The sequence below is a fragment of the Amblyomma americanum genome, chromosome 3, assembly GCF_052857255.1.
Source record: "Amblyomma americanum isolate KBUSLIRL-KWMA chromosome 3, ASM5285725v1, whole genome shotgun sequence".
NCBI classification, from domain to species: Eukaryota; Metazoa; Arthropoda; class Arachnida; order Ixodida; family Ixodidae; genus Amblyomma; species Amblyomma americanum.
This window is the reverse complement of record NC_135499.1, coordinates 71,423,442-71,557,839: the sequence shown is the minus strand read 5'-3', so window position 1 is coordinate 71,557,839 and position 134,398 is coordinate 71,423,442. Positions and strand designations below refer to the sequence as shown.

The following is a 134,398-nucleotide window of genomic DNA, read 5'->3' as shown; positions in this document are numbered from 1 at the left end:
CCCACCTACCCTTTAATTACAGGACAAACTGCTGCGCAATATGCAAGTATCACCTCAGAACGACCGCTGTGGCAAACAAAGCGTTGCTCCTAATGTTGAAGGCATCATTCTCGATACCATGACCACCAGCGGTGCTCTAATATCACACCCCAAGCAAAATCCATTCAACACAGTTAGGCAGCCGCCGGTGCGAAGGTTCGGCCGGATCAGCTCGAAATGATCGTGCTTTTAGCCTTGTAGCGGCTGTCTTTGGGGCGGATAGAGACGAGTATCAGTTATGCGGCGTGCCTTCAACTGTCGACGATAGTCACTTAGTCGGAGAATTGTTCTAGGCATATTTTATGTCTTTCCTGGAGACCGATATTACGGCAAGACGTGCACGTACTCCACACATCGTATTCAAATAAACACACTGCGTACATCGGCGTACACACACAAACATACGCCGGCAAAGCAAACGCTACCCGAATATGCTTCGTCACGTACGTCTAACCTAGCATATTTTTTTATAAAAGACGGACTGTTAGCGATTACTCACCTCACTGTACTGCCGCATCGAGCCGGTAGCAGGTCGGCCAGAGAACGGTGCAGTGAAATCCCGAGCGCCCCGAGAATGATGACAGGATCGGCAAATAAACCGGAACGTTTTAGGCAGGCGGACTAAGGAGGTGCGAGACTCACACACTGCTGTCTGCTGGTATCGGATTACATCGGGGACAATGTAAGCACTCGGAATATATTTTGTGGCTCTTGGCTGGTGATTTCTGCAAGAACATGCAATGGCGCTCCTCAGAGGACAAAAGCTTAGCGAGAGAGGCGCGCGAGCAACTTGATGATGGCTGCACATAAACACTGAACGATGTCTGCGCCAAAGAAAATGAAGAATTTCAAGACAAACCCAACAAAGCAGTACCACTACAGCTTTCAGAGCAGCACTGTAGTCCAAGAAAAATTTCACTTACATCCGGCTAGGGACTACTGCCTGGCCATAGCTCCACTAAAAAAATAAAGAAGACGGCTGCCAAACAGGCAGCCTATGGCGGCGCTTCGGTGGGCGCCAATGATTAATTACTCCTTACTTCAGATGTTCTACTATATTTCCCTTTGGGTTTGGACTAAGAGAAAATAACGCAAACCAAAAGTAGGCGGAAGTTCCGAGCATTCATAGGATACTCTTTTATATTGCGCTCACTCTAGCCATCACTTGCAACTACGTCGGGTGTACAGCATGTTATCCGAGGAAGTCGAAGCTGACATTCACCATGTTCTGCAGCTCTGGCCGACTTTTCAACGCAAGAAAATCCGGCATCGAGCCACACCGGATCTCTATACGGTTTTATTATGAGTGTTTAACGTCCCAAACAGACTCAGGCTATGAGGGACGCCGTAGTGATGGGCTCCGGAACTTTCGACCACATTGGGTTCTTTAACGTGCACTGAAATCGAACAGTACACTGCCCTCTAGAGTTTCGTCTCCATCAAAATGCGACCAGCGCGGCCGGAATCGAACTCGCCTTTTTCGGGTCAGCACCGGAACGCTATCACCACTGAGCCACCGCGGCGGCTAGTTCTTTATCAGGATTTTTCAGCATCCTGTGGTGCTTGGACGCGTTACCGGTCTCTTTTTAGACTTGACTAGATCGAGGACCTGTTTTAAAACACATAACCAAACCCCTTATCGTTAACGTAACCAACTACTGAGTTACTTTTATGCCCTCAGGTAATACACACGACCAAAGCATATTTATTTATTTATTTAAAATACCTTACAGGCCCCATGGGGGCATTGTGTAAGGGGGGCTTCAGAGTAAGCAGCCTTCTAAAGTGGTATACAAAAGATACACCTCAATACAGGGCTCATCAACATTATTACCAAGATAAAAACATGAAACAGGAACAACTGTAGTAATGAAAGGCCACAAAGGTACACTTAAGGAAATAACATGAGTAAAACTTAACGTAAGGCATTAATACTAGAAACTAAAATACACAAATAATGAACATATCAGGGAGCACAATTCTTGAAGTGATATTCAGGGAAGACGCAAAAAAGCATTAATATATACAGGTCATACAAGTTAACACACGATGCAGCATTAATCTTGTAAATGTTTTTTATCTTCCTAATGTTTTTCTATTGGAGTCTGTCGGATTCGAACAACTGACTTCTTTAATATGTAATGAAGTCGTACAAATGCGTCACATCTCTTCAGCCGACGAGCAAATGCTGCTTCCAGAAGTTTGTTCTCTTCAGCGTGGGGAAAACGGCATTGGCGACATTCAAGCAGATAAGGTTGTTTGTGAGCGAAGAGAAAGAAAATGTACTAACATAGAGGATTACAGTTTCTTTGCAGCTTCGTTTAAAATGACTCCGTAGAGCTACGGCGCAATACAATGCCAATTTCAACGACTATTTGTCCAGCCCTGTAAATCGAAAAGCTCTGTTCACATATATGGACCGCAGTAACTCTATGCCTTCCACTTCCATAACGCAGTCGGTGTTCTACCCCCTCCCCCTCCTCACCCCCCGTCAAGAGATGATCTGAGCTGCCTAGCACAGGGGCTCGCCGCGCGTTTTCATGCAGGCAGTACGGTTTCTTCTATCTTACCTCATCTGCGTGTAGATTCCATCTGAGTTCCTTCCTATAGTTGGTAGTCTGCAGTCTGCCGCACTGGCGTTGAAAGAGTAGCATTTGGTATGTTGAAGTTATAAGCCCAAGACTTCACCCCCCTATATCGTACACATTTTGAAATAGTCCTAGGAAAAAGCCTGTATTCTGCTCATTGGAAACGAGCATAAATATTTTATTGTTTATTGGCCTAGGGAAAGAAATTGAAGAACGGGTGGTAGGCAGCCGCCTCACGAATCCCGTATCGACCATACGTGCCTTCAGTGAGGCTCAGATTGGTTTCTCCGTGAATGTTCGATTCGGTCCGCACACGTAGACTTGGAGAGCCGAATTACGGTCGCAATGAAGCAGAAGGAGGTCTCAGCTCTAGTTACATTGGATATTGCTAGTGCGTAAGGCAGCGCTGAGCACAGTATTTTGCTGGATAAACAAGCTGACCTCAATCCGCCTTCTTACCTCTTTCTGTGGACAAGAGCTCCTAAACAGTAGACGATGGCGTTTACAATTTCAGCACACAAGCATAGCCGAGGGGATAGCCTCGAAGTTCGGTGCTTTCGTCGTTGCTGTTTAACATACTCATGAGAGATATTCCTGCCATCTGGCTGTCAATGTCTGCCTGTACGCGGACGACGTTGCATTCTTCGCTCCTGCAGAAGCATGTTCATACTTTGTATCAGATGTTGCAAGCCTGTCTCAACATTCTGGATGTCTCGCTGGTTATTTTATGGCGTGTTTTTAATGTTAATAAGCGTTCCCTCCTCGTATTCTCTCCGCAATCCCCTCTTCACATCTCCTTGATGCATCGGTCCACCCCAGTCCCACTGGTTGATTCTCCAAAATACCTGGGTACTGCCTACGACCTGCAATTAGTCTGGCGTCTACAAATTAAAAGAAATGTGCTCAATGGTGAGCGTGCTCTTGGCAAGCTGGTGCGAACAAGCCCCAAAAAATTGGGCGTGCGCCGTGACACTTTGCTCTTTCTTTAATCATGTTACCTCAATGCGCTGCTGGAATTTTTTTGCGTTCTATTTTCTGGTTTTCCAAGATGCAAGTTTCATACTTTCATGCTTTTGGAGAGATGCGCTCTATGCATTGGCCTTGCACTCCCAAAAGCAGTGGCAAATGCTGTGCTACTCTTAAAAGCGCGGATACCTGATTTAAATTCACGGTTTCAGCTTCTCACTGTGCGAACATTTTGAGAGCTTTTGAGTCTACTGCATGATTGGTTATCCCAATATCTCGAGGAGGAAGTGCCGGTGAGGTGAAAAATTCTTTGATGTGGGAAGCTTGGCAGGATGGGGAGCGTAAATTTCAAAGCATTGTCCAGGCACGATGGCTGCTAAAGATACTTAACCGGTTGACATGCAAGAATCTAATACATCGATATTCCAGGTTAGTAAGTAAGCAAGTAAGTTCTTTATTCTAAGCATGTGTACTTACTTGAGGGGGAGCGCAAAAGACATAGTAAGCCTGACGTGGCCCGTCCCCCCTAGTGCATCTGACACAGAAACACAGTGCTACATGAGTAGCAGTAATATAACATATAAATCAGGCCATATGAATTACAATTGCAAAATTACCATAAATACGTTAAGAATTGAAGCAAAATAAGTAGTCATTTACATCATTTATTAGTAGCATTTTCACAAGTGTAAGTTTATGAGTGCTGTACTAAAAGCATTTCCGTTAACTTTTTACTAAACAAGCGCTCATTTCTGTATTTATGGACGAGACCGTTTATATATATGGAAGAATTTAGAAGAAATGTTATCTGTTATAGCGTAGTTCGGGAGCCATAATCTGTCCTTATTCTAGGCGGCCTGGTACAATAATCTCTTTGATGGTATTTCTGGTGTTGGTCAGTGTGCATGACGTGAGAAACGGTACCTCTGTAAAACAAGTGGTGAGCATGACTGGCAAGCTGCAGTATATTTTGTTTATAAATATTTATTATCTTTAAGCCACCCCAATTTGGAACTGTGGTCTCTAGGTATGAAATATTTACAATGACTCTAACCGTTCTTTTTTGTAACAAAAAGAGTGATTTAAAATTTGTGCTCGTTGTACTGGCCCATACTAGAAGGCAGTATTGAAGGTGCGATTGTACAATCGCAACGTAAAGCTGTTTTTGAAAAATTGAAAGAATAGATCTAAATTTATTGATGATGGCAATAGAGAGCGTGCGACTTTCAATCGCACAGAGTTTATGTTCGATTCCAGAACAACTTTTCGTTAAATATGACTCCGAGGAACCGCACAGCACGTCGAATAACATTATTTCTAAAAATACTTTGTTCCATGTCTATATCTTTGTTTTTAGGTTTAAAGGATACAAACTTTGTTTTATTGACGTTAAATTCTAATCTTTTAATGTTTAACTAAACAGAGAGATCGTCCAGCCAAAGACTGCATTTGTTAACTATAGTTTCAATATGTTCTCCACTAAAAAATACATTTGTGTCGTCCGCATATAGTATTTTTTCAGGAGTGTTTGGTATATTAACAATGTCATTTATATGTATGAAGAAGAGAATTGGTCCCAAAATGGAGCCCTGTGGCACGCCAGTACGTATTAGGCCGTATTCAGAAGGAATACCATTGACAATAGAGCAGTGGTTTCTCGATATTAGATAGCTAGTAATTGGTTGGAGTGCTGTACTACATACTTCATAAATCTGAAGTTTGCTAAGGAGTATGTTGTAATCAACGGAATCAAACACTTTCCTAAAGTCTACGAAAAAGCCGAGTGTCACCAATCTATTTTCGATATTATTGAGTAGTGTGTCTTTTATATTTAATAAAGCAGTCTTTGTTGATTTTCCTCTTTGAAAGCTGCGCTTCGCTTTTACTATGAGTGAGGATTTGTCTAAAAAGTTTACCAAGCGGGTATTAATAACTTCTTCAGCTATTTTCGCAAACACAGACAGAACATACATTGGTCCATAGCGGTTAAGATCATTCTGAGAGCCCCCTTTATGTATAACTGATATCCTCGCAATTTTCAGCTGTTGTGGAAAAATAACTTCTTTGAGCATTAAATCACATATATGTGAAAAAACGGGAGCTATGATTGTAGAAACTGCCTTCACAGTTAGGGCTTTAATGTTGTGTACTCCAGCACCACAGTTGCCCTTCATTTCCGATACTGTAGTATGTTAAAAAAAAATCTACGCTCTTGATAGCTGGTGAGGAATGTTAACGGGTCGGGAGTGGTGTACGCATTATGAATTGGCGCTCTCGCATGCTGCCAGAAAATGCTCGTTGAATTTGTTCGAAAGTAAAGACCTTTGTAGCTGTGACCGTCGACTAGAAACTCATGGGGCACGGTTGCTGTTTTGCTACTGAGCAAATTATTGCATATTCTCCACATTTGTTCTGAGTTGTGTTTGTTGTAAAAGGCTCTTTCGTAGTAATCTTGTTTTGCTTTCTTAAGGTCAGAGCTATGTTTGTTTCGTATTTTTTTAAACGTGTGTAGATTGGTTATGTCCTTATTTTCTAAAAAGCGAGAAAAGAGCTTATTTTTGTGTATCTTCTTTTTGTACAGCTCTTTTTTTATTCAAGATTTTTTTTACTTCTTACATTTAGCGTGGTTGACAAGAGGAAATGCCGTGTTGTACTACTTCTTCACTTTCGCGATAAAAATATTGTAGGATTCATTCGCTTCGTTTTCGCTATTTACTTCCGACCAGTCGACCTCAAGTACAGGACTGTGAAATGTATTGATTGTTTCAGTATTGATATTTCTATACTTGTGAGCGTGATTTGCTCCAGTACTTTCTTAGGGTCGGGTAATGGATGAAAAACAGTAGATAATCACTGATTTCACAAGCAAAGACGCCAAAACGTATTTCATGAGACGGAAAATCTGTGAAACACAAATCAATAGTTATTTGAGTGCTTTGCGTTACTCGTGTGGGCACATCAATAACATTTCCACAACTGTTACTAAGCATCAGGTGAGCCAAGCATCTGGTCGTAGTGCTGTTGTTTTCTACATCAATGTTATATCCTAGGACGACAACGAACTTGCTCAGTAAGACGAGATCTCCTAGTGTATTTTAAATATATGTCAAGAAGACATTTACATTGCCTGATGGCGGCCGATAGATCAACATGAGTGTTATGCCTCACGAGTCCACCACCAGAATTTGATAATCGTCATGCACAACTGAATATTTTTCCAACAAAGCATGACGCATTCCACGACAAAAATACGACACGCCGCCACCTTTCTTATTATTTCTGTTAAGGCAAACTTCTGAGTAATCATCTATGCTAACTATTTTTAAGCTGTTCGTGAACCAAGTTTCAGTAAACGCTAAAACATCAAATTTGTGTTCGAGAATATTTATGTAGGTAGTGACATCATCAACTTTGTTCCTTAAGCTCGAAGAATTTAGACAAAACATGGAAAAGAGTTTTTTTGATGCAACTGGGTTAAAGAGAGCTTTAAAATCATCCACACTATGATATATGTCATTGAAAGGCGGGCTATTGTGGAGCACTTAAATTCAGTTCAGGCACTGTGCATTTACTTTCAACAAGTGTCCTACGCAGCTCCATCGTTCTGAGCGGCGTGTGAAGCTACAGAAAGGGGCTGTATCTTGGCTAAGTCAGCTTCACGGGCGATGCGCAATGCCAGTCCACCGGGAGCCCTTCGAACTCATACTCGGGCGTCGTTTTGCCATGTGTACTGATAACCCATCTCTTGAGCGCGTGTACGTGCCAACCAAAGCAAGCGCTTGTTCTGTGCTGTCAGGTTGTCATACAAGCTCACTTCTGATCTTTTTTTTGCGTTACATTATCATACAAGGTTACACCTCAGCCAGTTCGCCGGTTGTGCTTTGCTCTTTCTTTCCAGGCCGATGCGTACACGAAAATGGTGCGGAAAGTTGAAAGAACAGGCGTAGCGATGGCGGCTTGAAATAGGCGAACGGCCAGGATAGCCACCGCAAGGTAGTTACTCCAAGGGGATGGGGCACCAAGTAAGGGGAGAACAGCTGCGTTCGGTGCCTGAAAAACAATGAAACTCTGGCCTGAGTTGTATGTACGCTGCGTTGCTGCTGCTGCCAAAGTGCAAAGAAGTTCACTTTCTGTGGTCACAGGAAACCAGTTGTCCAGGTGTCGCTCACAGCAGTTCGCAGATGAAGTCACTGGAACGGGAAAAGTACCGCAACCATCAGCGGAGCCGCCATATTTGGTCCAGCGCCGCTGAAGCGACGGCCGCGCGCAGTCTCTACGCAGGCATGAACTGCACAAGCGTCACTACGTGACTGGAAATGCTGTGCACGCTTATCTCGGCCCATAAGAGCAAGTGCTACGTAATGCTCAGGACGATCTGTGTGCCGGCGGGCGCGAGAAAGAAGCGAGCGGACCATTTATTGCGGGGAATGACCACGTCACTGCCGAGAACGAATTGGGAGCGCGCGCGCACTCCCGGTTCGTTCTCGGCGGTGACGTGGTCATTCCCCGCCATAAATGGTCCGCGCGCGCTGGCCCGCCGGCGCGGCGGCGAGTGAAGACGAATGCGGTACTTTTCCCGTTCCAGTGACTTTATTCGCAGACAGGCACGCCTCCAGCGGTTATCTCTTTGCGATGACAGGCGCCGATGCGTAGACGAAAATGCTGAGCAAAGATGAAAGAGCAGGGGTAGCGATGACGGCTTGAAATAGGCGAACGGCGAGGACTGCCACCGCAAGGAAGTTATTTGCAAGGGGATGGGGCAACAAGTAATGGTAGAACAGCCGCGTTCGGTGCCTGAAAAACAATGAAACCGTGGCCTGAGTTACTACTCTGCGTTGCTGCTGCTGCCAAAGTGCGAAGAAGTTAACTTTGCGGGGCACAGGAAAGCAGTTGTCCAGGTGGCGCTCACAGTAGTTCGCAGAAAGGCACGCCTGCAGCGGTTATCTTTTGCGATGATACGGGCCGATGCCTTGACGAAAATGCTGCGGAAAGTTTAAAGAACAGGCGTAGCGATGACGGCTTGAAATAGGCGAACGGCAAGGACAGCCACCGCAAGGCAGTTACTCCAAGGGGATGGGGCACCAAGTAAGGGTAGAACAGCTGCGTCCGGTGCCTGAAAAACAGTGGAACCGTGGCCTGAGTTGCGTGTGCTCTGCGTTGCTGCTGCTGCGAAAGTTCGGCATGGTTGTTTTGCCTGGTGCTTTGTAAGTACTTTTCTTTAAATCAAAGATTAATCGAAGTAATATTTTCCCACTGATCCGTGCTATAAATTAAAAAAGATACATTCCCCTATGCACCTTGGTTTCGGCGACTGTTGGCTTCCTTCAAGAATATATATATATATATATATATATATATATATATATATATATATATATATATATATATATATATATATATATATATATATATATATATATATATATATATATATAAGGGGATGTGGATAAAGAGAAAATAAAAGGGGTGGGAGGAGTGTGAAAGCCAAAAGCGCCCTAAAGATTTTAGCAGGAGGTGCAGAGCATTAGGTAAATGCAGGTAAGTATAAACGATTAAAGAAGGAAAAAAAATGGGGAAAAAAGTAAAAACAAAAGGGCGCAGCTTATTGCTTAGACGGGGGGGATGTGAAAAAAATAGAGACAATATGAAGGGCTGGCAAGGAGCCCGTGTAAGGTTTTTTTGTGGTGTTCTTTTCACTTTGACGAGGTGCATGACCGTTTTCAAAAATTACGTCAGTGATGGGATACATACATACCCGAAGGATTTTACGATTCCTTTGGCGATGCTGATCCCTGCTGGTTGTAAGTTTTTAAAGTTCGGATTATGAATGTCTCTCTGTATTTTCTATCAATTGCAGATGTGAAACCTGATTGGAGAATAAATAGCTTAAGTTCATCGAAGTTATCGCGACGTTCAATAAAATTGCGGATGGCACATAATACCAGGTACGCCAAATCATTGATTTTTCATATTGATTTCCTTTCTGAATACTTATTTTCAATTTCTCTTCTTTCAAAAGACACACCTATTCATTAGCAAACAGTCCTAAGGTAACGCAAACACTAGGTTCACCTTTGTTTTTCTCATAAGCGACGCGGTGCGCCCGTCGCAATCTGAAAGTCCTAGGTGCAATGTTTTTTTATATACCACGGTGACGTCACCTGGGATGTTTGAGACGACTGCAGCTGCTCGACGCCGACGTCGGGTTTCGTTTCCGATGAGCGATGCAATGCTTTTGCATTAAAATGTCCCGAAATTGCCTTTTAGACTAGTTTTCCTGGGTCATCTCGGTGTCATATAGTGACGCACTGATTGATCCTCCGGATTCTCCAATAAATTGTTTCTGACCGGAGGAGCATAGAAACACGTAGTTACAATTAGACAACGTGCCTTTAAAGGTAGTGTTATGCTGAATATGTAGTCGCTTGCCGTGCTTCTAATACCAGTGTTGCCTTGTTAATGCTGCCATGGCTTGCATCTGTGTCGAGAGCATGAGCATATTGTCAGAGGTGGTTTCTTATTATCAATACTACCTCGTACTAGCATGGCTCTCAGGTTTGTCTCGCGTCTGTATGACGCCCTTCGTGAATCGGGAAATTTTCTTCAGACGGTTGTTCCTACTTTAAATAAGGTGGTATTTGACTAGTGTTCTGTATATGTTAAAAAGTACATTCCTGTATTTCGTCATAAGTGCAGGGAGCCGTTCACTGTTAACTTTTGGTAGTCTTGCGAGTACATGTCATTATACACTAGTTGCTGGTTGAAAGGCATTATTACGAAAGTTCTGGTAACAGCGCATATAAGTTAAGGTGCTTTTTATTGATTGTAGATGTTCCAGATAGTGGTCAAATATCTTTCCTGCAGGCTTACATTTCTTACAGTGTCTTGCATGATGACTGGTGAAACGTGACTCTATCCTTCTGTAGGCTTTCTGAAGAGCGTGATTTTAAGATGGCGCCTTTCCAAAGAAGCGGTAGTCTCAAGAAAATTGGTTTGCGTTCTAGAGCAGAGGAATGCAAATTTAATACTTGAGTGGGATGAATTAATGTACGGGACAAACTATTTTGGGGTCTGAATCCCGTGTCCTCATATCATGAAAATATTGTCTACGTAACGCACGTATAAGAGCTATTTCACTGAAACGAACTCAGCAGTTTAGACTCCAGTAACCGAATAAAAAGTTTGGATTGCTCCCCTTACCAGTTTGGAATACTTGAAGGTAATAAGAAGAATCTAACTCAAAATGGTTGAGCGTGAGTGCCAATTGAAATAGCGAGCGACACACTTCAGTTTTACGCCGATGTGAATTTTCGGTTACAGCGTTCTAGGGCGCGTCGATCCCTTCATTTAAGAGAAAATTTGTGTGCAAATGTGAACTAGTGCGCTGTCAGCTGGAATAATGGCTGCATCAATAAGTGATTCTATTATTCGGCGAAGGTGGCGTGCGTCTTGGACAAAAAAAAGAAAGGATTGTTGGAATGTCTACAAGGTGGTGAGTTTTGTCGATTAAGTTCTCTTTAGTCATATCATTATTCGAAACGATAAGCCTGACAGAGATATCTGTTATAAAAACGTCTTGTGCGGAATCTTCATGGATTATAGGAAGTAATTAAAAGCGCCGTGCTGCACCCTCCTCTTTTTTAATCTTCCCTTCTTTCACCCTCACCTGGAGTAGCCTGCCAGCCCAACAACCACTCAGATTCTCCTGATTCAGTAAAGTCCTTCTCTTCCTCCCCTTGCCTGGATATTAGGTCTGGCAGTTAGATGAAAATTACTTGGCACAGTCCTAAGGTCAGATCGGTTTCTAATATCTAATGGTCGCCACGGTTGTTGAATTTCCTGCTGGTCTCTTTCTTATTTTCAGCTGGATGTCTCTGCTACCGTCTTTGTCTGCTGGCTTAATGACTCTGGCAGTCCTGGAACCTAACTGGTTTAGAGGAACCTTTTCTCTCGAGGAAAAGTTTTTCTTTCGTTTTCGACCTCGCTTTGTGTTTTGAATAGTTTTTTGGAGCCAGATTTAATAAAACGTATAGTTCGAGACTCTGTTCCTCGCCCGGTGGACAGGCGCCAGGAACTCAGAGCGACAGATCAAAGGCTCGAAATTTTGGCTTGATGACTACGTTGCACAGGTGTTAGAGGCTATAGCTCAATTAGGATTCGAGTTTTTCTGTGAAGTACTCCTTACTACGTATTCTTCGCGAACGTTCTGTTTCATCTCGATGAAGTTCATGCTCGCTAAAATTATTGTCAGTTGGAGAAAAATGTGAGGCCATGCTTCAGAATATGCTTGCCATTATCATTTAGGGATTTCAAAATACCAACTACATTGCTCTCACCTTGATGCGATTGAAGCGGCGTATTTTCTGGCTCGATCGAAATGAAGAGACGATTATTTAGCTTTCTATATTGCTCTTTTCCAGCAGAATTATCTCCATATATTGTTGTATGCAGGAAGACGCCAAAGATGAAGACTTGATCTACGAGCACGAGGCAAGAAGAAGAAGAAGCTGAAGTGAGCAGGGACTTTTCTGGTTAACCAGTAAACCGTTTTACCTTCAGCTCTCCTCGGGGTTCTACAGAGTCCTGACACTGGTGGAGGTGCTGGGTATGCACAGGACTCCTTCCGGCAGTCCACAGCGAGTCCCGGACATCGACACGCCTTTCCATCGCGCTAGCCGCCGACGTCTAGGCCTTTCCCCGGAGTGCAACCATCTCTCCGGGCGACTCTTCAAACGTCAAAGTTCGCCGGGTCTTCCAAGCCATGGCACCTCCCACCCCTACGTCGGTGACTCTTCACAACACCAAGGTACCGGAGTGCTTCCGCGGGAACGCGTTTGAAAATGTGGAAGACTGGCTCGACCAGTTTGAACGAGTGGCCAAGTTCAACCAGTGGAGCGTGGACCAGAAGCTTTGCAATGTTTATTTTGCACTTCAGGATACTGCTAGAACTTGGTATCAAAACCACGAGGCCAGCTTGTCCACATGGAATGACTTCCGCCACCAGCTGGTGGACACTTTTCCCACTACTGATCGACGAGAGAATTCGCTGCGCCTGTTTGAAGTGCGCATCCAGAAGCCAAATGAAAGCGTAGCTATGTTTGCGGAAGACATGGCTCGACTTTTTCGCCGTGCCGACCCCGATATGACTCAGCAAAGGAAGCTACGACATCTCATGCATGGCGTCAAGGAGCAGGTGTTTGCCGGCTTGGTGCGCAACCCACCTCAAACCGTCAGTGAGTTTGTCAAGGACGCTACAGCTATAGAGCGAGCCCTCCAAGAACGGTGCCGCCAGTACGACCGACCCTTCACCGGTGTTCCACCGACTGCGGCGGCACTCACTGCAACCTATGGGAACACTCTTCGAGACCTCATTCGAGAAATTGTCCTTGAGGAGCTGCAGCGAATTACTGCTACGAGCGTTCAGTCACCAGAGGCCGTCGCAGCAGCCGTTAGGAAAGAGCTCCGGCATGCTCTGTCACCGTCTGCACCATATCACGAGTCTCATCCAGTTGACAGCGCGGCAGCCCTTCACGAACCACACCACGTGTCCCAACCCAACAGCAACATGGCTGTCAACACGGCGCCTTACTATGAGCCGGAGCCGCAACCCGCCAGCTATGCGGAAGTCCTTCGTCATCCGCCGCCAGGCCACGCCCCAACGAGCTCAGCGAGCCGTGAGCAGACGCGGTTCTTCCAGGAGCCTCAGTGGGCACGTCCCGGCCGCCCTCAGCCGCGCCGAACTGACCTGTGGCGCTCTTATGACAGCCGACCACTCTGCTTTTTCTGCGGACAACCTAGCCATGTGTATCGGTACTGCCGCTACCGCCAAGAGGGACAGGCCTTTCCGCCTGGTTCTGCTCGACGCCATTTTGACGCTGGCCGTTCCCAACTCGAGGATCCGCCGCTCAGCAGGGAAGCCGACTCATCGGGCTTCCGCCGCCGCTCCCCATCTCCACGGCGTTATTCTTCACCGACGCGTCGTAGCGATGCTGACGTTAGCGGACGGCGGACCCCGAGCCCTCGCCGGGGAAACTAACCGCCGCAACGTCGCGAGGGGAGCTTGCAACCAGTCGAAAAGTTTCAAAGCCCTCACTACCGCCGCAACTGCCGACCGCAACCCATGACTGTGACGCCTCTGTTCACATTGACGCTGCCGCACTACCACCGAAAATGCCACCTACATTAACGCCGAACATGCCGAACCAGATAAGCAGCCCCGACGACGAAAATAACAGTGCCGACCTTACTGCACTTCCGCCGCAAATGCCGAGAGAGACGAGCGACCCAGACGACGTTGTTAGCGCTGACCTCGCCGTTTGCATTGATGGGCTGGAGGTACACGCTCTGGTGGATACCGGGGCGGATTTTTCAATCATCAGTCAAAAACTGGCTGACAAGCTGCGCAAAGTAAAAACCGAATGGACTGGGCCAGTAATAAGAAGTGCTGGGGGTCAGCTACTGGCACCGACTGGGAAGTGCACTGCCCGCATAGGAATTGGAAACTCAGTGTTCGTTGGCAGCTTCGTTATCCTCTCAGACTGTTGCAAAGACCTCATCTTGGGCATGGACTTTCTGCGCCTTTATGGGGCTGTGATCAGCTTTCGGGAAAACGTCGTTGCCTTCACCAAGAATCATGGAGACCTTGGTTATGCGCAAGTACCACTGATGCCCTTACGAGTTGCCAATGAGGGGGTGACATTACCTCCGCGATCGTGCTCTCTTGTGGAAGTGAGATGCGACGTGGCGCATACCGGGTATGGCGTCGCCGAACGGGCCGTCACCCTGATATTTGGCCGAGGTGTTTCTATAGCTCGAGGACTAGTCACTTTGGCCAATGGGCACGCCGAAGTGCTGCTGACAAACTTCAGCGACGAGCGTCGGCAAATTCCGAAAGGCACAACTGTGGCCTTCTTCGATAGCGTCCCAAGTGGCCAAGACTATTTCGTGCGGCAACTGGAAGGGTCAGAGAGCAAGGCGCCCGCACCCATAGTCGATGTGAGCCCAAATGTGTCGTCTTTAGAACGGGAACGTCTGTTGTATCTCATAGATCACTTTCGAGACTGTTTTGCTTGAGAATCGCGGGTCGACCAAACACCGCATTATCAGGGATGACGCGATTCGCCCGATTCGACAAAATCATTACCGTGTGGCTCCGAAAGAGCGTGAGGCTATTCAGCGTCAGGTGGCCGAAATGCTTCGAGACGACGTTATACAGCCGTCACAGAGTCGCTGTGCTTCCCCCTGTGGTACTTGTTAAAAAAAAGTACAGCAGCTTACGATTTTGCATTGCCTACCGCAAGCGCAATCAAGTGACCAAAAAAGACGTGTACCCCCTCCCTCGCAACGATGATTCCCTTGATCGGCTACGAAATGCACGTTACTTCTCTTCAATGGATTTGAAAAGTGGATATTGGCAAATTGAAGTAGATGAGAGGGATCGGGAGAAGACAGCATTCATCAATCCTGACGGATTGTATGAGTTTAAGGTTCTTCCATTCGGTTTATGCTCGGCACCAGCAACATTTCAGAGGCTGATTGACACTGTGCTCTCAGGACTCAAGTGGCAAACATGCCTGGTGTATCTTGACGACGTGATCGTGTTTTCGGCTACGTTCGATGAGCATCTGCGCCATTTGGTAGCTGCTTTTCAGGCTATACGATCTGCGGGCCTCACACTAAAACCCGAGAAGTGCCACTTTGGTTACGAGGAGATGCAATTCTTAGGACACGTTGTTAGCGAAGAAGGTGTCCGGCCTGACCCCGAAAATCTTTCCGCAGTCGCCAAGTTCCCAACACCTACGGACAAAAAGACGCTTAGGCGCTTCCTGGGGCTTTGCGCCAGTTACCGTCGATTTATTGCTGGCTTCTCACGAGTTTCCTGGCCATTAACTTCACTGACACGCGACAACGCTGTCTTTCGCTGGAGTGAAGAAGAGCACCAAGCTTTTAATGAACTCCGGAGACGCCTATAGACGCCACCTGTGCAGGCGCACTTTGATGACGACGACCCTACCCTGCTTCATACCGATGCAAGCAATGTGGGTTTAGGTGCTGTATTGGTGCAGCGCCAGGATGGTGTGGAAAAAGTGATTGCTTATGCCAGCAGGACTCTGTCTAAAGCTGTAGTGAACTACTCGGCAACAGAAAAAGAATGCCTTGGAGTTGTATGGGCGGTTATGAAATTCCGCCCTTACTTGTACGCTCGCCCCTTTCAAGTTGTTAGCGACCATCACTCTCTCTGTTGACTGACGAACTTAAAGAACCCTTCAGGGAGACTCGCGCGTTGGAGCCTTCGGTTACAAGAGTTCGACATGACGGTTATTTACAAATCCGGAAAGAAGCATGCGGATGCTGACTGCCTTTCACGAGCACCAGTCAGACCCTCCACAAAGACCGATGAAGACACTGCTTTTTTAGGAGTCATAGATGACGCAACTCTTGCCCAACAGCAGAGAGAAGACCAGGAATTGCTCCCTCTTATTGGTTTCTTGGAGAAGCGAACTACGGATGTGCCTAAGATTTTCGCCCGCAGCCTCTCGTCATTCTTTCTTCGCAACGACGTATATTACAAGAAGAACTTCCGTCCTGGGGGAACAGTCATCTATCTACTCGTCGTCCCAACAGCTCTTCGCACGGAAGTCTTGCAAGTGTGTCACGACGAGCCAACGGCCGGCCACCTAGGCTACACCCGCACGTTGGCTAGAGTACAGAGCGGATACTACTGGCCGAAACTACCGGCGACAGTGAAGCACCATGTACGGACGGGCCTAGACTGCCAACGTCGTAAATCACCCCCTGAAAAACCAGCCGGTCTACTCCACCCTCTTCAAGTGCCAAAGACACCTTTCAAGCAATTTGGCATGGATCTCCTGGGACCATTTCCGACGTCTACTGCCGGGTATAAATGGATAATTGTCGCCACCGATTATCTAACTCGCTACGCGGAGACAAAGGCTCTGCCGAGGGGTACCGCCGCCGAAGAAGCTCGGTTCTTCGTTGAGAACGTTGTCCTCTGGCATGGCGCTCCGGCACTCATAACTGACCGAGGAACTGCCTTTACGGCCGAGCTTTTGGAAACCGTTCTCCGCCTCAGCGGTACCAGTCATCGTAAAGCGATGGCCTATCACCCCCAAACCAGTTGATTGACGGAACGCCTCAATAAGACAATCGTCGACATGCTCTGTATGTACGTGGACGTAGACCACAAGAATTGTGACGAAATTCTTCCCTACGTCACGTTCGCCTACAATACGGCACAACAAGACACCACTCGCATGACGCCTTTCAGCCTTCTTCATGGCCGCCCAGTGACAACTATGCTGGATGCCATGCAGCTCCCGAATGCCGATGGCGACGATGTCGATCAGGACGCCGAGGAATTCGCACAGCGCGCAGAGGAAGCTCGCCAACTAGCGCGTGTGCGCATCAGAACTCAGCAGGAGGCTGACGCACGACGCTACAATCTTCGCCACAGACATGTCATGTATGAACCTGGCGACAAAGTGTGGGTCTGGACGCCTATTCGCCGTCGTGGACTCTCCGAAAAATTATTACGGTGGTACTTCGGGCCCTATGTTGTGCTGCGACGTTTAACCGACGTCACGTATGAGGTGGTGCCGGACGGGTTATCGACATCCAAGCGACGCCAGCAACAAGTCGACGTCGTCCATGTTGTACGTATGAAGCCGTACTACTCGGACCGATCTTGACCTCCTACTTCCTTTTGTTACCATCGAGAGGATGCTTCCTGAGGAGGGGGGCAAATGCCGCATGCAAGAAGAAGCCAAAGATGAAGACTTGGTCTACGAGTGTGAGGCAAGAAGAAGAAGAAGCTGAAGTGCGCAGGGACTTTTCTGGTTAACCAGTAAACCGTTTTACCTTCAGCTCTCCTTGGCGTTCTGCCGAGTCCTGACAATATGTTTACGTTGCTGTTTTGGTTTGGTTTGGTTTATGGGGGTTTAACGTCGAAAAGTGACTCTATGAGGGACACCATAGTGAATGGTTCCGGAAATGTTTTGCACCTGGGGTACTTTCCGCGAAGTGGCATCGCACACTATACCCGCCTGTAAAATATCATCCCCATGAAAATGTGACCACCGCGGTCCAGATCACACTCTCGTCTTTTAGAGTCAGCAGCCGAGCACCTGTACCACTGATACAAGGCGTCTCTTGCTGGTTTTAGTAAAGCTTACGTTCCTCCTTTTCCACAAAATGTGCTTGTGTCTCTCGTTCGTCCACTTTACTGCTATTTCACTTAGTCGATCTTAAAGAAAAATGAATTGTTCTTGATTATGCTCTGTGAAAATGGCTATGAAGGGCAGTTACAGATCATCTGAAACGTTTTTCCATCAAGTGAACAGTTCGGGCCGAAGCGCATCAAGGCAGTGCCTGATATTAAGTGCTCAGGATTACGCAGTTGCAAGAGGGGACCTTCCCCTGTCGACGGCTTCGTAGCTGCGGCGCGGTGAGGGAAACGGCGAAGATGGTGACGGCGACCTGGATGAGCCGCTCGGTGGGTGCTCGAACTGACCTTTGTACCCACGACTTAGAGCGGTCGCTGGCCGGGCTGTGGTCGAACATCGTCGTAGGAGAAGCCCCTGAGGTTCATTCTTTCAATGCCAAAGGATGTGTCCTGGTTCAGCGCACTGGATGTACAGCGGGTACTTCTTCTCTGGGGTTCTCCAGACGTCTGGTATCATTGGCGTGGTTCCTTGCTTAAGGTTAGTCACACGGGTGGTTGCGGCGATTTATGGCTTGCATAACGCTGCTGGGGCGGGCTGACGGCACCCCGTTTGTTTCGAACCATGACAGCGTACATTATAGCGGCGGGTTCAACTGTGCATATTGTAGTTTGCGGAACAGGACGCTAGCGCTTTGTGCACCTCCTCGTGGACGACGTACGTTATTGCAGCCATTTAAGGCTGTGCTGGCAACGGAAGCATTAGGCGGTCATCGTTATAGATTTTTAAAATTACATAGTGCATGTTCGTATTCACAGGCCCTGTTGGAATGTCTGGCGCCGGTAGTATATGCACACCCTTACGTCCAACATTTTCTTGACCGTCGATGATTTGGTGGCGAGCTTTGAAATGGTCTTAAACGGACGTTGCACCAGCCCGGTGAAAACGTGGTCTTTGGCGCCTCTCATTAGCAAGGGAACCTACTCTTTGGTCATGGCCGGATCGGCACGGTTTATAAGGCGCACCATTTCTTTGACGTATACATTCACAATCTCGTTTAGATGTTGAATACGGGACTGAAGCAGGATCTCTGCTCTTTCTTTACGTACGATGTTTCTGAGCGTTCAGTGTAGTTGGCTGTTGAGGTTGTCCTGTTAGTGAGGGAAAATTTTCTTTGTTTTTACTCTGTGTTCTTGCTGAGGCGGACAGTGCAAAAAAAAACATTCCGTAGTGTGACGATGTTGTCCCAGGCGTTCTGCGCGGAACATGGTAGAAGTCACTCAGCCCTTCTTTTTCGTCCTGACGGGGCTGGCCATAGAATATCGGCGGCTCATGAGGCTGGCGAAACACAAGGGTCGCTGCTTGTGCCCCATAGTCCATCTTGGGGAGCATAGCAGAACTGCAAGTTAGCACCTCCACAAGACGTCACGTAGTGGTGACGGCAGTCCGGCAGTCAGGAAGGCTCCGAATGGCTTCCAAAAGGGTCTGTTTATCAGAGTGACCTCTGTCCACAAATAAATTAACAAATCGGCTTCAGAGATATGCTTGTTCACGCTTGTCCGTCAATCTGCTGTCCCTCGTCTTTTCTGTCGCGCTACGTGCATTCACAATAGCAGCAAGCGTTCTCGACGGTCATCGATGAACAAACCACCCCCACTCTAGGCAGCGCTCAATCTAAAGCACGGATAGAAATTTCTAGATAAGGTGCGAATACATTCTAGAAAAATATAATTCAACTTAGAAGGAGTTGCGCAAGGTTACGATCATTCGGGATAAATCTGGTCACGCATCGCTTCTGAAACAAAATGATAAAGCCGCAGGCTTTGTGCATAAAAACTGACAACGGTTTAGCTGCGCTACACCGATGGTCGAGCGACAGCTTTCTTCCTGCGTTGCTAGGAATTTGCTGTTTCTTATCGTTTAGCTTGACATATTGTTTGCGGCTGCTATAAGCATTCAGATCAAGTGCTCAGTTGAAAGTTTCAACTGTTTAGCATGGCTGAAATTTTGAAGTCAACATCGCATTGACCATAGTGAAATTATCCGTGATATGATTTCGACCCAAATCTGAGGATGACAAATGTTGGAGTTGGGTGGCGTGCCAAATTTTGGAATTGCCCGGTTCACATTTTAAGGTCACCACCGTATCACCCTTAGTCAAATTAGCCTGGACATCTCTTTTAGCCCAAATCAACGATCGTCAACTTTCGGGGTTAGGTGGGTCAAATTTGAAAATAGTGAAGGCCAAATTTGGAGGTCGCCATCCTATTGTTCATAGCTAAATAATTCTAGACATCGATTTTGGTCCAAATCTAAGAAGGTGAAATTTGAGGAGTTGGGTTGGGCCAAATTTAGAAAAAGAGATACGGCCTAATTTGGAGGTCACCATTGCATTGGACATAGTCAAATAAGCCCGGATATCGATTTTAGACTGGGGTGGGCAAAATTTTAGGAGCTGGAATGGGCCAGCGTTGGTAACGACTTGAGAAAATTTATGGACACCATCGCATTGGTCAGAGTGAAAGTATGCTTCACCATCTGACTGAAGGCTGTTGCTAAGAAATCGCCTAGACCGAATGCCATTTCAATTTGAGATGAACTACCGTGCTCAAACTCAGATTAGCAGTTAGTAGAGCTATCGCTTTAAAATAGGCACTACAACGCTTCGCGCCTCTATGAAAGGGAACACGGGAACGTGTGCCTTCCGCCCCTCGCTAAGGGCTCGCGCCGAAACCCGGTGGGAATCGTCGCCACCAGGCTCATGCGCCTTTGCCTTCGATTTTCGCCGGATCTTGTCGACAGCGCTTTGCAAGGCGCGGAGGTCACGCGCTCCCGTGTTTCCTTTCATATTGCCACTACCGGTACCGGATGAGGTGTCCACCGAGAAGTGAGGAAGTTACTGCGACATTTTGCCTAAATCCACTAATTTTTATTTGCAGCGCTTATTCTGGTACTTATTTCTTTCAAGTGTCGTTCAGTGCTTATTTAGACCGGATAATGGTGCTAAGCTGTGTATCAGCAGATGAGGCCTGGTGTGATGTCGTCGAGGGTGCGCAAGAAGATTTTAACGGCGCCACTCAAAAATAATTCAAAACACCGCCCAGCAAAACCGTGACGCACGCTTTCGGCTTGACTAGCTTGAAGACAGAAGCCGCCGCGAGCATGTTAAATTTCATGACTTCAAAGACCGAAGTGAAGCGTGGAGTAAAACTTTGAATTGACGACAACTTTAATCATGACGCGATTGAGCGTTCTGATTGTTTCTGCGCCCTCTAAATTCCAGCTTCGATGAAATTAAGTGCTAGTAATTGACACCAATTATGCCTTTGACAAGTTCACTGAAAGCACCCAAGTGACAGACAGCAAAAGTCAGTTTCGCAATGGAGATATAGAAGATGACCCGACTAATTACTCCAAAGGCGGACTGGCATATAACACTCGTGGGCGTGCTAATCAACAAATGTCACCGTCAAGAGATAAATAGCGATGCACGGGATCTTAACTGCGAACGAGGGGATGTGGCGTCCACCAGGCTTCTAAGGGAGTTTAAGTAATATTTTGCAGTGCTAGAATTGTAACCAACAAACAATATCAATTTAATTCACCGCTTTCTTTTACAGACGCAGGTATAGTCTTTTTCACAGAAACGTGGTTGACTGCGAAAATATAAAGTAGCGAGATTTTCGAGGTTGACAAGAAGTTTTATGAGTATCGCCTTGACAGAAAAACCTGACGCGGGGATGGTGCACTGATTGCGATATCAATGTCAATCCCATCGTTTCGCATAGACGTTAATGGCAACCTAGAAACTATAGACTAGCCTCAATCCCAAGAACACCAGGAAAATTATAGGCTAGCGCCACTCCCAAGACCGCCAGAAAATCTATAGGCTAGCACCACTCCCAAGAACAGAATACTACCAGGCGTCTATTATCGCCCTCCGAATACCGACGTACGTTCACCGACGAACTGCATAACGTCATCAGTGCCATAGTATACCGGTATCCTGCTTTACCGATATTTTGGTTAGGGGACCTTAACTTTGCTAACATTTCCTCGGAAGGTCCGCACCCTGTTCTTTTGCCGTTCTCGACCCAAAGTCAGACTTTTCTTGACCTCTGCTCATGTTTTCATTTCCATGAGCTTGTTAAACAGCCAAGCCAAACAGATGCACTTCACTGGCAGCTAATACGCGAGGCCTAATTTAACGACTGACCTGGTATTATCTTCTATCACGCACTGGCTCGGCATAGGTAATTGCGAGTTGCTTCACTTCGATCTGAACATTAATCCACCTCACCCTACTGCGAAAACTAAGCCGATTCGGGATTTCAGCAGAGCTAATTTTCAAGCTATCAAATGAGAGCCTTTGCCAATACTGAGATAACTGCCCAAGAAATTTTTACCTGCGATCTTTACACGAGAACTTGATTGGTTTGCAGCGAAGGTTACTGGGCACGGTAACAAGTATATTCCACTAAGACGCATTAGGAGCAAAACTTAAGCCCCATAGGTTAATAAAACACATTCGCGCGTTTTTAACAAAAAGAAGCAGCACTTCCGTGCAGCTAAAGATGGAAAACACGCATGATCGGTAGGATACCTGTTTTTTAGTATCAAAAGAGTACGCTGACGCAATCTTGGACAACAAGGAGTAGTTTTTTAACATTAAGTTGCCTAGTATGTTTATAAACAATCCGAAATAGTTTTGTCCCACTGTAAACTCAAATGATGATACAATAATTTCTCTTCACGATGACTCCGGTGAGTCACTTTCTCCTCCTGAGTGCCCCTCATTTCCGAACAAAGTATTCTCTAATATATTTTTTTCTCTTATAAGAAGTTTTCCAGATTGCAGATTTCAACTTTTCTTCGACGTGCCCAGTCATTGTTGATACCGGTATAATTGCGAAAATAAACGACCATTTGAAAATCTCTTAATCTTTAGAACATACCGACATAACTTCCATGTTTTTAAAGCAAATAAGCATGTCATTATTGATGTTTTGGCGGTGATGTTTTGGCGGTGAGCAATGGAAGACCGGGACGGTGGTCCCGCTGTACAACTCGGGTAACAGGCATTCACCTCGAAACAAAAGAGCATTTTCACTAGCAAGCATTCCTTGCGAGATATTGGAGCACATCCAGCATTTGCATAACTTCAAGCTATTCAAAGATGAATAATTTTTCACGCCTGAACAACATGGCTTCAGAAGATCATTTTCTTTTGAAACGCAGTTGCTGCTTTTTACGCAACGCTTGCATGCTGTCCTTGACAAACACTGCGAAATTGGTATCATTTTTCTTTACTTCCTCATAAGGTTAATCATAAACAAATGTCTAAGCTGTGTCTGTCGATCTTAAAACTCTCATTTGAATTGGTTGTTTTCTTACTAATCTCTATCAGCATATAAGTTTTGACGGCCACAATTTAAGCCTAAATCAAGTAACATCTGGCGTCCTCCAGGGTTCTGTCTTAGGTATTTTACTTTTCCAAATCTTTTTTTATCGTGTTCTTAATTACGTAACTTCTTCGATGCACCTTCACGGTGATGACTGTGTTGTTTACAGGGAAGCTAGTAACCAAAATGATGAGATGATTTTACAGTCCTACACTGACAGCATAACTCATTGGTGGAAAATATCGCAAATGGACCTTAATATTAAACAATGCAAAACAATGCGTGTGCCAAGTCGTCTCGGGTATCCACCAAAGTACCAAGTGAACACTGCTCAACTGCAAGCCATATCATCGTATCGGTACTTAGGTGTGCTCATAACTTCCACAATTGGCGTCGTAATTTAAGCAAGGCGCCAGTTTCATTAAAATAGCTCCTTTACAGGGTACTTGTTCGGTCCAAACTAGAATATGCTGCTTCAATTCGGGACTCTAACCAAGCTAACTAATTTCAGTTACTTCAGATTGTCCCGAATAACGCGGCCCGTTTCATTCCATTCAAATCAATTGCACAGCAAGCGTGGTGAGCATGAATAACACTCTCTATTCCCTGGTTGTCTCAGTGCAGAAATTTCATTATCTCTTGCAAAAATCTACACTCATTCATATTTAAGATGCCAGGTAATTTTAAAACCCGCACATGGCTCATTACGAGTTGGCCATAAAAATAAGGTTGGATACATTCGTCGTAGCACGAACATGTTCTTAACTCTAATATATCGCGGACATAAAGGAGGAATGCAGGAGGAAGCTGATACAAGCTATACAACTCAGCCTTTCGCTGGTTGCCATCGATTAAAAAAAGTGAGGTCTTCGGCTGAAAGTGCCAGTGATGCCACGCTCACACATTTGTTGCCTGCATGTGATATATTCAGAGCCCCAATAATCTCTCTGACATGCTTATCGTTGTGGCGGTTGATAATTTGGCTGCTTTTACACAGGGACACGCATGACTTTGAAAGCCCCGTTTCATAGAATGGATCTTCCAGTGGCGACAGTGCTGGCTTAGGTGCACCGATTTGCTCTCATGTTCTTTTATTAAAACCTGCTATTTACGCATCTTCCTGTCTGTCCAATATGCTCATGGCCACAAGACAACGGCACACGGTAGACGACACCCTCTTCACTTGTGACAAATCGTTTCTGATGGTCAATTACACATTTTCCTTTCTCTTCGTTAGAGCAAGGATTTGTCTCTTTGCGAAGGATAGACAGTTTTATGGGCGCTGAAAATACAACTTCAACGCTGCTCGTTTTCCTATTTTCTTTATGCTGTGGAAAGTTTGATAAATCTAAGGGATGACAGCTACTTTCTTGCGACCCTGTTGTTCTTTGGTACCTTCCTGCAAATCGAACCGTCGTGCTTTTTCATTTAATTTTGACGCATGAGTTTTCTGACAAGAACTCTACCAAGTTTCTAGATCTTAGACTTAAATTTCATACTAATCGCATCTGCTGGGGCTATGAACCTCGTGCAAAAAAAGGAGTACCACAAGCGGCATCAGCGCATTCGAAACTGGTAAAAAGAGGCATTACCAAGTACTGCCTGAAAAATGGGCTAAAAACACGCGCGAGCAAATGATGCAAGAATGCTTGGCATTACAGTTTAGACGACTGTATGACTGGATATCCTGGCCGCTAATGGTTTCTGTGGCCGTTGGCCTGCTCCAAAATACGAAAAAAGCACGACGGTTCGACAAGCAGGAAGGTACTAATGAACAACAATATCGCAAGAAAGTAGCTGTCATCCCTTACATTCATCACACCTCCCACAGCCTAAAGAAAATAGGAAAAATGATCAGGCGTTGAAGTGGTATTTTCAGCGCCCATAAAACGGTCTATGCTTCGCAAAAAGACAAATCCGTGCCGTAACCAAGAGAAAAAAGATGTGTAATTGACCATCAGAAACGATTTGTCCTTTGTGAAGAGGGTGTTGTCTACCGTGTACCGTTGTCTTGTGGCCATGAGTATATTGGACAAACGGGGATATGGGTAAATAACAGGTTGAAAGAACATGACTACAATGTTAATTAGATAAAATTGGGCCACCTAAGCCAGCCCTGTCGCCACTGAAAGATACATTCTAGGAAACGGGCCCGTCCAAAGCCGTGCATGCCCCTGCCAAATTATCAACCGCCACAATGATAAGCACGTAAGAGAGATTACGGAGGCTTTGAATATTTCACATGCAGGCAACAAATGTGTGAGCTTGGCAACACTGGCACTGTCAGAAAAAGAGCTCGCTTTTCTAAATAAATGGCAACCAGCGAAAGGCTAAGTTGTATAGTTTGTATCAGCTGACCTGATCGTTCTTTCCCATTTCATGCTGTGGTTCACGTTGTATATGTGGCAAAGGCAAGAGATAAACAGTTGACAGTTAGCTTTCGAGTCTTTCTGTGCTTCTATTGCCCTGTCTTTTTACGCGCTGGTCTTCTATTATGGATCACGAAATTGCCCAACAAGCAACACTTCTAGAAATTCCATGCAGTCTGGTGCCAGGAGAGTCGCATAGACTTGTCATCTAGAGCATATGGCCACCGTTAGAGCCCCATCAATCGGTAGAATTACAAAAAATTCTATATTGATATCTCTTTAGATAAAAACGACTCTTAGTTACTATTTCATTTATTCAAAGCTAGCCATTGTTCTCTAGCCTGGGGAAAAACTGCGCAGTGCAACTACATTTGAATGATGGCACTACAGAAGAGAGTATTATTTCTTTCGAAAATGATGTAGGATATATCCGTGATTTGAGCAATAGGGAACTGTTTCTGAAACATGACATGCCCATGGCCAATCCAGTTTATTTCTATAAAATGATGCAAGTTATTAAAACCACAAACATCTACCAAGGTTTCGGCATGGCAGTTCGTCATCAATGCGGTTTTACGCAACCAACAAGGAGGCTTCCGAAAACAATAACAAATTATGGTAAACAGTCATTGTCGTATCAAGCTGCTAAAATCCGAAATAAACATAAAAATATAAAGACTTGGACAGATTGCCCTGGAAAGATCAAAAACAGGTACAAAGATTTTCCAGTGACTCAGCATATGCTACGTAGACGTTTCCGCATTGTTTTCATTATATTTACGACGTTTTCTTCTTCACAGTAGTTTTGTTTCATATGGAGCCTGCACTGCTGCGTTGTCATTTAACAAATACTTGGAACGCGTTGAAGTTCAAATTTTGCTCTGCCTTTGAAGTCTAGGTGAATTGTTTATATGTGTGCTATTTCTTGTTCTCTTTTTATTCCGTCTGATGTGCGTTATTTTTCTTCTTTGAACGTCCAGGAAAAACCGCAATTTTTGTTTAAAGTGCACCAGGTAGTATTGTATTAAATATACTGCGTAAAATGAACAGCAGCAGAGGCCTTGTCAGGCTATGTAACCCCTATTCCCTGTAGCCGCAGGAAATGCCTGGAATAAAATTATCTTGATTTTTCGATTATTGCTTATTGAGTCTCCCCTTAGAAGGAGACCATCTACTTGCGGTATTGCGTTTTACGCCGCTATAACACTTCAATAAAAACAATTGAGCGCTGTTTCCTCCGCAATACCATTGCTCTTGTTCCTCTTTGATAAGGACCTCAGGAAGCTAAGAAGAAAATTGTCCAACCGGAAACGAAATGGCGCTATATGAGCCCATTTATTCATAGTGCACATTAGTTTTCAACAAAGTTTTCCGACATACTCAGCATGACCAAACGGGTTGCTATTTATGCTGAGACCACAAAATAAGTGCCTTGTGGTCGTCGGCCATTTGGTGGTTAGCTCCCCTATATCTTTCTTTCCTTTTGCTGCAGGGCGACAGAGAGAAGAGTGCTGAAATTCTCTTCATTACCAACATTTCGTTTTCATAAAATGCTGGCAAGACCTGGGGAATGTCGCCTAGTGCCATGTTACATCTGTACAGGGTGCTTTTTCTAGGATTTCTGCGATACAGCTTGCCAGCAATAAACAACACAGGCAAAACGAATCTACGCACAATACAAAGTCTTCAGGGTCAAGTTCTCCGGATCTGTCTAGGCCTGCCTCAGAGTGCTTCAACAGTGGCTACGATAGCAATCGCTAGAGACCACCTTGTCAAGACCCACATTGAAATTGAAGTACTCAGGACCCATATAAGGCATCTAGCCAGGAATCCTCGTCACCATCTAGCCTCTCTACCAGCGGACAGGCCGCATACATCTTTCAGCCAAACGATAACTGCATATGATGGATCATTGCCAGCTTGTTTCACTCCGGCTGCGAGACCTTCGATCCCTCCATGGTGCCTCGCTCAGCGAAAAATCAACCTCGCAATACCTGGTATCTCGAAAAAAGCTGATCTGTCATCACCAGCCCTTAGACAGCTCACGCTACTACATTTGTACGAGAACTACCGTGACTCAACGCATATTTACACTGATGGATCTGTCCTTCCAAGCAGCTCCACGACGGCAGTCGTCATTCCAGCGAAAGCTACAACAATCAAATTTAAGACGACCCACGCGACAACATCGATGGCAGCAGAGCTCGCAGCGCTCTTAACTGCCCTTCATCACATTGGTGATGAACCGCCACACAAATGGACAATATTCTGCGATTCGAAGGCGGCACTGCAGTCTCTACTGTCACCTCTACGACGCGGACCGCACGAACAACTAATCTTCCATATTACAGAGACGTTACACCATATAAGTGATGCCGGCCATGAAATAACGTTCCAGTGGCTTCCAAGTCACTGCGGGATTATCGGCAATAAACGGGCGGATCACGCTGCCCGCTCAGCCCATACTGAGGAGCGCCACGTCCCAATTTCTCTTTCTAGAACTGACGCGGCACGGAAGCTCCGCCTACTTGCTCGGCAGTGCACCGAGTCACAATGGAATGAGCCACATTTAAGAAATACGCGACTGTACTCACTTGATGCAACATTAAGTCTTCGAGCGCCATCACAGCTTCGCCGTAGAGACGCCACGCTTTTATAACGACTTTGGTAAGGTGGGTGTTGCCTTTACTAAAGCCTATGCCTTCCGCATAGGGATGACCGACACCCCAACCTGTGACCACTGCGGCCCTGAAGAACCAATTGGCCATATATTGTGCTCCTGCCCGCAGTACAGTCCACAGAGGGCATGCCTTAGCCACGAACTTGACCAACTGGACGACCAACCGCTATCCGAAAAAAGAATTCTACAACATCGAAAGGACCTACCGTCGCAGAAGGAGGCCGTGCAAGCGCTTTTGCGCTTCTTACAATCTACCGGCCTGTGTGAAAGACTTCAACTGGAACGCCTTGTGTGTGTGTGTCTCCATGTGTGCACGTTCCTTTTTTTGCGTTTTCCTCTCTGTCATCTTTCTAACCCCTATCCCCCATCCCCAGTGTAGGGTAGCAAACCGGAGACTACATCTGGTTAACCTCCCCGCGTTTCCTTTTCATTCTCTCTCTCTCTCTCTCTCTTATAAAATGCTAGTCAAAACAGAGTCTTTAGGATCCACTTCATTAATGCTAAAGACACAGCGACGTCGTCCGTGAATATCCGGTTCTTGGAAACGCAGTCCTGAAAGCAAACGAATCAGGTTCAGTTGCTGACGTCACAACAATCAAAAGCGTGAGCATGTGGACGTTAGAGAACGAAATACAACAGTCAAGTTGACTACAACAATCAACAGCGTGAGCATGTGGACGTTAGACAACGAAATACAACAGTCAAGTTGACTCTAGCTGATAGCATCAAAATTGAAAGCAAAATGCCCTAGCCCATCAGTCTGTGCTCCTAGTGAGGTATGCAAGGCAGCAAAATCTGGCTCGCCTAAAACAGGAACAAAAATGATCTAAATCCAGTCTACAGCATTTCCTGCAGCCTCACAGCACAAAATTATGGGACTGGTTCCTTGCAACCGTTACCACCATACACCTCCATCAGCTTTCCACTGCAGCTGCCAGCGGTAAACATTTCTAGCCTATCCTGGGTCTGTGCTTCCTGGAAAAGCAGCACTCCTCGAAGCGCCTGTTGGACACTGCATCAATACCCTGCAGGTTTACGTAATGACATCGAGTAGGCCCTAGACTTCCCGTATAATTTGAGGCAAAAACAAGGCCCATCTTTTTTTCCTCCCGAATTGCATCACATTGGTCAGCAGGGTTTGTTCTGTTTTTGCCTGCTTAAACCTTTGTAAGCTAAATAGTGTTTTTATTTTGCACGATATATTCACTGTTTTGAGATTTCCTGCCATCATCATCATCAGCCTGTCTACACCCACTGCAGGGCAAAGGACTCTCCCAAGTCTCTGCAATTAACCCTGTCCTTTGCCAGTTGTGTCCACCCTATGCCTGCAAACTTCTTAATCTCATCCGCCCATCTAACTTTCTGCCGCCCCCTGCTGCGCTTGCCTTCTCTTGGAATCCACTCCATTACCCTTAAGGACCAGCGGTTATCTTGCCTTCTCATTACATGCCCTGCCCAAGCCCATTTCTTCCTCTTGATTTCGACTAGGATATCATTAACGCGCGTTTGTTCCCTCACCCACTCTGCCCGCTTCCGGTCTATTAACGTTACACCTATCATCTTTCTTTCCATGGCTTGCTGCGTTGTCCTTAACTTAAGCTGAACCCTTTTCTTTACCCTCCACGTTTCTTCCCGTAGATAAATACCGGCAAGGTGCAGCTGTTGTACGCTTTTCTCTTGAGGGATATTGTTAAATTGCCATTCATGGCCTGAGAGAAACTGCCATATGCGCTCCACACCATTCTTGTCCTTCTAATTATTTCTCTCTCATTATCCGGATGAGCTGTCACTACCTGCCTTAAGTAGACGTATTCCTTTATCACTTCCAGCACCTCGCTGTTAATTATGAACTGCTGTTCTCTTGCTAGGTTGTTGAACATTACTTTGGTTTTCTGCATGTTAATTTTTAGACCCACCGTTCTTCTCTGCCTGTCTAACCCATTGATCATGAGTTGAATATTTTCTAGTCTACATTGAGTAATATTAACCTAGAAAAGAACCTACTACATAGATGTGTACCATTCTAATTTATTAGCTTTTGCAGGAGAACCCACTTGTCTTTTGTTCAATACCAGAGACACAATTTTAGGTTTTTTGCTCCTCGCTTTTTTTCCATCGCATTCTGTGTGACTTGCTCCGCATATCTCCCAGTAAAGTACTTTCCACGACGGTCTAGCTCAGGCAACTATATCTCGATTTAGCACCCTAGAGATAACCGCAAGCAATTGTTACTATTACAGAACCTTGGCGCTGCGTCTAAAAAACCGCACCCCACACACGAGATATGAACAGCTTAGAGTAAGGCGTGGCAGCTTCAGTAAAACATAGCCTCTACCTTGTTTCTTTGCATTACTGGTATTGCTTATTTCTGTCTAAGCTGAGGAAGATTCGCAGTTTTGCTTTCGTCATAATTTTTTTACAGTGGAATTGCGAAGGAGTGCCAGGCCTGATGAAGTCGGGTGTACTCGCTCGCCACTTGTGTTTTCGATAGCCGAGCTGTTCTAGGTATACTGAAGCCGGTAAAATGCATCTCTGTTGCTTAATAATGGTCAGCAATGTTTTGCGATTGGAGGTGGTACAAATCCAAAAATTGGCTTTTTTCCCCTCTTCAGCCTATCCTGTGTTCTTCGTTCTTGCCCAATTACCGGTCCCAATCTCAACGAAGAAACCTTGTTCTTCACTACGGCGCTACATGTGCTGAGTTCCTATAGTCACAGACAAATAATGGCATTGGAAGGGGACGAGAAAAGAAGTTCTTACCACGGCATCAATAAACATCCCCGTAGCATTTACAGCTCCGGCCTCCACAAAGTCCTGCAATATTTCAGTACCAAAAACTCAGACGGCTCGAATTTCATAAAGTAAAAGCCAATATTTTCATTTCATTAGTACGTGCCTTTGCTTTGATCAGTTTTAGCATTAGCACTTCGTTGGCTGGAGCCAAATTGAACTGAAAATTGAGCAATGGCTTAGTTACGCCCAAAGAATTAGCCCCTAGGCCGGCTCAGTGTCAAGAGTGGTGACGTATTGGCAATTTACTCCAAGCCGATTGCCCAGCATTCGCAGGATAGCGTCTTTGCCCTCTAACTCACATAACCTGACACCGTATACTGTAATGATCTATTTGACAGTTTTACAGTTTGGATCCATTTAGTCCTGTGACGTTGGTCGCTCTTGTTCGGGTAAGTAGGAGCGGCTTTCAAGCGTCCGTGGGAAGCGACCAGGCATTTGCTGACTGGCGACCGGAACTCACCATTGGCTGTACGTCGCAGCCAATAATTAACTCGTGCGTGCGACGCGTAGCAAAGGCTATAGCGTCCGCGTGGAGACCCGCGAAAGCGTTATTTGTTTGATTGCCCGCTAGGTGCTTTCTTGTAATGACGCCGTCACGCTGACGTCACTCCAATTTAAAATGAAAGATGTATATGCATTTCAATTTAATCCTTATAAAATAAGGCCCCTGCTGTATTGTGCCGACCCTAAGCGATGGCAAACTGCCCTACTGAACTGTTCCATACGGGTCGCTCGTATGGAATTATGTGAATATCAAGTCCATATGATATGAAAGCACACATGGACATTCGTAAGTGCTCTGTGTGGAGCCCATAAACTTTCTATAAAATTTCCATCGAGCTTCTACAGCATGTGCATGACGTCATACGGGGTCATAAGATTCCTACGCGCTTTTCATAACGTCCATACTGTAACCATGTACTTCATACTGAATTCATATTATTCATACAGAAATATATTGAATTATGGGACTCGTCTTATGGAAGCTTTCAGTAGGGTGGAGAGCAATACTTGAATAAGCTAGTTCACATACTGCCCGTGCAAAAGAGCTTGCTGGTACAATCCGGGAAAGTAACTTTTCATGTAGCGTTCATTTCATTCAAGAAATATTAACCGCAACGGTTCCTGCCGTCTTTACCCGCTATTTGAATAAAGTGAATGCAATGAAGTACACCCGTGCGATCGTAATATCAGTATTATTACGTGGCATGATATTTCAAAAACCGCCAAAGTATCTTAGTAGTATTGTGGCCTTGTTACATATAGCTTTTTCCACGTCATTTCTGCCATTCTTTATTTATGACGGTGATGAAGCATTTTGCATTCTTCCGTTTTTCTAACAGGGGAGTAGCCTGCTCCGAGAAATTGGCTTGTCGCTTATAAGCAGAAGTAGGTAATGCAGAAATGACAGAAGTACTTCAATGGTAATAGCCTACAATGCAACACAGGCATATATACCAGAGATGTCAGCACTATTAAGGTAACACTGGAAAAATTTTGGTGAACTTCGCTACTTGTTTTCTGCAGTTTTTGTTCCCTGTGCATATTGTTATTCAGGCGGTTGAGTAAGGCGAAGCGCTTGCATCCGTGATGGTTCATGTCTAAATAGAGAATGCTTCTAAATAAAGTCCAATAAGGTGGCGGTTTGGGCTTGTTGGTAGTGCATGACGTATAAAATAGCGCAACATCAGACAAGGACATAAAAGAACACACACGAGCACTCGTGTGTCTTTTTTTATGTCCTTGTCTAATGTTGAGCTATTTTATACGACATGCTACTAAATAAATTATTACTCCAGATATATTCAGCATATAAAGTTTTATATTTTAAACCATATCTCACCGGATTCAGCTGAACCGTGAACAACGGCCCAAGCCTGCCAATGCAGGAATAAACTGCTTCGCCATAGGCCTCGACACCCTATCATGAAAAAAAAAAGAGAAATCAATTTCAAATCACCGCGCAAAGCCAGCTTAATGCAAACATGCAGTGACTTAATGAGCAATACCGTTTCTAGGAATTTGGAGTACAGATGAGGAAAACAAAATAGCAGGCGTTCAGAGAGCGTTGGAACATCTTGCATAACAAGTACTTTATACATTTTTCATACTTTCACCTCTTTCCAATACAAATTGGTGAGAATTTGTAAGCTGAAATACATCTCTTTCTGTCGAGTATTGCAGTTCATAATGGTCTCTCAAACCAATGCTAACTAGTATTATCTAGCATGACATTTTCTGCTCATCATGCACTGTGTTTGATAATGAAAGGTGCCTTAAAGGAATAAACTTGGAACTCACTCCTGAATTCCGCATTTTTATTTGTTTTTCATTACTGTAACAACGGTTGAATGGTAGTGTGTAAAACTGTGGTTTAAGCGAGCGTGCCCAGATAAAAACATTCCAGGCTTCTTTCTCTTCAGAATGCGGGCACTGTTGATGTGCTATTGGGCTCCGCAGTTCTTTTAACTTGGGGGTGTAAGCGAGAACCGCTCATACACGTCTAACATCAGTATGGCCCTGATTCATAAAATTTGACCTGTTCCCTTTCCAAGAAAGTGAAATTATCTGTAGAAAGAGATAAACCTCAGCTGCCATGAAATATATATATATTTAAGGCTCAATAGATTTAAAGTATCGGTTCAGCCGCTACTATGAATCACCAATTCAGTGCGTGCAAAGGTATGGGCGCCATGTGTACTTTCGAATAAGGCAAGAAAACGCTTGTACCAAAAAAAACATAAACGTTTAAGCGATAACAACACAAAGAAAATTATCTACCGCTTTGGACAAGAATGGCCCGTAAACTATAGATGTCTGGGCTCGTAGCCCGCGGTTATATATTAAATCTCCTGTCCATAGCTGGCGCTGCCACTTACAGAGTTCGTTTTCAGCAAAACGACCAACTTTCTTGTTTAGGTGCACTGAAGCGTAGCCACAAAGTCGCTCGTGGGAAACTAGTTCTTCTACAGGTGTTATTGAGATTGTAGGAGGCAAGGGAGTGTGTATATGTACTGCGCGAAGCAAAATCTTAATATTTACAGGGATTGATTTAATTTAATAATAAAAAATATAAAATAACCGGCTCGACCTTAAGAATGCAATGCTTGACTGCAAACGAGCTGTATCTGATAATCACTACAACATTTTAAATGTGACATGAATGTCAGTGTTGAATTGTATCAAATACTAATCGAAAGGCCGGCAATCATGGGACCATTGCTGACCAGACTGTCGAAGAGCATATGTAAAAACTGTGGAAAATATCCATTACCGTTGCACAGCGACCACAGTCCTCCGCATGGAAAGTGAAGAATTACCAACGATGAAGGGCGTGAGGAAAAGAGACGAAATCTTTCCAGTACTATGCGTCGCGTGTTTAAAGCAGATATTCAACGAACTGAATTGGGTGTAGTTAGGAATGAAATGTAGTGAAGAATACCTCAGCAATCTCCGATTTCCTAATGCCACTGCGTTGCTAAGTAACTAACTGGCCGAGTTGAAAACATGATGAGGGTCCCTATGGGCTAAACATCAGGGTGGGTTTACAAATTACTATGATTAACCTAAAGGTTTGTTTAGAGCACTTCATAGGAAACAATAGTTTATGGTAGACAGTGAACCATTGCAAGTGATATTGGAGTATTTATTTATGACAGGTAGTGAACGGTGATCCGGGCCGCGAGAGTGAAATAACAACTAGAATTTGAATCGGGTGGAGTTCACTTGGCAGGCACTTCAAGCTGGGGATTAACAGTTTGCCGGTATCCATCAAAAGGAAGGTTTATAATAGGTGAAACTTCACGGTACTATCCTATGGCGCCAAAACGTGGAGGCTAACGACAATGAGTGAACTTAAATCGAGCAGAGCGAAGTGAGTTGTAAAAGAAAAATAGCACGAAAAAAGGAACAGGGCTTAACGGGTATGGTAACAAACGTGAGTTAATGCATCATAATTAAAAACAAGAAGAAAAATGGACATCAGCAGGTCCTCTGATGCGAATGCAAGATAACTGATGGTTCCTAAAAGGAACGGAATGGATTTGAAAACAGGACAAGTGTACCAGTGGGTGCCAGAGTGAGTTGAGCGAATGAGATTAGGAAGGGTGGGTTAGGAGGCGGCCAAAGTTGGCACAATACAGCGTTAATTTGGGTGGTATAGAAATGACCTTCGTCTTTCAGTGGTCAAAGTTAGGTTGGTTATTAGGATGTCTAGACGCGAATTCTGTATGCTGTAAAAGTTGCGCATTTGCATGGAAAGAGTCTAAAAGACGAGGATAAAAGATCTTGCGCAGCTGGGATATATCTATGCCGGCATTGTCCTGAGCAGAAGCCTTCCGCTGACTGCGATGCCTGGGTGCTGAAATCATTTGATTTCTTGGGAATAAAACTGCGTACTGGCGGATATGACGCCATTCCCAAAACATCGGTTCATGAGGATGATAGTACGGTAAAACGATGGTGATTCGGATCCACGGGACTGCAGAAAAACTTCAGATTGACGGAATGCCGAACTAACCGGGAGCCAAAACATGCAAATAACCAGCTGAATCACATCAAAACACTTTTATTTCTTAACAAAATTTTAATCTTTGATTGTTTTGTGCGAAAATTTGCGCGGCAATAACTATTATCACACTTTCCGCAATATGGTGCAGCTCGGACAAGCCGTCGGATTAACCATCATGTAACTATGAGAACACTTGGGATGCCTGCAGCCCCCGGACTCCTATATGCGCTAGTCGCGAACAAAAAAACAGCTCACAATTCATAAAATGCACAACCTAAAGTGAAATTGATTACGCTGCTGGAAAACCATATCCACTAATCGGGATTTTACAGGAACCAAAGGATATTATACAATTCCGGTTAGCCGCAAGCATGTGGATACCTGGCGCTAACGGGTTTGTCCAGGTCTGCTTCAGCGTTCATATGGGGCGGACTGGTCATGTTCAGAGCTTAAACTGATACTGATACTGATAATTTGTAAGAGCTTAAACTGGGTTAGGTGGAGACAGTTAAGCGCTCGTAATATATTTATTAGAGCCGTCCACAGCTTGAAAAGAATTAATCAGGTCCACCATAGTGCAAAAATCTGAGGCACCAGAATGCGACTTACTGCAATCAGTGAACGAATTTTATTATTGTCTCACGATTGCAGATGAACCGATAACTCCATTAGCCATCTTGATCGATTTAGCGATCCGCACTGTAGTGGTTAAAAAGCTCTACTGAGCCTCCGAATATCATTGCTTCGAATCCTCACTCTGAAAGTTTTTTTCTCGTCTAAAATTGTTTTCTTTAGTTCAAATGTATCTAAATTATTTTGTACTTCTGACCGTTTTTCCATCCCTCCCCCTTTTTATCCCAGCAACCGCAGCCTCGCAGTAATGCAGGGCCATCCTGTATAATGAACATGTACACCCAATCCTGCATAAAGTCATTCCGGATATTTCAGTACGAGCTCCGTGATAATAGAAACAACTCTGACAGGACACCCCGCGAAGCGCACGCAACGAAAGCAAAGAACAAGACGGCACAGTGCCGCACAATATGAAACAATATAGTCCTCCGGTGACCAGAGTTCTGAAGCGCTCACTCACGGGACCAACATGGTCGACTCAGATATCATCACCTGATCTCAGTCACCCTCTACCGATACCTCCTGAAGAACATGCCTGAAGCGTCTCTTCGATTTTAATGGGCCCCGAGAACGCCTCGGAATTTGTGTTGACTGGCCTCTAGGCGGCGCTAAAAAATGACCCTCAATTTCGGTTTCGGTGGCTGAGAGACTGCGGTGCACGGCGCTTGATCATTCTGTTTCATCCTTTTTTCGGGCTTGGGCAACAACTTTTAGTTTGATATCATATCGCCACCAGTGCTTGAAGTGGCTAGAAATGCCGAAAATAACTATTTACACTGCATGATGTATGGTTGAATATTGTACTGCTGCCAATGGCAAGAAATCAACTACTTCGGGCAAGCAAAAAGGGAGAATAATCCATGAGATAGAATAAGGACAGATGGAAGTCCAGAATTACCTGAGCTCTCAGCTGTAGCCAGGTGACCCTATATACAGTGACCCGTGCGAAAGGAGGACTGCATGGCGCTCAATGAATGGAAGCCGGAGACGTCGCGGTAACCTGCCTGTGGAGTCGCTGGCCCGCAGGGGGCACATCCCTCGTATCTAATGTTCTTAGAACTTTGCGTAGCGGGCGCCTGTTACAATCTTGCTACGGAGCATTGCGAGAGGTGTTTCAGTTGGGTGAAGCAGATCTTGGAAGGCCCAGCCTGCGTTGTTTCTGGTCATGTTTCCGACGAGCTTTCGCCGAACGGTACCTCCTTGAATAACGTTGAAAAATTTCAAATAAACCCATGCCCCTCTTCTCTATTCTTTCCGCAGGAAACACAGCTCACTAGGTTCATGTGTGATGCACACGCGCACAGTGATGTTCGGAGTAACACAGCAGGCGCCTGACTTACCGGATTTCTCCAAATGACAAGAACGTGCGTTGATGACTTGACCACTGGTACAAGGGGAGTATCAGACATGGCGAGCGACTTGTGAATGTTTAAAAAAAAACGGCGCTTGAAGGCACAGACACGTGCGCCCGTACAAAGAAACATGGCACGCGTCGGTGCGATGAAGGCGGCGCAAATCGTTTCTTACTGAGGTTTCAAGAATTTTCGAGAAAGAGGTTTCTTGTTGTACATCTTCGCAACTGCGTTCTTGTCTAAAGAATAGCGGCCACAGGGAAGCAGAACTGCATATTATCTGCAAGAAGTTAATTAAACTGTTGCTATATGTCAAATGCATGCATGGTTTGTTAGCAACGGTTTAATTAACTTCTTGCATATAATATGCAGTAGTGCTTCCCTGTGGCCGCTATCCTTGTTCTCACATGTCAGGACAGGACCATTCGCGATTTTATTCACACTAGTTGTAGAGCAAGCATGTGTCCAGTGGCCTTTGAACATGCGTCCGGTTTTTGAGCATGATATGGACGAACTTCTTGAAACCCTGTAACACTCTTCAGAGCGCTGACGTCGGATAAAAGAGTCCACCCCTGTCTTGGTGGCCAGTCAAACTGTCTACAGTAGCATTTCCTTGGCTAGAAATGCAAGCTACAAACTGCAGAATAATTTGGTGCTGTGCTTAACTGCCAGTTCTTTCTTCAAATTACCTTGAGCCGTTTTTCCCAGAGTTCTCAGTCGGCAGAGATTTCATGGAACTAAACGCCGGGCTTCTTGTTTCGCTGACAGGACATGAAAAACGGAACGCAACAGCAATGCATTTTCGCACGCTACTCCCTCCAGCGACGGTAGTCATCGACGCGTCACTTGTCAAACGGTAACACTGAGCACACCACACAAATAATGTAAGAAACAGCCTACCAGAAGGCATACTTTTTGCTGCAACTGCAGTCACAAGAAAATTCTGTGCTGCCTGCGTGTCGTCGGCTAGAGGGTCATCTGACAGCGCCGCCATACGGCGGACGCGCGCTCTACGGCGGTCAGAAAAACCCCTGACGCTTCAGGCATGTTCTTCAGGAGGCATTGCCTCTACACAGCCAAGCTCCACCGCTTGTCCTAATTAATCGCTGCACGACAAAATTGCCCGGAATTGACGAGGATTTCACGCATAGAATTCCGCATACTTTCGAAGGAACCTGAAGGAGGTGGAAATGGTTCGGTTTACCGTATTAACTTGGTCCAAATGAACGGCAGTTTACTGTATACCATTGCAACCAACTTTCAGCCTCGGATCATACCTGTATGCTAACGCACCATACAACTGCGCAAAAGTCATCGCCAGAAAGACAAAGGCAACCCAAACTACGACGTCGATTCCTAACGAGGTATGTTGAAATTATGACAAAGAAAGCGTTCATGTAGTAGAAAGTTCGAATTAATAAAGATTGAATTCAGCACAATAGCCCAAAGTTGTCAAATCGAGGAAGGTACCTAGTTAAGCAAACTAATTATTACAATTTATTGCAGATTTACTTTTAGAATGAAAGCACTACTTAACACGAGCCCAACCAAGAATCTTGTGTGAAGCCTCGCATTAATATAGGTAAGCTCGAGATCGTTACGAGGATCGTCACGCAAGCTGACGCGAATGGGACGAAACTCGGATAAACTCAGTGGAGCGTTGCGCCAGTTGTGCCAATGGGAGGGTGACCTTGGCCTAACCTGGCACAGTAACACCACATGCAGAAATAAAACAAAATATTGCCGCGATTGGATTTTGAACCCGCAGCGGCGCGAACAGATCATCGTCCCCACCCACTGCGCGAGAGCACAATGTTACCGCCGCAGCCGATCACGATTCTAGTTAAACTGCAGCACACTCTCGCGCCGTGCACTGCACATCGTCGTCTCTATCAACTTCCATCTGCGGCGCCAACAGATCAGATGAGCTTAACCTTGATCAGAGCTTAACCTGAGTCTAATATAGTCGCCAGACGTGCCGACAACCCATAAAAGAGCCAAAGCTTTCGCACGTCTACTGGGTTCAATAACGTAAAACCTTACCACGTTTCCACTTTTTTATATATGGAGGTCTCTTGGACGCATATGCTTACAATGGAGGGGAACTTCACCTCTGTTTACATTGTTCCAAAAAAACACGGTATGCCAGACTAGTCAGCCTTCATAGCTTTTTCAAAGAGCCTTACTCACAGTTCTTTACTAATTTCAAACATTCTCTCAGTGCTTTCTCGCCGCTGAATATGTATATGTTATCTTATCTTAGATTACAGGTTAGACTAGTAGACTCGAAAAGCGTCAATTCCAATTAGGCTTCGAAACCAATGCTGAGGGTGGAGTCGCGGTCACGGCACTTACTGATTACTTACCCTTGTATTCAGAACCGGCTTGTACTTGTGATAGCAGAAACGGAATATGAGGCACATTTTTATAGCACCCTTAAGAAATAAAAAGTAAAAGAGAGAACGAAAAGAAGGAATCAGTCAGATGAAGTTATTCGCTATGAGGTACGTTGCTGCGTATATATAGTGACCATTCACAATTTGCGGACGCCAGAAATATTACATTCTAGGCGATCGGCTGGCTACACAGGTCCCCTTCTTGCATGTGGAAGGTTCTGTCTGCGAGAGACGGAGAGTACTATACGTGCCCAACATAGCTTCTGTAAACACTACGAGAGATGCAGCTCTCTTAGCAACCCTGCCCTTGCTGTAGCGCATTTATGGACACATTTTAATCAAGTAAAAACACCTCGGTTTATTACGCATTCATGATCAGGCGTGTAACCGGTTGTCCTGTAAGGTATGTCAAGCCAACTTTATTTCAGGCGCGTGCCATCTGGGGCAAAAGTACCGCCCCCATCCCCCCACCCCCCCGCTCCAAGTTACTACCCGTGCCATGCTGCGTAGGGGCGCCTCCTAGCAAAAACACTTCTGGTGTCGAAACGGGCACATTGCGGCGGTTTCTAAACCATAAGCGTTTTGTCAGGTGGCGCCTCCACGCAGAGTGGCACGGGCTGGAACTTGGATGGCGGCTCTGTTACTTTTTCCTCCCAGGGTACATCACATGACCACCGCTTTAAGATAAGGATAGCTGGAAAACTTGCTCCGGGGATGCGGCCCCGTTCTGTCGCCACTTTAATCTAAAACAGGCGTGACCGCAATCTCTACGGTGGTGAAAGTACCGTGTTAGCGTACTTGCATGTTTTCTCTTCCCCGCCGCGACGCCCGAAGGCTGCGCTTGGTCACGTGCCGAGTTTGCTGCATAAGTGGTATACACTAGTTCGCACCCAGCATTGTCTGTGCCGGGTGCGGCTGCGTCTAGTCGCGTAGCACTATTGATGTTCACTATTTGAATTCCGTCAACGTATTTCTATGTTAGCCTGTGCTCTGCGCCTGGGGTGCGACAGGTCAGGATGCTCCGGGTTGATCTTTTGGGTGTACATCTCGGCCGAAAAGCCCCTTCTTTTCGCAGTTACATGTGGTAAAATGGAAGAAACACGCTTGCCTCCTCGTTTGGTTTGATAATAATCTTCACCTGGGTAATATGCCGCTATGCAAATTAGCTTGCAGGTCCGCTTCGTCAGCCGTGTGGAGGTCACATCTCTACTGAAGTTAATGCTTACCTTCCTTGCCTTACTGGCGATGTGATGCGCAACAACTCTTGCACGTCGATTAGAACGCCTGTGAAATTGCGATTGAAGTGGCACTAACTGCACTAAATTTCGCGAAGTGCTGGCCCCTTACTGCTCGCCATGCAGAAGAAAGGCACCATATTAGGAGATTTTCCCTTGGCTCCTTTTAAAAGTTGTGTTCAGGAATCAATGAGTTACTGATTGACATTCTCAGAATGAAACACCTAATTCATTTCGCAGCCCGGGCCTGGGCGCAGACTCCTCCGATTTACTTCGTAAGATGACTTCATTAAATACGAAATCTGACAGTTACAAGCCGCCATAACCAGCTTCTAGAAGACTAGAAAAACTAACTTGCCACGGCATGCATGCAGATACGGGCAAAGCCGGAACAACGAACTTTTAAGCTTCTATGACCGAACACAGCTTTCCCTCACTATACAGGCTCCCTGAAACTTTGCCCAGATTGGAAGTCACAACAAGACGAGCAGCCGTTTGTCAACGCGTATTTAATGTGTCCGGATAAAATTATGATTATAACTGTTACTAAACCGTCTTGTTTCATTATTTTTGTGTTTATAAACTGTATACCATAAATGCGTTTTCTTTTTACGCACGCGCGCCATAATGTGCTGACTTTCCTCAAGTTGGGAGTAGCAGACGACGCACCCATCACCAACTACCGCGGCGCCACCTCCTGGGCGGCGATCGCGTAGATCCGCTCGACTTCCTTGTGCGCCGGCGCTGTTTTCGAACTGCCCCCTATATAGAAACGTTAACATGGCTAAGCAGAAGGGGAAAAAAACAGATTATAGCGGGTTCACGCTGCTTTCTTCCCCTGAGCTACATAGTTGGCGAGATAAAAAAAGAGCTGATTAGCTTGGTTAATGCGGCGAGTTGGGCGTGTTGGTACATAGTTTTCTAGAAAAGCAGCGCTGAACAGACGAGGACAGAGACGAGGCGACAAGGACGGCGCTGAACTGACAACAAATTTTATTGAAGGGATTCACATTTATAAACGTAGTGCAGCTACCGTTCGCGCATGCTCAGGAAAGTCAGCTTTTTGGTGAAAGGGCGATAGAGGCTGTGCTGACGCAGCCCTCTCCCAGGCTATATATCTGATTTGATTCAGCTATTTCTCTAGTCATACGTACACTGCTCTTTCTGATTATGGAGGTGTCACCGAGTGCAGGAGTACAATCTAGGCAAGTGATACAGTGACTTGCGAGGAAGCCTTCAAAATCTTTTCCCTCGCGTGCATTTTTCACGTTCAAGGCATGCTCTCTTAACCTCTCGTTCACGCATCTCCCAGTTTGGCCAACATACGCCTTTCCACAACTTAACGGAATTTTGTAAACTACACCTTCTGTGCAATCAACATAAGGCCGCCTATGTTTTTTGCCACAGCCACGCTTCTGGGTCGCCTCCGGATTAGTGATCCTGCAAAGCTTGGACAGCTTGTGAGGGGCAGAGAAGACCACTTTCACGTCGTAACGCTGGGCTACCTTTTTCAGATTGTGCGAAAGTGAGTGTATGTAAGGTATAACAGCTACCTTCTGCCTGCGCTGTGCGCAGCAAGGTGCATACGTGCGATAGCCGCGCACAGCGCAGGCAGAAGGTAGCTGTTATACCTTACATACACTCACTTTCGCACAATCTGAAAAAGGTAGCCCAGCGTTACGACGTGAAAGTGGTCTTCTCTGCCCCTCACAAGCTGTCCAAGCTTTGCAGGATCACTAATCCGGAGGCGACCCAGAAGCGTGGCTGTGGCAAAAAACATAGGCGGCCTTATGTTGATTGCACAGAAGGTGTAGTTTACAAAATTCCGTTAAGTTGTGGAAAGGCGTATGTTGGCCAAACTGGGAGATGCGTGAACGAGAGGTTAAGAGAGCATGCCTTGAACGTGAAAAATGCACGCGAGGGAAAAGATTTTGAAGGCTTCCTCGCAAGTCACTGTATCACTTGCCTAGATTGTACTCCTGCACTCGGTGACACCTCCATAATCAGAAAGAGCAGTGTACGTATGACTAGAGAAATAGCTGAATCAAATCAGATATATAGCCTGGGAGAGGGCTGCGTCAGCACAGCCTCTATCGCCCTTTCACCAAAAGAGCTGACTTTCCTGAGCATGCGCGAACGGTAGCTGCACTACGTTTATAAATGTGAATCCCTTCAATAAAATTTGTTGTCAGTTCAGCGCCCGTCCTTGTCGCCTCGTCTCTGTCCTCGTCTGTTCAGCGCTGCTTTTCTAGAAAAGCTGATTAGCTTCACACAAACCAGTTCTACAATTCAAAATTAGGATAAAACATTGAATGATATGCATACAGAGCTTATCTGTAACTGAAACGAGTGTAATATAAGAAGGAAAAGGATCGGAAGAATTGGCTAGGTCAGATCGGTTAATAGGTAGTCAAAATATAATTTAGTGCTTAAAATTCATAATTAGTGCTGCCACGTCGAACATAGTCTTGATGATGACTAGTTTGATGGCCGTGTGTATATTTACGCATGTTAAGGTTTTGTCTAAGGACAGCACTCGGAGCTTGACATTGATTTGTAAACGTTGAGGAGGCGGAAATCATAAAACGAGGTAAGTTTGATTGCCTTATATTTTGAGTGTAAAGGAACAGAAGCCGTATAAGAAGGCACATTTGCTCCTGCTTTCAGCGAACTTTTTGTTAGCACTAACACTTTGCTATTATTGGTTACTGCAGTTTAACCCCAGATTAAGTTGGAAAGCCGTATACTGGATGCGAATAACGCGAAATGCAAAAGAAGCTTGGTTCTAATAGGTAACATACCTGGTGTTTAAGCGAACACTACCTGAAACTGTCAAACATAATCTTTTTGAGGTAAAAATATGGCTTTTGCGGCTAAGTGTTACCGCATTTGGCGGACACCAGAAAACCGGTGAATCGTATTAAGTAGTAAGGTGGATACCTAATTTTTAATATTTAGCTTTTTAACTAGTAGAGTTAGGCGCCTAGTAGCTTTTAGAGGTTTGTAGCCGGCCGTTAGTAATATAGCCGTATCAGTTTAAAGAATTTCGAAAACACGATTATCCTCGTCTCTGTGTCTCAACGAAATTTGGCTGTATTGTGCGAAAATACCTGCGCTTTCGAAAGCATGCAGGCAAAGCAACGCTTTGAGAGCACGTAAGTAGTCGAAAAAGCCAAATTTTGTCGAGCCACAGTGCAAATGGTAATTGCGTTTTCGAAATTCTATCAACTGATATGGCTATTACTAACTACCGGCTACAAATCCCTAATGGCAACTAGGCGCCGAATTCTAATAGTTGAAAAGATAATTGTTAAAGATTAGTTAACCAGCTTGCTACTTAGGGGGATTCACCGGTTTTCTGGTGTCCGCCAACACTGCCATAAAAGTCGTATTTTTACCCCAAAAGCCTATTCTTGAAACTTTTTGAAGTGTTCGCCGAAACAACCGGTATATCGCAGTTTTCTAATCCCGACTTTACGAGAGAGTTTAGTCTGCCGATGCTCAATACGAGCGTTCCATCACATGAACTCATGAAAGTAGGCACCCAGGAATTTTAACTCACTGGTTATTTGTAGTTCAATAAGTAACAGTGTCAGAGAATAACTGAGATTTTAAGTCGCGTTCTTGGTTCTACAAAAATGTAGATTTTGTTTTGTTCGAGTGAACTAAAAGAGCGTTTTTGATAGACGATGGATGGAGTTTAGCGAATACTTCATTTCCTTTTGTCACTTAGCCATTTGGGTCCAGGCAAGTGGAAAATTATCTAGTGTCATCTGCACACATTACGTAATCAACTTCTATATCTATACGTATTAAACCATTATTATACAGAGTTTTCATATTGTTCTATATATTTTTTAAGCCCGTGAAACAAACTTTGGTTTGAGGTATGTAGCTTTATTTTATGCGAAGGGGGACATTATTTATGCGATAAAGTGCATTCAGAAGACTGATAATTAACTGAAATTGACTAATTACCGTTTTTATTTGAAGACTTACGATGCAACGTTTAATTGCCAAATTTAATCCCTTCAAAATCGAAGGCGAGCACGTATTTTGAAATTTGGGTTACGGCATCATGCTTCGACATTACGAAAGTGAAAAAAAAAAGGTTTTTAGATCTCTTCAGGTTGGCTTTCCCACGTTGCATACTCATAGAACGGGCGTTTATTGAATCAAATGGAGCCGGAATTTAGTAGTGTGAGGGCGTAGATGATGTTGACGTGGTATCCGTGCCGATACGAGATGCGGCGACGCCATTTTATCAAATATTAAAGCGGGAAAGCGAACCTAACAGGCTGCCAAACGCGTATATTCCATGCTCGATATATCGAAGCACGGTGCTGATTCAGAACTTGGTTTGCCTTTTATATCGAAGGCCTTATATTTCGTAATATAACTTCGTGTCCCACAACAAAAGCTAGGGAAGTTGATCAGTTCATTTCAGCTGATTACTATAGTGTCTTCGTTGCACTGTATTGCGTAAATAATGTGCACCATGCCATACAATCAACCTGCACAGACTACTTTCTCGGCTTTCCGAAGAAAAATCTGTATTTAATAACTTGAAACACCCCGCATATATTGAATAGCAGAAGACTCCGCAAGCTTCATGGGGAACTTCTCGTATAAAGGGACAGTGAGAAGAACTCTATCATTTTTTTTGTTAGCAAAATCTGATAGTTCAGCATTTCATGGCTTTGTTGCCGCTTGTCCGAAAGTGAAAGATGCATTTATTTAAAATGAATTTGGGTTCGAAGTTGAAAAAGCTTTTCCTGCCGCCCTGATTCAAACTCTGGAACTCTTATGACGTCACGGCGCACTATTATGACGTCATACGACGGATTGACGTGAAACGTGACGTAAACGCAGACTCCGTGACTTCTGGGGGCTAGCGGTGCGGTTTGTATTTGTCCGGCAGCAGAAGACGCCTTTATCTGCGAAGAAATTGTATTCATAAACTTTCACGCCGTTCGATTCAAGCTACTGATATTCTCACCGAACAGGGCTGGTTGCCACTATTTTCAAGTGAATGGCGCTGTAGCGTATTCCCTAGGATCCGCGCCCATAATTGGTGCAGGCGCATACACTTGTGATATCCCCCAGATGAGGTAATACCTGTATTTAGTATTTTTCTTGATATAAGACAATAGTTTTCGATTAGAGTTATCCCTTCGTCGTTTGAATTCCGTAGCGTATATATACAGGCCAGCTTTAATTTCTCCTAAGTTTTCTTTTAATGCGGAAGCCCAGCCCTAGCACCGGTAACGACGCACGGAACGCGACATTCGAGCCAGGGAAGACCTTACACGCCATAACTATCATAAAATCTCGTATATACATGTCATATGTGTCTAGGCATACGACATTATGGAATATATGTCATACGTGTCCACATATGCGACACGAGCACATATATCATACGTGTCATACGTGGAATATGTGTCTCGTTTGTAAATATATTAGGACAGAGAAACGCTGGGCTGGAATTTAAAAAAAACGAGAACTATAAAATAGCTGCCATACAATTTAGGAAAGTAAAGAAAAGGACGTGCGAAAAAAATCGCCGTGCCCAACAGGACTCGAACTACCATCCTCAACATCCGCAGCGCACTACACTACCCACTACTCGGCGACTGCTACACGGAACTGCCGCGTTATTTTTGTGTGACAAAATTCATGCTGTCCTTTCCATTACTTTTCAACTGGAGTGTGGGACGTGAGATGAAGTGGTTATTTGCCTGGTTTAAGGAACGGAAGTAGAGAACTCGTCTTGCGCTGATACTGTGCAACTTTCTGTGCTCTGCTTATTCAATGCTTAGTAAGGATTGAAACACGTTTTTCTCACTGCGCTACTATTTTTGCTACACCCATAGACCCAGAGCTCTGTCAAGCAACTATCCCAGTTATTCGATGCGTAGCTTTACAGTGGCTCAACAAAGCAGATAATGCCATATTTGCGCCAACGCCGAACAGCAGGCAGCTTGCGTAACCGGTGTTCAAAAAAAGATAGAGGCATAAAGAGAAAAACAAGGAAACATTGTGCGAAACACCCCAAGCGTTTTCTTTTGTGCTTTTCATGTTCTGGTTCGCATTTGTAATTTGCTTTTTGGTTGCTACGTTTCCACGCGTTCCATTCGAGACACATTTGTGACACATATGACCGCGTATGTGTTCATACGAGGCACATAACTTGACACATATGACCTCGTTTGAACAATAATGTGTTCTTACGCTGCACAACCTTGACACATATAACTCCTATGCTGCCCATATGAGCTCATACGAGACATATTTGTGACACGTATAGCTCTTATGTAACACATGAATTCATACGAGACACATAAGAAATCGTACGAGACTTTTCGATAGGGTATGTCACCGAAGCCGTGGAAGAACGCCCGATACGCCAATACACTGCTCGCAATACTCCGCAGCCCCAGCTACTTCCTCAATCTCACCAAGGGGCATTCGCTTTAGCTTACCCGTAGAGGCAATGCCCCTATAGTGGCATGAACACAACAGACGTACCGAGCGCCTGCCCAGAGCTACGAAATAGTCCAATTGAAAGCACCATTTCGCACGATACCGGCGGTCGCTGGTATCACGCTGGAGAGCATTTCTATTGTACGTACTTTACAGACTCGTCGCTGCCAAACCACACTTTGACTGCACGCCATTACTCACCCTCTGGAACATGCTGGGCGGGTACTTGTACTTGGAACCGATGATCAAAAAGCATTTGTCCACCATATTTGCTGCTAGTGCAGTAGCTTTGGCGTTCTGCACAACGCCTGCGCATAATGTGGTGCAAGCGATAACGTAAATGCAGGTACCGCAACATGCGCTTTCTGCACAATTAAATAGAATAGCACAGCCTAAGTTTGCAAAGGCAGAGGAATAAAAAAGTGATTTATTTTTCAGTATAATCGTAAACAGCCTCACAGGTTTCAGAATGTCCCTGGCGGGTGACTCATGCCGCTTATAGGTCGCACATGATGTTTTGTGGGCGCAAGTTTTACGTAGACGCAGAAAAAAGACAGGAGCACACGTGCCACTGCTATTTCATGTACAAGATCTAGCGTTGCAAAGTTTTGCATCCATCGTCTGCCCGACAGCTTTAACGTGCAAGCATATAGACTGACAGACACAGGGTACACAAATAACGTCGTCAAACAGTTGTACGTTATCAGCATCATCAGCTTGACTACACTCACTGCGGGGCAAAGGTCTCTCTCATATAATGGTGAAACACGCTAAACCTTTTTCGGACAATAAACGTGGACGAGGACACAGCCCAGAGCGCGTTTCATCGTTCCGTTTTTCGTCTGTGAAACATTTAGCGCGTTTCATCATGACGAACAACCAATCAGGCCCGACTCTAGCATTTGCTGTCCCATATCTCTCCAACTAATCCTGTGAACTGAGGCCACCTATTCCCGCAAACTTCTTAATCTCATCCGTCCACCTAACTCGCATTACATGCCCTGTCCAAGCCCATTTCTTTCTCTTGTTTTCGACTAGGATGTGATTAGCTCTCTGGTCTCTTAACGTTACGTCTAAGAAGGTATTGGTGAGCGCTACCAAAATACGGAAAGGGACGAACACACAAGACAAGGATGCATTTCCAACTAGCCCCAGTTGTAGCTCTTTTGACTTTAGTTACGTCTAACGTTTTCCATTCCGCAGCTTGCTGCGCTCTCCTCAATTTAAGCTGAATCCTTTTCGTTAGCCTCGAAATTTCGCCCCATAAATGAGTGTCAGTAAGATATTTTTAAACTGTCATTGATTATCTGAGACATCCTGGCAAATGCGTTCCACCCCATTCTTATTCCTTCTAGTTATTTCACTCTCATGATCCGGATCTGCGGTCAGTACTTGCCCTAAGTATACGTATTTCCTCACCACTTCCAGCACCGCGCTACCAATTGCAAACTGCTGTTGCCTTCGGAGACTGTTGAATATTTCTTTGGCTTTCTGGCCTGCATGACTGCTGAGGTTTCCACTGAGTTAAATGCTTGCTCCTAATCAACGAAGGCTATATACAAGGGTTTGGTTATTAACAGCGCATTTCTTCATCACCTGACGGATAGTGTGAATATGTGCTGTTATTCAAATAAGCTAGAAGCCAACGCTCTCCCACAGAGTCTAACTTGAGTAAATGTGCTGGTATTCATTATACGTACCGATTGACCGATGGCCGTATGGTTTAAAGAAAAAAAATATCTCCGCCCTCCCACCCCCACCCCCCTAAATATTAGGAAGTCTATGCTCTCTGGTACAAAGGAAGGCGGAGAATGTCGACTACGTTTTCCGCTCCTCTCAATTTAATCTTAGATTGAAGTTTGTAGTTTGTCAATCGGGCGTCGTTTACAAGATTCCCTTCTGGCGCGGACTCGCTTATTACGTAGGACAGACTGGGCGGTGTTTGAACATTCGTCACAAAGAGCATAACAAGGAAACCTCATCCGGGGTATGTGAACACTTGTGCGATTGCAGAAATTGCCGGCCTGTGTTCGAGAAAGCACAAGTATTGTTCCAGCACCAGCAACAGCACGTCAGAGAAGTGACGGAACTATTCCTGATCGCCTTGTGCGGAAATCGTCTTAGCGGGCTGTCACTCTCGCTGTCAAATAAAGAAATGGAAATCTTCGGGTATTGGAACTTTTTTCAGACCTTTGAATTGATAACCATCAGTTTTTGGTTGGTCATTGTTGTATCTCATTTCTTTCGAACAAAGCAATTCTGAGAACGGCATGTCCTTTGGCTTCTTTCTTCGTCTATGTAAAGTTTGCGCCCACAAAACACAATGAACACTTTCCAACTCCCCCATCTTCCTATTATGTCATAACCTCTTAACATTTTAAAGGGTTACAGACGTCTGGTCAGCACAGTCTACGTTCCAGTTAGTCACGCAGTAGAACATCTATTAAACTTGCCAAGTGATTGTACAATCTGTTTCCTCGTAATGCATTTCTGCGTCTTCCTCTAAGCCGCAACAGATCATAAAAGAGTTACATATAGTGCTTAGTTTATTAAACTTCTGTGGAATTTATTCATTGTCGTTTTCGAAGTTTTATGTATTCCTGATTGAAAAGGGCCGCTTTGGTTTTGGTTTAATGGGACTTAACGTCCCAAAGCGACTCAGGTTATGAGGGACACCATAGTGAAGGTTTCCGGAAATTTCGACCACCTGGGATTCCTTAACATGCACTGACATCGAACAGTGCGTGAGCCTCTAGAATTTCGCATCTATCAAAATTCAACCGCCACTGCCGGGATCGAAGGTGCGTTTTTGGGGTCAGCAGTCAAATGCTATAACCAATGAGCCGCCGTGGTAACCAGATGAACCGGATAATAGTAATTAATTACCCCCCCCCCCCCCCGTGATACAATTCGAAAGAATGCCTAAAACCACCTCCTGAATTCTTTGTTTTCCACAATAGTAGGATAAAATTATCAAACGCGTCCGAAACGTTTTCTCTCGCCAGAAAACCAAATGAGTACGCAACTCACCCGATTTTTCTTCGCATAGCTGAATACCGATCGGCGGTTTTCCTGCGCAGCAAAAGGAACATTGCATAAGGAGAACGATGGACATTGCAGAATGGAAAGCCATAGCAGAGGCTGGTAAACTATGACCACAGCCCTTTTCTACAGAACTGCTGATCGCTTCTCTAGCAGCAAATATATATGAAATCTGCCGGGGAATGTGTCAGACAAAGCCAACTACAAAATATGTTCGTGAATGGTTGCTTGCTGGACTAGCCTGTTCATCGTAACCTATTTGGCAGCAGGAATAACATTAAGGCAGGGACGATGACAGAGACAGAGAAGGCCCTTTTCTCTGCTTCCGTCGTCGTCGCTTGCTTAAAGTTATTCGCGCTGTCACAGAAGTTAATGTTCAAGAAACATCCCGGTATTCATGGGTAGCTGGCATTTGACACGATACGCTCGGCACCTGTGCTTTCATTACACATACATTACTCAGAGCACATTTCCTGCTTGAGAGGCCTTAGATTCTCGCCTGACGCATTTTGCTGCTGATGACTCCCGACTTTTTCCGGTTCCACGCACCAATAATGGTGACTTGTCACGCTGATGGCCAATCGTCATTCTTCTCGAACTTCCGCAATCCTCCATGTGCTGTTTGTTCACCTGAAGCGGCCTTCCTAGCATTCGCTTCTCCAGCTGCATGCAATTTGCCATTCGGGTGGTAGCGTTTCGTTATCAGTGGCTGCACTGGCTGTGCTATGCACTTAATAGCGTGTTGCACAGCACCTTATTCATAGGCATCGCCCTGCCGTTCAGGCCAATGAAAATGAAGTATGACCATGACGCATGCTCAGCAGTGGTGTCCGCTCTAGTAAGGTACCAAAAGGGGGTACAAATCTGCGCCAGATGTTTGGAAGTATCATTGAGACCACATTTGTTGAGGGATACTTATAAATATACAGTAATGTGATAAAATAAGTGAAGAAAAGGGGTGGAAAACCACTGCAAACGGGCACTTTCTGCCTATCATATCGTTTCATTCGCTTATATAAATTATTTGCTATGTATAAAGGAGCCGGGAAAGCATTAAAGATCAAATTATATTTCAAAGCGTTGCAAAGGGCAAGCTCTCAATAAGCCGTTTTGTAATTTACTAAAACACAATGAACATCTTTGCTTTTCTGAAGTTTTCAGAACGTAGGACGTGAAAAGTGAACACTTTCTTCGTGCCCAATTAGTCCGCTTTTGCGCTTGCTTTACTTGCAGATATAATTACATTTTTTACCACTGCCATAAACCCAACAATGCCCCGCAGGAATCACCCAGCAGGTAAATGCAATAAAAAAGTTGGCAGAAACTAAACTAAGGTTTTTGACGTTAAACTTCATCCAAAGCTCTTTTCTTTCCAAGCCAAGGAAAAGATACCATTGGACACCAAAACTATATCCTCGAAAAGAAACCAAGCATAGTCTCCACCTCTTCACGAACGCGTGGCGCACGCGCAAAGAGTCAAGGCATGTGACCCTGGCCGCATTTCGCCTCCCGGATATAGTCAGTGATGTAATGGCGCATTTCGAGAATGCACCTCGTGCTGTACACTTGCACAACGAAGGGAAAGCTTTGTCGAGTTGGTTCAACATTATCGGAATAGCGTAAATACATGGATGTGAATCGAGGCCACAGGCAGGGCGCTGACTTATAACGCACTTTCTTGAACACGAAAGCATCAAGGCAAATTAGTGCGCCCACAGCGATGTAAAAGCAAGAGGGTACAAGGCGGTACTTACGTCGAACGCATATGCAACATTAATGGGCAGAGGCATCCACTTCTTGGACCCCTGAGCGCTCAAAGCAATCACAAAGCACGGGCACTGCAAGCCGCGGAAACGCAGGGAGCTGGAGTAGCGCGCTCAGAAGCATGAGAGCCGTTCTCCTCATGCCGGAGCAAGTACCAGTGAGCACGGAGACCATGGTACGCCACCAAGCGAAATCTGTTACTGGCCCGTTTCTTGCAACTCTTTTTATCTTTGGGAATTTGGCATCAGCTCAAGAGCATGGTAGTGCCTCTAAAGATGTCTACCTCTCCCAAACTCGTTACTATCCTACTGACTTTAAAAGATACTTAGAACTTAGACTCAATGTGCTGTCAAGACATAAGCACAAAGGATGCTGACCAAAATCTTATGCGCCTTAGGTTGCCATGGCAACGCATATGAAGGGTACGTGTTTATTTCCCAGGCTTATCATTTTTTCATTGCAACTACCTTGTGTTCACTGCAAGAGAGTGTGCAATCGCACTAAAAACGGCATTTAGCAAAGTAAAGGTTATAAATTCTCACTAAACACTTTTCGGCCACAGTCATACTCTGAGAAAATTGTATAGAATACAAACAACAAAACCTATCGGCAAAGAGCCATCACCAGCTTGTTTTCGGGGGTGACAGGCAGCCGCAGAAGGAAAGAGCTTGCGTATTTTCTTTCGCGTCGTTTTACTTTCCTTTGCTCTTGTTCACTCTTCTCCTTGAATAGCACGTAACAAAGCATGAAAGCCAACAGCACGTTGAATGAACGACTAATGAATACCATCCTTGCACCACATACAAACTCGCGATGTTTTTAAGCAGTTTCTCGGGAACGCTAGTATTGCCGGACATTACTTATGTCGATGGCATCGAAAGTATAGCGCAGAAGGGTTTTAAGCATAAAACTACGCAACTGTTTGTAAAATGATCCAAATTGACGTGGAAAAAAAAGATATAAAGAGATATGGGAACTGACAGTATAATTTTGTCACCGAGTTGCACAGCTTCAGGTGCGTACAACAAAGAAAAATAAGCACTCAAGAAAAACACGATTTCATAAATCTTTTCTGTACAGATTGTCTATAGCCCTCAACGTGCGTCAATCAGCTGGACGTTCTTTATTTGTAAGTTTCCGAAGTCGGCGCACCAACAAAGTATACCTCTCATACTTTGCCGAAAGCCACGGCTGCGACAACATCGTTTGTTGGTATATTGACGATAATATTTTGTTTATTCTGCGTGAACACCTTATAAAGAGTGGGAACACGACTGACCATGCATGGTAAAATTTTAGCAGGACTCCATGCGCTCTGTATATTGAGTCGGACTCCCGCGTCTGTCTGGCTTGACTGCAATAGATGTGCCGCTTTTTCATCAAGGATCTTTGTCGTGTCCTTTTCCTCATAATAATGACGACAGAAGGAGACCGATGCCCAAAGACCCACACATGCACACACCGCAGTGTTTATGAAGCCAGTGCCTTTGATGACTGTCTCGCAAAATTCCTTGGAGTGACGGTATTGGCAACATCTATTTAGCCATTCCCGAGACTTCATCTCCATTCTAACATGATTACAACTAGAATCGCCTAAAATGTATTTTAGTATTTATTTGTGTACGTATGCTTAAGCCAAAATAGAGAGCTGGCATGTGTGCTTTCGTTTCACCGCATATCTTCATAATCAAAATAATGACAGTAATCATCATCTTTACCTTAACTACGTCAACTTCAGGAGAAGGGCCTTATTTCACCAATAAACCCTGGCTTGTACCAGCTGCGGCCAGCTAACCCTGCAAACTTCCTCAACTCAGCCATCCACTCCGCTTCCAGAAGCCTCCTGCTGCGCTTGTTTTCCCTTGGAATTCAGTCCGTTACCCTTATTGAGCAACGATGACCTCGCTTTCGCATTTTATGACCTACCCATGACCATTTATTTGGCTTGGTTTTTGACTAGCGTGTCATTATTCGCGTTTGTTCCCTCACCCACTCTGCGCTGTTCCTGTCTCAACTGTACACCTCCCATGTTTTCCAAAATTTGACTAAACCAGTACGCTTGTTAGTAACGGTAAATATTTCCGTTCTTAACTATTACAGTTTGCCTCCTCATTTATTAAGAGGCTTGTAGCCTACCGTAAATAATATTACTAGCAGTTTTTAGAGTCTCGAAAATGCCATTGTCATCGCCACTGGTGGGGGGGGGGGGCTCAAGGATTTTGTGGACCGCACACCGCTCAGAGCAAAACCATGTGGCCAGAAACAGCGTTAGCCATGTCTTCGAAAGCACGGCACAGATCGGTGTGCCTGTCACGTGCTCCTTACGCAGCGCCCAAGTGGGAGCGAAGAGCAACAAGGAGCCAAGCACTCAGCCTTCGGAACCTGACTTGAAACCAGTATATGTGATCTCGCAGACTTCAGTAAAATATCCTACTAATTCCAAGCGAACAGGCATTTGTGGATTTAGCGTATCGCCTTATCAACGAGTTTGTAACATGAAGCCTCACTATTAAGAACATCCCGCTGCAGAACTTCAAAAGCCTAGGTAAAGTCAGGAATCTGCACCTCATGGTGCTGCTACTGGGAGCTTCCGCCAATTGATGCAGAAAATATTTAACTCTGCGACACATGAGAAACCATAACTGAAGACATGCTGAGAGCCATCTGTTAACCTGTTAGCCAGCAGGTTAATCTGTTAATGAGGGCGATGATAAGCGAATATAAAATGCGCTCTAGTGTTTTGGAAAGAATACTAGATAACGTGATCAGGTGTCGGCAACATACTGCACTGGAGAGGCCCCTTCTGTGTACAGCAACTGAACAAATCGGGTAACTTTACAGCCTTAGGTAGCGGTGACGTAACCAAAATGTTTCCAACAATGCATGAAAACACAGCAAGATTATGCCGGAACACGATCTCGGTACGACGGCAAGTAACAAAATAACTTCTTATAATCTGCTTAGCTTAGCTATATTAAAGATTCCTTTGATTTCAGGCCCAACCGCAGGCATTATAAACAATTGAGGGCCTATTGAAAGGATTGCTCAACTGGCATGACGAAGGAAATAGACACAAAAAGACTTCCTTAGTTTTAACTTTCCTGCATCATTATGTACAGCTTGATTACATGGTTTTCAAAATGGTGTTGCATTACTGCGCATATACGTCAAAATTCTCTTGTGGTTACTTTCGCCGTTATCCAAAAGCTTCAAGAAGGGAATTTTTAGCCTGTTAAATTTTTTCTGTGGCACAAGCAGTTAACGCCCATAGTTTGGGAAAACGTGCTGTGAGTGTCATAGAGAAATATTAAACACCTTTAGAATACCGTGTTACTGTTACCTTCAACGCAGTGCCGAGAGATCGCTCACCGCCAGTGTGCATGGCATCCGCAGTATGCATCACCTTGAGGGCGCCGAATGGCAGCAGGTATCCGGCAGCTGAGTGCCCCCCTGTCGCATTGACATCGATCAGTGCGCGCGCGCTGGCGATGCACGGGCTCCCGCTACGCCGGTAATATTAACACGGTACACGGTATTTCAAAGAAGTCGGATGCCCGTACGCTTTTAGTTGCGCAGAACCTCCGGATCATGCTGGCGTTATCACGAGAGAGCTTGGAGGGAGAACACTTGAAAAAGCTTTGGTCGATGCTTCGGTTTGAAAGAGCAGCAATAGTTTTTAATGCGCAAATTGTGGGCTTTCGTTTAAAAAGTCGGAAAGCATAAATGAGGGACACACGTGATACAGTTATAACCTGCACTTGCAGCGAAAAAATACCTTTCCCCGTTCAGACTGACCGGGAATTTATATTTGTAAGGTTAACATTACCAACAGCTACATTGTCACCGGTGACGCCGGTAATGAGATGTGTATTCGAAATCGTTTTGGGCACGTTGGGCGAGAGCAAGTTTGATTTTTTAATTACACCACGTTAGTTCTAAGGCTTCTTGTTAAAGAGTAGAATAAATGAGGCTAAAAAACTCGGCGTCAAAATTTCCCCAATATTCGGGACCTGAGATCATTCACGCTATAGTAGATTGCCGCCCTCAAGTGAATAGTTACGAACTGATTTTATCTCCCATTCCCCAAATACCAGGCCAACATTGTTACGAAGCTAGCATTAGAACTCAAGCCTAAGAGGAGGCTGAAAGTGAAGCAGAAACGTTTCCAAATATGGCACAATTGGCTGCGTGAGTCGTATCTATCAGAAAACAAGACCCGGGTGGAGTTTTCGCGACAAAATTATTGGTTAAACTAATGAGAAAATCTCTTCACTTGCTATGTTAAGACTGATCGCAGCTCTTACTGGATCTGCAACGCTTGGTTTTCCGTGCAGCTGTTCACGTTTTATCTTTGCCTGCAGTTATACTTACCTCGTAACAAATCCTATGACTGATTTCAGAATTATATTTATAAACACCTTCAGAAACGGTGCGGAAAAATTTCTGACCGAATACGTTTATACAGAGCAAACTCTATATCCGACTTTTGTTTAAAAAAAACGGAACTGACCACTCTCGACCTACCACATGCCTTTAAAGAGAACTCTTGCATTCGCCTTTTGCCTCACAGTAATGTTATCCAGGATAACCTGAGGCATAGATAGGTGACTCCTGGGTGCCCTCGAAGTTGTTCACTCTGTGGTCTTGGGATATATGTGTGTTTCAGCACAGACATTCTCTCGCGGGAGGCAAAGTTTTCATCACTGTTCCTTAGTCGCCGTGGTGGCCGGCGAGAACTGCCCGTGCATTTCTCCAAGCGCTTCATTGTTTACCAGTACCGCAAAGAACAATCCAGATGCTGCAATGTCGTCTTCTGAGTACTTGTACTTCAAAGCACTTAGTATGAACTGCGCAATTGTAAATTATGCTGAGTATGATACGTGGAAGACGGTCCGTTTAACAATAATTTATTTTGGCAATAATTTACTCTTTATAAGGGCAACAATGGACAAGAGATTAAAGTCATTGATCCAGCAACGCTTGTGTGTTCTTTGTGTGTCCGCCAGTTTTGTCTTCTGTGCGTTGTTTTTGTCTTTTCTTGCCAGTACGGGTTTGCGTAAACCATCTAATAATCATTTAGTATGAAGCAAACAGTGCGATTCTGAACAACATACAAGTAGTTGTGCCAGATTGAGTAAATGATTGTCGGAGGGGAAGGAGAAGAGAAGTGTGGGGGTATTATTTCTGGTATTATTTACCAGAAAGAATATTGTACGCTGATGATAGCAAAGTATTCATGTGCGGAGAAGATCTAGAAGTCCTCCAAGTAGAAACCAATATATGGCTGTTAAATTTGTCCACGTGACTCCACCGTGAAGAACTAGAGTTAAACACTAAAAAAAGCTAAGTACAATATATTCCGCGCTCCTAGCAAGTGTAGCAATAAAGAAATACTTTTCCAATTTCGCAATGAATCTATAGAACGTATAATGTCCCAAAAATTTCTAGGTGTCATATTTTGCGAACATGTAGACAGGCCACCTCACACTGAAAAAGTTTGCATTGGTATCTTTAGGTTCATTGGTATTATGTATAAATTAAACGATGTTTTGCATATTTGGCTAAAGAAACAACTATACTACACACTGGTAGATTCGAGTTTGCGCTATTGTCTTCTTGATTGGGACGCAGCGCCTAAAACAAGCATAAAAAACGTATACTTATTACAAAAGAAATTTTTGCGACTAACAGATAATGCACCAGACCTCAGCCACACTGCCCCATTGTTCATAAAATATCAATTGCTTACACTATGAAATGTTATAAACAAAAAGATAGATAGCGTTAGCTACTTACGTACAAATGCATTCCGATTCTACCGCTTTTTGTCATCAGTATCTTACGAAAACGCACACATACAACACACGACACATAAGTTATAGTAAGGAAAAAAATACGTACTAACTACGGCACCCAGAAACTTAGCTACAGAACTTCCAGTTTTTTCAACGATCACCATCCTGCTGTAAACACTATTCAGGAAAGTAAGTAATTGAAAGCTTTCAAAAATAGCATCACTATGTATCGGTTGTCACTCCAGGCATAACCACTCTTTTCATTTTTATCCGGTTGCTTCCCAGAGTATTTGTCCAATTGTCCATAAATGTTCAAAATGAGATAACTCCAGTTTCAATGTTAACCACCCACTCTGTATTTCCATCTCGTTTAGAGTTTACTTTATGCGCTTAATATCTTGTGCTCTAGAATGGGAGCAAGAAGGGCGCAAACTCTTTGTCAGGCATCCATATGCCTTCTGGTCTACGCCTTAGGCAACTGTACCATACGTTGTCTGAATAAATCTTTCACTCTTTGACATGCAGCCCTCCGCTTTAGTTATGTACATCAGTAGATGTTCTAGATTGCACGAGGCAATTCTGCCTGAGCTAGCTGACAATGTGCATGACCTGTGTATTGTGCTATATTTTGTATTTTCAGTGCACATTTCGAACGGTGAACGACAGGTGCGCAGAGATACGCCTGAAAGAAATCACTTACATTAATAAAGGTCTAAATGTCAAATAAAAACCTATACTGAGCAGTTATCAATGCTAAAAAGCGCCCCAAGAGAGACGTACAGTATACATCCACCTCTGGACAAGTTTCAAGCTTGTGTCTTACCCTTATTATTTAGCAAAAAATATAAATGGGCAGATAGATCTAATGACTGCGATACCTAGAGAAAGAAAGAAAAAGAGTGTATGGATTTGCTCGACTTGTCACGGTTATTTAAACTTCTTCCGCTTGTAGCTCGTGCTGCGGGCGCCACCGGCCCCCAGCCAAAGAAATATTTTCTTCGGCAAGGTGTTTCTCAGGTGCTCCAGAGCACGCGGTACGCTTTCATTTCCGCGGCCAGGTGTTTGAATGCTGCAGCCGTTCGTCGCACCGCTCCAGCGTGCAAAAACCGGGCTTTCTCTCTACAGGCCTACATTGTTCGTGAGCCTTAACTGGGAGAGCATCGGCGGTAAGTTGAGGACGTCATTTCTGAAAACAGTGGCTTTTACAATGCGGAAGCGCCGAGATGCCAGAACATGACAGAACTGTTGTTCCGAACTCGCCACCTTTATTGGTAATTACATCTGCTGTAGACCACACACGAGTCTAATGAGCAGAATGACTGCGAGGGATATCGCTGCCTGCGTTTGGTCTTCAGTGCAGCTAGATATTGTCATAGATTTTTGTAAGTGGCTAAAGATCCAACGCATTTTTTTCTGTGGCTCCATTGTAGGTTGAGATTGAAAATCTTGTTTTGATAAGATAGATGCCGGCGGCGCTGGACTGTGCTATGCATCTTCCCTGTGGCGGTCTTTGTTCGTGTAATGATGATTAAAAATATCTCCGAAAGTGCGTGTTTCCTCTACACATGATGATTCAGCTAAGTAGGTAACAAAGAAACAGCGCGCTTTTCAAGCGTGAACAAGTGCAGGTTTATATAGGCAGGTGACTTGGAGGGGTCAAAATATTTCTGCGCACCTCATTCCTTAATTTTCAAACACCATCTAGAGCGGGCTACTTCTACGCCAAATTCACTACCTTAAATCTGCACAGCAGATTCAACAATGTTGTTCCATTGTTTTCTCTTTTGTCACTTTGTTGTGGTTCTATTTTCTTGTCAACCTAAGAAATCTCCCGCGATTTACGAATGCTCACTTCACTACGCGGTCTGCGCAATCGATGTGAGCACGCTCTATATATGCCAGGTTGAATTGAATGAACTGAGCAATACGAAGCGGGAATACTTCAGCTGGTCACTGGTCATGGCAATGGTTCCACGATGAGCGAGGACCACTCGTTGGTTAGAGTCATGACGGTCAGTGCCGGTGCTGAAACGCCTATATATATATATATATATATATATATATATATATATATATATATATATATATATATATATATATATATATATATATATATATATATATATATATCATCCATCATCCTCTCAAAAGTCGCGGGGGCGTTACAAAGCCCGAAGGGCATCACCGTAAATTCATACAAGCCATCCGGTGTCACAAAGGCGGTTTTGGGGCGATCGGCTTCTTTCATAGGAACTTGCCAGTACCCGGAACGCAAATCAAGAGATGAAAAGAGTTCGGCCCCTTGCAAAGAGTCCAGAGCGTCGTCTATGCGCGGGAGGGGATAGACATCTTTGCGCGTAATCTTATTAAGGCGGCGGTAATCTACACAGAAGCGTATGGAGCCATCCTTCTTTTTGACGAGCACCACAGGCGACGCCCATGGGCTGCTTGAGGGCTGAATGACGCCGCTCTGGAGCATCTTGTCGACTTGGTCTTCAATAGCTTGGCGCTCGGCGACAGACACACGATAGGGACGTTGTCGCAGCGGTGCGTGGTCACCTGTGTCGATGGCATGGGTGACAGTGGAAGTTTGGCCCAAGGAACTTTGATGTGAGTCAAATGATGAGCGAAACTGACACACAAGCGTTGCGCTGGCAAAAACTCTCGAGAACACTGTCACCTCGTCTTCGTCTTTTCAAATCATCCGACGCATCTTCTTCTTTAGCCTTACAATATATATATATATATATATATATATATATATATATATATATATATATATATATATATATATATATATATATATATATATCACCTAGTCCACTCCAAGGAACACAAAACCCCAAAATATGGATGCCAGCCCTGTGGTAAAGGTCGCTGCAAAGTTTGCAAGCACATGCAGACTACGTGTTCCGCAACAAGTACGAGGTCAGTTTTCCAGCATTCAATCAACGGTAACTTTGACTGCGACTCATCAAACATTATTTACCTTCTTGAATGCACTTTGTGTAACCAGCAATACATAGGACAGACAAACACTGCATTCCGCGTTCGATTTAACAATCACCGCGCACACGCCAAGTCTCTCCCAAACCTTCCCCTATCCAAGCATATAAACGCAGAGGACACCCATTTGAAAAACTAAAGGTAACAATTATTCAAGGGGGCTTCAAAAACAGGCCAGAACGTCAACAGCGTGAATCCCATTTTATCCACAAGTTTAATACTATTCAAAGAGGTCTTAACGAAAAGCCTGATACCCTTTCTTTTATTCACGACCTCCAAACAAAATAATACTACACTTCTCGTTAATTGGCTAACTCAGATATACCTTTTATAACTCCTAGTGTATATCCCAGGCAATCATACCCCTCCTTACTTACACTATCCTGCCTCGTGCAGTATTGAAAAGCTTTTGACGTTCTTTCCTTACATTTTCCAGCAATTTGAAATCTTTGCACACAGCTAGCCCAGCCCTCCTCCGCTACAAACAAGTATTCCCGGCGAGGTCGGTTCAACGACCCGCCCAGGGAGAGCGGTGCACCGTTCAGTGGAACCCAGACCCCGTGAGTAAGTTCTTACACATGTGCTCGTTAACGTAGCCCACTCCTTCCTTAACGTTCTAGCCCTCGGCTCACCGGAAATTAGTGAGACCCCCAAAAGGCGCCTGGTTCGTCACTCCCAGTGTCATTTGCGCAGCGGCTCCTCTTTGGCCACGCATCTGCAGCGGCGCCCTTTGTGTTTGTGCATTTTGTTTGTGTGTTTTGTTTGCACGTTTTGCTTTCGTACGCCTGTGGTTGCCGTGCTGCCCATGTCCCCCGCACCGTCTTCCTCTCCCTTTCTCTTGTTTCGCCATCTCCTTTTGTACCCCACCCTTCCTTACTATACTAGTTTTCCCCCCTTTTTTTCTTTTATTTGTATTTTTTTGCTTCCTCCCCCAATATTGTCTCTGTCTGCTCCCCGCACCCCCATCTTTATTTTTTATTTTTTATTTTTTTTTCACTTTTTTGAACTGTTTTTGCTATTTGCGTGTTACACTCCTTTCTCCCTCCTCTTGAGCTCACAAACTTAAAACGTCCATCTGACGCGAGACCACTACAGTCCTCGGTCGAAACGTTGATTAATAAAAGTGTCTTTGTAGAAGTGCCCACTTCTCTTAAATATATATATATATATATATATATATATATATATATATATATATATATATATATATATATATATATATATATATATATATATATATATAGTAGGGCTTAAGTAGATTAATTAAAGTCAAGGCAACGCCTTGACGTGCGGTCATTTTCAAAAATACGCAGCTCACGGCTGCCGCAGAGGGAGAAGCAGCGGGCTGCACTGCACAGCTACTATCTCTTGCGCGGCTAAATCTTTAGAGCGCGTGTCCGCCGGGAGGGAATGCCGACTGACGATCATCTTCGCCCTAACTCTCACGTGGTTGCATATCAAAGTTAATAGATTTCTTGTGTGAGGATCGGCTGCACTACTGATGACTGCAACAATAAGGGAGCACGCTTCACGCTAAAGGGTGGAACAAACAATTTTCGCAGTTTCCATTTTCCATTCTGATGCTCGATTCCATGTTCTGGAACACGCGTAGCCTTGTGCACGATACCTTCTCTACGATTTCGCCTGCTTTGTGTTTTCGTGTACAGTGTAGCATCCGACCGCAAGAGCATGCTGGCGCAGCACTGCCAGGTATTTGCGACCAAACCACCGCTCGCCGCCACCTGTAAAAACGAAAACTACGCATACGGTTTCTGGCATGCACCACCTTGGCGGGATGCAAACCTCTTTGCTGCGGACGGCGTTGACTCTGACGGCGCTACAGCTGAGAAACCAGCTAAGAAGAGCTAAGGCATTGAAAATTTTATTGTATTAGAAGAGTCTTGCTGATGATAAAGAGAACACAAGCACAAAGAGCAGCTAAGGGGTTTTGGTCTGAAACCACAAACGGATGCAGACAGACAGCTCAATCAGCAGACTCGAGCGCGGGCGATCAGCGACAACTTAGAAGCGCACCTGGAGCTTCATTTCCTCGCGTTCCTTTCATTGTGCGCTGCGGATGGCTCCGCGGACGCCGATGACGACGGCACGGAACCTACGAGCGAGCGAATAATTTTTAAGAGCTTTAGCTCTTATCAAATTTCGAGATTTAGTGGAGTCTGCTACGACCCTTGATCACAACGCCATCTGTGGCAGCAACTACTCTTCACGTTTCGAGATTTTGTGAGGTCTCCTACCACCCTTAGTGTTCCTGTATATGCTCCCGCAGGGAGCAGAGTTGCGCGACTGTTTTCCTCGCGCCGCTCTTGACGCCATTCGCTGAGCGGCCGTCACGTGATGCTGCTGACGACGTTTGTTCCATTTTGAAGTGGAGGAGCCGACTTTCCAGGCGCAACGCCGGTTCCTCGCCAGCCTCAGTACCCTCTCGACTGCCATCGTGACCGTACGCGTCCGGTGCGGTCGGCTGCGGTGTGTTCCCGCGTTTTACGTGCGCTCCAGTTGTATATATTTTGATAGTGTGCAGTGACGGCAGCCTCGAACTATGACGGGGTGCAGTGCGCCAAACTGCAAGAACCGTACCGGAAGCGGCAAAGCTTTTTACGCAGTGAACAAGCTTTGCCTAGGCTATTTAACTATTTTATTTGTTAAGAATACCCTTAAGGTTCTACTGACAAGGATGTTAACACTAGAGGAGAGGGGAACAAAAATAGCATGAAATACTTGAAAGCAAAAATGGATATTCAGATAATTATTTTTCCTGGAGTAAAAGCATGGAGCAGTCAAAAACAAAGATATTTCAGAATGCAGTGAAGGTACATATAATTCAAGTAGGTCAAGAGAAAACGCAATAGTGCTTAAAGAAAAAAAGAGCAAATAACAGCACCAGAAAGAGATACACATCACTTTTCGAGATCATTGGAAACACGTATGCCACAATTCAGCTACAGTGACTTAAGGCAAGCTTCTCTAATTTTTGGATATTAAAGATGTACGGCACGTGATGTGTTTGGCTTGAAAAGATGACCATGGCGTAGGAAAAATGCAATGGAGGGCTAGAAGTCAGAGCAACAAATGATACGTATATTTTGTGAAAGATAAGCGCGCGAGTTACCGATATCCGTGCCTTTGGTTGGTTAGATATACTTGCGTGCAAAATGCATTGCTTTAGACCGCTCGCATTCGCATCGTATGCAGCGTGGTTTCACAAGCTTCGTGCAACATCGGCGGTCGCAACCCTATAGAATAATGCATTTCAATGTGGTTCTGCAGGGAGATGCATTACCGGCACTTCTCTTCATCGCACAACTCACGCGGGTTTTTCATTTCCAAGCATTTCTGCCCCATTATTGTCCGTACTGCGAGCTATCGCTGTCATTCCGCGATCTTTCTGTCATGCTGTATGATATTTTCGGCAAATCAGATTATTTTCCGACGTTTTTTTCAACGAAGTATGATGGGCTTAGCATCGATCTCTGAGCGCTGACACAGTAAAAGGAAATAAGCATGCCCGCAATCAAGCGCCGTTTGTAAGCTTTAAAAAAAAGCGAACTGCTCTACAACGCCAGCCCCGTCATGATCCCAGCGCCTGTGCGCTCGAGGAGCTGCTTTCCCGTACAGATTGGAACAAAATGATGGACCTTCGCGCAACTCTGCTCCCTGCGGGAGCATATACAGGAACACTAACCACCCTAAGACCAAAGCGCCATCTGTGGCTGCAACTGGAAAACAGCACATCTCGTATTGAGACTTGTAGCGCCATCAACAATAGCATTGTAGAAACAACCACTAGCCGCGTGCCAAAGATGACGCTACGGTCCAATCTGGTGGATAGAGATGGAACTGTGCGAGTTTGACGTCAGGGGACGAAATGGCGGCATAGTTTCGATTTATCGAATGCAAGACGGCGCCCATTAACATTTATTGTGCCCTCTCATCCATTTCCCCCTCAACCTCACCAAAATATATCCTAAAACAGGTGGGAAAACTATCCCGTTACGATACCGATATACATGTATACATTCGTTCCGCTATTTATACTTCGACTACCAGCGGCACCCATCCGGGTGCAGCTCTCTACCGAATTTGGTAGGCAAATATAACCCTCTAGGTTGTGGTATAGGAATAAAACCACAATGAAATAATAAGTAAACATTTTATAAGTGCAATTACTATTGAAGCGTAACCATATCACACCGCAAGCTGAATTCTAGGCCCACCTTCACCCCCCAAACGAAGCAAATTTCATTTGGGACGTACCTTCAGGGGGTGCAACTCGACACTGGACAGACGTGCATCGTAATTTCTCTGATAGATGGCGCTAGTTTCCACTAGGCGGCGTGTGTGAACGCGTAGCTGCTGGGCTGATTTATCCAAGGCATTGGGGTTTAAGAAATTTCTTGACGTCAATCTTATCTTGACCTACATTGTGTCAGCGACGTGCAGTGCTCGGTAGCGCCCGTGCTCGTCTTGTCTGTATCTCGTCCTGTCCTTTGCGCTAAAAATATGCCTGTAAAATCCGAACACCAACTAGCCCAACAACTCACCCTGTTGAAGTATATTTCTTCTACATCGGGCTCTTCTTTCTATGTGTCTTCAAAGGAATTTCTTGACGTCAATCTTATCTTGACCTACATTGTGTCAGCGACGTGCAGTGCTCGGTAGCGCCCGTGCTCGTCTTGTCTGTATCTCGTCCTGTCCTTTGCGCTAAAAATATGCCGGTAAAATCCGAACACCAACTAGCCCAACAACTCACCCTGTTGAAGTATATTTCTTCTACATCGGGCTCTTCTTTCTATGTGTCTTCAAAGGAATTTCTTGACGTCAATCTTATCTTGACCTACATTGTGTCAGCGACGTGCAGTGCTCGGTAGCGCCCGTGCTCGTCTTGTCTGTATCTCGTCCTGTCCTTTGCGCTAAAAATATGCCTGTAAACTCCGAACACCAACTAGCCCAACAACTCACCCTGTTGAAGTATATTTCTTCTACATCGGGCTCTTCTTTCTATGTGTCTTCAAAGGAATTTCTTGACGTCAATCTTATCTTGACCTACATTGTGTCAGCGACGTGCAGTGCTCGGTAGCGCCCGTGCTCGTCTTGTCTGTATCTCGTCCTGTCCTTTGCGCTAAAAATATGCCCGTAAAGTCCGAACACCAACTAGCCCAACAACTCACCCTGTTGAAGGGAAAGTAGGTTTTAAGCGGGTAGAAGTAACCAAGAGAAGGTTATCGGATTGGTGCCTAAAATCAAAACAAGAGTAAAATTTCACAAGTCATGGCTAGGTGGCTTGAAGCACCGCCCCATTTAAACTGTTAGGTCTCCATCCATCCATCCATCCATACATACATCTATCCGTCCGTCCATCCGTCCGTCCGTCCGTCCGTCCATCCGTCCGTCCATCCGTCCGTCCATCCGTCCGTCCGTCCATCCATCCATCCATCTATCCGAGCATGGTGGCAACCCACCCCGTTTCAAAGGGTCGTACATTTCGTTTCTCGAAACGAGCGGCGCGTTCTTCTTCGCTTTCTTCATCTAGTAAACCAAACAACTAACGCTCGTTCGTTCAGTCTTCCAGATGGTGGCAGCCTTTCTTGCCAAACACACATATTAACAGCAATGAAGCCTTTAATTTCAAGGCTTCGCCTTCCAGGGAATTGAGTCCGCGATGCATGCTCTCGCTCGACGAGTGACCCGCGCACAATAAGCATTAAACATACCGTTTATTTCGGTCCAAACCAGCGCTTCCAAAGGGGGACATCACAGGACATAATGGAGGAGGCAGGCATGCGGTCGAGCCTTTCGTCAGGCCAATGCGATGGATACTAGAAAACGGGTGCTAGCAGCTGAGAGCGCCAGAACCAAAATACTACGGGACCCCAATGAGAAAAAGCAGCAACGATAAGCATTTGAAGCAGTACATTGACCCTATAGCTGCTCCCGTAGCAGCCACTCTATAGCAGAACATCTATTCCAGCTTTGCAGAAACCGCTTCCATCTTCTCTCTTCATCCTGGTAAGGTGTGCCTCCCGCCATCTGTGTACATCCCAATGGCTTGCGCTGGCGCAGAACGCGTGACCGCACCCCAACAACGCCCCAGCCGGAATTTGCCGGCGCACTTCTTTAGCTCTCGCGAGCAACAACTGTTTGCTCATGCGCAGATACACTGCACCCGCACGCACCTAGATGAATGGAAGAGAACGCGTACAGTTTAAATAGCTAAAAAGGGCCGTTGAGCCCCACAGGTTTCACTGTACTGCCTCGTATGGCCAGCTGCTAGGTGGCAGTGGCATTTCAATTAGGCAACGTTAACGAGACGGATGCGAAAGAAAACTCAAGCAATAAAAAAACTTAAAGCCAACTTCGAGCTTTGGAGCTCTCAGGTAATGTACAATGTGGTGCGTTTACTTATGCGCGGGCTCCTTTCTTAGGCGTTGGTGCAAAGACGAAGCAAACCTGCTCACAGCACTGTCCTTATACGCGGCTGAATCTTTAGCTACCATACCCCACCACCGACATTTGCGCGCTCCAGTGCTTTGCGCCGGAGGAAACTTGCAAAAGAGCTAAGATTAAGCACGGGTTCGGTGAGCCTCTGCTTTGTTTTGACGTTTTCGCAAATTGGCTTCGTCATAAGGCGCTGGGTGCATTAAAAAAAGTGGTTGGGTGTGGCATTTGCAATTTGATCGCCTGTATAGAGCGCTGTTGAAGTCAATGTAAAAAAAAGCGAGCAATTTCTAACGTGAAGCAAATGTAAATCAGCGATGAAAAGAAAACAGCTCCTCGCCCCGCCACCCCGCCGAGGCTTGACGCCACGGAGACCACCTCCCCTCCCCCCCCACCCCCCCGCTTCCGCGTTGCTGGCTACAGACCTGGAGCGCCATACCTTGGGATACATTTAGGAAGGAAGGGACTCTCGACAGTGTGTTGATAACAGCGGCCGTGAAAACCTCAACTGCGGGGTTCGTTGTGCGTGCTGCCTACTTGTGTTATAGACGCCGCGAAGCGGCCCTTTTTGCGAGTGATGATGATGATGATGATATTAATTTTTTATGGCGCAAGGGCATCTACGGCCAAAGGTAATAATAATAATAATTGGTTTTTGGGGAAAGGAAATGGCGCAGTATCTGTCTCATATATCGTTGGACACCTGAACCGCGCCGTAAGGGAAGAGATAAGGAAGGGAGTGAAAGAAGAAAGGAAGAAGGAGGTGCCGTAGTGGAGGCCTCCGGAATAATTTCGACCACCTGGGGATCTTTAACGTGCACTGACATCGCACAGCACAGGGGCGCCTTAGCGTTTTGCCTCCATAAAAACGCAGCCGCCGCGGTCGGGTTCGAACCGCGGCGGCTGCGTTTTTATGGAGCACCATGGCAAAAGTGCCATACCTTGGGATACTTTATGGAGCGAAGGGACTCTCTACAGTGAGTTGATAATAGCAGCCGTGAAAACCTACACCGCCGGGTTCGTTCTACGCGCTGCCTACTTGTCTTATAGCCGCCGCGCAGTGTCCCTTTGGGTGAGTGATGATGATGATAGTGAATTTTCAATGCTCATGGGCATCAGCGGCTAAATAGCACCATAGTACAAGGTATTTTTCGTTTGCTCAAGGTGTGGTCAAAGACCCGTTTATCAAGCTTTTCACCCTTATTAAGCCGAGCACCAGGCCAGGGAAAGCTTGTACACATTGGATCACCGGTGGATAACGGGCGTAATAGGGAATCGAACCCCGCACCTCCCGCATGCGTGGCAGATGCTCCTTGTTCGAGTAAATTACATGCGAGACGAAAGGAAAAAATTATAACTTAAGAAAAAAGAAACGCAGCTGCCGTGAAGAATCGCTTGCTCTGGGAATATACCTAATATGAAGTTATTCGCGTAATCTGGAAAGCCAGACAAACCCTGCAGTGTGCTTGAGCTGCAGAGCAGCTGATTGTCGCATAAAAATGATTTGTGGTGCGAACTGTGGAACAGTGCGGGATAGATTGGTCGTCACTTGGCACATTCTGGATGCAAGGCCAGCCGTAGATTCATTGGAAAATACTTTAAAGTACAGCTATACTCCTCTCTGCGGTACTGGATCTGAAAACTTCACAGCTGCGCCTTACTGCTGTTTCCAGACCTGCAATCGCATCCCTGGTTCACTCTGTATCTGTCTTCCTCACGCCGTTATTATAAGAGTTAAATTAAAATTGTGGGCACCTTGCAGAGCCAACTGCGAAGATAAATCCCATGGACACTTGAAGTGGAAAGAATAAAAGAATATTTTCGAAACTTGCTGAAGCAACGCCTTGAGCAAGAATGTGGGTGCTAAGGAATGGCTAGAGGGTTTGGAGGTCGATCGCTCTATGGAAAGTCCATGCAAATAACGGTGCCCGCTGTTGTGGCAACATGGGGCGGCGGCAGCAAAGTTTCTTTCAAGACTGGCGAAGGAGCCAAATCTAGCGGCAGCGCATCGTTCGAGATAGATGATGTCTAATGATCAGACGACACTCAAAGATGCGCAATCTCGAACTTGGCGCTGCCGCAAGACGCCACCCTGCGCGCTGCGGAGCGCAGACGGCACAAAGGTTAAGCGCTCTAGACAGATCTGTGGACGACTGTACGTGCTAGACACCCCCACGTCAACACTGGAGAGAAATGAGGGGAATGGAGAGGTTCCCAGCCTCCATCTATCTCCACGCTTGAAAGCGACGGCTCCTGCTGCGCTGCCTTCCTCTGCACTTCGTATTCCCGACACCTCAAACCGTCGCTCCTCTTCGATTGCCGCACTTTCTCGTCTCTCTTTCGGGCCACACTTTCGCGTGCACCCATACAGCCAGCAGAGGCGACGCTTCGACCTCAACGCACAACACACTCTTCTTCTACTTGAGCACGTCACATCACACCCAGACAGTTGGTTTTTTTGGGGCAGCGAGAAGCTTGGCGCTGGCCATCGCATTTCATAGCACAAAGCACGGTAGCGCGGCAACCGTAAGACAAACACGCAGCAGGCAGAACGAGCGCTGTTCTAGGTTTTCACAGGCGCTGTTATCGAGGGGCCCCCGAGAGTCAAGGTAATCCTTCCTTCGCCCTCCCCAAGCAGCACAGATTATCGACCCAATATTTGAAACGCATTGGCAAAATGGTCACACAGAGAATCAACGCAATGTCAACCATTTCAAATATTCGGCCTTTTGCCGGTGCTGCTTGGGTCTTAATCCTTTGCACAAGCAAGCGGCGGCGGTGTAAGCGCCGCGATAGCAGAGAGGTACCGATCCTGGCACATTAACAGCAGCCTGAAATTTTTTGAACGAGGCTGTAGTATCTACAGTGAGGCCGCGCGATGTTTAAAAAGAATGAATGCCCTAAGCTCGTACCTTGATTGCTGTCTACTGTTAGGCAGCTAATAAGTTGAGACTGAAATTGAATAATTGCTAGAAAAACAATAGCGGCTCTTGGTCGCGATGCGTGGACCAAATTGTAGGGCCTTTGCTGTTATTTTGTATATGACGTTATGCTCGACATACTAACTGCGTAAACCACTTTCTTTCTTTTTCACACGCAGAGAACACTGCAAAATGGCCACAGCGCTCGGAAGAATTTTGTGCCTGACCGTCCAACTGGTAGCTCGTAAGGAAATGTGTTTGAATATTCATACTTGTTGGCTGCGGTTATGTGCCAGGATAACGTGTACGAAAACGCAATGACCATGTTTATTTATTTTTTTGCAGTGAACCTATTCATCCAAACACAGGCGCTCAAGGACGAGCAGTTCCGACCGCGGAATGGTGGCAGCTGTGAGAACGAATCTATATGGAAATTGCTCATTATTCTGTTCTCTAAATTTTTCGGGTTAATTGTGCCGCTTTTCAAGAACATAGCTGCAGGTTGAAAATGCGCCCTGACTGTTGAAAGCAATAAAGGACTCTCAGTCTTTCTCGAACTTTCCAAGCCAATCGTAGCGTCTCATTCCTGTAGTCTGTCTGGCGAAATAGAGGTGTTTTTCTTAACCTGAAAGAGAGACGTCGCTGCGGTCTGTGCAGGTGAATTATGCAGCTAGGCGGACATTATGCGTGTCACGGATGTCGATAATTAGTGGAATCATTGCATAAAATTACCTATTCAACTTCAATATTTTAGTTTTGGAGGGGGCAACACTATACGGCACTGTGTAATTACCAGGTGGGATGAGCTCAATTTCAAAATTTTGGTAATGGGCAATAATTTCAAAATATCGAACGAAAAACTACCTGTTTTAGCGGTTACTGAGTTCGTTTTGCCGTGTGGAATATTTATAAAATGCGGTCACAGCGTGAGATATCGTCGCAGAAATCAACTCACCTTCTTAAACGTCATAAAACACAACAACGGTGTCTGTATTTCTTGCATAAGAAATGAGAATGACGCCATTTTAAAAATACACATCACGAGGGAAATACCACTCAGCGAGCTTTAATATGTTTGACAATGAAAAAAATTAAGAAGAAATGAATTTTGATGCTGATAGACTTCAGTATGCCGTCTTAATTTTTCCTACAAAATCGAAATAAGAGAGTTGATGAGCTAATTTAGATACTAATTGTCTCGTTAGTGACCCAGTTCAGCCGCATAAAGCCTGGCTTTCTGTGTAATCCAGCTGTACGGACAACAGCGACTTATGTGTAAATGTTTTTAAAAAAATTCGCCCTTAGGTTTAGTGCTTGACTCGCTTGAGCAATCGGAAGCAACTCTACAGAATGGCGGCGCCACAACACCTTAAGAAGCAGTGCACTCGCAAGAATTAATGCGTATTCAATTCGGCGACAATCATGCTATGATATCAGGATTTATGCTTTCTGACTGTTGGAAACAGGGCCTGTTGCTTCTTTTTGCAGGCAATTTTCGAGTAAAGGTCTTGTTGGTAGGCTTCTCAACCTCTCACCGAATTGCTGGGGTCGCTAAGTGTTGGCTTTGTGCAGCGGTGATGTGTACAATCACTGCAGTCCGGGACGATGTAAAGAGCGCATTCTTTTTGAAGAGAATGCAGTGGAATAGGCATATTGTCGAGAAAAAGAACATGCACAATGCCAATCCTGGTTGCATTTTATCGTGCGCACTTATTTTTAATGGCCATGCTTAGAGCTACACTGTGGACCAAATGAATTTGGCCACTCTCGATGGGATTCCTTGCCCCGGTCACAAAGAGACCACTCCCATCGTGTACAGAGCTTGCATAAGCCAGAAAAGAAGACAACTTGGGGACACTTGGCGCACATTAAAAGTGGAATCCGATAGATTTATAGATCCCCAATGCTACTACAATGGTGTATGCGAAGCTAAGCACTGGTTCTAACCTGATTTTGCCACCATTTTTCTTCTCTTCCTTGCATTTTCCGCATTCTATTTCTTGCTTCTGTTTCTCCCGCGGGAAGCTTCTAATGATGTCACCATGCCGTTCACGCAACCTCTCTCTATGAGTAATTATTTTCTTTCCCTCCTGCCATGGCGGTCACGCTGTGTTTACATCACCGCAAGTCGACGGGGTCACAAAATCCGGTGGGCAGATTACCACCTGCCAAGGTAGGCAGGTTGCAATAATGCCACAAGGTTACTTTACCTACGTCGACCACTCAGAATGTTTCATGACACACGCCACCGTTTTTGTAATAAGTGAATTGTATAATGGAGTTCTCACTGCCGGCTGATTTCGAAAGTAAAATGTTTGCGTCGACACAGAATTTTGGGAATGGATTATAAGCTCTTTCTTACATCATCATTCCCTTCAAAATGGGGGCATCCCATACTTTTCAGTTGAATATACTGGCATGACGATCTTCAAAGATAATTTTCCCGGCGATGAATAATTCTTCTTCTTCTGAGAAATAGTCAGCACATGCCGAAAGAGCCAAAACACAATTTTTACTCAGAACAGCAATTGGACTTAATCGTCCTCTGTGTCCTCTCAATAAAGGTGCATTATTCCCGCACTCTTAGAAAGTTCTGTGAAACTACGGGAAAAGCTGAACAGCTCCCGTCCCGCACGTCGGCGCAATCGCCAAAGTGTAGTTTCGGTTTCGAAACGGGAACTGCTACGCAATTCAGAAATGTGCAACTAAAGTGCGAAAGAGTTGGTACATTCGTGCTATTATGCTCAGCACTACACAGAGCGATTGCACGCTTATTATAAGCGTCACGCACTCTCAGGCTGTTCGTAAGCGCAAATAGCGTCTTTTAATCTTCGGAACATGATTGTCTTGCGGAGTGATACCACCCCTGGAGCCGCAGCGCACATCGCGGAGTGCCACAGAACGCGGCTGCTGATGCAACTAATGGCGCGCGAACAGCACGTCGTTTGACGGCGACTGCAACTGTGTGCCAAACAAGACAGCATTTCTTGGCCGGACAAAGCAAGTGCTGCTCGTTTTCAAGGTATGTATACATTCAGCTTTTATCAGCGCTGCGATTATCAAGACAGCACTGTCAGTTTTCGCGGCGAGCAACTCACTGTAGGGATTGGCAGCTGCAACGAGAGGAGAAAAGGAAACCATACGAACGAGTTAGTGTGTACTGTCGCTTGAAATGCAAAGAAAACATATATGCATGCCCCAAAATGGCCCTTGCATCGGCGTATCAGTAACCTGGCCAGATCGAAATACAGCATTATCGAGTATCGTGGCTCGTTACCGTATACATGCGAAGCGCGGGCGCACATGGTTTCGATTCGCCGTATTGAAGTGAGAAGGTGATGGGCACATGCTATACATACCGTTATTACATTTTTTTTGCGCCTGGGAGGTAATCCGCTCCTTATCCTGTCTTCGACATATGAGGCAGCTATAGGACAGCATGCATGCATTTTTATTTGTCTGCATAATTTCGTGAATCTATATACAAGTGAAACCATTTGACAAGTGAATCTCTTAGAATTGAACATGTCATTAAGTGCGTGCAAAGCTGAATCAATTCGTTATTTCAGTAATTAATTAATGTATTAAGTGAAGTGCAATACTCGTCTCCATGAAAATTGAAACAATTAAATTAAAATATTCTGCCAAATTCACTGAATTTATTCACTGCGCCGATTTTTCATGTTTGAGCATTATTTTTATTGTTCTTGATACAAATTATACATTGTTTTGCCATTGTGGTGTCGTTGGTTGCTGCTGTTGCGACTGTTTCTAAACATTTTGAACCAATTATGATACTGCGGCTTGCATTGTTTTGTTTCTCACCCTAATATCTTTTGTACAAGACATATTTTTTATAGCAATGTGTAATGTGTATTTCCTTTGCCCCGTAATCCTGTATAATGATGTTGCAATATTTTAATATATACGTGCATTTATTTTTCCTGGAAAAACCTGCAGTTCAGCATTGTTCTTATGTATCACTTTGCAACCGCTCACTCCCCTCTCTTACTGCTTCTGCATGGGCCATGAGAGAATTTGAGTAAATTATAATAGCTAATGCTGATTTGAACTGAATAGTTTAATTTGGTTGTATTTCATTAATTAAAATGAATGGATAAGGGTTGCCATTTTTGTATTACTGGTATATTTCCACTTCTGAATTTCCAACTGTTCAATTGTTTTGTGTTTGGCACAATAAATGTTCAAGTTCTGACGCGGCTTCTACCACCGTTCTCGCCAGCACCAGAAAAATTTATTGAGCATAACATTTGAATTTTGTGTATTGGACCAAAGTTGTCTTTTGGTAGGTCTGCTATACATGTTCAAAGCAAGTGGTCATCAGTTTATTTTAGCATCTAGCGAAACCACCCAAACATACCCCCTTTATATGCCCTGAGGCAGTAACATTGCTTTAAAAAAAAGCTGTGTGCATGTAATATAGCTCATCTAAATTTTTTGCAGCTGGCTAAATGGGTCATTTCATGCCAAACGCACCAATGTTTGCTCATAACCCTCTTTGATTTTGGTCCAAAAATTTGTCTTTTTATTGAACTCACAGAAAAACTTTTTCTTAATATCCAATGAGAAAAAATTTTTCTCATCATCTGACAGCCCTTTGAATTTTCCAGACTAGTGCAAAAGTAGGTCTCCGTACAAAATTCATGATAAAATGTTTCTTTTCTTTTTGGCCTCCAAAGTTTTTTTGGGAAACTTATATGAGTTGTATTTTTTATCATGTGTCAAGACAATGCCTGCACAAGGTTTTTGTTTTTGTAGTTTGTTTTTTTAGCTCCAAATGCTTCATTTTGGAACTTTTTTTAAAAAGTCCACACGACATTTATGAGCTATATAAAATTTTCATTGCCTCGCCAAAACATGTACGACATGGAGAAATTGTTTACACTAAAATTAAACTTAACTTTCAGAAAAAAAATTCCAAAGTTGCGAAAAAGTGCATTGTGCTGTGTTTCCAGACAAAAATATGCCATAGTGCTCAATGCAACGATGCAAAACCAATTCCTCAATCAATCATCGATGCAAAGTGCTGAAAACACACAGTGAACAGGTGGTCTGTGAGATTATTGGGGCAGCTTGGATATTCAGACTACGAGAACAATGCGTCAGCACACCGTCCCTACTGCTAACAAAAAAAGACCTTGAGCTGTCAAACGTGCAATGATTTTCACGACTGTGCAGGAGTGCGTGTGCCACACAGTGTGCAAGCCACGTGTCCTTGGAACATGTGGCGACTTTATGCAAGGGTATATGAAGTTCTGTATTTCTCAAAACAAACATTGCAAGTCAACGCTTGTTGTGTCGCCTTCTCATCTCGTGTACCCGTCTGTGTTCTGCACTGTTACTTGGGAGATGCTTTGGTGTGCTGTTTTTATAAAAGCCATGCTCTGCGAGGTGCGAGAACGGAATCAGGTGGCTCGAGGGGGCATCCACAAATGCGAATATGATCGCCTCGGGAGACCAGGGTCTTACCTTACGAAGGCCACATCATGACACCTTATCAGCTTCTCATATGAGCAGATGCTGCACAAAGGAGACCCTCTGGGTTCCGGAAAGTGCAGTTCAGAAAAAAAAGCTCCAACTTGATCACAAGTTTGGAATGGCTGGCTGTTCTGGTTAAAGGTATATGTGCATTGCACTGTTTTAAACATGCATCTCTCAGTACTGTTCTTGTTGAACTCGTATCATTCACAGAAACAGAGGAGTTTCAAATATCAAAGCAGGTATGTGCACAGGAGCTTTTGTCCCACCACCCGGAAATTTGGCACCATTTCACATTGAGCCACGCAAAAGCACTAGTGCAGTTTCTATTTCTAAGTTGGTAAAGCATCTGTATCATTAAGGCAGGAAGCAAGAACGACGGAAGATGCGGCTGCAGTAATTAAGTAAACTTATTGCTTTTGTAAAACGTGCATGAATACTTGTAATTATTAAATGTTCGAGAAGATGTCATTTCGCATCATGTTATTTTTCGCATTATATCCTTCATACTATTTACTTGTGCCACTTCGGAATCAAACCTGCGGATGAAGCTGATTAGGAGGTAAACATTTTTGTTCGGCACTTTCACTAGAACAACAGACCTTAATGCGCTGGATACATCTGAGTTTCAGAAAAATGCCTTATCTATCTTTGTTATAAGGGCTGTTGACGAAACAGAACTCAGGAGCTCGGCAAAATGAACAGAGTCCAGTACGCAGCTTAGTGGAAAATAAAAAAAAACAGAGGGACGCGGATGTGTGGCCTGGTCTACCCAGGTGATCATATTTGCTTTTGTAGATGCCCCCTCGACTCACTTGATTCCGTCTCGCATCTCACAGAGCATGATTTTTGTAAACACCGCACGCGAGAAGTGTGATGCCAGCTTCGCTCAAATTGGATGCGCAGCACGTGAGCACGTGAATGCACAGAAAGAGAGCAGCCTGAACAGCGCCGAGGTTGTCTTCTGCAGTGAAGTGATAGAATGGGGCAACCATTACTAGTGCTGTGGCGCTCAGCTTCAAAACTTTTTTCCTTCCCTAAAACAAAAAATTACTTGATAAAAATTTCTGAGCAAAATTACAATGAAACGAGCTATTAGAGGAATAGTATTTGGCATTTTTTCCAGTGAGCACCTCAGTATAATATTTTTATCTCAACACGTACCACAGTGCACTTTTTTGAAATTTTGTAATTTTTTTTCTGAACATCGTTCAGGTTAATTTTTATGTAAACATTTTTCCCATGTATAGCATGTTACGGTGAGCTAGTGTAAAATTTTATATTGTTTACAAACGTCGCGTAGACTTTTAAAATAAGTTCCAAAATGGCGTGTATTGAGCTAAAACAACGAATTTAAAAAAACATAAAAACCTTGTGCAGGCGATTTCTTGGGGCATGTTTAAAAATAGAAGACATCTGCATTGTCCACAAAAACATTTGAGGGCAAAAAAGAAATTAACATTTTATTATGAATTTTTATGGTACCTAGTTTTGCACTTTTCTCCAAAATGCAAAGGGCTACAGATGACAGGAAAATTTCTTCCCGCTACATATTAAGAGAGATTCCTTTTGACAGTTCAGTAAAACGCCACAAATTTTTTGAACATAATCGAAGCGGGTCGAGTGCAAACATTGACGCATTTGGCATGGAATGACCCACCTTTCAAGCAAATTGAGCATGCGCACTGAACGGCAGAGTTCAAACCCTGAGCTATCTGCAGGTAGGCAGTGGGCAGGCTAGTTCTGGTTTGGTTGCTAGCTATATTTTAATTATTGCTTAAGATGATCTCTTATTCAGGATTTTTTTGCAAAGGCAATGCTTTGTTCTTGCTTTATAGCCGTTTGGTTCATGAATTTCAAGCATTCCTTAAAATTAGTTGGCATTGCACAGGTGAATTGGTTCCAAAAAAATGTTTCCAGCTCATAAATCAACATAAGTCATTAGCTTCGAAACAGTGTGCAATAGCACTGAGGCTGTGTCTTTTTTTCGTCAGATGCGGCACAAGTGCATGGTGTGCGATCAAAGATTTCGTTCTCAAGAGGCCTTCTTCAAGCACACTTTGCTGCATGAGGGAGTGAGAAGGCGTGCATCTTGTGGCATTCGCCAGTGTACGGCAACCTTTCAAAGCTTTGTGGCTTTACGAAGTCATGTCAACAGATGCCATAGGCCTGTGAATAAGCGTGTCATACCCACATGCCGGAGTCCATGTGCACAGCTTGGATGCTCTGTGGTTCTCGGCAATCACAGTGATTTATTGGAACATACCCGTGACCACCTAAGGCGCAAAGAAGCAATAAGGTGCCCTTATCATGGCTGCTCCAGTCGGCTCACTACACTTGGCTCATTTAAAAATGATCTTTGTTTGTATCATGCCAAGAAAAAGCATGCGACAGATACTGCTGCTGAGGATTATACTGAATCAAGTGTGCTGGAAACAGTCAACGTGAGGACATCGCATCCGCTAGCCCTGTGCAACCATTGGAAGGCCACAGCACCCAGAGCACATGTCCACAATAAAATGAGAACAGTGATGATAAAGACGACGCGTTCGATAATGAACATAGCTTTCTGAAAAGTTTTGCACTAATTTTGCTGAAGCTCGAAGCGAAACATCTGGTTCCAAATGCAGTCACCCAAGAAATTGTTCAAGACCTACGGAGACTTCATGATATGTCCCAACAACAACTGCAGAAGGCGTTGATTGCCAACATGCAGTCTGCCAGAAATGGTGATCTCGAGCTGGAACAAATAATTTCTCAAACCTTCCAGAAGGACCTCTTCCACTCTGCTCTCTCAAATACAGGCATGTTGTGATCCATTCATTGCAGGTCAAAATTTTACCATGAAAATTTGCCTCATGTAGTGCCAGTTCCGCTGCGCTTGGGCATAAATGCCGCCAATGAGGAGAGGCACTATCATTATGTGCCAATTACACAAACAATTCATTCACTTCTTGATAATGCGGAGGTGGCTGGTTGTCTCTAGTCTGCTCCAAAGCCTCATGAAGATGGTGTGTATTCAGATTTCACTGACGGTGAAGTTTTTGCTAAGAAACTGTGCTCCAGTGGCAAAAAGCTTTCCCTCATTCTATACCAGGATAGCTTTGAGGTGACAAATCCTTTGGGACCTAGTCGTGGAACACACAAAATGTTGGCTGTGTACTTGAGCTTCGGAAACCTTCCAAGTTATGTGAGATCACAGGTAGATCAGCAACAGCTTGTTCTCCTTTGCCATGACAAAGATATTAAGCATTTTGGGAGTGAAGCAGTATTTGAGCGGCTCATTTATGATTTGAAGACATTGGAAGCTGAGGGAATTCCTGTTAATGGTTGCCACTACGATGTGGCAAAATTCAGTGCCGAATTGAAAACGCAAGGCGGGGATGTAAGCGCCTTTCTGAGGAATTGTGTGGAGGGCCTCTGAATAGGGCAACAGCAAGGACAACTTATGGCTGCACAGAATGGCAGCAACCAGTCACTGTCATAGACTTAAATGATTGTGAGGAAGCAAAAAAAATGCTTCTTGCTGAAAGCCTGAAAGCTCGAGAGGAGCAAAGCATTCCTCTGCAAGAACTCTTGATGCGTGCTTATGCAGCAATTCGAGCGACCATCAACACTAAGGGCAAGCGAGCTTGTGATGTACAGAAAGAGTGGCCCTTGCTGTTCACGCAACGGCACTTCCTGGCCCATTTTAGAAGGCATGTCATCATCATCATCATCATCATCATCATCAGCCTTACTACACCCACTGCAGGGCAAAGGCCTCTCCCATGTCTCTCCAATTAACCCTATCCTGATGCAGCGATGGCGTAGAGGTAGAAGGCATGTATGCAACTGTATTTGCAAGCTGCATGTCAGTAAATTGAAGTGTTGTTTGAGGTTTCAGGAAAAGTAACTGTTGCTGAGTGTGTGTTAAAGTAATGCTGGATGCCGAATGTGCACGGTAAGCCACGTATTGGATTAGGGCACTTCTACTACCAGATGCAATGTCAAAGAATAACTTCCAACAATTAGTGCAATAACTGTTTAGGTAATAAGGAATCCATAAATTACAGGCTGTGAGTATTCATTATCATGTCAGAAAAGTGAACAAAATTCAAAAATTGGGTTAAAATTTTACTTAATTTGAACCTCTGTGCAACAGTAGTTAATATAGTCGGGAGTAGACTGCACCTATGGGTAACGGAGTGGATTCCAAGAGAAGACAAGCATAGCAGGGGGCGGCAGAAAGTTAGGTGGGCGGATGAGAAGTTTGCCGGGTACGGTGGTCACAGTTGACAAAGGACAAGGTTAAATGGAGAGACATGGGAGAGGCCTTTGCCCTGCAGTGGGTGTATTCAGGCTGATGATGATGATGACTGCACCTGGTGCAGTTGCCTTTGTAAGTCTGTCATGCTGCCTTCTGAGAGCCTTACCGTGCAGTACAAAATCAACAATTTTTGCAGTCCATTTATTCTTGTTGTTGATAGTATGTCGCAGTAGGCATGAGGTATTAGTGTGGTCATGCATACAAGTGTATACCAGATATTTCAGGGAAGCCCGCATGTTAACTTGTAAGGTGCATAACTAAGTTCTGATAAAACTGTCACAGTTAGCACCTGGTTGCAATTAGAGATTTCTAGCTGGTCATTACTGATAGCCATGTCAATTTTTAGAATTTTGAAACACGATTACCTTTGGCGCTGTGACATGGAAAGTTTGGCTATTTCGAATATATAGTTACGTGCACCAGAGGGATTGGTTTGTCTGCATGCATTTCAAAAGTGCTTGTAGCTTGGCATGATCTAGCTAATATTTGCTGGGCCACAGCATCTAGAGTAATCGTGTTTTCGAAATTCAAATACTGATATGGCTGTTACTAATGACCGGCTACCATTTTTAATTACTGCCAGTTGCCTGACTGCGATAGTTATGAATTTAATTATCAGAAATTATTTAACCAACTTACTTGCAGACTTTATTCACCTGTTTGCATTTCCCGCTTACACTGGTATTATTCTGCTGCAGAAGCAGTCTTCATAACTCAAAAAGCCCATTTTTAAAAATTAGTGGCAGGCTTCCCTGAAACACATTGCATGTGACCATCAATTTCGCACCAAGATGGCAGGGCCAAAAAATGAAGGGGTAATGCATGACACAAAGAAGAGAGGGCATACCCTGTAGGTGTTGATAAATTGGTCAGCACTGGATCGTTAGGTTGAAAAAGGTGAAAGTCTTGTGCAAGCACACAAATTACCTTTCACTCACTGTTATGGTTGTTTTCAGCGATGTCAAGAAGGCTTTACAGCCAAACGTCTTTTTTTTCAGGCTAACGGACACGCAGCTAGGAGGATTATTTGTCAATCAAGAAATTGCAGACCTCGAGGCCTTGTATGCATTCCTGCGGCACAGCCTGAAGGGAGACGAGGCACTTCAATGGCTCCTTATGACAGACAGGGCAGCACAGTACATGGGCCGTCCAAAAGCTCTGCTCAGTGGGATGTTCCCATTGCTGTGCATTTTCTTCAAGGAAAAGACAGAGTTCCTATTTAGTGTTTTTGATGTGAGATTATTACGGGGATGGATACTTGGTAGCCTCTCAGCATTAACATAATTTCTGCGTTATGACCGTAGATGAAACTTTCACATATCTCTGTAAAATTCTAGAGCACTTGCTCCATCATTTGAGTTCACAGAAATTGTAGCCAGTGGCAACGAAAAATTAACAATTAACATGCGTTATTGTTCCAGTAGAATTTATGGGCACCACCTCAAAGTTTACCAAAGTGCAAAAAGCTGTGAACTTTCCTTTTCGTAGTCCTGCTGCTGCAATTAGCCAGGTGTTCCTTATTCCTGTGATTCTTCAGCACACTTGTTACCTGTGTGCCCTTGTGTTGAACATGCAGTTTCCTTATATTCATCTGCTTATGATAATGGCTTCTTACCTCCACAGACGTCAACCTGTGTTTCTGAACTGATTCGTGACCTGCCTCCTACACCAATGGTGGTTGTACTTGGTAAGATTTTCATAATTTTCTGGATGCTTTGAGCAGAGTATAACCTTCTAAAAAGCATGGAAGTATGAAAACTCATTTATCACAAATAATTAGAGCATGGTAACGAAGGAGGTTGTTGTGAATTACCCTGTATGTCAGACTCAATGCAGCTTCAAGAATTCGATGAGGCATGCCCAGCAAGCTAAATTAACCATCCGCGTGCCACAGTCTTCTCTTTGAGATTGTACCTGGCAGCATAACGCGTTGCTAGAACCTTGTTAGTGTAGCTATAAAATTCAGGTTTGTGGCCTATAATATTAACTTGAGAATCATCTATAGAAAATATCGCATGCATTGCCATTCATCCATCTGCTCTTGTCTGTTACTTTATAAATACCTTCAGTGTCTAGCATTTGCATCTACATAGAGGTGCCGTCATATTTTTTTTTGTGAGCTGTGCTGACATGACCAGCTATGTGAGAAAGATTTGTATGCCTCATGTTCATATTATCATACTAAAAGTTATTCTTCTGAGCTGTAGCATTAAAAAAACGAATTGCTCCACAATTGCTAATATTTAATCCGAACTCAGTTTTTGATGCAGTCGTTGAAAATTTTCTTTTCAGGCACAAGCATCTTTGACTGCGATTGTACGTGCATTGTGACACTCGATGGAGCGAAGTGCTTTGAAGGACTGAGCTTTCTGGCCGCCATGAAGACCCTGTGTGCTGCGTTCTTTTGTCTCAACAAGAAATACAATCAAGAAGTGCAAGCCACATTGGAATTCATTCAGAGGTAACCACATAAATTTTTCTCTTGTGTATAGACAAGTTTTTATCATATCTATCTCTTTATGACTGTTGCAGTATATACTCAGTAAGACGTGAGGAAAAAAATAGCATGTAAACTGCATATGCCTGGCATCCCTCCTGCAGCATCTCGACATTGTTGCGATTCAATGTGCACGTGCATTTTGTGCATAGTTTGACAACCTTAATAACACGAACTGATGGGCGAGTTGGTCTAACACTACGGTGAAACAGTGCAGTGGCACACGGACAAAAAAAGAAAGTAACTACTAATCTTCACTTGGTGGCTGGATGGCACATTCTGTCATGTGAGCTGAGCATACGTGAAGCCACTGGGAGTTGGATGGCTTATGTCAGAAGACGGAAGGCTGCTGTGCTTTTCAGTGAATGCAACCACAGCTTTCATCCTTTCGTACATAGTTTTTATGCCACTCTCTGGTGGCAACTGCTGTTTTATCACAGAAATAAGAAATATGAACACGAGAAATGTGAGCATCGCTTGTCAAACCTTCCAGTTTCAGGGAAATCCAGGAAAATATCCATGCAAATGCTGCGGTAGAGAGGTGCTTGCATAGCACTCTGCGTTCTTTTCTTCAGAGTGCAATGGAGTACTAGTACAATGACATTGAGGCTAAGGACATCTTATAACTGAATTTTCGCATAGCAGAGAATATGCGAACGATGACAGAAACCAGGGCGCCCGTCCTTTGAACAGCCGCTCGATTTTAAATACTTGAAATATACAGCGCTAGAAGTTGCAAACAGCCGATGTCGCCTGACGTCGATGGTGGATGTAGATGTTTATTGCTTTAAGCGTTCATTTAGCTACTGGAGATGCCTATAGCACAGCCAAGTTTATCTAGCGGCACCTACCTGAAGCACGCAAAATAGTTTTCTGGCTAGTCATAAGCTAAAGGAACGGCTTGTGAGAACGATAAATATTTACGGCAGCATGTGCCATTTTAGATATGTGAAGCGCGAGAGAAATGGCCAACAGGAGAGAGTGGTAGAGGACATGCGCTGCTTTAAGCCATCTGCACCAAGCCCCATGAATAAAAGCCCATTCAGGCATAGTACTTTATCTGCTACAATACAAAGCAGTACTTCATACCCTCGTGTACCAGGACACCACTGACGTCACATTGGGTAGTAGGTACATCCTCTGTCGGCTTTGCTCAAAAGAACAACTTGGCAAAGTGGTTGGCTAGCTGTGGAAGTTTTCCACTTACTACATGACAATAAAAATCAACGTTTGCAACCTGGTAACTGCAACATAATAAGCGGTATCACGCAAATTAGAACTTGAATACTAAGCAAAACTTCATGCTAGGCTTCGTGGTGCATATTATTAGACGGGTATTTTGTAGTGCAACAGGATGACACAGAGCTTAGGAGACAAGGCTCTAGATTGCCTGTAGCGCTGTCATGTGGTCAGCTCTCCTACTTGTGGTCCCGTTGCACTCTGAAGGACCCTTCTTCCTGAAATGTCTTTCTCAAAAACTTTTCTAGTCTTCTTGCATAGTTGATGGCGCAACAACCACGCATTGTGAAAAAAGACAAAAGTGACGGAAAGACGAAATGTGTAATGAATGATGCGAAACGGAAACCTCAGAACTTTGCTGATGTCCCATTCAGTGTACTGTGAAAGGCTGGCTTCTGGGACAAGCCAATTCACTTACAGTGACTTCATGCTCAGGCATCTTTTGCATCATTCAGCCCCTTAGTGGAGACCAGTGGATGTAACGCACTGATTCGCTAATGTACAGGAGTGCTACGCCCTTTCTTTGCTTTGTTTGCATGCCATTGCAATGTTTCACCATTGTGTTAAGACAACCTGCCAGGCAATGTGGTTTTATTACACAATAATGTCAAGTTGGCTGCACCTTATTCGGAGTCTTTTTGTAGCCCTACATCAACTTTTTGCAAAGAAAATGTGTGCAGGATTTTCATGTCGCATTTTCCAAGCTGTCATTTGCTGTGCTTGAGGTCACAATAAAATTTAAGAATGCGTTGCTTTCCATTTATGTTAAAGAGTAATGTGGTGCATTGGAAATAATTTTCCATATTGCAATTTAATAACGTAAGTCGAAGTGCTACTTCTAAAATGAAATTTCAGGCTCGTGTCATCTACTTGAGACGTATATTCTGCTGGTGTGAATGCTACGGGATAGCCAACTCTTGAAGCTGCGTAATAATGTCTAAATGTTCAGTATAATATTGAAGTGAGTACTTTTGTAATATGCATCTCTATGTTTAGCTATCAGATTACATGATTTGTGCTACCATTTTCAGGATGAAATGCATAAAGACAATGGACTGGTAAAACAAACTGAAGTTTATGTTGGAAGGTGTAATGGGCAAATGCCTTGACTTCGGTACTAAAAAACTATACCCTCTATAGGTGTCTTGTTTGCGATGAATGCTTCTTTTATTAACTAAAAGAATAAGGAAACAGCCACTCACCTGCACTTGAGCACTCTGGTTATGATTAACGTTACCGTTGGCTAGATTTTCAAGCTCATCACAAGTGTTCGGAGGTACATTTCGCTGTCAGTCTGGATGCTTAACTCTCTGTAATCATCCTCAAGATGTCTTCTGTTCTTTGAAACAAGTATAACAGGACTTTCGTAAATGAAAGAAATGCTTCACAGTTGTGATTTTTTCTGTAAGAATCAAACATCTGTCATTTCCTTATGTTGGTGTCTCATGTTCAAGGAACGTGGCAAAGAAAGGAAAAGTAAATGTGTGGGAATGTGTGCTCCAGCATAGCTATCACAGGCTTATTCCAATAATTAAATTGACAAAAAAATACCAAAGGTACCAAAGGCCAATAATATACCAAAGAAAAAAAAACCAAAAGCAAAAAAAAGCCGAAGGTAAAAAACCCTGTCCACTATGTTTTTGTATGGTAATTGAAAATATGCCATTCAATTTCATTATGTTATGTAATATGTAAGATTTTGGAGAGAAATTGTAAGAAATTTTGTTGAAGGAAACTTGTGTAAAGGCATGCCATTCATTTGTAGGGACGTCAGGGAATGCAATAAGGGTAAAATTATCATCTTGCTTATCATAGAAATTAAGTTGTTGGTGTTTGAAGTTGCCACTTCACAAACGGGAAGGCAAGCATGTACATATTCTTGTTTTTGAAATGGCAACACAAGAACCTTATAACTCAATTTATATGATAGGCAGGTTGATTTTACCTTTCATTGGTGTCAAGACAAAAATAATAGCATGCATTTCAGCAAGTTTTCTGCAGCAAAATTTCTTAGTTTCTCTCCAAAATCTTAACATATAAGTGCACAAGCATTAGATGTCTATAAAATTCAGTGGCATATTTGGAATCACCGCGTAGAAACACGTTCCAAGGAATTTTCATAGTTGTGACTATGATTGGAAATTTTTTTTCTAAGACCAGCTTCCCTGCTTACATGGATTGCATGTGACATCACAGATGCCATGATTGAGTCCAAGGCGTAGCTTCTGCAGTGCAGGTCAGAGCAGGCGGTAACACGTTGATTTAAAAATGCTCAGGTTTCCGCAGTGACTGTTTTCAAACATGGAGCTGCTATGACGGTGCAACACATGTACAGTGGTTTATAACTAGGAATCAGTGCTTATACTGCAGTTCACTCATCACATGTCGAGGCTATTGTTCGGTTCATGAAGTATAAATAGCATCAAGAAAAAATACGATTATAAATAATTTAGCTGCAATAGGGAAATACTACAAGGTAATTCATATATACTAATGCTTAATACATGATTTGAAAAACAAAACATGGAAGCAATATTTTGGTATCTGCTGTTCTTGAATTCATGTTGGGCATGGCCTATGTAAGCCTGCAGTTTAGCAAGGCAGCTAGGAAAGAATATTTATTTTCATATTCTTACCGCCCTTGAGCCGGCCCTCCTCGAGAGATGAGTTGTAATTTAATGTGCTGTAGTTGCAAAGTAAGTCTTGGGAAAGGTGCTAGTTTTTTTCTATTCTCCACACCCAGCAAGAGTTGTGCTAAAAGACAACATGCACACACGTGCGCTCAACCTGTCTGCTTATTGTGTATCGTGTTTTAGGGCAGTTCTTCATGGCCTTCCTGAAATCTTGAAGGCTAGCATTTATGTGACTATGGCTCAGTTAATAACTTTCTTAAGCTACATTAATCATTTGGCTCTGTATTAAAATCGGAGCTCAACTGCATTGGATAGTCATGTGTAAGATCCCTAGTTTTTGAAAAAGAAACCCCGCTGATTTTAGCATTTCTGTGCAATGGTGTGCTAGCGGCCACATTATCTTGTTTGGACGATATTGTGCCTTCAGTAATCAGTACGATGACGTAACGATAAGAATGCTATTGTTTGTCACGTGACTTATCATGAAGGGTCATCATCATCATCAGCCTTACTACACCCACTGCAGGGCAAAGGCATCTCCCATGTCTCTCCAATTAACCCTATTCTTTGCCAGCTGCATCCACCGTTTACCTGCAAACTTCTTAATCTCATCCGCCCACCTAACCTTCTGCCGCGCCCTGCTACGCTTACTTTCTCTTGGAACCCACTCCGTTACCCTTAAAGACCAGCGGTTATCTTGCCTTCGCATTACATGCCCTGCCCAAGCCCATTTCTTTCTCTTGATTTCGACTAGGATGTCATTAACCCGTGTTTGTTCCCTCACCCACTCTGCCTGCTTCCGATCTCTTAACGTTACACCTATCATTTTTCTTTCCATGGCTCGCTGCGTTGTCCTTAACTTAAGCTGAACTCTTTTCGTTAGCCTCCACGTTTCTGCCCCGTAGGTGTGTACCGGTAAGTTTATGCTGTTGTACACTTTCCTCTTGAGGGAAATTGGTAAACTGCCACTCATGGTCTGCGAGAATTTGCCATATGCGCTCCACCCCATTCTTATCCTTCTAGTTATCTCAATCTCATGATCCGGATCGGCTGTCACTACCTGCCCTAAATAGACGTATTCCGGCACAATTTCTAGGCTCTTGCTGCCAATTGTGAACTGTTGTTCCCTTGCTAGGTTGTTGAACATTACCTTAATTTTCTGCATGTTAATTATGAAGGGTACAACCTGGCAATGAAAAAAGTTCAGCTGATGCCTTGGTATATTTGCTACCGTTCTGCTGATGCAAACTAGCACAAGTGCTGCGGCTCTGACAGCAATGCTCTCACACTCTTGTATGAGGTTTCCAGCACGGGCACCTGCCAAAAGCAGTACTACCATATATGCAGAAATGCAGCACGAGTTTATTTTTAAAATCATATGCTTCAGAAAGCACCTCACGTTATATTGGATCCAAGGTATGAATACAGAGCAATTTTTTTTCTAACTTTTTTACACCCATAGTGAGCTCACCCAACAGACTATGAGCTGCGAGAGTAAGCCAACTTTTTGGTGGCCAGGAACGTGGAAAGGAAACCGTGCAGACTACTGAGAAAGAATACAAGGCACTGGAAGAGCCTTGAGTAGTAGGGAAGGAAAAAATTGCTAACAAGCACAGAACTGTGCTGCATGGACCATGAAGCAGTGAGAAAAGGAAGCGATGGCATGCGAGCTGTTGCTGTAAGGCAGCGGAGAATATTGCAGATTCTTCATATGGAATTCACAGAATTCAAAACTTTTTCTTAAAATTAAGAGCTTAGGCATGTGGCAGCAACAGCACTGTACTGCTGTGCAGCAACAGCACGCACAAGGCATATCTCTGGCACCAGAAATTTGCTGTGTAAAGCATGCTAAATCAGAATGCAGTGAGTAACTGCAGTATTGCTATTACTGTTGCCTGCCTAATGCTGGAGGCATTTGCTTTCTTGGCATCACAGCATCTCTTCCTCTGTGTTTTGTGATACGTGGTTTTTCTTGAAAAGCTAGTATAACCATGTACATGATGTTAACATGAACCCTTATTTCCACAGAAGTGGAGCAAAGAGCAAAGGCGGATCTAGCTTCTTAATATTGCCGCACTTAGTTTAGCCATCACGCTACCGGCTCCCCCGTGCGGTCTGTCTTTGGCCTTTGTCGCGCGCCGGACTTCGTCCTCTTCTGCTCGGTGCTAGGCCCTGCCGGCTACGCTCTGCGCAGTGTGCTCGCCATGTACTGTTCTGCCAGGGATTGAACGTCCTACCGGCGTCCGTGACATTTTTGGTGGAGGTGCTGGGTACGATCTATGTACGAAGAGGTCCCAGGAACGTCCAGCGCTCAGCCACACCCCCTGGACACGACACCTGTCCACAAGTCAAGCCGCCGCTTGAAAGGCTTAGCTCCCGAGTACAATCCCCTCGCCGCGCCGTCCCGCAAGATGACCTCTACGGTGGCCAGCCAGTCCTTCCAGCAAACTCTGAGTTCGCCACCGCTGCTTCTCCATTCGCCTCGTACGCCCGCGCCGTTTCATGGTGACAAGTTTGAAGATGTGGAGGACTGGTTGAACGGGTATGACAGGGTCTCTGAATTTAATCTGTGGGACGAGGACCGCAAGCTTCGGAACGTCTACTTTGCCCTCCAGGACGCCGCCAAGACGTGGTTCGAAAACCACGAGTCCGCCATTCACACCTGGCAAGACTTCCGGCGCCAGTTGCTGGATACGTTCAGCAGCAACGAGCGGAGGGAGCGTGCTGAATTGGCCCTGCAATCGAGAGCGCAGCAGCCAAACGAGAGCGTGGCGATGTTCGTGGAGGACATGACCCGGCTTTTCAACCGCGCTGATCCTTCGATGTCGGAAGCCAAGAAGGTGCGCCATTTGATACGGGGCGTCAAGGAGCAATTGCTCGCTGGGCTCGTGCGCGATCCTCCGGCTACAGTCGGGGATTTCGCAAAGGAGGCGGCAGGCATGGAGCGCGCCCTGCAACAGCGGTTTGCGCACTACGGCCGTTCCTCAAACATCACTGCTGTGGAGTGCCACATGCCGAGGCCCGGGGATGAGAACACCTCCCTCCGAGAGCTCATCAGGAGCATCGTTCGCGAAGAGCTGCAGAAGCTTCGCTCTGTGGAGCAGCCTCCTAGTGTCACCGCCATCTCGGAGGCTGTCCGTGACGAGATACGCCGCACGGTGCAGCCCACTCCACCGCCGCCACCGCCAGCGCCCTATGTGATGACATACAGCGAGACATTGCGAAGTCCTGCGCCACCACCGCCGGCGTTCTACTCTCCTCCCCTACCGCGCCGTCCCACCGATTCCCGCATACGACAGCGCTGCCAGACGACCGCCCACCCGTCACGAAGGCAAACATGTGGCGAACGCCGAACAACAGGCCCTTGTGCTTCCATTGCAGCGAAGCAGGCCACATCCGTCGTCACTGCCTGTACCGCCGGATTGGCCTGCGCGGCTTTTCGCCCGACGCACTCCTGCCGCGCTATGGTGAACGACCCCGCGAGATCGATCAGTACCTAGCGGCCAACGTCCCACCTGTACCCACTGCCCAACGTCAGTCCAGGTCACCGTCGCCTCGACGGTTTTCTTCACCAGTTCGCCAGTCCTACGTCCGGCAGTCCTCCAGCCCGCGCCAGGAAAACTGAGGACGGCGACCCCCGGAGGTAGGGCCGCCGTCACCGGACATAATGACGAACATCCTCCGCTCACCGACGTTAGCATGCGACCCAACCTCCGACCCCACGCCGCGACGACCTTTCGACGCCCAGAGACGCCTTCTTCGCTTGACGCCTCAATTGGACAATCTGAACGACCCTTAAGTCCGACGACTTTTCGACGAACGGAGACGCCTCCGCTTGACGCCCCAACCCGACCGCGAGAACGATTCCCTAGTCCGACCTCCCTCACACAGCGTTTTTCTGACGGTGAACAAGCTTCGGCTGAAATCTTGGTCATCGTTGATGGCCGCCGCGTGACTGCTCTCGTAGATACCGGCGCCGATTTCTCCGTCATGAGTCGTGGTCTGACGCTTGTCCTGAGGAAGGTACTGACACCTTGGCCTGGAACACACATCCGGACAGCTGGAGTGCATCTGGTGACCCCGCTTGGCGTCTGCACCGCTAGAATGGAGATTCGTGGTGTCACCTTCACTGCCTGCTTCGCTGTGTTGGCTCATTGCTCGAAGGACCTCATCCTCGGGTTAGATTTTCTTCGGGAACACGGTGCGATAATCAACCTCCGCGATCTTGTCGTGACGTTCTCACCTCATTGTGCCATAGCCGACAGCAGCGATCCCGACAGGCCTGTTTTTCGCGTGTTTGATGACAATGTCACGCTACCACCACGCTCGTTTGTTTATTACGGTGGAATGCTCCAACCCACGCACTCCTCACGGGGTTGCGGAAGGTAACCTGTCGTTACAGCTGAGTCAACAAGTCTGCGTGGCGCGGGGTGTTACTTCCCTCCGCGGACTGCGAACGCAGCTTTTTGTTACGAACTTTAGCGCCGAATACCACCACTTGCCGCGAGCAACCACCATAGCCTATTTCGATGAAATTAGTGACTCAGTCTCCCACTGCGCCAGCTCCCTCAACGATACCCATGCATCGACGTCTGACGCCCCCGTTATGACTGACGTGAACCCCGACCTAACCGCCGATCAGAAACACAGCCGCCACATGATCCTCGACTCTTTTCGTGACTTCTTTGCGACCACTTCTAAAGTTCGACAAACATCGGTCGCTAAACACCGCATTGTAGTGGATGAAGGCGAGAGGCCTATACAACACCACCCCTATCGAGTGTCTGCGAAAGAACGGGAGGTGATTCGGAGGCGGGTTGAGGAAATGCTCCGCGACGAGGTTATCCAGCCGTCAACAAGCCCGTGGGCTTCGCCCGTTGTGCTGGTCACCAAGAAGGATGGCACTCTCCGATTCTGCGTCGACTATCGTCGCCTCAACAAGATTACTAAAAAGGACGTTTATCCGTTGCCCCGAATTGATGACTCGTTCGATCGCCTGCGTCATGCCCGATACTTTTCCTCTCTTGATCTACGCAGTGGGTACTGGCAGATCGAAGTCGATGAACGTGACCATGAAAAGACCGCGTTCATAACGCCTGACGGTTTGTACGAGTTCAAGGTGCTCCCCTTTGGCCTGTGTACCGCTCCTGCCACCTTTCAAAGAATGATGGACACTGTCCTGGTTGGCCTCAAATGGCTGTCGTGTCTCGTCTATCTTGATGATGTGGTTATTTTCGCTGCGACCTACGAAGAACATCTCAAACGCTTGAGTGCAGTATTGACGGCCATCCGATCAGCCGGTCTATCTCTAAAACCCGAAAAATGCCACTTCGCGTACCAACGGCTTAAGTTTTTGGGCCATGTTGTGACACCTGAGGGTGTCAGCCCCGACCCTGACAAGACGGCTGTTGTAGCTGCGTTCCCGACTCCCACTGATAAGCGAGCTGTGCGCCGGTTTCTTGGCCTCTGCGCATATTACCGACGCTTCGTGCAAGACTTCTCCAGGCTGGCTGAGCCTTTTACACGGCTAACAAAAGACGATCAGCCTTTCGTCTGGGCACAGGAACAGCAGGACGCCTTCGAAAAACTCCGCAAACGCCTACAAACAACGCCCATTCTTGCCCATTTTGACGAGGCGGCGGATACAGAACTTCACACCGATGCCAGCAACATTGGCCTCGGTGCAGTCCTCGTCCAGTGGCAAGATGGTGTTGAGCGTGTGATTGCTTACGGCAGCCGCACGCTGTCTCGGTCCGAGGCCAATTACTCAACCACTGAAAAGGAGTGCCTAGCTGTTGCGTGGGCGATAACGAAGTTCCGGCCCTACTTGTATGGTCGCCCGTTTCGGGACGCGAGTGACCACCACTCACTGTGCAGGCTCGCGAATCTTAAAGACCCCTCGGGCCGGCTAGCTCGTTGGAGCCTTCGCTTGCAAGAATTTGATGTAACAGTTGTCTACAAGTCGGGCAACAAACACAGCGATGCAGACTGCTTGTTCCGTGCTCCTATCCCGTCCAGCTCTGATGACCTCGAAGATGACCCCCTCTTTATTGGTGCTCTGACCACGTCCGACCTCGCTCAACACCAGAGGGACGACACGGAATTGCGGCCACTCATCGATTATCTTGAGGGTACCGCCTCGTTACCGCCTCGTCTATTCGCGCGTGGCTTGTCGTCGTTTTGCTTGCGAGATGGCGTCCTGTACAAACGAAATTACGCCCCGACGGACTCTGGTTACCTGCTCGTGGTTCCAACGGCGCTCCGCACTGACGTTTTGCAGGCATGCCACGACGAGCTTCCTTCCGGCCACCTCGGGTTTTCTCGAACGATGGCACGAGTTCGTCACCGTTATTACTGGCCCAAGCTTTCTGCGACTGTCAAGCGTTATGTACGTACTTGCCGCGAGTGTCAACGTCGGAAGAAACCACCTTTCAAGCCGGCTGGCTTGCTCCAACCCATTGCTGCGCCGAGAATTCCTTTCCACCAAGTCGGCATGGACTTACTGGGCCCATTTCCCACGTCATCATTGGGTAACCGGTATATTGTGGTTGCCACCGACTACCTCACCCGGTATTGTGAGACGAAAGCCCTTCCCCGCGCCACTGCTGCTGAAATTGCTGACTTTTTCATCATCAGCATAGTCCTCCGTCATGGCACCCCTTATGTTGTTTTAACTGACCGAGGCACAGCGTTCACGTCCGCGCTTACTCAGGAAGTTATGCGGCTCATTGGCACAAGTCATCGTAAGACCTCAGCTTACCATCCTCAAACCAACGGCCTAACCGAGCGCCTCAATAACACTATTGCTGATATGATTTCTATGTACGTCGACGACGACCATAAGAACTGGGACGAAATCCTTCCGTACGTCACGTTTGCCTACAATACTGCCCTTCAAAAGACGACGGGGTTCACGCCATTTCGTTTGGTACACGGTCGTGAAGTCGTGACTATGTTGGACACGATGTTGTTGCCCGATATTGCCCGCCCATCCGTTGCCGACGCTGATGCATTCGTTCGCCATGCAGAGGCTGTCCGCCGGCTGGCTCGGTTCAAGAAGTCGATGCTCACCGCTATAACCTCCGTCACCGCGAAGTCGTTTTCCAGCCTGGCGATCAAGTGTGGGTTTGGAGCCCCATCCGTCTGCGCGGTCGCTGCGAGAAGCTTTTGCGCCGTTACTTCGGCTCCTACGAGGTACTCCGCCAACTCAGCGACGTTACGTATGAAGTGCGCCCGCAAGGGAGTGTTCGTTCTTCCAGACGCCCGCCGACATCCGAAATTGTGCACGTCGCAAGACTCAAGCCATACCATGCCCGCTAGGACAACTCTCACCACGTTAGGTGCCTGGGATTCTGTTAACACCAACACGTGGATCCCCCTCACTGTCAGGCATCGAGTCGATGCCTTTCCAGAGGGGAGGGGCAATGCCGCACTTAGTTTAGCCATCACGCTACCGGCTCCCCCGTGCGGTCTGTCTTCGACCTTTGTCGCGCGCCGGACTTCGACCTCTTCTGCTCGGTGCTAGGCCCTGCCGGCTACGCTCTGCGCAGTGTGCTCGCCAGGTACTGTTCTGCCAGGGATTGAACGTCCTACCGGCGTCCGTGACATGTCTTATTCTTTTCAGGCAACTAGTGGGCATGAACCCAGAGGAAGGGAGCCGGCAGTTGAACAGGAGGATCACCTCAGTCCACCCAAAAGTGCACAGCGCCCTTCAGCAGCTTGACAAATTCAAAAAAAAAAGTGGCAAGATTGCATGTCTCGGATTTAGTGTGTTTGTGAACTTTGAACTTTCATTTTGGATTTATTGCGTAGCTCAGATTACGAACTCTGATATCGGAAGTTAGATATTGGAAATTAGATTCGATTTGCAAGTACATGCATAATGTATATCATTTGATGTGTAGCTTGTTTTTGCTATTTTTGTACCTTTTTGTGTTCTTAATTAAAACTGTTTCAAACTATTTCACTTCTATGCAATTTTATCACTTCCTAGATTGTGTTTGAAGGAGGTGCAAAATACCACACGCAAGCTATTTACATTCAAAGTGTGTTCATTTTGATACGTAATCTGTGTGCAGAAAAATTTGTTTGCATGCTACAGACATGACACATTTACCATGCATAGCATGCCTCTTACCTGAACGTGGGCCTGGCTCCAATCAAAAAATACAGGAGTGTAATATTGCGCATCATGTGCCATCAAGCATTAAACAGCATGTGTTCAGTCAGCTTTCAAAGATGAACATAGGCTGCTCATAAATGCTACGGGACATGCGTATGTTAGCATCTTTGCAGTGGAATGTACAGTGCAGCATGACAACAGAATGTGATATGTAGTCATATAACACAGATCCTGTCATGTTAACTTGGTTACAGCACGCATGCTATACATTGTTGTGATGATTGGTGTTATGTTGACATAATAACAGCACATACACCGTGGCATACAGAACATTTGACATCATAACAGGGTACGTAGCGTGTGTGCGCTAACCTTGTTGCCGCAAAATGCACCGCACCACTTTACCACGGGGTGTGTGCACAACGGAGTGGTGCAGCACATGTTGCGGCAACAAGGTTAGCGGCCACATGTCCTGTATTTATGCGGGATTTTTTCTTACAGTGGGGGATATGAAAACGCGCCCTTCACGACTAACCGCTAGCAATAACTTTTAAATGTATTTTGTAGTGTTTGAGTTATCTGTAGTCGAAATTTGAATCTCCGCTTCTGCGCGTCTTTCCCGCTCCTCTCTTCACTTTTCGCGCGGTCCACCTCCGCCGGCCCCACCGCATGAAAACACCTCTTTCGGGCGCTGCAGCGCCATTGGTGTGGGCGCAAGGGTGATAGGAAATGCGTGTCCGCCCCGGCAGCCACTCCTTCGTTGCAACCAGCCAAACTGAGCCCGGATAAGCATTCGCTAATCCATGAGCCGACTACAACTCAACTTTTTGCTCTGAGCACTTTATGTAAGATCTTTTCTCAGCACGGGTCTACCCGCATACAATAGTCGGTATCAAACTTTGGCACCCCACATTGGCGTCTTAGAGCTTCTGGACCGGTGTATACTTGATGTTCGCGCCCGAAAATACAAAAAGCCATGTTATGATAAAGACTGCCTACTACAGTCGTGCCATGAAAAAGCCTTCACGCAGGTGTGAGCTTTCCACAAATTCACCGCCAGCGGGCGTGACGGGCGACTAACTGCGTGGCTCCCAGCGGCCGAGGTAGAAAGTAGGCCTAACCTGCTGCGCATCGAAGCCGCAACAGACGGGGTTTCGGAACTGGCCAGCGCTGTAATAGCGATTCTGCTCTTTTTACCGCTTTACTCACAACAAAAAAGATGTGGTCGATTTACGCGACACCTTCAGCAGTGGTGCTGGCAGACGTAAGACACACCGCACCGGGCAGCAGCAGCAAAGTGGCAAAAATTTGATCCATCTTATCACTTTTACCAGAAACTCGGTATTGGTCACCAATCCTCAAAAATGATTTATTTTTGTTTGTTGATTATTTATCTCAGGCGTTATCATTTTTCCGAAAAAACAGTTTTTTGCGCGTTGTGACGCCGGGTGGCAGGGTACCGGGCTTGTTTATTTTGGATATCTATGTCGCTAACATGGCTTCCTCTGCCTAAAAACAGACAGCCTAATTGGATGCAGTACGTATGACGATTGTGCTTGAATAGCCCGGCGCAGACATCACTTCGTCGGCCTAAAGCTGGGCCTCGCCTGTTGACCCCGTAGGCTTGTACATCCTGGGTGAAAAACATACAGCTCAAGGGTTTCCCTTGTAAGCAGTCTAGTGGATCCCATATGTCGCACGCTTGTAAGTTAAGTGCTAAGGAGCGGTGAGGACGAGAGATTCTTTCTATTTCGAGGAATTTCAAACGCTTACGATGCTAAAGGAGGTACACAGCACGGTGCAAAAGAAAGCACCTCATACTGTATAGTCTTTACAAAGGCTGAGCCTCGTACTCCGGTTTCCCAAGCGGAACTCTGCGCCTGCAAGGTGCTCTGGGAGTGCCTGAAAAAGTCTTTTCTTCGGAAGCAGAGATTCCTTAACCGCCGGAGGGATGCTGCAGAATGACCGTGGCCATGGTAGCTGCGTAACGCCTGAAATAATCTAATAGCCATATCAAGAGAATTCCGCAGCAGCATGCGACGGAGGAGGGCGCGAGCATGAAAAAGTGACCTGAAAACACTGGCCAACTTTTGCGCGTGATTGTGGGTTCTTTGCTGCGTCTATAAGTGTATCATTTGGCTCTCAGCTGTTTATAAGGAAAGAATGTAATGACTGAGCCAGTTTATGTGCTCTCTTCAGGAGGTGTTTCAGAGCCCCTTTAAAAGCGAACAGAACGCGACAGAACAGCTTGCGTTAGTAAAGGGTTATGCGGGATGGTCTCTTAAGATGTCTAAGAAGTGAGAGCGCCAAATGTAAGACGGCAGTCGAACGCGCTGATTCCATGAGTTTGAGAGCTTCGTACCATCGTTTTTTTTTTTTTTAAATAGGATGGCTTGGATTTTTTGCGCAGCGTAAACATGTGCAACCCTTCGAGGATGGCATGCAATGTGGAGTCCGGTAGACGGGAAATGCCTAGGCTTGTCGAAGGTAAAAAAAAAGTGTTCAGCACCCGCACTGTGCATGGCCAGACGGTCCTGCTGCCTGCGCATATGCGGACAGGGATTTGTCAGGACGTCGCTACGGTCTAAAGCGGATGCACGACGCTATTGATAGTAAACAAGGTGGTGGGTGCGCGTGTCCAAGTGCATCGCTTTCAGCATCAGTGTTGCCCCCTGCCAACATTTCTGCTTGGTAAGTTTTTGTTTGAGCGTCATTGAAAGCCACAGGGCTCAGAGTTTCAGTTTTCATGAGGCGGGGGTCGCATTCTCTCGTGCAGCGACGACACTGACGTATTTTGTGCAGAGTACAAAAGCGTTCGTGTTGTTGAAATTTGTGAGACTTCTCTTCGGTGAACGGGAGTGCAGTGAGCTGAGCTAAGTTCTTGGGGTTCTGGCACGGCGACTGTCCTGCAAGCCTAACCAATTCTGTCAGCGTGGCTTGGGTAGCAAACCATGTAAACATATTTAGGAGCGCCGCTGGAGAATTATTGCAAGAGTGAGCCAGATGGAGCCGGGAAGTTGCAGAAGTGCATGAGAAGGTCGCGAGACGGTAAGGCCACAGTTGGTCTATTTGCATACGTGCTATAATTCGCCACCTCTATTTACTAAACAAACTTTCTTTTGTCCTGCGAACAACCCAGGGGTCTGGCGAGAATGTGCAGAGTTTGGGGAGGAAGGGAAATGAGGGGTAATTTTTGGAAGGAAGGAAGGGAGGGTGGAAGGTAGAAAAGAAGGAAGGATGGAAGGAAGGAAGGAAGGAAGGAAGGAAGGAAGGAAGGAAGGAAGGAAGGAAGGAAGGAATAAACAAACAAACAAACAAACATTTGTTGAGTGGGAAGAAGAAGGTGGCTGGAGCAAAGGAGGTGGACTTTTCCGTACAAGAGCGCAGTCGCTGTGACCCACGCCGTGGAGATGGCGATGAGCGCTTCCTTCGTCTTCCTTGCTGGCGCTGATCAGCCGCACCTCGCACTGCTCCGAGGCTGCGTCGGGCGGCTTTAGGTAATGTGGTTCATGGGTGCATGTCTATGTGACACGGAGAAATGTAGAGGTGACACTGCACAATGGGAATGCATTATTGTACAGCATCGGATAGAGACACGAGGAACCAAATCTTTCATAGCGTCCGCTATGAGGGAGTAGGTATGGCGCCTTTCTGTCTGCGCCACTTGGTTAACTCTTTCTTTACCACGAAAAAAATTGGCGATTTTGAGTTATTTAAAATAAAAATTATTTCTTCAAGAAATTCTAAACGCAACACACCAAACTGTACTTCGTTCATTATAATTCCAGACGAAATAAACGCCATTGTTTTATGCAAAAGTTGTCGATAATTTGTTGGCTAAATGGACTGGTAACACACAATAAATACAAGCAAGCGAAAGAAAATATTGCACTTAGCCAGAAATCGACGACGAAAAAATAAAATATACAAACATGTAGCGGCGCTCGCATCGCCAGCGGTGCTGATGAGGAAGCTCTCGCTCGTGCAATAGAACGCTTTCGGAACCGGTCTGGCCAGCAACGTCGGCTGCCGGTTCCGCGGCTCGCCAGCCGCGACTACCGGGACTTCCAATAAATGTGGATCGCCTTCCACAAAACCTTGCACACTGCCATTGCTGCGATTTTTAGCTGCGTACATATTACGCTGCGTTCCCCGTGGCCTTTCAAGTCAGGCAATATTATTCCTGCGCCACTAGAGAAAGCAGTCGAGTGAAGAAATAGAGTGGAGGTAGATATAGGATCTACTGCACATTACAATTTTAAAGTCCTGTTCTTTATCTTCATAGCAGAGTTTTCAGTCTCTACTTCTTATAATTTTTTTTTGTTGGTTGTAAACGGGTTCTGTAGGTGAAAAATGGGAGTAGCCTTTCTTGACATCATCATAATCACGAATCTGCTGGTGCATTTCGTAAAATATCTTCGCAGTCTGTTGAAAATATCTTAAAACATCAAATTAATGTTCTCTCATTATTTACAAATCAGGTGCTGATGTCCCGCGCTGATATCCCGGGTCTATGTGACCAAGCCTCGCAATCTAAACTGAAATCCGACTACTCCACGCGGCTGTCTAGCTCATCACTACTCCTATTAAAAAAGACAGCATAATAACCGACAACATTGCTCACTGTAGCCCTTCTCCTTTGGGGAGGGCGTGGCGAAATGGACTCCACGATCGGCAACTGGCGGACTATGTCAGGTCAAAGTTTCATTTTTAACGTCGTCTCTTCACGTTATAAAAGAAAAAGAAATTAAAACAGATTATGGTGTAAAAACAAAATAAACAGCGCAGCTTGTACAGGAACACTGTCTTAAATTTTTGGCAGCAGGTTGTAAACGCTGTTCATATATGACCCACAGCTTATGGCGTGGTAAGGAAAGAGTTCAGCGTTTTACGTCTAAGGAGGTTGTCAGTTCAGATCCCACGTCTAATCTATTGTCTTACGATATCTATTGTCTTTGTTATTACGATAAATCAGTTGAGGCAGCAATTCCTTAATATATTATGAGATCAACACTTAAACACTGCCTTGCATGTTATTACTTAAGATATTGATTTTGTTGTGTTTGATGTTACTGTTCCTTTTTAACCGTGTATAAACTATTTTTCCTTCATTGTCGTTTCCAAGTATGCAATATGTTTTCCTATATTGATTTTTCGACATTATATTGAAATTCTGCGCCTTATACTGAAATTTCAAGTAGTGTCTCTCCTGTATTTGCAATGTACATTGAGTGAACTTCACGCTGCCCTACCTTGTTGTGGTCTCTTGGGCCCAGTCAAGCTGCCTCGAGCAGCTTTTTGCCCAAGAGCTCCTTCCATGTATATGGTAAAATAATGAAATTAAATTGAATTGAATTAAGAGATAAAATAATTACGTTACAAATCTCCCATTAGGAACTCCATAAATTAAAAAAAGAAACCTTCTCCCGTGCTCCTTTATTTCGGTGATGATTACCTTGCTTCAGATATGTTATTTTGCGTTATTCCAAATACGCTTGTCAGTGAACTGAGCGTCATGTTAAGTTTTGCAGCGTCTCGCGAAGTCTAGTAGTTAATTGAGCGAGTATGCAAGGCGACATTTTTGTTGCTTAGAAAGGTTTACATGGCATGTTGTGTTTACAAGATCGATTATCATTTGAATATTTGTCCGCTGTGTCGCGAAAGGTACTTTACGTGCCTGCCTGATGTTCTTCGGGTACCCTTGTACTGATCGTTGTTGCATGGCATTCAGTTCTGGAACGCCTGAAAAGCATGGATGCACCATGCGGAGTTTACGATGCGCACAAAAACGCTAGAAGTTCAGATGTATTAAGAAAAAAAAAGTGTTTTTTTTTTTTGCGCCCTTGGGACATCATTCTTTCATACGGCAGAAACTGGAAACTACCGAGCACGTTTACTCAGACTGTTGGGAAGCTTTTTTTTCTTTTGGGACATTCTCCAACGCAGGATTAAAAAAGGCTTTCTGGCAAACGTTTCCGGAAATAAACTTTCACCCATTCAGAATGGACATGATCACCCATTCAGAATGGACATGATATTCTAGTTTACATGATCATGGTACTAGGTCTGGGGCGCTATTATGGAAGGCTCGAGTTTGCCGAAACTCGGGATTTTCCCGAGCTCTGGCGCACGCCCTCATGCGAATGAGCTAATGGGGTCAAGGCATAAAATTCAACACTCGCCCCTCCTTCAGTTTCATTTGGTTATCTGGATATACTCCCAGGTTATCATCACATGGACGTAACCTCGTAGGCTTGGTGGGCATTCGACAAAGCATCGGTTGCGTAACTTCTTTCATTTGTTCAAAAAAACGTCATAAAAGTTATAAAAACGATGGTTTTAGTGCATTTTTATCCAGAAAGTTGTAGAACTTGAAAATCATTGCAAGATATGCATTCAGAGTCCTTTGACTAATTCGTGATTTAATATATTTTGCGTTGTACCGCTAGGAAACGCTACTGTTGCGTCATGAGCTGACTGTCGTGGCGGCGAAGTAGATAGTGCGAACGAAGTGACCGATGGCTTCAGCAAACTGGGAGTGCGTAGTTTCAGCATCAAGCCCGAAGGTCACCGCTATTCCTCGCGCTGGTAAATTCTTACGAGAACGCCGACCGCGTGCACCACGCAAAACCGGAAGCGTGTCCGGCGATTATACTTACAGGTGGCATCATGCAACACGTGAGAACTGAGGTTTCAGCGCTGAATAACCTACTTTTCAGAAGCTCGGTGCTCGTTCGTGTAACAGCTGTGAGTGTGCAAAGTTAGATTCTGCAGGAGTGCGAGCGTCACAGAGCTTACATACAGTGCGCACAAGGAAGACAGCCTGCTGCGATGCAAGAAGCAAGTGGCGCTGGCGATGGCTCTCCCTGAGCAACATCATCGAGACATCAGCAAACGCAAGTAAATTTAAGTGTACTAACCTTATATATAACATTATGAGATTGCACAGGCTAATCAACTTTTGTAATAACGATCTGAACGTGCTACTTCAGAAGGCTTTAATAGACATACGTCTCTTCGAACTCTAACGTAGTACAAGTGAGCGCGCGAAAATTTAAATTGCTTTCGTTAGCCCTTGCATGAAATGATAGTGATGCCTCCACCGTGGCTAATTGCCATACGCAAGTATTATTATGGCGGAAAGCTACTTCAGCTCCATACCACCTTGGGCATAAAAGGCTAGGCCGGGACGGCATGCTTCTGTTCGCCAAAAAGAACAGTCAGTTACTTTCTTGGTGCTGCACCTCAGGCTGGTGAGGCCGTGCAGCGACTTGTCGCGTAGCGGTTGTGGCAAGAGATTGCGGACTCCTCAATTAATTGGGCCTAACAGTAAAGACGCAGCAGGTTGACGACGATATTGGCCGGAATTCGTAGTGAAATTAAGAAAGGCGCAAGCGCCGTTTCGCTCAGTGCTTTGCAAGTTAGACTGCTGTTATCAGTTTTAAAAGAAAAAAGATTTGCCTCTCTGTGCTACGTGAGCAGCAGCTTTCCCCTTATTCATTATACTATAACTGCGCACCAGCATACAGTCGTGAGGGAGCGCAGTCTGTGTGGCTTTTAGCAAATTTTGTTCGCCTTAAATAGATTGAAGTAAATGGTTATGTATATGGGCAGTAGTAGTAGAAATAATAGTAGTATTAATATCAGTAGTAGTAGTAGTAGTAGCGGGGGTCGTGTGAGTAATCATAATTTTAAGTGATAAGCTTTTAAGCTGGGGACTGGTTTGTGCATGACGCCCACGGACACGTTTTGTTGTAAATTGCAACGGAACAGGGGGGGGGGGGGGGAGTAGCTGCCAGGCATTGGGTAGAAGGTGCTTTCCCTAATCGTCCGTGAACTTGTTGAGGACTGTGGAAGGACCCTACGTTTTTGTGTCTGCAGCAATTTTAAAGCAAAACATTCTTGCCTAATGTACAGTTCTATGTGCCGGGCATCTAGTCATTTTAACGAAGCAGCGAGAAAAAAAACTGAAAGTTGCCTGGATAGTCAGAATAGAATAGTTCTGGGCTACTGAATTTAAAAGCTTTTTCCCCCAGAATAAAATGTGTAAAACTGCAGGTGAACGCTCCTCTTGGGAAGCTGCTCGGCATAAAAGGCTGGGCACCGTTACGGCGTATTTGAGGTTCCACTTAATTGTGTTGACTGTGACACCCGATAGTATGGCGTGTGAGCTCGTCGCACACAGGCGAGGTTTTCTGCAAGAATCTCTTTTTGGATGCGTCTATTTGGCCACTGTCCTTTTGATGGCATTCTTGCAGTAAAGGCGTCACCTCCGCAATGGGTTGACATAATATTGCAGTTATTCGATCATTCAATGGGGAGGAGACTTTCATTAATATGTATTGACTGTAAACCGTTCCGATTACATCGCGAAGAATTCCGCACTTCTTGAGGATGCAGACAACTACATGAAACTCAACCGCGATCCAACGAATAAAATTGAATCGGAACTGCAGAAGCTGTTGACTGAAGTTTTCAATTACGTACCTGCTGAGAAGAAACACTTGTACAACAAGCTTCTTTGCCACAACGGCTTGGCTCCCGCGATCTACGGAGTTCCAAAAGTGCATGAGCCAGGTGTACCACTGCCGCCAATCGTAGACTACAGGCGTTCACTGCTGTACAAACTGTCCCGTCATCTGCACAAATTCCTTCGCCCGCTAGTGGGAAAAACGACGACCTACGTTAAGGACTCTCACTACTTTGTGGAGAAACTAAAGCAGACATCGATTGAAGACGAGGACGTCATGGTTTCATTTGACGTGATATCTATGTTCACATACGTCCCCGTGGACATCGCAGTACAGTGCTGCAAGGAAACGCTTTCCGTAGACAGATCATTGCTTTCAAGGACACCGGTCGACGTGGACGACCTATGCCGCCTCTTGCGATTTTGTCTCTACAACACGTGTTTTGTTTCCAACGGAACTAAAGTTGTTCCTACGCTATGTGGACGACTGTTTCAGCATTATTCATCCCGAAGATGTGCAGCCTTTCCTACTTCATCTAAATTTAATTCAGTCATCAATACAATTTACCGTGAAAAAAGAAGTCAACGGTAAAATTCCTTTTCTTGATGTCCTCGTGCAGCGAAAGACAACCGTGCTTGAAACCTCAGTATATCGAAAGCCGACACACACCGGGAAGTACTTCAACTTTCAGTCCGCACATCCAATTGGTCACAAGCGGTCAGTCACCAAATCGCTTTTTAATCACGCTTTTACCCTATGCTCGAGCCAAGAAAAACTCCGCTGCGAAATCGACGAAGTGAAGCAAGACTTAAAAAGCAATGGATATCCGCAGCAGGTAATGAAAAGCCAAGTGCACTCCGCTCACGCCTCCCGTCCTGGCCAAGAGCAGAAAAACGCAGAACGCAAGCGAGCGAGCATTCCTTATTCTTCCGGGGTAAGCGAAGAACTTGCACGCGTTTTCAAAGGCTATGACGTGCACATTTCTCATGTGCCTACCAGCAAGTTAAAATAACATCTGGTCCGGGTAAAAGATCGTCTAGATCTCTCAAGGTATACAAGATAACGTGTCAAGTCTGTGACGCCGCTTACATTGGCGAAACCGGAAACTATAGACGCAGGCTCAGAGAGCATGAGAATGACGTCACGAACGTCCGCTCCACATCTAATGCCTTGGCGGAACACAGCGTATCAACGGGACACGCGATCGATTGGGACGAAGCATCAGTCATCGCCACAGAGAAAAGATTATCATCGCTCCTTCTTTTAGAATCTTTTGATATACACAACACGAAGTATGCTCTTAACAGGACACGTGGAAATCTTCCAGAGATCTATAATTGGACATTACGCAATTTTAACAGTACTTAAGCCACCGTCCTTCCTTGCGGCGCTCTATGTGATCAAGGGACACGTACGGGCGCCGAAACGTCGTATTTCCTTTTCGTCGAAACTTTTGGCGAGTGTATGTTTATTTCTACAATGTTCGCCTCTCGCCAGACGGTATTCCGTCAAACTTTGGACTATATTGACTGGTGTGATGAAAACGGCTAGGCGAGGGCGATGTGACAGCAGTGGTGTGGCAACAGCGGCTTGAAAACATTTAAATTAACACTTTAATCACCAACCCCGAGCAGTACTCGTCATGGGAGATGGTACCAGTATCTCCAAAGACGAGTCACACTCGTCCGACGTGATGTTGCATTGCTCCCACTGCCGAAGACGAGTTATTGTCGGCAATTGTGTTGGTCATGATTTTGAACAGTAGAGGGCAGTAGTTGTCCATCAAACGCTCTTCTCGCCTTTAGCGCGTGTTTTAGCCTGAAAACAGTCACTATCGCCAAAAGCAAAAGCATTTGGCGATTTCAGTAAGCTTTTTGAGATTTAATTTGGCGGGCTAAAGGGTTAAAGATTCTGGCTGTTAACAGTCGTCCCCATGATCATTGTCATTAGAGTCTCCCTGAAACATATGTTCCCCATCGCGTAGGCGTCAGCTAAAGTTCTGGTGCTGCCCAGTTATTGTATTTTTTTAAATCCTTCGCGTAGGCAGGAAGCATAGACAGCATAAACTCTTCCAATGTCACTCACGTACACAATGCCAAATGTAGGGTTGCAGAAAGTAATGTTCACATCGCTGCATAGCTGGCACGGAGGAGAACATTATGATGCAATGAAATTGCGCTTATTACACTGAAAACTGCTTGCTACGTTTACATTTCATCACGCAAGTTGAGTACTTCTATTGATAATTTTCTGCATGAGCCAATTTCAGGTATTTCACGGAAATTTTGAATGCAAGCTAACAAGAGTTTGAGCTGACCAACCATAACTCACTGTTCTTTTGTTCATTATCTTTGGCAGAAATATAAAAGCTGATCTCTTAATCTTTACATTCTTTTTGTTCTCTGCGACTGCACATAAACATCAGCACCAGTGCTCTGTTTTACTGCGAACCCACTGTCACTTTGTAACTGCAGTGCCACGCGATAAAACGATGGCAACCAAGGGCCGTTCGACTGCCACATCCACCTCACCAAAGGCCACCACTTTGGAAACAACAGCCCAATACTAGCCGAGATTGGCTGAGGCCGTGAAAGGATGTGTATCAACATTGCACAGGCACTTATTATGCTTAATTGAAAAACAATTTGCAATCAAACAATGTGTCTCGTTTGTTAAACAATGATTCAAGGTCTTCATCCAGCATGGTGACTTTACGATTGGTGGTCTAAGTGCTACTAAATCGGCTATCTTCGCGCCTGTGGTGTTGATCACATCTCTCGGCACAGTCGTGCTTTATGTACACTAGTACATCAGTGACGTCAAAGGCGCAATGAGGAGATTGTTCCGAGCTTAGTAACACATCACCTTGCGTAACCAGCATTTCGATAACTGGGCAAGTTTCGCAAGCTCTGTCCACGCTTCTAAAAAGTAGAATTTTCAATACTATCAAGCGTAGAAGAACAATTTGGAGACTAATCTTGAAATATTAAGAAAGCAGGCTATATGTATATCTCAGGTGGTGTCAGAATGTCCAATGAGCAGTTTAGCTTGTAACAAAGAGAGCTGGACATATAAAAAATTTAGGCAACAGACATCCCCACACATTTTCACATATGTGTACTGTACAGCATTCAAAAAAAACCTTGGTGCATTTGCAGAAAGAGATTGGCTGTTGTATTTTTCTCTGTAAATGGAGTTAATTGCAGATTTGATATGGACTTGATTAATTCCACAATTCCGTTTTTTTTTTGCACCCGAGTTTTTCACTCGTGCAGGCTATGAGCCACCACACAGCAGCACTGAAGCCAGCACTACAGCAGCACTGCAGCAGAAGCGACAGCCGCAGGCTAGCTCCAGTCACGCGCCATCGAAATCTTCCCTGAAGCAGTGAGCGCTGCTTAACGACCATTAGATCCCTAGAACGATTTGACGGGCTATTTGGTCAATCATCCTGTATCAAACAGCTTCAACACAGGCAAGCACAAGAGACAAGGAAAGAGACAAACGCAGTGCTGAATTTGTGTGAAGGTATTTTTCGTTGACACTAAAAATAAACATATACATGACACCGGTATGGAAAGATACCCAACGCGGAAAAAAAAAAGCGACAACGGCAACTAAATACTCGGGAAATAACAGAGATTTTAGTCCCCAAGAAGTGACAGGCTTTTTGCAGCAGGGCTAACGAGCATGCGCAAACCCAAGCATTCCTTTGCTTCAGTATCTAATATGCCTTGGTTATTTTGCTTGCAGTTTTGTCCAGGTTTATTACGATTCCTGCCGTTCACGATACCGCGGCACACACTGGTTTTTATTCTCGCATTCCCATTCGCCTGGACACATCTGAATTCATTGCCGGGATTGTGAATGGGCGAAAGAGAACGAAAAAATGTGCCCCGCTCTATCGTTGAAGCGTGAAACAGCAGTGATCGAAAAAAATTGGGATAAATCTGCAAGGAAAAAAATCGAGGCACATAAGATATTGAAGCAGGGTAATGCATGAGTCTGCGCCGCTTCATTAGCACTGTTGCAAAAAGAGCTGCACTTCTGGCGGAATGATAACCTCTGCTGATTACCTCTGTTGATTTCCCTCGTGGTTATTCTGCTCGTGTTTTTTTCTTTTTTGCGCGCTCGATACCTTTTCACGCCGGTGTCATCTACGTATTTATGCTTAGTGGCACAGAAATAGACCTTCACTTGATAGTCAGCACTGCGTTCGTCTGTTTCTTTGCCTCTTGTGCTTGCATATGTTGGAGCTGTTTGATACAGGACCATTGATCCCTACTGTGAATGTGCGGCTGGCATAGCACAGTCACAGCACCAGAACTTTATGGTGTCAAGAATGTTTTTATTTGTTTATTCAAGATTGGAATAAAATAATGTATTGAGCATGCTCAGACTGCCCTAATAAATGTATAGGTGTCTAGAACAAAATATACCCTATAATACTATTGAAAGATGCGAGCCACGGAAATAAAGAAAAGCGCAGTACAGCATGTACTATCAGAAACAAAAGTCTCCAGGACGCATAACCAGGAACCAAAGCCGACAGCCTCCTTATTAGACAGTTGATCAAACCCAAACGTGTTGAAGTGGTAGTCGTCAGGAAATCCAATGTGGGGCAGTGAAACTAGATGTTCGTTGGCCTCTGTGCCGCCTGCGATGTTTTTCCTGAATCCTGTAGACATTTCTCCCTGACAGTACCTGTCATTCTACTGTTTGTTCATTCTATGTTCTAGAATTAAATATACACTAAAGACCTACTAGACGAATAGACTACACATATTTAAAATAAGAAGACTATCAACCCAAAGAGGTATAAAACGCATGTTTGGAATAAAAAACAAGCAGCCCAAAGAGATGGAACAAATATGTTTCTAATTAAAAGAGAAGCAACACAGCAGTAAATACTAATTCTTTAGCAGCTGTACAACCTGATGACATGCTTTCATCTATAGACTGTGTTTTGGAACTTGAAAAAAGTGATGCGCATGTAATTGGACGCTTTCTGATCACGAGATGCCTAATTAAGTTCTAGATATCATGCTTATTATTGGCCACAGCAAATTTTCGTATCTATTATAATAAAATGGCCTTTGTTCTGACCAATTTTCGGCTAATATGTAGTATTAGTTTCATAAGCAAAGAAATGCAATCGCGCATATTGTCCTTTCGTGTTGCAATACAATTAAGGTGCATGCTCTACATCCTCTTGAATCATGTGATGCCTCGCATTGACAACAGCGATTTCACTGACCTGCCGGGGCACATGATCAGGAACATAAATCTACGTTAGGAAGCCACACAGCTTATGTGCTGAACGAGGGGTTATAAAAAAGGAAGGTCTCGCCAGACGTCCCACAGAGCTGCTTGGAAGGAATGGGATCCAGCACTTCCCACTCATACTGGAAAACACGCTACGATGTGAACGCAGTGTTTGATGGCAGCTTGTGTTTCACCTAGCAAACAAACTGCTCTTCATAGTAGAACTGTTCGTGAGTCAGGTCTGATACGAGAGATGCGCCCAATAAAATTGCATTCTGTAAAACATAGATAATCTTTCAACGTCCTTTCATTTCTACATTATTTTTGTATGGAGATCTGTATCACAGAAGACATTACACGAGGAGGCAGATATTAAAACCTTGAGATGTGAATTACTGTCCAATGGGAGAAGAATTGTCATAATTACAGATCTTTGCAAGGATCTTGATAGGGCTGCACTGAATTGCAAGTTTCTCCGAGAATTAATCATGCAAGCATTGGGGCCCTCAAGACATCCGCGTCCTGTCTACGCTATCTTTAAAGCTTCAACTGCCTTTAATTGTTTCGACTCAGTATTGTCACAATGTGTCACAGTGAAAATTCGTGAGGACGAGGGTGACGTATGGAAGACAAGACGAGATGAGGGCGAGGGAGGGATGAAATGATGACGTGAAGGTATGGGAGGGCAAGATGCACTGTCTCATGGAAAGGGTGGGGCCTGAGCCGTACTCAAGGGCTAACGTTAGTCTGTGCAACTCGTTATGAACACCCGGTAGTTCTTATTGTCAAGGTTCCTGGGAACACGTGGTTTCTGCTGTCAGGCAGTACACGAGGCGAACACAAAAGGCGGGGAGCCGCACGCCTTCTCTGTTGGCGCACTGAAACTGAAATGTCATTTTTTGTCTCCATAGCTAGCGATAACCATCCGCATTACCACGAGTGTCACAAATGTGCGTCTTCGTCGAACGGCTCTTAATCGCGTGATATTTGCTCGTGTCTTCCTCTTCTCGTCGTCTTTGTGCCCCTGTGCGATGGTTTGTATGTTTTTTTTTTCTAAAAGGCGTGGAACAGAGGGAAGAGACTTACCGCTCTGCGCGCTGAGCCTAACCCGAGATTGCGTTTCGTTTCGTAGAGAAAAGGTCTAGTCCGCGAGAAGTGGCCGGGCCTCCTCCGCCCTTACAGACAGCAAAGACGAGAGCATAAGATAGCAAAGAAGAATTCTTGTGTTGTGCATTCTATCTAACGGTTCTTTGCAATTCTGTAGCCTTGAACGTTTAATTGAATTTATTAGAACGATTCTTCTTGCACTCACGGTCGCATCAATGTTCTTATCGTCGCACCACTCCAATTAAACCTATCCTATTAGACAGCCAAAGCTACAGAGAGCCGATACACGTCATACTATTTCGTTAAGTTGCGGATTTTAAGCCCCGGTTGAAGTTTCTCTTAAAAGAAATTAAAATCGCTATGTCCGCTCCTTGGGGATTATTTGGTAAGACCACTGCGAAGTTACAGCGTTTGGGCGCCACTGGAAAGATATTCTTTGGTGACTTTGAATTGGATATGTTTACATCCGTTGCGGATTTTTGAAACACCCTGGTTAGGATGTGCGTCATGTCTCCGCAGCTGGTATGCAAGATCTTAATAATTCTTTTTCATGAAACGAAACAAATGTGAGGTGAGTAGGACAAGACTGATGTGCTTTGTCACCGTGTCGCACGTAGGGATTACGAGCGATAGGCGTCCGACAAAATAGAGTGATGCGATTATACGTTTGTTAGCCTATCGACCATGCTTCATGTAAGCAAACTTTATCTTATTTTGTTGAGTTCTTTTGTTTTTGTGCTACTCTTATTTGGACTCAATGCGCTATGAATAAAGAAAGCGTTTAGTTTTGAAAGCGGAGAAGCGCACATCTCTGCGGAGCGTGCATTGGGCAATCAAGCTAGGTTTCGAGCACTACGGTCTCAAGCTGCAACGAATCTGCATGAGCGAGCCAGCTGCCGTTCGAGACGTTCAAGCACAAGGCGGGAGCACTTCATTTTTTGTTGTGCGCTGATGGAAGCAAAAATCTCAGGAATAAGCCAGCGAACGGACTGTGCGACATGAGTGAAGAAATGCTCGTTGATGAAGAAATGTGTGCCAGCTACCGGCTATCATTGCAACGTTGCGGTAACAAATTTGTCCAGGTCTGCCCGAATCGACGCCCTTAAGATGGAACTTGATGACTGGATGGCTGTCTCGAGTTCAACCTATCGCGGCGAGGACGGAATGTGTCGCGTTGTGGGCATGTTCGTGCTACGGTGGCGCCGCTGCTGGTTGTTATACACTGCTTGTGGCCACTCGGTTACTTGAATGGGAGCTGTGTGTGCTGCGACTACAAAGCTTGTATCAGTGTCATTCAAAGCAGCACTTGTTCGACGAAATTCGCCGTAACAAGCAGTGAGGTTAGATGACACTGGGAAGTTGCTGTTCTTAATTGGTAATGTTCCCGCTTATTTGTGGACTCGGCGACAAGTTAGTTGCGACGGACGGAAACTAAAACGATTTCTTCCACTGCACCCGTTCAATTACAGTTATATCACCAAGTGGTAGGAAGGTATTCCCAGTAGAAGCTACACACAAAAGCCCTCAAGCTAGCTTGAGTGTACACCAACCAGGAACGCAGTCAGCCTCTCACTATTCATCACCACATCATCATCATCAGCAGCAGCAGCAGCCTTACTACACCCACTTCCGGGCAAAGGCCTCTCCTATGTCTCTTCAATTAACCCTGTCCTTTGCCAGCTGCATCCACCTTATGCCTGCGAACTTCTTAATCTAATCCGCCCACCTAACCTTCTGCCGCCCCCTGCTACGCTTTCCTTCTCTTGGAATCCACTCCCTTACCCTTAACGACCAGTGGTTATCTTGCCTTCGCATTACATGCCCTGCCCAAGCCCATTTCTTCCTCTTGATTTCGACCAGGATGTCATTAACTCGCGTTTATTCCCTCACCCACTCTGCCCGCTTCCGGTCTCTTAACATTACACCTAACATTTTCATTTCCATGGCTCACTGTGCTGTCCTTACTTAAGCCGAACCCCTTTCGTTAGCCTCCACGTTTCTGCCGCGTAGGTGTGTACCAGTAAGATACAGCTGCTGTACACTTTGTTCTTGAGGGATATTGGTAAACTGCTATTCATGATCTTGGACTACCTGCCATAAGCGCTCCATCCAATTCATACTCTTCTAGGTATTTCCCTCTCATGATCCGGATCAGCTGTCACTATCTGCACTCAGTAGACGTATTTATTTAACACTTCCAGCACCTCGCTTCAAATTTTGAGGTGCTGCTCGCTCGCTAGACTGTCGAAAATTACTTTGGTTTTCTGCATGTTAATGTCTAGACCTACTGTTCTGCTCTGCCTGTCTAAATTATTGATCATGCTTTGCAATTCATCTCCTGAATGACTCAGCAAGGCAATGTCAGCAGAGAATCGCAGATTACTTTGGTATACTGCATTAACTCTTATCACCAACTGTTCACTTCAGGCCTCGTAATACCTCCTGTAAGCATGCGGTGAATAGCATTGCGGTGTCTCTTTTCCTGACGCCCTTCCTTATTGAAATTTGATTGCTGACTTTATTGAGGATTATGGTTGCTGCGCTCTTGCTAAATATATCTTTCAGTATTTTGAGATAAGCCTCTCCTACTCCCTGGTTCCGCATTGCATGTGTGACTGCTGAGGTTTCCACTGAGTCGAATGTTTTCTCGTATTCACTGAAGGCTATATGTAAGGGTTCGTTCTATTCTGCGCGTTGCTCTATCACCTATTGATAGTGTGAATACGATCTATTGTGAAATATCTTTTACGAAAGCCTGACTGATCATTTGCTTGATCAAAGTCTGAGGTTTCCCTGGCTCTATTAGCAGTTACCTTAGCAAAAACCTTGTAAGCAACGGGCATTGAGCTGATCGGTCTGTAAGTTTTCAAGTCCTAGGCGCCTTTTTTCTTTTGAACTAAGGTAATGATTGCGTTCTTCTAAGCTTCTGGTATGGTCGAGGCCATAAGATATTGCGTATACAGAGTGGCTGGTTTTTCTAGCACAAATTGCCCTCCGTCGTTCAAAAGATCTGCTGTTATCTGATCCTCTACAGCTGCTTATCCCTTTTGCATTGCTCCAAGGCTTTCCTAGCTTTCTCTTTCGTTATTGGCAGGATTACGTATTCCTCTGCGCTACTGCCTTGCTCACTAGTGCTGAGATTACATTGGCTACTGTGTAGGTTTGTGTAGAACTCTTCGTCTTCTTGAACTATCTTTTCCATATTGCTAGGGACACTGCCCTCCTTGTCATACATCTTGTTTTTACCTATGCCTAGCTTCCTCTTCATCGCTTTCAGGCTATCCCCGTTCTTTAGAGCATGCTCGATTCTCTTCATATTGAACTTCGTTACGTAGGCTGCCTTGAACTTATTTATTAACCTCAATAACTCTGCTAGTTCTATCCTCTCTGTAGGGTTAGACGCGTTCATGATTTGGCATTTGGTAATAAGATCTTCTGTCTCCTGAGATAGCTTGCTGGCATCCTGTCGAACCGTCCTACCACCTACTTCTACTGCGCACTCTGTAATGATAGCTGTCAGATTATCGTTCAGTGTGTGGACATTAAGATCGTCCTCCTCAGTTACGGCTGAATATCTGTTCTGCCGCGATATCCTGAGTTCCTCTATTTCCCTCTTATCGCTAACTCGTTAATGGACTTCCTCTTCACTAGCTTCTTCCATTCCTTTTTCAAGCCTAAGCTAATTCGAGGCCTCAATATTCTGTGGGGGCTACAGCGCACCTTTCCGATGACGTCCACATCCTGCACAATCGCAGGGTGAGCGCATAGTATGAAGTCTATTTCATTCTTAGTGTCACCACGGGGGCTCTTCCAGGTTCACTTCCTGTCCTCTCCTATGCAGAAGAAGGTATTCATGAGCTGTAAATTATTTCTATCTGCGAACTCTACTAATAACTCTAACCTGCTATTCCTAGAACCTATCCCATAGGCGACTACTGCCTAGCTGGTCGCCAGCCTGCTTCCTGCCCCCTTCACATTGAAGTTGTCCATCAGTACAGTGCACTGTGATTTTACTGCGTTCATTACCAATTCCAAGTCTTCATAGAAGCTTTCAACAGCCTGGTCATAATGGCTGGATATAGGCGCGTACGCCTGCATCACCTTCGGCTTGTACCTCCTATTTATCCCAATTGCTATAGCTGGCACCCACTCATTAATACCAGAGGGACCCAGGTGTACGTTGCCAGCTATATCCTCATTAAAGAGGAATCCCACCACTAGTTCTCGTGTATCCGCTAATCCATATCGTGTATCCGCGGGCACAGTATGTGCCCGTCCTTTAGTACTGTGTACACCTCACCTGTCCTCCTAACTGCACTGAGCCCCATGACATCCTATTTAATGCCCGCTAGTTCCTCGAACAGCACTGCCAGGGTATCCTCACTGATAAGGTTCTTAAACGTTGCCAAGTTCAGATTCTAATGGCGGCCTGACCGGGGCCAGAGATTCTTAGCCCCCTCCACTGCGTCACAGCTTTGATCGCCGCCTTGGTCAGTTGCTCTGCACCCGCTGGGGACTGAGAGCCGCGGGTTAATGGTTTGTTCATGGAAGGTTGTGGCCAAGCACTGCGCTTGGATGGCCAAATCGTGTTGGGGTGAGGGAGTCCATTGTTGGTTCATGTCACGGAGCTCAGGCCGCACCCCAAGCCTGGTTGCGTAATTCCATCGACACGCGGAGTAATTTTTTTTCGAACCCAGTGGTGAATTGCGCGGCACCGGGATTCGAACCCCAGTCTTTTTGCACTCGAGGCGGGTGCTATGCCTCTACACCATCGCAGCTCCTGATTATTCAAGTTTTGGTTTGCTGTTCATGGTAGTTTAACCTTCCAATGCGACTCAGGCTATGGGGGATGCCGTACTGAAGGGCTCGAGAAATATTGACCACCTGGGGTTCCTTACCGTGCACTGGCATCCCGCAGTACAAGCGGCTCCAACATTTCGCCTCCATCGAAATGCGACCGCCGCGGCTGGGATCGAACTCGCGTCTTTCGGGTCAGCTGCCGAGTACCATAACCCCAAAGTCACAGCGCCGTCTGACTATTCAAGAGCCTAACACACAAACTACACGTTGAACGCTGCGGATCCAGGCCAGAACCCGCCACCAAGCGAGATATATGCTTCCCGCTCTCAAAGAGGCCGGAGTATACAGCAAGCCTGATCTCCGTGAGCCTCTGTGTCACGACCGGATCGGACCATCTCATTCGGTATAAAGTCAGCCCATGCACACATTTCCCTCAGATGAACAAACATTTGGAAGAAAACTTAACATGCTGCCTGTTCTAACTGCCAAGCTCTCGAACCGTGCTTGCAATGTCGTCTTCTTCGTCTTCTACCCGCGTTCACGCGTGTTAAACTGCCAATCTTTCGTGCTGTGGATTGAAAACGTGGTTTTCAATCTTTCCTATCTGTGCGCGTGGGAGCGCCATCAGAGGAGCATGAAGGAGGCAGTACGAAACAGCCGGAGATTGTAAGCAGTGAAATTCACTTTGAGGACCTAAAGCTGTCAAAATATTATCGTGTAATGCTTGTTAAGCGGTCTATAAAATTTCCTTGTTCTTAGTTCATCCCCTTTTCAGCAATTGTATAATTGTCGTGGCAAGTGCTACTGCACTGCTTTATTAACATTCTTGGCGTAAATTAATTTTCGTACAGAGACACAACAGCGCGCCGACGCATTTTTGCAAAACATAGAGGTAACAATGAAATGTCGTGACTGCAGGGCACATGTATGCATGTAGCACGTACTAGAAGTAAAGGAGGACTGATATTTGGGGGCTCAACAACTAACTGTCATAGATTTGTCTCACGTGTTGCCTCAAACAACACACTCACACAGACTCGCACACACAATCTGTTATAATATCTACCCAGTCGCACAATAGTATCTTGAGGACTTGCATTACATGTTTATTGCTCACTAACATCCCTGGGAGTTGCCTACTAGAAAAAGCAACTGCAATTTTAAAACAACTCTTAGTGAGGGTGAGGAAGCATCGAATTGAGAGAGCGGAGGGAAGGCGAGGAAATTTTGCGAAGTGAGGGTGAGGAAGGACAAGATAATTTTTCAAATTTTCAAAATGATGGCGAGGGTAAGGGAGGACTTTGGATTCAAAAGTGAAGATGAGAGAGGAAGAGTAAAAATGAAGACATTCGCCACGTCTGGTTGTTATGTGAACAAGTTAACTAATTTAACTGAGTTAACTAAGCGAAAACTGGTACAAAGCTGACAGAGCTACCGCAAGACATGGAGATATTAATCTAACAAAACAGTCTACTTCATTCAATATATTATGCATCCACGGTTGTAGAAATTACACCTTTAACAGGCTAGACTTTACAGTGCAAACGTCGCATCCACACGGTGGCCTACTGGTTGAGAACCCGCCTCGCGGGAGGGGCTCAATTCGGTCCCCAGTTATCTGGGGCAAAACGCTTGAGAGATTAGTTTTTAACTCACCTTGTGTAACGAAGAGCCTCTTGACATGCTACCTTTCGGCCTAAGCTATAAAGTACAATAAAAACCCATCATGACCATCACATCTGTGGACAATGCGTGTGAAGGACTTAATTCTACGCACATAAACACTGGACATTAAGCTGCAGCTACGCAATAAAGCCAGAAGTGAAGAGAGACGCAGAATATCCCCCACCTGGACTCGAATGCAGAACTCTGCGTGAACTTTTCTTACTAGTGTAGTGAATACTACTGAGCTCAAATACGCCCTCTCGTCCTACACAACAGATTATAGACCTGCTTACAGTTTATATTCAAATTTTAAGATTCAGATTTACTTATTTCATAGATGTGGGTAGGCCCGAGTAAAAACTGATCATTATCACTTGAGGGACCCGCGACGACCCTTTTACAAGGCATACAGCATTCATTATAGAGCGTTAAGCAGATTTTCAATGTTTAACAATTTTTACATAAAATAAAGGAAATTCGTACTAACACTTGCATACATACAAATAAAATACACTTTCACAATGCAGCAACAATTCCTTCACACTAAACATCGCGAATTTATCGCAGCCCACTTTGTTCTGTATGAATGTTAATTGATAACAGGTGATTCAGCGGTTTTGGGATTCTGAAACAGAGCACCAGTTTTCTATAATTAGTACGGCAAAAAGAGATAAACCATTTTTCTCAATGTCGGATAGCATAAGCATTATTAGTTCGTCTTAGGTAAAGTATGTGTAAGAGTTATCTATGATTGTATCGAGCAGCTTATTTGTACCTGGTCGCTAAATATTATTTATTCAGGTTATGAACTGAAATGAATTTGTGCTGTGAAAACAGGTGGTGAACAAGGCCATGGTAATTAATCAACATTCGCTACAAATCGAACTGCTTTTTTTCGTACAGTGTATATTTTACATGTATTTGTTTCCGTTGTGGTACCCCACACCAAGAAACAGTAGCTTAAATGGGAGAAAAATGGAGCATTATATATTTTCAACTTGATTGGGGTGGGAAGGAAGTACCAAAATTTAGCTAGAATGCCAACGCACTTTGAGAGAGGAGATATATCAGAATCTACCTGATCATCTGTCACCACTTTGCGTACTCTTGCGTGCGTTCCCAGACACCCTTAGAGCGTGGGGGTAGCGGCCTCGGTCACAGAGGAGATGCCCTCGACTCGGCGTGGCAAACTCAGCCGGAGACCAGCTACCAAGTGACAATGGGTCGGTCGTTTGGTGCCCAGCTTTCGCCGGACGCAAGCCAGAGAATGGGTCGGAGCCAAAGGTTCACAAAACAGAACAGTTTATACAGCTAAGAGACGACACAGAGGCATTTACAATCACTCGTACGAGCACATAGAAAGTGATTCACAAATACAATGCAACTCATGCAAAGTCACAATAGAGAGAGATACAATTCAACAAAATCTTTGCACCTAAAGTGCACTAACACAGAGAGAGACAAATGAACAAAACACAATTTGTTCACCGGGCACTGCGACAGTCAGACGACCTGAGGAGCTCGACGGGGCCGTCTGCAGACTGGCGCAGGGTGCCTCGCTGGTCCGTCCTTGGCTGGTCGAGTGGTGTTCTCCCGGGAGTCGAGCGGGCACGCTTCTCGGAAGTTTGAACGGCGGCTCGGGCTAACAGACGGCGGTTGCAGCCCCTCATTTATAGGCGCGGACCGCGTCTGTTTGTTCTTCGCGCCAAGCCAGGCGCGCACATACACGCAGCTTTAACCGCACAAACCCCTTCTTCTTGCGCCGGGCGCGTGACCCCATTGGTCGAGCGCGGAAACCACCTTCCAGAACAATCTAGGTCATTCGCGGCACGCTGAGTCTTCAGTGCCGGAGCGAAGGAGGGGGGTGGGGAGGGTATCCTTTGGCGCGAAAGGTTACCCTCTTTCCGTCGACAAGCAAAAACTTCTCCAACATTCGAGAAGAATCGACGCCGCGCGTCTCTATGTTTACTTTGGCGCCCCGACGGCGAGCTGAGTGAAAAGCACCGTGTGCTCCCGGGGGTTCTTCCCCGCTGTTTTTTTTTTATTTTACTTTGCCGCGCGCGGGCTCGATTGCTTAGGCGCAGCGCCGGTTTTTTTCGAACATGCGCCGAATTTTGTGACATCATCCTAGCTCATATTACTGTGAAAAACTATTTCAAGTGTTTTTATCGTATTCGTGACTTCGATTCTAGAGTTGCCTAAGTTTATGTCAAGGTTTTTGTTAGTTGAATAGTTTGCGCATAACAGTACTGCCTTAATTTTTCTGTATTTAATATTAGTGCATTATTTGCGGTTCATATGTTTAAACAATTTAATTCCACATTGATAATCGGGAGAACTTCCAAGGAGGATCCCTGAAAAAACAGGCTTGTATCGCAAGCGTACACATTGTATTTTGGCTTTTCATGAATTTATACTTTGTATTTTATGTGCAATATAAAGAGGAGAGGCCCACACATGTTGCGAAGTGGTATGCCAACAGTGACAGGTTGAAGTGACTAGAGCAAATGCCCTATTTTGGCTGTTTGGAACCGATATTGAATATATAAGTCTTTATTATGCTTAGTGGCGTGCCACGTATATCAAATAGTTCCAGCTCCCGTAGTCGAAAAAGACTGCAGTGCAGAGTTCTAGCAGTTCAATTTCATCTAAAACAATTTCTTTTTGAGTTAATAATGCTGTTTCAGTGAATTTGCCGTAAATAAAACCATGCTGTGATAGAGAAATAAGTATGAATTTCAAGCAGAAGTTCATCAGTCTTTTTTAGATATTTTTTCTAATCATTTAGAGAAGGCCGGTAAGATTGAGATCGGACAATAGTTAGACGTATCATTCTTGTCTCCTTTTTAATGGTTAACAACTTTTTATACTTGCATCAATTACGACAAAGAGACCAGTGGCCAAAGCGAGGTTATAAATATGGATAACTTATGGGAGCTATGCAATGAAGCACGTATTTTATAGATTTATTTTGAACATTGTCTGTGGAGTTCACTGACTTTCCGCGAACTGGTCGGTCTCGTGGTCGCAAAGAAGGCCGCAGCAGTGGGGTCTGAAGTGGCCAACAAAGGGGCCCGTCCCGTCACTGCCTCCCGTCCGTGCGGCGGACGTCCTAGTTTACTCCGCGCCGTCACGGGCATAGCACGTCTTAAGAAGCCTAACCATATACAGCTGTGGACATGTGTTCGTTGTCAAGGGGTTGCCGAGGCTTCGGGAATGCACGAGATACGGTTGAGCATTAGCCGAGTGACCGTTAAATCCAATACTCCCGCAACGACTGTCTTTCCTTTCGATGTTCTGTAAACAACTTCCGGGATCGTCTCGTCGGCATATGTTTGTCGCGTATGCGAAAGAGATAGGAAAGTGGTAACGGCTGTGCCGTGGGTGCCGTGGGAGAGGGTGGTCGCGTTCGTGCTGTTTGTGTATTTGATTGCAACCTCTCCTTTCCTAAATGTTTAAACAGCACTGTTTCCCAGTCTGTGATTAGTTGGCGGAAACCTTATTTTCCTTTCCCTGACCACTGATTGGTGAGGTGTGTCGCTTGTAATCTTATTGGTGGCTGTCCCCGCTAAGGGCAGAGGCAGAGGGTTTAAAAACAAGCGCTCTGGGTTGAACGAGGGCTGAATTCGTCTGATCATTATCATCATCATCATCATAATTTATTGATCACTTAAGAACCCTTCACAGGGTATTACATAAGGTTTAGTCACGTAAATAGTTTTCCTTGCTTTGTTTCTTCTTGATTTATTTATGTTGTGAATAAAGACTTTACCTTCTATTTCCTCGAGAAACGTGAATGTTTGCGAGTTAGAACCACCGGGTCATCAAACAACCCCGATTTCATCATCAACAAGGTGTTTCCTCTCATCGCTACCTGAAGGGGGAAATCAACTGGCGCAGTCGGCAGGATCGCAACTTCTTTCTACTCGAGGCATTGGACGGAAGGTGAGAAGAACAAGTCGGTGACAAGCTGTTTGTCCTAAAGGAGAAAACGTGAAGCTGCGTCGAAAGATGACGTCGAGATCTTCAGGATCACTGGTTGTGGTCGAGTGGACATAGGGGGCTCAAGTCAGCGAGGATTTGAAGGAGCCGGGCAACGACAAGACATCATGGGTTTGAGTCAGCAAGCTTCTGAAAAGACCAGGCGTCCACATCAAAAAGGTTCAGAAAAGAACCAGGCGACCAAGTCAAGCCAGTCAAACGCGGCAGAAGTCAGCGAGCTGCTGAGAGATCCAGGGCTCAAGTCGTCCGCATCGAGGAGCCTGTCGTCATCACTGAGGACGACGAGATCACCAGGGCAGAGATCAACCAGTAAGGTAGGAGACCTTTCTCCTTTCTCCGAATTCACCATGTCGGTGTAGTGTTTACGTGCTAGAAACGATAGCACAGAATACTGAGATGGATGCCGCACGGTATGATCGGGAGGGCATGGTGCGACGTATTGAGCAAGAGGAGGCAGAAAAGCTGAGTGAAATTGAAAATTTTAAATTCCAAATTGAGCTGGAAAAGAGAAAACTTGCACAGATGCAGTGGAAATTAAGGCAGGGGGCGAAAGTCAATAGCGAGGTCTTATAGCGAGGACATTAGATGACTGACTGTCCGAAAAAGCAAGAACAAGATGTTCCTGCGGAGAGTGGAGATGTGTGCGAGCTAGTAGCTCAGGTAGAGATACTGGCATCAGATAAGCTACGTTCCCATTCGGAAATGAATGTTAATAAGGTCAGTCAACCAAATCAGACGGAGGATCTGGCGTGCGGCGACTTGCATGCCGAAGGTCAAAGCTCTGAAGCCTTTGTGGATTCAGAGACCAAAATAACAAAACAGGAAGGTATGGTTCTCCAAGCAGCAGAAGCTGATGTAGCGTTGTGCGCTGAGCGAAAAGAGAGTACTGATTGCATAGGGGAGTTAGCCACGCCTTTGATGCACTCTCTGTCAGAGCGAGCAGATATAGCGCTGACCCAGGAGGCACAGGAGTGTACTGTTCGCGAACAAGATTTCAGGATTTTGCCAGAGCAGGTTGAGGCAGCAGTAACAACCGAGGAAGAGGAAGAGCTGGTTTTACCTACTGATTTGGATAGATAACTCCCAGCTCTTTTGTTCACTTACCGCGAAGTACCACAAACGAGTATTGGTTTCTCGCCTTTCGAGATGTATGGGAGAACCGTTAGAGGTGCACTTACAATACTCAAGGAGCTGTGGGCTAATAAGGAGATTGCATCAGATCTCAAGACAACGTACACGTACGTTCTTGAGTTGCGGGACAAGTTGGAAGAAACATACAGGCTTGCACGTCAAGGCCTGGAAAGGGGCTCGAACGCTATAAGCGCTACTATGAAAAGAAAGCTATTCACAGGAACCTGGATCCGGGCGACATGGTTCTCGTCCTGCTACCCACGGATCATAATAAGTTACTGATGCAGTGGAAGGGCCCGTACCTTGTGACGCGGAAGAAAAAGGACATGGATTATGAGGTATTGATAGATGGCACTAAGACTGTTTTCCATGTAAATATATTGAAGAAATATCAAGAAAGAGGTCCCGTACGGCGGTACGCCCCCATGGCATCTTGTTCTGTAGTGGCCGAGGAGACAGGCGATGTTGCCGAGGTGCCCACGTGCAGTGGGAAGGAAAAATGCAGGAAGGGATGAATTACTGAAGAAGCCCAATTGGAATGAAGACAGAGGATTACAGCTCTACTCCAAATCAAGAGGGAGAGGTTTCTTGGATGGGCCAGACAATGCGGAGGTCATATGTTAGAAATTAAATTGTATAGAGATAGAGCTAACTGAACAGCTCTAGGTATCTCTGGGATGTATTTTGTTGCTGTTGCTGTGTTAATGTATCTCTGGGATTTATCTTGCTGCTCTTGTTGCTGTTGTTGGTGTTATGTGATTATACAAGGGAGTGTGTTGTGGACACGAACATGTTTATTAAGGACTCTGTACGGACAACGGCAGTGGTGTGTTAGTATTCTGAAAACGCCGTTTGGTGTGCTAGGTTAGTGGTGTGCTCTTGGTGTGTGCTGCACCTCTGCGGTGTGTTGTGTGCTGGGTCCAGAATCGCCACAGGAGATAGTCGGTTGGCTGGATGGCTTGAGGACGAGTATGACGGGAGCAGTTTTTCATGAAAAAACTCTTGTGAGAGGGGAACTTGTCACATATATTAAGGAGCCTAATTGAAATTTTAAAGGAAAAAGTTTTGAAGAAGACATGAATTAACTGAAGAATAAAGAGGAAGAAGCATTCGGTGAGGTGGAGGGAGATGATTGGTGGAGAAGCATGTGGTGAGGCGGAGAGAGATGATTGGTGGAGAAGAGAAGAAGACGACAACAAGGCATACGTGGACTAACACCAAGGCTATAAAAGGGCGAGTGAGAGCGAGGCCCACGGGGGAACAGCAGAGAAGCGGAGGCTCCGGCAGCTCAGCGACACATCGGCTGGAAGAGAGCGACGCCGGCTACTGCTCCGGTGAGCTCGCGTTCTACGACATCGCATCGTGGACTTTCGGCCGTGTCTGAGCCCGTTCCGGGGAGTCAACAGAGGACGCTACCACCTGCTACGGCCAGGTGTGTCACCAGCGCTGTTGCCACCCATCCGTGTGGTGCCCCCAAAGCCAACAACACCGGCATCACCTCCACGGGCGCTTACACCTGGAGCTTGTACGACGCAGCCAGCGACGCCAGCCCAAGCGCGTCGAACGCCGCCAGCGACGCCAGCCCAAGCACGCCGAACGCAGCCTTGACGCCGCCTACTGGATCCATACAACGCCGCTGCCACACCGAACCAACCGTGACCACGAACGCAGACCGCTAATAGTAGAACACTAGTAGTAGACGCTAGTAGCAGTGTGCCCGGGTCGTGTGCATTTATAGTCTTTGTGTTTTGTGTTAGTTTTGTGTTCTAGTGTGTGTGCCAAGTAGGGTGCATTAAATGTGCGTCTGAGTGGGTACACCCGTCACCTAGTCCATTCTTTCAGTCAGAGTGTTCTCCACGATAATTCCACGAACACAGCACACCAAATTGCGTGTTCGTGGACTATTTCCTGGGCGCGTACCGCCGTACGGGACCTCTTTCTTGATATTTCTTCAACATATTTACATGGAAAACAGTCTTAGTGCCATCTATCAATACCTCATAATCCATGTCCTTTTTCTTCCGCGTCACAAGGTACGGGCCCTTCTACTGCATCAGTAACTTATTGTGATCCGTGGGTTCCAGGACGAGAACCCTGTCGCCCGGATCCAGATTCCTGTGAATAGCTTTCTTTTCATAGTATCCCTTATAGCGTTCGCGCGCCCTTTCCAGGGCTTGATGTGCAAGCCTGTTTCTTCCAACTTGTCCCGCAACTCAAGAACGTACGTGTACGTTGTCTTGAGATCTGATGCAATCTCCTTATTAGCCCACAGCTTCTTGAATATAGTATGTGCACCTCTAACGGTTCTCCCATACAACATCTCGAAAGGCGAGAAACCAATACTCGTTTGTGGTACTTCGCGGTAAGCGAACAAAAGAGCTGGGAGATATCTATCCCAATCAGTAGGTCTCTCCTGGCACATTTTCTTGATCATGTTTTTGAGGGTGCCGTTGAACCGCTCTACAAGCTCATTACACATGGAATGGTAAGGCGTCGTCAGTAACTGTCTTACTGACAAAAAGCGGTTCACCTCCTTCATTAGCTCCAATGTGAAGTTCGAGCCCCGGTCACTCAAAATTTTCCTCGGGAGCCCATAACGCGAAAACATTTCCACAAGACCCTCCCCAACTTGGATACTGTGAATAGTTCTCAGTGGAATAGCTTCAGGATAACGAGTGGCCACGTCAACCAGAGTAAGCACATATCTATTGCCTTTGGCGGATAATGGAGAGATTGGCCCCACAATGTCTACCGCCACTCGCTGAAACGGTAGGTCGATGGCTGGCATCTTGCCCAGAGGTACGGGCCAACTCTTCCCTTCGGAACTGTGCGCTGGCACACATCACGTGAGCGAACAAAGCGCTTAACGTCACTCTGAACACCCGGCCAAAACAACTCCTCGGTGAGCCTAGACACCGTTTTTTGAACACCCTGGTGTCCTGCCATAATGGCGTCATGTCCTAAGCGCAGCACGGCCTCTCGCATATCTCTCGGTAACACCAGCTGTTGGACCCGCCTTCCTGAACTAAATATGCATTCCCTGCGCAGAAGACCATTTACCAACTGATACTCGAATGACGTCCGACTCTTGTTTCTTTTCACTCTTTCCCCGATTCTTTCGAAGCAAGTCTTCAGGCTAGGGTCTTCTTTTTGCCTAATTGCAATTTCTCCCGGTTTTACGCTCAGGCACATCGTAACAGGAGTATAGAGCGGACGCTGCGTAGCTCGGGCTATCGCTTGAGCTCTTGTCTCCACTGCCGACGAGAAACTGACTGCACCCGTCTGAGCTGACGCGGGCCTTTCCTCCTTTGGATGTTCTTCAGCGTCGAGCATCCTCCAATCGGGATCGGGGTCATCGACACTTCTTGCACCTGTAATGTTTCCCAAGATGAGATCGTAGATGGGTTGGTCTACGCATTTTGCCACTACCTGTCCAGAATAATATGGCGTAGACACTAGAATCCTTGCTTCAGGAAGGTACCTCACTGTGCTATCTACAAGAGTGACGGCCAACGCATCCCCTGTAAGATCCTCGTCCTTCACCAGGCTTCTCCAAACCAAGACTGCGTTGGCTCCGCTGTCTCTAAGCACCTATATAGGACGGTCCCCTATTTGCCCACTCACTGCCTCATTTTCCAGCGGCATTTGCTCTCCTTTCAGCTGTGGAACTTTGGATGGCGTGACAAGTTTTACCATAGAGTCGACAACGCATGCAGCTCGGTCCTGCGTTCTGTATCGGCACTCATCCAGAGTATGACCTCTCCTCTTACAACCTTCACACATATCCTGTGTTTTTTGGACAGCAATACTAGTCCGACAGTCAGCTGCACGGTGTCCCACCTTGCCGCAGAGAAAACACCTTACTGGCGCCTTAGATACACTGCCATATGCTCTTGGTTTTGCCGCATCTGTCTCTAAGGTCTTTTGGGTTTCCTCTTTTGCCTTACTCAAATTTCTTAACCCTTGAGCTTCGAGGCATTGGTCAGCAGTGTCGGCGAACTCTTCCAACGAACACAACTTTCTTTCCTTCAGGAATAGCGCCAGCTTTGAGCTGCAACACGCTAAAAATTGCTCTGTGACCAGCTTGTCACGCACACCTTCAAAACTCTTTTCTGTGTTTGACATATCAAGCCACCTATCAAAATAGTTGGTCAACCTGCAGGAAGACTGCTTCGCAGTTTCGGAATCCTCAGGTTTCGCGGTGCGAAATCTCTCACGAAAACCCTCTGCCGTAAGACTGAATCTTTGGAGGAGCGCTTTTTTGACTTTCTCGTAGTCCATGGAATCAGCAGCAGGCATCCTTCCAAACACATTCTGCGCCTCTCCGACTAAACACATGCTCGATGCCGTGGCCCATTAACAGCGCTCGCAGCCTTGCCCCAAAGCTATCCGCTCGAATCGTTGCAGATATGCATCCAAATCATCTCTCGTGTCATCGAAGGAGCCATCAGCTTTCTTGGACAAACTCTGGCCGGTCTAGGAGATTCTGTACCCGCTAAGGAACGCTGATCATTGTCCGTGATCTCGTCATATCCTCCCGCGACTTGCGCCTGTTTCCAAAAAATAAACTCCTCCCGTTCTATCCTTCTTTTCTCCTGTTCTTCTGCCTCTGGGGCTCTTCTATCTTCTCGCTCTTCTGCCTCGCGAGCTCTTTTCGCCTCGCGCTCTTCTGCCTCGCGAGCCCTTTTCGCCTCGCGCAATTCTGCATCACGAGCTCTTTTCTCTTCTCGCTCTTCCGCCTCGCGAGCTCTTTTCGCCTCGCGCACTTCTGCTGCGCGAGCGCCTGCGCGTGCTTGCGCCCTTTAATCTTTCTGCCTTTTTGCCTCTTCTTTCTCCTCGTCACAGAGACGCATCGCCTCTTCTTTGCTTAACCCTAGCTTGAGCGCCAGCTCTAAGGTTTTTGCCAAGCCTATACTTTTTGCCGTCGAGAGATCGAAAAAACCTGTGACAAAGCAAAAAAATAAAAAGGAAATGTATCCTGGCAGGCTCGCCACTTATCTTTGTCACGGATCTCTCCGGTGAACACTCGCACCGAAAGAATGGACTAGGCGACGGGTGTACCCACACAAACGCACATTTAATACACCCTACGTGGCACACACACTAGAACACAAAACTAACAAAACTAACACAAAAAACAAAGTATAAATACACACGACCCGGGCACACTGCTACTAGCGTCTACTACTAGTGTTCTACTATTAGCGGTCAGCGTTCGTGGTCACGGTTGGTTCGGTGTGGCTGCGGTGTTGTATGGATCCAGTAGGCGGCGTCGAGGCTGCGTTCGGCGTGCTGGGGCTGGCGTTGCTGGCGGCGTTCGACGCGCTTGGGCTGGCGTCGCTGGCTGCGTCGTACAAGCTCCAGGTGCAAGCGCCCGTGGAGGTGATTCCGGTGTTGTTGGCGTTGGGGGCACCACCCGGATGGGTGGCAACACCGCTGGAGACACCCCTGGCCGTAGCAGGTGGTAGCGTCCTCTGTTGACTCCCCGGAACGGGCTCAGACACGGCAGGGATTCCACGATGCGATGTCGTAGAACGCGAGCTCACCGGAGCCGTAGCCGGCGTCGCTCTCTTCCAACCGATGTGTGCCTGACCTGCCGGAGCCTCCGCTTCTCTGCTGTTCCCCCCTGGGCCTCGCTCTCACTCGCCCTTTTATAGCCTCGGTGTTAGTCCACGTATGCCTTGTTGTCGTCTTCTCTTCTCCACCAATCATCTCTCTCCACCTCACCACATGCTTCTCCACCAATCATCTCCCTCCACCTCACCGAATGCTTCTTCTTCCTCTTCTTTATTCTTCGGTTAATTCGTGTCGTATTCTTCACACCTTTTTCCTTTAAAATTTAATTTAGGCTCCTTAATATATGTGACATACACCTTGGCAAATCCACCGCATGTGGGTATGTGCCATGTCATAAGAGGAAGGAGATAGCGGGAACACTCTTTGCAGGCGATGGCAAGCTAGTTGCCAGAGCTGAGGCGGTTAGCCAGCCGGTGGTGTCACTGTGCGCAGTGACAATAATAATAATAATAATTGGTTTTTGGTGGAAAGGAAATGGCGCAGTATCTGTCTCATATATCGTTGGACACCTGAACCGCGCCGTAAGGGAAGGGATAAAGGAGGCAGTGAAAGAAGAGAGGAACAAATAGGTCCGTAGTGGAGGGCTCCGGAATAATTTCGACCACCTGGGGATCTTTAACGTGCACTGACATCGCACAGCACACGGGCGCCTTAGCGTTTTTCCTCCATAAAAACGCAGCCGCCGCGGTCGGGTTCGAACCCGGGAACTCCGGATCAGTAGTCAAGCGCCCTAACCACTGAGCCACCGCGGCGGGGCGCAGTGACAGCAGATGCAGGTGAAGCTGTAGGAAAGTTGGCAACACCTGAAACGCACTCGCTGCTAGTGCCGCCAGAAAGAGAGCGGCTACGTGAAGAAAATGCGAAAGCTAATTTCGAAGAACGTTTAAAAATTCTTTATGAACCTTTTCGAGACAAGCCTGAGGCCTCAGTAGACTTTGAGACAGACCCGGAAGCTGCTAAAGTTTTTGCAGCTTATTGGGAGCTAAGAAGGACCACTGCAACAAGTTTCGCAGCAGGTCGAAAACTGGGGGATTCTGAGACTGCAACCGTCCCTATAGGTTCAGGCAATGGGCAAGACGCCTCATTATCGGAAGTGCGGAAGCAAGGCGGTGGAGGTTATCGTAGAAAGCTAATGATTGAGGGCAGGCTTTTCTCCGAGGAGAACGCCGGCTGCCAACGCTGTAAACAGCTAGCACTGCCTGAAACACGATGTCAAACTGCAGGCAAATTTGCCGATGACAGGCCTAACCCTACGGTAAAACTAAAAGTAAGGGGGTATGCAGACGCGATGGCAGCAGCAATCTTCTAAGGCCGCGGGGAGCCGGTGAGCTCTATTGATCCGACAGCGGCGGCAGCCTTTGCAACCGGTGCTGTGCTGGATAATTCGCAATATTGGTCCAATCTTGTGGACAAAGCTAAAAAAAACATGAACTTCTTTTTCGAGATGCAGGCGGCTAGAAGTCATTTCTGCCAATTTCGTGCACCGATCTGACAATGTCGATTCTGGAATGTGCAGATTGGTGTCCTAACCTGGTGTGTGCGGATTGGTTTAACCACAATGTGCGTGTGTGTGTGCGGGTTTGGGAACTGATTGAACAGCCGAGCATACTTGTGCGCGCGTGTGCAATTTGGTTGTTCTGAGAAACTGTGGCTGGACTTTTATGTCACACAGACAGCAAGTGTCCGCGTGACATTTTTGGCTGGGAGGTGTGGAGTTCGCAGACCTTTCCGCGAACTGGTCGGTCTCGTGTTCGCAAAGAAGGCCGCAGCAGTGGGTTCGGAAGTCGCCAACAAAGAGGCCCGTCCCATCCCTGCATCCCCTTCGTACGACGGACGTCCTTGTTTACACAGCGCCGTCACGGGCACAGCCCGTCCTAAGAAGCCCAACCATGTACAGCTGTTGACATGTGTTCGTTGTCAAGGGGTTGCCGAGGCTTTGGGTATGCACGAGATACGGCTGAGTATTAGCCGAGTTATTAGCCGAGTGACGATGAAACCCACTATTCCCGTAACGACTGTCTTCTTCTCTTTCGATGTTCTGTAAACAACTTTAGTTGGCGTCTCGTCGGCATTTGTTTGTCGCGTGTGCGAAAGAGATAGAAAAGTGGTAACGGCTGTGCGTGGGTGCCGTGGGAGAGGGTGGTCGCGTTTGTGCTGTTTGTGTATTTGACTGCAACCTCTCCTTTCCCAAATGTTTAATCAGCACTCCCCGGGTTCGAACCCGACCGCGGCGGCTGCGTTTTTGAGGAGGCAAGACGCTAAGGCGCCCGTGTGCTGTGCGACGTCAGTGCACGTTAAAGATCCCCAGGTGGTCGAAACTATTCCCGAGCCCTCCACTACGGCACCTATCTCTTCCTTCTTTCACTCCCTCCTTTATTCCTTCCCTTACGGCGCAGTTGAGGTTTCCAAGGATATATGAGACAGATAATACGCCATTTCCTTTTCCCCAAAACCAAATATTATTATTTTTTGCTCTTTCCTCAATCTGTGATTAGTTGGCGGAAACCTTATTTTCCTTTCTCTAACCACTGATTGGTGAGGTGTGTCGCTTGTAATGTTATTGGTGGCTGTCCCCGCTAAGGGCAGAGACAGAGGGTTTAAGAACAAGCGCGCTGGGTTGAACGAGGGCTGAATTCGTCTCATCAGCGGTTTAGTCATGTAAATAGTTTTCTCCTTGCTTTGTTTCTTCTTGTTTTATTTATATTATGAATAAATAGTTTACCTTCCCCTTTCCTCGAGTAACGTGAATGTTTGCGAGTTAGAACCACCGGGTCACCAAACAACCCCGATTTCATCATCAACAAGGTGTATCCTCTCATCACTACCGGAAGGGGGAAACTCAACTTTGTGTATATCACAAGCTCTGCTATTATTTAACGAATGAAAAGTACTGCAACCTTCGTTTTCATCGATGGGTTCTAAGAAAGTACTGTGACGATTTTCTTATATAGTATGTTTTATACTTTTCGATGAATAATTTTTCATTACAGCATATTGAAAAACAATTCCTAAATTTTACTCCAAGCGCTGTTCTCTTAAAACAGTAGCCTTCGAGAGTAAGCTTAGTAATATCTGTGTTATATGAAGTACTATGAAGTAGGTTTTTAACTTTTGCCCACACTCAAGCGCCTCAATCACAGTGTTTGGTCATGATATCGTTGTGTAGATATCTTCTCCTCTCAACTCTCAAGTAAGAAGTCAGTTTATTGCAATACTGCTTATATTTCTGCAGGTCACGCAAGGATTTCAATTTTAGACATTTTTTTAACAACTCTTTTATTTTCAAACATATTCAGTTATTAATGGTTGATCCATTGTTTACGGCAAATCTTGGACTTTTTAATCACCTTTTGTATAAAATGTTCATGGTATAACTCTGTAAACCAGCAGCTTTTTCGGAACTAAATGCATCACTCGAGTTTTTATTCTTGATATGGAATCAAAATGTTTTAAGATAAACAGGTGTGACACTCTGTGAAGTTTTCATTGCGGATAGAGCATTTGTTTTTGTTGTAATGCCACGTGCAAACACAAAAATGGGGTAGTGGTCCTTGATATCAAAATATAAAGTCCTAGATAAAGTATAGTCGCTATGAAATATAGTTATGAAGACATCAAGAAGTGTAGCAGATTTCATTGTGACATGAATTGCTGTTCGAGATCAAATGACATGACCCGTGGACTCAAACGTCGATAAAAGTGTCTTTTGAGCAGGATAATACTTCAGTAAGTCAATATTAAGATCATCACCGAGAATAAGATTCAAGAGGTTGTCATTGACATAATTCAGGAAGCGATCTAAATGACGAATAAAAGCATCGGCTGAAAAATCCGGTGTTCTATACATAACAGAAAACACAGTTTTGTTGAAAACTACTATCAGGCACTCAACACCTTTGCATATGTAAAAAAAATGAGACAAAACATCACAGTTAATATCATTCTTAATAAGTATTGCTACCCCACCTCCTTGTTTATCTGTTCGGGTAATGAAAAATTTTTCGTAGCAGTCTCGTTTATAAACCGCAGTAGTATGCTATACCATGTTTCGGTCAAAAATATGACGTCGAACTGAAAACTGAAATCATAAAGGAAAATCAATTGTTCATGTTCTTTAAGTCTTGCAGGCCGAATTTTTACATGGAAGCAACTTAAAAATATGTAAGAATATGGTCTTATTAAGAGTTTACGTGATGGGGGAAGATAGCCATGCAAGAGTAGAAAAAGAACCTATTGGTGCAGTTATTGTGAATTCATCCATGCTATTTTAGCCAGGTAAAATTCACCAAGAATGCGCACCGCTGTTGATGATTCCTCTTTTTTTGCAAGGAATTTCCCACCTACCGTCCAGCGATAGGACCTGCTTGCAGCTTTTTTTGTGTGTGCAACAGCCTTAATCAAAAGAGCATTGAGAGTGGGGCAAACATGTTCATTTATGAAAAGTTGGTTCTTGGTTGTTTCACCGAAAGTTTCCGTTGTAAGCCTTTTTTTTTTGCTTTCTAGAGGACTGTGTCGCGTTTGGTATGGCTTTTAAATTGCACAACGATGTTTGGAGCAACATTTGGGTCTTTTGCCGAGATCCGATGGGATACTTCAATGTCTGTCTCGGCTATAGGCTCCTTTATTAGCTCGCCAATTTGATTCAGAGTTTTCCAAAGGTCTTCTCCCGTTGTTTTGAGTATGTATTTGATCTCACGATTGCATTTCCTGGAGTATTGCTCTTAAGCGGTCAAGTCTTTTTTGTGCTCTGGAGCTTTCCTTCTAAGCGCTTCGTACTCTTTGAGCAGTGCTCCAGTAGCCTCTTTGAGAGGCTTATTACCTTTTTGAAAATCATCTCTGCGCGTCCTCAGCTGCTCAAGTTTATCGTTGAAGAATTCTAAGATTGCTTCAAATTTCCTTCTTTCTTTTCTCATGTCACGCGGAAGCTTTCGTTTGAATTCAATCTTTTATTTGCGCAGTTCGTCACGAAAGCTAGTAAATTCTTTGATGATAGGGACAAGCAAGTTCAATGGCTAGAAACAGGCAATTGCAAGACAGCAGACAGGTCATCACGTTCACGTGAAGGCCAAACAACAGAAAAGTGCCTAACCTTCAATGATAACAGCGCCCTTGTCAGAGCAAACGTTACCGCTGCCCGCGCTGCTGACAACTGATCGCCGACGCGCTGTGCTGCTTTTCTGATGGGGCTCTTCCTTCCCATGTGGCAGCGTCCTTGATGACGGCAGGCACCGCGGTGATAGGAATAGCCAGCAAAATCCACGCTGTGAGCACTTCAGTCCAGCGGCGATCTTCGAGGAGCTGCAATGGTAACAGCGTACGTGTCAGAGCAAACATCACGTCTGCCCGCGCTTCTGCCAAGTGGTCGCCGACGCGCTATGCTGCTCTACTTCAGGGCTCTTCCTCCCCTGGTGGCAATGCCGTTGATGACGTCAGACACCGCGGCGATAGGGGCAGCCAGCAAAATCCATGTTGTGAGCACCTCAGTCCAGCGGCGATCTTCGAGAAGCTGCGATGATAACAACGTACGTGTCAGAGCAAACGTCACCGCTGCCCGCGCTGCTGGGAAATTACTTCCCCTCTAAAACACATATTGTCGATATTACTTATACAATGCATATTTACAACCCAACAGGAAACTTTGGACTTCCAAAGTCTTGGAAACAAGTTTGTTTTTACGTCGAAAGATTAGGACAAGTTACATGAAGCTTCAATGGATTGCAACAGCTGCTTAATTCATGGAATGACACCGTGGAGGTAGTAGCACTCCACGTGACCAGGCACGCCGTCGTGTGGCTGAACTTTGTGGTGCAATAATACAGGTATATGCGCTTGCCACCAGTAGCCTTCCTTACAATGCCAAAATGTGATGTCGCGGAGTAGCGCGATTTCATAGCGACGTCTCCAATGGGTAGCCGCTGTCACCTGCACAGAAAGAGCAGTATGCTTGGGAAAATGGGGCACAAAGAACTGGTTACTACCATAATGGCAGTGTACGCACACATGCGCATAGTCTGTTTTTTTTCGTAGTTATAAACTTATTTACCTTAGAAATGGCACCAATCGCAAGCTGCACTAATACATCGTCGTTTAAAGCTTGCTTACGAAGAATAAATATCACCTCAAAAGCAGCAAGCTGAAGGCACACATCAGCAATGGGCAACACTAAAACCAATCAATGTATGGCAGGTCCTTGCCGAAAACCAGTAGCAAGCAAAAATCAATGAGCAATCAAGAATACAATGAGCGTCTTGCTACATACTTCGGTGGTGACTGGCAAGAAGTATTTACTTCTTGCTGGCCTAAATAGTTATCCACAAGACAGACGGCAACACTTATGCACAAGTTCGATGCTCAGCACTACAAGGAGCAAAATTAGCTGACTTCAGATTCGAGAAAGACTTCATGTACAATGAAAAAATTAATGGAACATTTGATATAGCGTACATTTTTTATGTAGACTAGCGTCCTCAGCAGTGTATGCAATGATGTGATGCCTATCCAGATGCGAGAGAACATGCTGCATAGAGGCAGTTGCCATAGTGGCTGGACAGACAGACAATGCGCTACTGAAGACGCATCTGAAAACAGCGTGCGGTAGATAAGTGCTTGAATTTTCTTGCTTGTGCGACACCGCTAGATTTAGCGCGTGATGTCTACACGCTTAAAAGTGTTGATTTTTACGGCAAGCTGACCATCGTTTATTCATGGTACTTTAATAAACCGGCGTTGGTACTTTTTGCTTCAGATTTTTCTTCTTCTTCTTCTTCTTCTTCTTCTTCTTCTTATTCTTCTTCTTCTTCTTCTTCTTCTTCTTCTTCTTCTTCTTCTTCTTCTTCTTCACCCCTGGTATATGGCACATACCCACGCGGGGGGATTGGCCAAGGTGTAGTTGAATAAACAAAGAAGTTTCGATGGAAGATGATGATAAAATTGTAGCACCAATCGTGAATTTTGAAAAAAATCAATGAACAAAAACAAGAGAACAATATTGACAGTTAAATAACAGACAGCATTTTGGTGAAAAAAGAAGAGCTCGTAGAACACTAAAGGAATTAGCACATCTACCTACCAGTTGCAATTATGTAATCGTGGAGAAGCCCACAAATAGAACCCAATGCAAATCCCTTGGCATTCGCACCAAACGATAATAATACTGGCAAAGATAAAGGGAGCCCTAACCTGGAGAGAGGGACCTCCAGGTAAATCTTTCTCTGAAGTGCGAACTTTGGGCAGTAGAGGAGAAAATGGTCTAAAGATTCAACTTTCCCACATGCGTCACATAGGTTCGTCGGTGTCAACCCACACCTGCATAGATATAAATTCAAACTTGGAATCCTGCACCGCAACCGCATCATTGTTACCTCACACAGCCTGGATTTACACGAACGGACGTTCCAATTATATGCTAAGTGCTGATAGTAAGTGGTATTTACTAAGGGATCTCGTAACCTGGCTGATATATGTAGGA

The 134,398-nt window shown here is 45.4% G+C and overlaps 1 protein-coding gene and 1 long non-coding RNA gene across 3 annotated transcripts; one reads left to right on the top strand and one right to left on the bottom strand.

Annotated features, from left to right (window-relative positions):
• Positions 1-26,507: 26,507 nt before the first annotated feature.
• LOC144124659 (uncharacterized) lies at positions 26,508-132,109 on the bottom strand. The gene is made up of 7 exons (XM_077657472.1): positions 132,020-132,109; positions 50,660-50,701; positions 47,831-47,937; positions 39,879-39,947; positions 32,861-32,938; positions 30,985-31,038; positions 26,508-28,776 (listed from the first exon to the last, which is right to left on the bottom strand). The coding sequence occupies exons 3-7, from the start codon at positions 47,894-47,896 to the stop codon at positions 28,690-28,692; spliced, it is 354 nt and encodes a 117-aa protein (XP_077513598.1). The 5' UTR covers positions 47,897-47,937; positions 50,660-50,701; positions 132,020-132,109; the 3' UTR covers positions 26,508-28,689.
• On the top strand, positions 59,229-71,274 carry LOC144123051 (uncharacterized). 2 transcript variants are annotated; one of them, XR_013312983.1, is made up of 4 exons: positions 59,229-59,396; positions 61,673-61,800; positions 70,793-70,857; positions 70,959-71,274. It is a non-coding gene; the product is annotated as an uncharacterized LOC144123051 (long non-coding RNA). The 2 variants fall into 2 exon arrangements; XR_013312982.1 differs by having other exon boundaries at positions 59,232-59,396; positions 61,673-61,796; positions 70,959-71,273.
• Positions 132,110-134,398: the final 2,289 nt, after the last annotated feature.

What these genes read in the sequence shown, in the direction of transcription:
- LOC144124659 (XM_077657472.1), bottom strand. Translation starts at nt 47,896, where the DNA reads ATGGTGGACAAATGCTTTTTGATCATCGGTTCCAAGTACAAGTACCCG. An exon ending in CGCCCAGCATGTTCCAGAGG is followed by an intron (nt 39,948 to 47,830) that starts GTGAGTAATGGC and finishes TTATTTCTTAAG; the next exon opens with GGTGCTATAAAAATGTGCCT. An exon ending in TCACGGTTCAGCTGAATCCG is followed by an intron (nt 31,039 to 32,860) that starts GTGAGATATGGT and finishes GAAATATTGCAG; the next exon opens with GACTTTGTGGAGGCCGGAGC.